Raw genomic sequence first — 144,179 nt, forward strand, 5'->3', positions numbered from 1 at the left:
ACTGTAGAGTCAGTAGATACTACTATCGTCAGCAGAATCGCCTATAGAGTTGGTAGATACGACTGTAGAGTCTCTAGATACTACTTATTGTATTGTATGTATGGTGTGTAGGTATATTTACCCATACTTTCTATTACTTTTTGATTCAGGACTTCAGAAAGGGTGTTCTCATTTTGTTGATGGACAAATGGACAAACGGAACGCCGGGCTTTTATAATAGCTTAGTATTTGTGTATGTCAGTTTAACACGTAGGCTTTCACGACTAATATCCATAATAGTTAGATCGCGTAAATATATAAATGCGTCGTTAAAATCCGCCAGCACCTGACAGCCAACTAGTAAGGGTTGTCACGTAAACAGAACATGCCAATTCGTCACTTGTACATCACACCGGTGTGTTGGAGAGCCAAGACACAACATTTACAATTTGAGTATGACGTTTCGCCAGTAATTACAACTAGTTTCATGAGGCGACAGCCAGATTTGTGGAGAAGTCTGTTTCGTTCCTTATATAGAGGCGTAAATGTGGTGACTTCGCTTCTGCGCTCTTCCGCAAAGTGAGGGGGGGTGGGGGGGAATAACTGAGTCAACGTGCATTATGCGAGCCCTTTGATCAGATAGCTACCGCGTCAGTGCTGCGTGTAAGCGAATCATCAAATAATAGATTATATAAATGCATGCCTATAAAGAGCAGCATACTTCAAAAGGGATTACCGTTGGTACGGCTATTTTAATACACAAAATAAGACAAGATCAAAGACCTCGTATAATGCACATACATAATGTACATTGACTCAGTAATCCCCCCCCCCCTTTGCACAAGAGCGCAGTAGTGTGGTGACCACATCTACGCCCCTATATAAGGAACGAAACAAACTTCTCCACAAATCTGGCTGTCGCCTGATGATGCTAATTGTAATTACCGGCGAAACGTCGTACTCAGATTGGAAATGTGACTTGGCTCTTCAACACACCAGTATGCTGTACTAATGACGAATTGGCATGTTCTGTTTAATGTCACAACCCTTACTAGTTGGCTTTGTCGGATGGTGGCGGGTTTTAATGACACATTTATATATTCACGTGATCTAACCCAAAAAAAACTCATGGATTTGTGTATGTTTATGTTATGTGTTTTTTACGAGAAGACAAGTTTTGAAATTCATATATTTTTCCACCGTGTAAAGTTGGGTACTTCCTCCTAGTGCGTTCTATATTTTTGCATCAAACTAGGACCCACGTACTGTGTAATAGAAATGGTAGTTGCTGATACACATCTATCTGTGTGGTGGCAAGCATTGAGTGAAACTTGGCTGCTTACGAGAGACTAGAAACCCGTAGGGCTGGAGGTTCGTGGTAAAATCTTTTTTTCTGCTCAAAATCTGTGATTTTTCATAGCAGGAAGATAATTATTCTAAGAGGGAGATCAAGAATGTGAAAATATGACCGATTTCATAATAGCCTCGGTTTCACTGGATTTTAATTTCTGTAGAAAATCATGAATAAAATCCGTAAGTATACTCCCACAACGTGTAATGTGAGAACTGTGTGGGTGTGTGTAATGTGGGGAGTGGAGGTGCAGTAGGTATCATGCTGGGCTATGAACCCAGAGACCCGAGTTTTGCCAACACCAGTGATGATTATCTGAACCGGTTCTCGGCTTCTCTTAGGTCGACTCGGCCTATAATGAGTACCTGGTGTGATGTGTAAGCATTGCCACTTTGGAGACAAAGATGCACCCGTCTTCACTGATACGCTAATTGTGCCTCCAGTTTGTACTCTGTAATGGCTGACACTCCCACCTGGCCTCATGACTTAGAGACCCTTAACTCGTAACTTCCTGGTCACGTGACCAAACTCAACACCATCATATCAGTAAGTTCTTGTGCAAAAACACTCCCATATCTGCCATGGGGCAGAACACTTCCCGTCTGGTATCTAGGAGATACCACCATTTATTTTCCTATCTCATGAATAAATGTGCAACAAACTTAAATGGGTTAACATATTTGTCCATATCTTTGCGAGAGAGAAGTAGTACTGCCTCAGCTATAGGCCTAATTTAAGTTCTTGCGACACCTTGCCTCGCTACCATAACCTCAAACTTTTGAACTTTCCCATCGGCATTGGGAATCGTCTTGAGGATGCGGCCCATTGGCCACTCATTCCGTTGATATGGTTGTCCTTCAGTAGGATGAGGTCACCTTCTTTGATGTCTAGTCTGCTGGACTGCCACTTGCTGTGCACTTGAAGTGTTGCAAGGTACTTGTTTTTCCAGCGATGCCAAAACATGTTGATGAAACCTCTGCACTTGTCTCCATTGACGTCTGTAGAGGTCTGAAGTGCTCAACTCCTTGGTGGGTGCTTAGAGCACGTCTGTCTTCTGGGTAAGAAGTGTAGCAGGAGTCAAGATGAATGGTGACTCCGGGTCAGTTCAGACAGGAATGAGGGGTCTTGACTTAATTATAGCTGAGACCTCGGCCATGAGAGTGGTCAAGACCTCGTGAGAGAGCGGTGTGGACCCAACATCACACAGCTGTAGTCAAGAATGCATCGAGCAATCCCGATCATACGTTCCCAGGCACCACCCATATGAAGATCCACGTGCAGTCTTGGTCACAAAGGTATATCCCTACAGAATCATCTTCAACATTTTCCGTATTGATCTTAAGCTCTTTACATAGTTCATAGTTCATTTATTTGGTATAGCCCTGTGAGCCATTCGGCTCTTGAATCGGGTGCAACCGCAACAAACAAAAACATGAACAAGAAAACATCTTAAAGTGATTATGTGACTGTGCAAACAGAAAATCCCGGAAAAAACATCAAAATATTCCTGAAATAGCACCGTACACCAATGCTGTGTGCAAAAATCCCAGTGGGATGCAAGTCAAATAACAACAACAACAACCACAAGACAACTAAGATTAAGGCCATCAGTCTAACTCCACACTACAATAAACAATAACATGGCCAAAACCCAAAAAAAGTTTTCGAAAGCACCAAAATAAAAGCCATAAATGCAATGTAACAGTGATCATAGGGACTGTGACCGAATTTTTAACAATAAACTACATAAATAAATTATAACACCAAAATCTAAAGCCATATTTTAGGCCACTGAATGGCAGTGGCAGCTTGGGGTGTACAACTCCTCTAGAGCAGTTTTGAGTCAAGATCTCATAGGTAGTGATTCAAGTTGCAGTTTATTGGCAATAGCATTCTAGACCCTGGGGGTATCAATAGCAAAGGCCCTTCCTCCAGTTTTTGTACGGCAATAGGGAATGTGAAGCTGGTAAATGAGCGAAGACCTGAGGTCAAATTTGTTCTTTGAAACAGAGGAGATCCAGTAGGTAGTCTGCGGAATTTTTTGTAAGTACATCGTGAATAAATAAGATCTGGTGCACAAGCCGTCGAACATTAAGAGATGTTAAGTTTGACCCAATGTAGAGATCACAGTGGTGAGTCCTATATGGGCAGTTCAATGCAAATCTTAAGGCCGAGTGATAGATGGAATCAAGTTTCTTCAGTACACTACTTGGGGCTGATTTATACACGATGCCACAATGGTCAAGCAGAGGCAGTATGGTAGCTTTTATCAATTCCAAACGGAACATTGGGGGGAAGCAGTGCTTGTGTCGATACAGAAAACCAATTTGTATTTTTGTCTTTTAACCAATATAATCAATGTGATCTTCAAAACTAAGTTTTGAGTCCAGGATGACCCCAAGATACTTATAGATCTTGACTTGCTCTATTTGATAATTATTCAAGGAATGTAATTGGGGAAAAATAACTTCCTGCTTTAGTCCCAGTGAGAAGCATAGCACCTTGGTTTTGGAGGTATTCAGGACTAGTTTAAGAGAAACTAGCTGATGTTGTAGTTTGTTTAAATCACCCTGGAGCTTAGCAATCACGTCATCCAGAGAGCGGCCAGCAGTAATCAGTATCGTGTCATCTGCAAAAAGATTTACCCTGGAATGATCCATGTCAGTGCCCAAGTCATTGACATAAAGAGAGAACAAGAGGGGGCCGATGATGGAACCCTGTGGAACCCTTTTTGTTATCTTAACACTGTTTGACCTCCAACCATCTGTGAATACAGTTTGGGTGCGAGAAAAGAGGTAATTTTTTAACCATTGTACTGTGTTCTCGGAAAAACCGAGACAACTTGGTTTACTAAGCAGGGTGTTGTGGTCTACTGTATCAAAAGCTTTGGACAGGTCAAGAAAAAGACAGGCACAGTACTGCTTATTATCAAGGCTATTGTAAATTTGATTCAAAGAGTCTAATGCAGCAAATGTGGTGCTGTATTTTTTTCGGAACCCAGATTGTTTTAGATGTAGTAGATTGTTGGTGGACAGGAAACTGCTAATTTGGTAGTTCAATAATTTTTCAAAAATTTTCATCAATGGGGACAAAATTGAGATAGGTCGGTAGTTATTGGGATCATCTTTAGGGCCCCCTTTGTGAAGTGGACGAACATAGGAATATTTCTATTCTAGAGGAACTGATGCTTCTTTGATGGACAGGTTGAAAATATGGGCTATAGGTTTGTATATTAGGTGACCAACAGTTAGTAGAGCAAAGACGGGAAAACTATCTGCTTCGGTAGAGGAGGACCCTTTGAGATAGGACAGTTGTTTCAGAAGATTTCTTTCGTGGATTGGTTGGAAACTAAATTCGTTTAATGTTTGGACAGGGGTGTAGGAATTTGCAGGAGCAGGGGTGACTCCCAATACATTATCAAAAAGATTACTAGCTTCAGAAAAATGAAGGTTAAAATTGTCAACTATTTTTTTGGGATCTGAAAAATATTCCCCATTTCGGTTAAGCTCAACGGGCAGATTTTCTGTTTTGGATGCCTTTTCGATAGATTTGATTGTTTTCCAAAAAATCCTGGCATTTCCATGTGATTCCAGGAGAGTGGAGGAAAAGTAGGCATTTTTTGCATGCCGCATTTTTTACGCATCTATTCCTTAAAATCCTGTATTCTAGCCAGTCATTTACCAAATAACTTTTCTGAGCACATGCCCAAGCCTTGTCCCTAGTTTTCATGAGCTTTGTAATCAAAGGATCATACCATGGTGGGCGGTTGCCTTTAGTTTTAAATCTAACCAACGGAGCATGTTTGTTAAGAATTTGGAGAAACATGTACCTGAAAGTCTCCCAAGCCGTAGTTAGGTTGGGGATATCACAGACCTTATCAATATCCGAGTGAAGCACATCATTTGTAAATGCCTGAGTGCTGAAGTGCCTCAAAGAGTGCTTCTCAACAATTTTAGGGGGGGCTTTGGGTCTGGCTGATGATCTCACCCCAAAAATGAAGGAGTGATCACTAAGGTTATTACCCAGAACACCAGTCAGTGTGAATTGTGAGGGGCATTTGTCAATAGGACGTCAAGCAGAGTTGACTGTCAGTTTAACATGTAGGCTTTCGCGACCAATATTATTCATAATAAAGGTTTTTGGGTTAGATCGCGTTTATTTATAAATCTGTCGTAACCCTCCACCACCCGACACGGCCAATCAGCAAAAAAAGTGTTACGTTGACAAAAAGACAAATAATTCACTTCTTTAGCCCACCGGTGTGTTGAAGAGTGAAGCCACATTTACAGTTTGAGTACGACGTTTCGCTGTTGTTTGGTATTACCTTTGAATCTCTGCACCTTTTGAGGAACGCGAGTGACGATATCAATTTCATCCGCTTAATGCGGAGCTTCTCCAATTTTCTGGTTTTAAGAAAAGTATCCTCCCCATAGAGGTTAGTCAGTTTAACATGTAGGCTTTCGCCTAGCGAAACGTCGTACTCAAACTGTAAATGTGGCTTCACTCTTCAACACACCGGTGGGCTAAAGTAGTGAATTATTTGTCTTTTTGTCAATGTGACACTTTTTTTGCTGATTGGCCGTGTCGGGTGGTGGAGGGTTACGACACATTTATAAATAAACGCGATCTAACCCAAAAACCTTTATTATGAATAGAGTTGACTGTCCCGGATTTTTTAGGTAGGGTCTTGTGGGGACATTTATTAATTGAAACATGTTAAATTCATCTGTAAAATTTGTGGCCACGGCCGGCGGGTTTAGCCAATTCCAATTTAGATCACCCACTAAAATTATTTCACCTTTAGGGAGGCCCCCAAAAAGCTCTCTCAGTGCCGATGCAGCTTCAACATCCATCCCACAAGGTGGTCTAGAGCAGCACACTACCAATATCTGTTGATTATTTGGGAGAGTTATTCTGAGAGCCAAACCTTCAAAGCAACATTTTTTAAACAAGGAGTGAGCTGGTGAACATGCAATAGTGTTACGAACATAGATGGCAATTCCACCTCCTTTAGATCCTCGGTCAAGCCGAAAAAGGCTGTAATTTTCAATCGTAATCTGCAAGTCATTGACGGCAGGAGTGAGAAATGTTTCTGTTAGGCAAAAAATGTCCGGGTCAAGATTTGCCACTTCTAGTTTTAGTTGACTTAATTTAATCACAAGCCCTTTGATGTTGACATTTAGAACACCAACACCTTTCCTGCCAGAAAAATCTACAGAATTATACGAGTTATTTTCATTTGGGCCAGGATGAAGCTCAATACCACCCAGAAATAAGAAAAGTAGAATTAACAGTTTGCATAAGTATTTTCTGTGAAAGGATGAAGAGCGGTGAACCTTGGACGAATAGCAGCAGCTCGCAGATGGTGTTATTTTTAAGAGCAGAATGAAGTTTGGAAGGAGTGCTGGTGAAGTAATGGGACAAAGATAGGGTTTAAAAGGATACAATGATGGAGTGTAGAAGTGTCTATGAGCTGTTTCATTTGCAGATGTAGTGGCAAATCGAGCAACAACTATTGATGCAAAATAACGTGGGTAGCCGTTTGTAGAGTTGAGTGTGGCACTAGATATGGCCGGGAGGGACAGCAGTACGATACACAGCAGGAGAATTGCCATCTTTAAAATATCCAGGGTATACACAGATTTACACACAAGTGGAATAGAAAATATATATACTTGTGGGCCGAGCGTGAGAAAAACGTCTTGCCGCACTCGTCACACATGCACGGCTTCTCGCCCATGTGCTAGGGTTTAACAGCGCCCACCCCCCCCCGCCCCCCAGACAGCAGATTCTTGGCTGTTGTGGGCTCGGCTGAAAAATGCTTGCACCGCCTCCTTTCCCCGCCGCAGGATGGTGCTCGAGTTAGCCCTCCTTGTGCTCAGCCCATGACTGGAATGTCGTTTCTTGGCCTCTCGTGTCTCTGCTGCCCGTCCAGACGGCCCCAGTGAAGCCCACACAGGTGACTCTTCATTCACGACCGTTGGCCGTCTCGAACGATCTCCGTGAAGTTGTCCAGGATGGAGCGCACGTCGACTTGAGCCGCTTGTTGAACGACTGCAGCAGCGCCTCCTTGCTCTGGGACAGCGCCCGTGACATCTCAGGGCAGCAGTGGACGTAGCACGGCACTCCCTCAGGGCAGCAGTGGACGGAGCACAACCCTGCCTCAGGGCAGCAGAGGAGAGAGAGAGTCTGGCTCCCTCCAGGCAGCAGTGGACGGGGCACGACCCTGACTCAGGGCAGCAGTGGAGAGAACACGGCTCTCCCTCAGGGCAGCAGCAGAGAGAGCACGACCCCGCCCCAGGACAGCAGTGGACAGAGCACGGCTCTAGCCCAGGGCAGCAGTGGAGAAAGCGCATCTCTCCCTCAAGGCAGCAGTGGACGGAGCACGGCTCTCCCTCAGGGCAGCAGCCGAGAGAGTGCGGCTTTCCCTCAGGGCAGCAGTGGACGGAGCACGGCTCTCATGTATAGTTGGTTCTTTTATGGAGACAGAGACGTTGAGGTAGAGGCAACACGGTATGTTTATTTTTAACTACAGCAACTCCTATACGCCCCCGACCGAGCCAAGGTATGGGTCCGACCACTGGTCCAAGCTCGACCCGGCCCTTACAAGGGCAGCGGGCTCGAGGTCCCAGGGTCATAGTCTAGCTGGTCTCCAGTCTTCAGTCTTTAGTCTTCATAACAGAGCCCTCAACCTGCGTAGAGGTCCGCCCTTTATACACCTCTCCGGTGTGTCAGCCTCAGGCCACGCCCCCTTTCCAGGATGGGGGGATCCCGGGGGATCCCAGGACACCCCACAGCCCCCTCCCTCCCGGGCTGGGGATCGTTACAATCTCCCCGCCAGCTCGAGGTACCGCCCCTGATGGGCACTGTCCGCCATTGCGGGTAAGTGCAGCCCATCTACAGTGCTACACATGCGCGTACACGATCCGACGCTACATCATCACCCCCCCCCCCCCCAATGTAGCATTCAGCCGTCAAGGCTGTCAAATACAATATCAACAATAAAAAAAAAACTTATACGAACAACCCCGAGTCCGTGTGCCTCAAATCACAACACAACAGCAGAGAACAGTACAACAACAATATATAACCCAACCCCCCTGCACAATATACACTATGAACAATATATACATGAATTACCAGCCCAGCTCTGTGGATGCGAGCCAAACCAACCCCGACAAGAAGGCGAAGTGAAATAAAAAAGTCTTCTGAAAAAGTTTTTCATTTGGACCGGGTCCTGGCTGACGGTCCATTGTACACCGCAGGAGGAGTTTTTGTGTTCGCCGGAAGCTTAGGGTAGTGACCTTGAAGTGAGTCATCAGCTGGGCATGAGGCGATCCTCGTCGCCGGAGCAGTGCCCCGTGGCGGCGTTACTGCCAAAGGGTCTGAGGGGGCAAGCACACGGCTAGACTGAAAGTTAGGCTTGGCAACCGCACAACTCGGCTCGTCGGACACATCACGCTCTCGGTCCTTGCGTGTAGTGGGAGTATCAAGGAAAGGTAGAAAAGGTTTTAGGCGCGACGGGTGCACAAACCAGCAGCGTTTACCATGGTGGACTTTTACACATTGGGGCCGGATGACTTTTACGACATCGACAGGCCCCCTCCAAGGTTTTAAAGGTTTGGGTGACGTGGACAGGGGTACAGGAGGACAGTGAAGCCACGACCTGTCACCCTCGGACCATGTATGCGAGGAAACTTTGAGACTTCGCAGGCGCTCATTAGCCAATTGGCGGGCCTCCGAATTATACTTAGCCGCCTCCCTTGCTTCCACCAACTTGCGGACATTTGACCGAATGTGCTGGGAAAGTTTGGATTTAGGGAACCCCTGAGTGACGCGTAATTGAACATCCACCTTGTGTGTGCCCAACAAGTCGCAGACCTCTTGCAGCAGGTAAGATGACAAATTATTTCCCTGATCGGTGAGCAGCCGCTACGGAGCACCCTTATCCAGGACATAGCCCTGGAGAAAGGCCTCCATGACGACTGCCGCCGACTGGTTGGGGAGTGGCCAAGCCATAGGCCAGCGGGTGAAATATTCAACCCCAACCAGGAGGTACTTGTTACCCCTAGGAGTGACAGGGAAAGGCACGACCAATTTGTTCACTCGGGATACCTGAATAGATTGCAATGGAGGGCACGACAGATTAGAGGCAGGCTTTCGTCGAGCGCACTGGGTACATCCCTGAAGCAAGGTAGCAATGTCCCCTGACATACTCAGCCAAAAAAAGTCCACACTGAGCGTTGCAAGGGTTTTCTAAACCCCGAGGTGCAACAAACGCTCGTGTGTGTCCCACACGACCCTTCCTCGCAAGGATGTAGGCTCAACCAGCTTGTACCTCAGATCGCTGCCATCCCAACGCATGAGTAGGCCGTCCCTGAGGACAAGGGAGATGGGACCCCCAGAGGCCTCCCGCCTGTAGCGCTCAGGGGCCCGACGGCGCATCGCAAGGAGGGAACTGTCCTCCAGCTGAAGGCGGCCCCACTCGATGGAGCTGAGACCCAGAAGGGCATCGGTGGCAGAGCCAGCAAGGGGGTCCAGAGGAGAATCAACTGACCCTTCGGCCGCCCCTGCAAAGGAGGAAGACGCATTAACGGTGGCTCGTTTACAGTGGCCCGACCCCGTGAAGCAGACGCATCAGTCCGGACCATACATACGCGACAGTGCATCAGCGTTGCCATGGCGGACGCCCATCCGGTAAACGACCATGAAGGAAAAGTCCTGTAGGACCTCCAACCATCGGGAAAGCTGGCCTGATGGCGGATCAACCTTAAGGGCGTTTTGTAGAGCAGCATGATTGGAGCGCACGGTATACTCTCTCCCGTACAGGTAAGGCCGGTATTGTTGAATATTATATACAATAGCCAGCAGCTCTCGGCGGGTAACACAATAGCGTTGTTGGGCAGGCGACAAAACCCGACTGCCATAGGCGATGCCGTCGACGATCTAGGACAACACCCCCCCCCCCCCCCCCCAATGCCGGTATTGCTGGCGTCCGTATCCAGCAGGAAGGACGCGGAGAAATCAGGGTAACTCAGGGGAGGGGCATTCACCAGACCGTCGTGGAGAGCGTCGAACGCAGCCTGTTCAGCCGGCTCCCACTGGAATTTCGCTCCCTTAGCCATAAGTGCGTGGAGTGGTTTGGCGATTGACGCAAAGCCCACACTGTATAACAATAACCCTATGTCTCCTTACTTTGGGCCACCCTTTTTAACAAAAAAACGTGTGTTATGACTTTTTGCCAACCTTGTATAAATAACCCTACGTGAAGGGACGAGACTGTCTGTCCTACCAGACAGTCTCGTCCCTTCACCTGATGAAGGCCGCTTGTGTTGTGGCCGAAACGTCGTGAGAATATTATTGTGTTATTTTATTTTATCAATTTATTATTTTATTCTCATTCTACGTGACTTTACCGAAAGAACCAAAGAAGATAAATCATTGCAGTCACGAAAGCTTTAAATCGAAATATAATCTATTAAGTGGGAGGGGTAAACTGGCTAGTGACGTCATGTCATCTCCCCCGCCGCGTTAATCCGCGTGACGTCACGAAATCCCGGAAAGCTGCTCGCCACTGAACTGGGATCCGAGGTGAGAAGTTCACATCGTGGTGGTGGTCGTGGTTTTTGGTGGTGGTTGTTTTTGTTTATTTAGGTGCAGCCTCGCTTCTTCGATTGTTCTCCTCAGGATCTCAATTGAATGTAGCAGCGGGTATGGAATAGACGTCCAGGTTGGAACGTTACAAAGTGTGGCCTAGCCATGCTGGGCTTGCCTCCTGCCATCGCCTGATTGTATTTGCTTTGATTTTTGTTAATTTTTATTTATCCTCACCTGGCTGACTACTTGAAAACCATGTTTTAAACAAAAACAAATTATACTATTTTGAGCTCTATATCTTTGAGAAGCGACCTGCTCACAACGAAATGGCTTGTGTGTAAATTTACATCAGCCAAATACTCTAAATGCGACCACGCAGAAAGAGAGACACGCAAACTCCAAATAAACACGCGTCAGCGTCGGGATACAACCCACAACCTCCTGTATACCGGGCGATGTAGTGCAAATCTCGCCAGCTAGGTGCACACTAGAGTGCTTTATCACACTGAGTCTCTTTACTTCAGTTCAGGAGCGTCCTGCCGAGTTGGTTTGGCAGTCGGGGGGAGGGGCGATGCTTTTTCGCGTATTCCTGATCGAGTAAACTGGAGGCATTTCTCTTCTTTGGTTCTTTCGGTAAAGTCACGTAGAATGAGAATAAAATAATAAATTGATAAAATAAAATAACACAATAATATTCTCACGACGTTTCGGCCACAACACAAGCGGCATTTGTTCAGCATTGCAATATTTGGACGATACCAGTCCAGAAGTTTATTTCAGAGTCAGAATAAGTTTATTTTCCGAGTGAAGTCCATTGAACTAAGAAACTTATTTTCAAGGGCGACTCAGCCGGCAGACATCAAAGCATTTAATTATAATTAAGCTCACTCACTGGCCCACTCATCCATCCACTCACTCATCCACCCTCCCACCCACCCACTCTATAACTCGCTCACTCATCCATCCACTCGCTCATCCACCCACTCGCCCACACAAGCACACTCACCTACTCACACTCTCCCACTCGCACTCTCACTCGCCCTCCCACTCGCCCTCCCACTCACCCAAACTCACTGGCCCACTCAGTCAGAAGTGAATTTCACGAGTAACACCCATTGAGCTTAGACGCTATTTTTATTAAGGGCGATATGGCAGGCAGACATCAACGCATTTCAAAATTACAGGTTTACTAAAGAAACTTAATAGCAATTCTGTTGTAAAATTACATTCCCACTGAAACTTTAGTGATTATTAGAGTCAGTTTAAGCGAGGTTTTAGATGGCAGAATTGAGATGCCAAAAACGAAACGTGGTTCCAAACCTTTGGGCAGTGAAATCTGGAAAACTTAACAAACATTCGGGCATACAGGAACCCCTAGACTCGCACAGAAACCCACAGACTTGCACACAGACCCACAGACTCACATAGACAATCAGATGCACGTCGCAGATTTTTCGGATTGTCCAATGGTTTAATAACTAAAATAAAGAGCAAATCTATGGAAACATTCTTGTAAATAAAAATATCACGTGGTTGATACAGACATGATGTTTGTGTTAAATTATACCACAAGAATGTGTGATTAATGCAGACTTAATGCTGCCTTGCAATAGGTATCTGTTTTCAAATTGGACGATGTACTTTATTCATTTCTATTCATTTTTTCGTGAATTGCTTACCTTTCGATTTAATGCTTTCGTGAGTGCAGTGATTCATATTCTTGGTTCTTTCTGTAAAGTCACGTTGAAGGGAAACAAAACAATAAAACAAATATATAAAACAATATTCTCACGACGTTTCAAATCGCTCTCCGTGGTGCTAACGTTTAGAAATAATTAAATACATTGGTACAAACCGCCACTTCTTTCAAATGTTCTTGCCGATGGTTTTCACACCTGATGATAACTGCTTGTGTTGCAGTCGAAACGTCGTGAGAATTTTATTGTTTTATATATTTGTTTTATTGTTTTGTTTCCTTTCAACGTGACTTTACCGAAATAACCAAGAATATGCTTACCTTTCATCTATTTTTCACTCCTATCGTTTTTTGTATGTTGAACTTCTTTCACACCGTACGTATCCAACCATGTTTGTTTTTGTAACTTTCTGACCCGCCTCGACTGGACACCTGTGACATTCCTCCAGAAGACAGATTCTGATTTTAAAGATTCTGATCTTAACACCTGTCTTATTGCCGAAAAGGTTGAAGCCTTTTCTTCTTTCATCAAAATAGTTGCATCATACATTTGTAAAGGAGTTCCCGACGACTCACTCGGAGGCTAAGGTAAGGTAGGGGCTTCCGCCAAGGTTTTATTACAAATCTTTAACAATACACAGGGGTGAACAACTCCCCAGGGGTTAGGGGTCCCGGGCTAGGTCCCGACACAGCCGGCTGCCCTGTGCTGTCTCCTCTGCCCCGGCCGTGGGATCAACCAACACGGCCGAGCGAGGAGCACAGCCACGTCTAGCCTGGCACTGTGCTCTCCCCTATCCCTACCCTCTTGCCCCTGGCTCCCCGTTCCACCCTTCTCCGACCCTACTCTCCAGCTACGACCCCGCTTACATCACCGGGTCCCCCTTTTATCCTTAAGGAGCCGTGACGTCACTCTGCTGCCCCGAGCGCATGACGTGACGTCATCGCCCTGGACAGCACAAGTGATGCCACTTCCCCATTCTACTCCTCTACATTACCCCCCCCTGTGAAAAAAAACAGCCGACCCGGCTGCAAGAAAACCCCAACCTTAGGGCAACACGGCATCCCAGGCATCACAATAACAACAACCAAATGAACGGGAAAAAGTAAGACGGCTTATTCCGGCCGGCAGTGCCGAGCGGGCGCCGGGGCTGGGTCCGACAAACGGCCGCCCAGGCCATCACCGGAGCCGCCTCCCCCTTGAATGGGTATGCGCTGCCGGCCCGCTTCCTCGTGTGGCGTCCGCCGCCGGTGCAGGTGGGCTGTCCGCAGGCAACAGGCCCACCGCCGTAGCCTCCGGTGGCCGGGGGGTCCCCGCCGGCGCTACTTGGAAGGGCCCTGGGGGCACACAAACAGGGCGAACGCCGCCCCCGTCAACAGGACCCGGCCGGACAGTCACGACGGACGCATCACCCGCCGGCCGCCCCGGAGTTGGGGGTGGATCCCCCAGGGTAGATGGAATATAGCGTTTGAGCCGGGACGGGTGCACTATCCACCGCCGGCGTCCGAACCGAATCCGGACGCACTGCAGCCGGGGGACTTCCACGACCTCAACGGGACCCTGCCAAGGGCGGTGCAATTTGGCAGATGTGCCAACCGAGACCTGGGGACAATGCAGCCACGCTTTCTGGCCCGCTACCCACGGGAGGCCCGCTGCATGGTGTTTGGGCAGCCGCTCATTAGCCGCCTGCCGGCCGGCGGAATTCTCAGCAGCAGCCTGCCGTGCCTCGCGCAGCCGGTCAAGCGCGACTTTCAAAGGGACCGGCACAGCCGACCCCTTCCTGGAGGATCCCACGTCCAGTTGGACGTGCACCGGGGGCTCCGGCTTCCTCCCGTACATTAAATAAAAAGGCGAAAATCCCGTTGAGGCGTAAGGAGCCAACCGATACGCTTCCAAGACCCCCGGGACGAACAGGTCCCAGTCCGATTGAGACGTGTTCACATGGTGGCACAGCATGGAAGTGAGGGTGCGGTTCAAGCGCTCTACCATCCCGTCCGATTGGGGGTGGTAGGGGGAGGTGCGGATTTTCTTGGTGCCAAGGAGGTCACACACCTCCTTGAGTAGCTTAGACGAGAAATTCCGCCCCTGATCCGTCAACAATTGTTCCGGCGCACCCTTGTCCAACACGTACCCCTGGACGAACGCCTCGGTGATAGAAGAGGCCGACTGATCGACCAAAGGCCACGCCACAGGCCAACGTGTGAGGTACTCAACGTCCACCAAGAGGTATTTATGGCCCCGTTGGGATGCAGGGAATGGGCCCAAGATGTCGAGCGCCATGAGTTCATTAACGCGAGAAACCTGGATGGACTGCAGCGGGGCCCGGTCCTGGACAACTGGGGCCTTCCTCCGCGCGTAGTCGTGGCAACCCTTCAAAATCAGTGGCACGTCACCCTCCACACCTGGCCAGTAATAGTCCCGCTTAAGGGTCAATAGGGTCTTGTGGTAGCCAAGGTGCATAAGCTTCTCGTGAATGGCTCGGGTTAATTTACCACGTAGGCTAGTGGGCACAACCACGCAATAGCGTTCCAATTGGGCATCCCAACGCATGAGGAGTCCGTCATGCACGGCGATCGCTGGGGCCGCCGACGAAGCTGAACCCCGGGCCGTACGTCCGACGCGTCGCCGTAGCTTCAGCAGAGAGGAATCCTCCATCTGCAAGCTGGACCATACCTCCCGGGGGAGTCCCAGGCCGAAATCTGCGGATGTCGCCGCACCCGGGGGGGTGGCCGTCGCGGCCGACGCGACCAACTGGGCCGCGACGTCCCCTGGGGCCTTGCAACGGCTAGAGCCCAGGGCGCAAGCACACCTGCTGCCTGCCGGCAATCTGGACAAACCGTCCGCATTTTTATGCAGTGCCCCCTTTCTGTGGATTACGTCAAAGGGGTAATTCTGGAGCACCTCGAGCCAGTGGGACAGCTGACCCGAGGGCTGACCAATCCTCAGCGAATATTGCAGGGCCGCGTGGTCGGTTCGGACTGTAAACCGCCTACCGTACAAGTAGGGCCTATACAATTGAACAAAAAAAACTGTGGCCAAAAGCTCCCTCCGAGTCACGCAGTATCGCTGTTCCGTCGGAGGCAGAACCCGACTGCCGTAGGCTACCACCCTCTCCACCCCGTCGACCACCTGGGCCAGGACTGCCCCAATGCCCATGTCGCTGGCATCGGTGTCAAGCAGAAAGGGCTTCGAGAAATCGGGGTACCCCAAGGGCGGCGCATCCGCCAAGGCCGTGCGAAGCGTTGCAAAAGCAGCCTCCTCCTCCGCGCCCCAGTAAAACCTTTGGCCTTTGGCGGAGAGGGCGTGCAGCGGCTTCGCAATCGTCGCAAAATCGCGGACAAACCGGCGATAGTACGATGCGAAGCCGACGAAGCTACGCACCTCCACGACAGATGTGGGAGTCGGCCACGTCCGGACACAAGCCGTTTTCTCCGGGTCCGTGGCGACACCTGACGCACTAACAATGTGTCTTAAATATTTCACCGATGGTTGTAGCAAATGGCATTTCTGGGGTTTAAATTTCAAGCCCGCAGCGCGCACTTTGACGAACACAGCCTCGAGGCGTTGCAAGTGCTCGTCAAACGTACGCCCAAAAACAATAACGTCGTCCAAGTAGATTAAACAAGACTCCCACTGCAGCCGCGACAAAACCATCTCCATGAGATGCTGGAAGGTGGCTGGGGCCGAATGAAGACCCATAGGAAGCCGATTGAACTCGAACAGCCCCTGGGGCGTGCGGAACGCTGTCTTGGGTCTAGAGGCTTCGTCCAGCGGCAATTTCCAGAAGCCGGAGAGCAAATCTAGAGTCGAAAAGAACCGCGCGCCCGAGAGGGCGTCCAGGGAATCATCCATGCGAGGCAATGGATATGCGTCAGTCACCGAGATCTTGTTCAATTTACGGAAATCAATGCAGAACCGGAGACTCCCGTCCCGTTTCTTGACTAGCACAATGGGGGCACCCCAAGGGCTAGTGGAAGGGGAGACGATGTCCGCCGCCAACATTTCGTCGACAGCCGAGCGGACATGTTCCTTTTCCGCAGGGCTAAAGCGGTGGGAATTAAGCCGAATAGCGGCTGAGTCGCCCGTATCTATGTGGTGTTCCAAAAGAGTAGTGCGACCCAGATCAAACTTACTTTGGCTAAACACATCGGTGAACCTCTCGATGAGTTCGCGGAGTTACTGATGCTCCCCGGTGGACAACGAGGCATTCTCGTCGCACAACGTGGTGATCCACGATGCGTCGGAGTCCCCCGCACGCATCACGCCCGCCACGACTCCTCCATCCGGGGCAGCGCTCTCGGGTGGGGGAGCCGGGGTCGCGTGCGCCAGGACGGCACCGGCCGGGATTACGATTGGCGTGGGCCCCGAATTGAGGACCTGTAGAAAAAGGTCCTGGCCCCCCGACACGGCCGTCAAGGCGCCCACCAATCCCATCGTTCTTGAAAAGTAACTCGACGGGGACAGGAGGATACCTGTCTCCGTGGAGCCCCCTTCGAGCGGTCTGCACAACCTAAGGGGTAGCAAGATTTGTGATGCCGGCAGCACGGTCACTGCCGCCCTATTCAAGGCCCGCACACTGGCAACCAAGGGAGACAGGACGGTAGGCGATTGTAGGAATTGCAGCCGCCTCCCTGACGGCAATTCCACACAGCCCTGGTCAACGAGAATTCGAATGGGCATTCTAGACAAAAAGTCGGTCCCCAAGAGGCATGGAACTGCCAAGGTCTTGGAGACCAAAATAGGCCCGGCCAACTCAATCTCCTCCACCCGAACCGATGCTATAACTTGGCCCAATATGCCCAAACTGCTGCCGTTCGCGGCGACACAAGCCCCACGAACCGGCCCTAACGGACCGACGCTGCAGGATAGGAGCTTGAAAATGGCCTCTGAAATAATGGTGACAGACGCCCCCGTATCCACCAAGAGGCGAACTCGCGCCCCCTGCACGCAACCCGCCAACGCTGAGGAGCCAGCAGCTGTCGCCACCATCCGATGCGCCAGCGCGTTCCAGTGGCGGGTCAGCCTGGGCCATCCAGTGGGTGACAATGGTGGTGCACCCGACCCCTCGACGACAACCACCTGACGATGAACCCTAGCCCCGCTAGATGCATGAGGTGAGGGGGGCGGCCGTGCGGGTGATGCGTCGCGACTCGCCTGGGGCCCTGGGCTCGATGCCGATGAAGGTCCGGGAGGAGTTGGAGCCCCCTTGCTGAAGGCCCCCGGGGCATTCCTACACCCCCGCTCAATGTGGCCCTGCTGACCACAGCGGAAGCAGGTCACCGTGGCAGTGTCCTGCGGGCGGGAAGGTCCCGGCTGCCCCCGCTGCTCCGGACGGCGACCACCCGCCCCCCTCCCGCGATGACCGGGCATCGCCAGGGCCGCGAGGGTGTCCACACCCTGAGAGGCGGCCTCCTCTTCTGGCGCCGGGATCCCCGCGCACGCCGCCATCCGGGGCTGTTGGCAGAGGGAGAGGTGCGCCTGGATGTTTTCGGCCACCGCCAACGACGTGATCTGGCGATCGCTATTTATGGATAAAGCGATCCCCAGCTCACGTGCCAGGTCGAGTAGCCGTTCCAGGGCCATCGAGTCCAGCGCCCTGCCCTGTATATCAGGGTATGCGGCCTGTGCCAAGGCCAGGAGCGAGCAGCGGAAAACCAATAGAGATTCCCCCTCCTCCCGCCGCCGTAGTGAAAACTTCTGGCGTGCCCTGGACGGCGGCTCGAGTACATCGGCCATCCGGAGGTACACTGTCGGAAGCGTAGCCTTATCGGCCGGGGGAATGGACTTGAAGACCTGCATCGCCTTCTCGTCCAGGTAGGTCGGAAGGGCCCCCAACGCCTCCTCCATGGACCAGCCGACCGACATATACGCCGCGTCGAACCGGTCCTGGAAGGCCAACCAGTCGCCCACTTTCGTAACAAACGGCGCGATGTGGGGTAACCGGCGCAGCCCCTGGCCGCGCGGTGCGGCGAGGTATGGAAGCCCCCCGACTCCCGCGAGCCACCCTGCAACCACAGCGTGGTGCGGCAGCGTTGCGGCCCCCATAGGCCACGTCGAAGACGCAGCAAGGTGCGGTGGCGCTGCGGCCCCCATAGGCCACGCCGGAGACGTGGTGGGTGACGGCAGAGTTGCGGCCCCCATAGGCCACGCTGGAGGCGCAGTGGGTGGCGGCAGAGTTGCGGCCCCCATAGGCCACGCCGAAGACGCGGCAAGGTGCGGTAGCGCTGCGGCCCCCGTAGGCCACGCCGGAGGCGCGGTGGGTGGCAGCAGAGTTGCGGCCCCCATAGGCCACGCCGAAGACGTGGCAAGGTGCGGTGGCGCTGCAGTCCCCGTAGGCCACGCCGGAGACGCGGTGGGTGGCGGCGGAGTTGCGGCCCCCATAGGCCATGCCGAAGACGTGGCAAGGTGCGGTGGCGCTGCGGCCCCCGTAGGCCACGCCGGAGACGCGGCGGTATAACACGGCCCCGCGGTGGCCCCTGCGGGCCACCCCGCAGGCGCGGCGACGGATCGATCTGCAGCCGCAGCCACGGCAACCTCCTGCGATGCGGCGAGGGGCGACGGCGTTGCGGCCTCCCCGGGCCATGCCGTAGACGCGGCGAGGTGTGGAGGCGCCACAGCACCCACAACCCACCTGTCCGCGGCGCCGTACGGAGCCGCGGTGCCGGCGTGCGTGCCTGCGGCGGCCTCCGCATCCGCGGCATCCTCCTGTGACGCGGCGTGGTGCGGCAGCGTTGCGGCCCCCGTGGGCCATGCCGGAGACGCGGCGAGCAGCGGCCGCGTTGCGGCCCCCCCGGGCCACGCCGTAGACGCGGCGAGGTGCAGAGGTGCAGCAGCGGCCGCCGCCAACCCTGCCGACGCGGCGGGATGCGGAGGCGCACTAGCGCCCGTGACCCACCTTGAAGGCGCGACAAGGTGCGGGCCCGCGGCATCGCCAACGGCCAGCCCCGCGGCCCCGCCCGCGACGAGGGCCGGCGGCGCTGCGGCCTCCGTGGGCCACGCCGCAGATGCGGCGAGGTGAGGAGGCGCAGTAACGCCTGCGAGCCACCTCGCAAATGCGGCGGCATATGGATCCGCGGCCCATCCCGCAATTGCGGCAGAATCCGCGGCCTGGCTCGCCGGTACAGCGAGGTGCGGAGCCGCGGCAGCGACATCCGCGGCAGCGACATCCGCGGCAGCGACATCCGCGGCAGCGACATCCGTGGCAGCCTCCGCGGGCAAGCTCGCAGCCACAGCGAGGCGCGGAGCCGCGGCAGTGACATCTGCGGCAGCGACATCTGCGGCAGCCTTTGCGGCCAAGCTCGCAGCCACGGCGAGGTGCGAATCCGCGGCGGCATCCGCAGCCGCATCCGCGGCCGCCACGGCCGCAACAATGGCTGCCGCTTCCGGCGTCGCAGCGGAAATTACGTCCGCTTGCGGCTCCCCCACCAACATGGCCGCCACTTCCGGCGGCGCATGAAAAATGGCGCCAACTTCCAAATTGGCGGGCGGCAAAGCGGCGGGAATCCGCCGGTGCCACGCGGAGTGTGGGCTGGGTGGGTGCGTCCGCGCTCCCACCTCTGTAAGGGCGGCGGTGAGCTGCTCGATCGCCCGCAGGAGCAGCTGCGACCACTCCTCGGCATCGCTCCCCGCCACCGGCGGTGGTGCGCTGGGACCCCCAGCCGCCGACACCACCTGCCCCGCTGAGTCCATCTCCATGGCAACGGACTGCCCCCGGGTCGCAGCCGGAGCCTCCCCGACGTCGTCAGCACTCTCCCGGCGTCCTGCCGGTGGATTCTTACGCCGCCAGCCCGATTTAGGCATAGCGACGGCAGCGTAACCACTCCTGACACCAGTTGTAAAGGAGTTCCCGATGACTCACTCGGAGGCTAAGGTAAGGTAGGGGCTTCCGCCAAGGTTTTATTACAAATCTTTAACAATACACAGGGGTGAACAACTCCCCAGGGGTTAGGGGTCCCGGGCTAGGTCCTGACACAGCCGGCTGCCCTGTGCTGTCTCCTCTGCCCCGGCCGTGGGATCAACCAACACGGCCGAGCGAGGACCACAGCCACGTCTAGCCTGGCACTGTGCTCTCCCCTATCCCTACCCTCTTGCCTCTGGCTCTCCGTTCCACCCTTCTCCGACCCTACTCTCCAGCTACGACCCCGCTTACGTCACCGGGTCCCCCTTTTATCCTTAAGGAGCCGTGACGTCACTCTGCTGCCCGAGCGCATGACGTCACGTCATCGCCCTGGACAGCACAAGTGATGCCACTTCCCCATTCTACTCCTCTACACATTTAAACCATGACACCAGTACACAATGGTCTACTCATGAAAATTTACGCGAGAAATAATGACTTTAATATCTATATGGCAGCATATGTTGCATGTTGGTGTGTATAATATGCCTGCAATATTAATAATACAATTATTAACATTTGTGAAGTGCTGCATTTCATCCGTTGATCCCACAAATCCGTACCGTGTATAAAAAGTACAAAATATACACATCCTGCAGTGTAAACAGCCAACACTCAAAGGCGGGCAAAGCTTCATTTACCCACTAACTCAATCACTCACTCACTGGATGACCCACTCACTTCCTACTCAATAAGTCAACTACTCACCCATTCCATTACCCAATCACTCACCCACTCGCTCAGGTAAATGGCAAAACTAGGCAGGGGATGAAGACCAGTTTACAAAGGTGATTTTTTAAGATAGACTTCAATATATATATATCTGATTGTCTTATTAATCAGAGTGGCCGCTTCATTTTACCAGAGTGGCGAACCCGGAATATTGTGATTGGTGACATTTGCAATGCGTGGGAAAAACCTTCTCTGGAACTGGGAGAGGAGGCAGTTTGACTGGAAGGTTCTGCAGTCAGTCGGTGTATGTTTCTTTGCACTCATACTGGTAGAGCTCACTTAGTGGCGATTGGTAATGTAACCTACAGCGCGCTGCACTACGAACCAGGCAACATGAGTTTGATTCCCACTCACCGTACGCCTTTTGGCGCCTTTTGGCGTCCTTGGGTCTAACACCGTTTAAAATGCAGCAAGTTGGCACAGTGGGCAACACAGGTGATGCATCTGCCAGTCATCTCAGTCATCCCCTGATACCTGGATCATTCCCATGACCTACTGGCAATTGCTCCACACTTACATGGCCTCAATTCGCACCTATCATGGCATGACCACTGTAATGATGTTACTACCAGTTAGTGGTGAATGGTAGCTGTTTTATTTGTATAATCTGTTAATGATCCATGTGAAACATATCTGTATGTAAGAGTGTATCGACATGCGGAGTGGAGGCACATTTGTTCGTCCACTGCATTATGGAGCCAACATTCAGAGTTGTATTATTGCTGACAGCAGACATGATTGACAAGTGATAGCTTAACTTATTGTAGGCCTCTGCTGGGTTGATTGTTCCTAGGTTAAGTACTTGGTGAAGAGTATAAGCATCTGTACTGAGCAGATGAAAGCAGCCAGGCATGGTTCTAGCTACAACACCACCACCTTCACTGTTCCAGTGCGTGAGAGTATATTATACGCCTAGGTTTAATCAAAGAAATGAAGTTTTTCTATTACATGTGTTAAATAAGCTCCTTGGAGACATCCATTTTCAGGGGAGTAGAGCTTTATTTCTCCGAACGTATATACAGTCCAAGTGTAACGACTGCCACCCTCGCAATCGCTATGTCTATCTTCAGCCCCGACGGTTTCCACCTAGTTGATACCTGAACAGTCAACCCCGATGGTTTCCACAGTCGGCCCCACCGTCGTCCACCTCTGGTCGTGAATCAGTCCCCGAGTAAGCGCCCCAACCGCGGGCCTTGCTCCCCCTTATATACTCGCACGCCCCCCCTCCCACTTTACTATAACATGTGTGTCCCTAATTAAATTATACTTACAGTGCCTTCCGGTCTGCTGTTTCCAATCAACACAACGTGCACCTTCTGGAACCTTCTCTTGTACAGTCCCCGACACATGGAACGTTTCATAAGCATGGAAATCACAGCACATGAAGCTGAAATTACATCTGTTCATTCAAGCATTCAATCAAATCTGAGCCTGGCTTCGGACTTACAAGTTGCGATTGAACATTAATTTGTCCATTTTATAATATTTCTTCCAAATGTGAATAGTTTAATTTTTAACACTTTGCTATTTTTATGAGATTTTTGCAATAGTTAACATTTGTTCAATAGCCAGATACAACCGAAATTCTGTACGTACGGGTTATCATTGATATTAAATATACTTGGGCCTCCAGGCATTATACTGACGACTTGCCTTACTATGCCAGGCCAACAGCTGATTGTCAATAGGAGCAAGTGCCGTAAATCAGCCTGTGTGATAAATTTGAGGGTGATTTTTTTTGTATTTCTCGTTAATGTTTGAGTGTTCTTGTCCATGTAATATGTGAATATCACGTGTGACTGTATACATATGCATTTCTATGCTTCTATGCTGACATTGCGTGGATTTCACTGTTTTCTGTCTGCAGCTGCCAGTTCCTCTGCCACTTTGCTGGACAGAATTGGTCATATGGAGCGAAAACAATCAGCGGGAGAGAAACCCTTCAAGTGCACTGTGTGTGGGAAGGCGTTTGCACATGCATCAATTCTTCAGGTCCACCAGAGAACACACACGGGAGAGAAACCCTTCAAGTGCACTGCGTGTGGGAAGGCATTTGCACGGTCATCAAATCTTCAGGGCCACCAGAGAACACACACGGGAGAGAAACCTTTCAAGTGCACTGCGTGTGGGAAGGCGTTTGCAGACTCGTCACCTCTTAAAAGACACCAGAGAATACACACAGGAGAAACACCCTTCAAGTGCATTGTGTGTGGGAAGGCCTTTGCACAGTCATCAGGTCTTAAAGCACACCAGAGAATACACACAGGAGAAACACCCTTCAAGTGTACTTTGTGTGGTAAGGCATTTGCACAATCATCAACTCTTCAGGGCCACCAGAGAACACACACGGGAGAGAAACCCTTCAAGTGCACTGTGTGTGGGAAGGCGTTTCCGCAGTCATCGCATCTTAAAATACACCAGAGAAGTCACACAGGAAAGACACCCTTCAAGTGCACTGTTTGTGGGAAGGCCTTTGCAAAGTCATCCCATCTTAAAACACACCAGAGAATACACACAGGAGAAACACGCTTCAAGTGCACTGTGTGTGGGAAGGCGTTTGCAGAGTCATCACGACTTAAAAGACACCAGAGAATACACACAGGAGAAACACCCTTCAAGTGCATTGTGTGTGGGACGGCCTTTGCACAGTCATCATATCTTAAAATACACCAGAGAATACACACAGGAGAAAAACCTTTCAAGTGTACTTTGTGTGGGAAGGCATTTGCACGGTCATCAAAGCTTCAGGGCCACCAGAGAACACACACAGGAGAGAAACCCTTCAAGTGCACTGTGTGTGGGAAGGCATTTTCACAATCATCATATCTTAAAATACACCAGAGAAGTCACACAGGAGAGACACCCTTCAAGTGCACTGTTTGTGGGAAGGCCTTTGCAAAGTCATCCCATCTTAAAACACACAAGAGATTACACACAGTAGAAACACCCTTCAAGTGCACTGTGTGTGGAGAGGCCTTTGAACAGTCATCACATCTTAAAACACACCAGAGAAAACACACAGGAGAGACACCCTTCAAGTGCACTGTGTGTGGGAAGGCGTTTGCATATTCATCAATTCTTCAGTGCCACCAGAGAACACACACGAGAGAGAAAACCTTCAAGTGCACTGTGTGTGGGAAGGAATTTTCACTGTCAACATATCTTAAAAAACACCAGCAAACACACACGGGAGAGAAACCCTTCAAGTGCACTGTGTGTGGGAAGGAATTTTCACTGTCAACATATCTTAAAAACCATCAGCGAACACACGTAGGAGAAAAACCCTTAAAGTGCACTGTGTATGGGGGGAAGGGTTTTCGACAGTTAGGGGATCGAAACAAGCATCAAACCATTCATCAGGAAATTAATCTGAAATCGGCTTGTGAAAGTCAAAGTGCTGCAATGAGTCCATCCCTCATGAAACAAGAACCAGAAAAACATTTGAGATGTGAAACGTGGCCAGAAGTGAAGGCGAAATGTCAAGAAGTGAAAATAAAATTTGAATCAGTGAAGGTGAAAAGTGAAGTGACAGTAAAGTCTGAAGAAGTGATAGTGAAATGTGAGGATGAAGATTCAACTTCAAAATCCGACCTTCACGTTGATCGAGGCAGCGTTAAGCTGGAGGAGACTGTGGACTCTGAGGCAGAGCGAGGCAACTCCCAGCAATTTGTGGATGTGGAGGTGTGGGTGGATTTTTTAGGCAATACTGAGTCAAATGGAGACCAAGTAGATGTGCATCATTGAGCTTAGGATAACGAAGTTCCAATCCATTCACAGGCCTTTCCCATAATAGAGGTTTTTTGGGTTAGATCGCGTAAATATGTAAATGTGTCATTAAAACCCGCCACCACCCGACACAGCCAACTAGTAAGGGTTGTCACGTAAACAGAACATGCCAATTCATCACGTTTCGCCAATCATTACAACTAGCTTCATCAGGCGACAGCCAGATTTGTGCCTTTCTAATTGCAAGGGTTTAACCTCCATGTGGTCAATAAAGGCAGCCTGAAGCTGGAGGAGGCTGTGAAATGAAACCCAGCAGTTTGTGGAGGTGGACTTTTTGGAGGATGCAGAGTAGGAGCGGCATGCATGTGTGGACTTGGAGGTTGGGTAGATCTGTAAGCAGGAGTGGGAGACAAAAAAGCTCCACAGCATTCAACGTGTTTATAATAATTTTTATTAGTAATTGGCGCTTGCATTAATGTGTTATTTCTTTCTCACTGTACGTAGCCAATCTTGCTAATCAAAGGTGAAATGCTTCAGCAACTACAAGCGGCTTGTATCATATTTCATCTCAATTTTTTGACAGCTAGCCCAAGTGGCAGCTGTCCCTTTGTGGTAGAAGGTGACTCAGTACCGACTTGCACGTGGACATGAGCCTGTCAGTTGGGTGGAGCCATGATTAATGTGTAACCCCAGTCGGGTCATTTGTGGCTAATCTTTCTAATCTGGCAAATTTTGACCCTGACACCATGAATGTTGAACATCTACTGTTAAGCAGATTTTTGGTCTATTGCTGCAGTAATCATGAGGGTTGCCGGACAGATGTGAACCGAACACGAGTTTAGAGCTGACGGAAGAAGTATCGCTCAAGTCATTCTATCCTGAGTGCCAGCTCCCACCAGCAGCTCCACCGAGCAAGGGTGTCCGCCACCAGCGAACGAACTGCACGCGCAATCGGGCATCGACAAAGAGCACGGGGCAGGAGGGAGCGCGTGCAACGCAGCTCCTCTAGCAGTGGAAGGAGTCTGCTGCTGTCAGCGGACCAGCGGCAAGCGTGATCGAGCATCTTCAAGGACGAGCAGCGTGCCAACGCAGCTACTCCAGCAGTGGAAAGAGCCTGTATCTGCCAGCCGACGGGCAGCTAAGCCGACGCCCCGAGCAAGAAAAAGCAACAAAGCTGTTTGTATGACCCTCCCCCACACCCACACCCTCATGACGCATCGCCCGGCATCTGCTTTACGCAAATAATTGAACAAGTGGCAAAGAAGGCACACAACACGCATATCGGGACAAATAAGATTGTTCCAAAAGTATCTTTGTGTTTCAAGAAGGGTTGCCATTCCAAGGTGGTGCATTAAATATCAACTGATCGTGAAGAACATTGCTGCCCATTGATTTACGTGGATACGGTCATTTAGAAGTATTTTAGTTGTGCGTTTTTTTCATTTTAATTGCATAATCTTACAAATGAATTAATTGATAACTACTCTTGCTTTCGGGACATGTTTCTTTATTGCCCTTCGTATGAATATGGTTGCATGAATTTTTAATGACTTTTCCTCTCGCCGTGTATACTCGCGTACTCTGAGAAATAATCGATTGTACTGTTACCCAGTTAACAAACGACCATTGAGGGTTAAATGTATGGATCAATGAGGGGAACATCTCCTGGAGTACTGTGACAATTTCAAGCATGAGAATTTGCATATTAGAGTGTTAAGGTTTTGTTTAGAAATTAAAATTGCTTAACACAGAAGTGTTTGAGTTTCTTTCGTGAGTTCATGCATAATAATCTTAATTATAAGAACTGTATCCTGCGGTGAGATTTGAATTTGGAGACCTGACATAACGCACTAATACATAATCAGTAAATGTTAAAGCGAGAATAATTGTATTATACCGATTGATAATACGAACCTAGACAACGAAGCAAAGTTTATTGTGGCGTACTTAAAGCACACCTGCATAACTTCATACGATTCGTTGTCTTATCCCGATTGATAATACTACCCTCAACAACGAGGTTTAGCCTAATTGTCATAACTGCGTACATTAGTATAACCTCACACAGCATAAATTAATACGATTATCTCTCTAAGTAGCATAATGTATGCACATAATTACATAAATTAACATGATTTCGGATATTTACGCATTTTTTTAAATTCCATTTAAATTGTATTATTTTAATTAAATTTTCATACCCGGCATATACAACAGTACAGTAAATGCGCTGTAATGTGATGCAGTATATTTCAATGCAATTATTGAATGTTGGCGATGTGTCTCTTGATAATTTAGAGTTATAATTTTAACACATGATCTGATTCTGAGCATACACAGCAAAAGCTCTTATCCAGCATCCATGGGGAATCAAGGGTGCCAGTTCATCAAATGTGCAGCTTGTCTGAGAGGAATACTTTATGGTTCAGCAAAATTTTCCAATGTAAAAACATTTTTTCATGAAGAAATTAAGCATACAATTTAACTGATATTCAAAAGAATTTACTATTTTGCAGAAGTACTTACCAGTCATTTGTACAGCATTTTAAGTTTACTGTAGAGAAGCAGTGGTGCTGTTTAGATTACAGTGTCCAGTAGTGCAGTACTGTATGTTCAAGTACAGTGAAACAATTAGGTTAGGCAGCCCACCACACGATCACAATGGCCGATTGCAGATTGCAATTGCGACTCCATTTGTGCCACCACTCGGCAACGTCATGAAGCACGCTGCAAGATGCCAGAATTTTTCTCGATACGTGAAGTAATATTTATATTGCCGCTTGACAGATGCCGGTTAATAGAGCATTCCGGATGGTAAAGTACGTGATAGAGATTTTGCTGTAAGTACCATTTGGTATTAAATGGTCAAAAATGGAATGTCCTAACTAGACGAATGTTTGTTTTGACTGTAACCTGTGCAGGACATTTACATGACTGCTGTTTTTCATGTGATACAGGGTCAATGATATTTTTTGTAGCTTAGGATTCATATCCCCCAACTCAGTGTTCGTCTTCGAAATCACGAATATAGTACACACAAGGGAAACACTGAAATGTTACATAAAGGAGATATTTTCTCCACAACGCTAATTATGTTGTCTTTTCATACCTAATAAACGTGATTTTTTTTGTCTGCCTGTCTGTCTGCGTACGCCTATCTTAACTTTTAACTGACAAACTGTTGGGTTTACATTTCAACAAAGTACACCTACAACAAACTAAGCCCCCTGACGAAAACTCGCTATTTGTTTTTGCCCTTGGTCCAATGTAAACTAATAAAATCACAAACTTTCGTTCTATCGGTCAAGTCACGTAGGCGTAAAATAAATCACGACGTTTCGGGCGCAACACATGCATCCGTCATCAGGTGTGAAAGCATGGTCTGTTGCCGAGGCAGACTTTTAAAAGGTTTGAAATGGGTGTAGCCCAAGGGTCATAAAGAAGGGTGTCCGGGGCTAGTGATGTTAATGTGAGAAATTAGCATGTAACCCCTGCTATGTATGGAAAAGGGATGGTTTTGGTTGGATCCTCAGAAGGTTGTCTCCGCATGGCTGGGGAGACAGCTTTGAGGATTTGAGGATTGTACGATCCGAGTATCTGTTCATCCTGAGGGCTTCATGTACATGCTCCAACTCACTGACTACGTGGTGCTGGTCGAAGATACAAAGGGCCCTATGGTGTCGTGTTTTGATGAGGAAATTCTTCTGGGCTGAATGATTGGTGGTGGGAATCAGGCTTTAGATAGGCATCCGTGTGGGTGTCTTTCCTGTAGACCGAATGTCCCAACGAGCCATCAAGTCTTTTCTCGATCAAAACATCCAGGAATGGTAGCTTGCCATCCTTTTACACTTCCATGGTGAATTTAACAGACGGGTGTATGGAATTGATGTGGTTGAGAAATTGGTTCAGTGCTGGCAGGCAATGTGGCCAGATGACGAATGTGTCATCCACGTATCTCTTCCACAAGGAAGGACGTAGGGTGGATGTCTGCATGGCATCTGTTTCAATTTTCTTCATGAAAACATTCGCTACCACTGGCGATAAGGGAGAACTCATTGGAGTGCCTTCAGTTTGTAGAATGTACCATTCCAGGTGAAGTATGTGTGGGTAAGGCAGTGCCTTACCAAAGTTGGTACATCTGGTTTCCGTCCTTGTTGGACCAAGTCTTCAATGATTGCAATGGCGTCAAATACAGGTACATTGGTGAACAGAGAGACTACCTCGAAACTGACAAGAAAATCATATGGAGACAGTGAGATGTCCTTGATTAGAGAAACCAAGTGAGCTGAGTTTAGTACAGCTGAGGTGGACTTGCCCATGAAAGGAAGCAGGATCTCAGAAAGAAATCGGGCCAGTTTGTAGGTGAGTGAGTTAATGGTGGAGGTGATGGGATGGAGCGGGGTACCTACTTTGTGGATTTTTGGAAGGCTATATAATCTGGGTGGTCAGCAGCCGAATATTTTAGGGAGCTCTGCTTGGACTGATCGATTAGAGAAGTCGATTTTGTGATGATAGTTGTTTTTTTTAGGCGGTTGGTGGGATCTCTATTGATTTTGATATAACTGCCATCATTAAGGTCCTGAATTTTGTTGTAACTGGTTTTATCCATGATGACAGTGGCATTGCCCTTGTCGGCTGAGAGGATGACAATGTCATCTCCGTTTTTTCATTTAGATAGTTCAAAACGCTCGTTTTGCTGATGTTGCTAATGGTTTTCTAAGAGCGTTTTTGAGGATAGCGATTTCAGATCTAGCAACGTCTTCCGGGATGTGTCCAAAACCATTGAAGGCTACGTCGACCTGGGCAATTATATCATCCACTGGGATGTGTTTATGGGTTACTGTGAAATTCAATCCTTTGGCTCGTACTGATTTTAGGCTGTCCGAAATTGGGATGTTACTTTGATTTATGACAATCTTGTTAACATCTAACTTTTTAACATGTGGCTCTGGCTTTTTTGACAGGAGGTTGAATTTAGCGATCAAGTTAACTTTACGGTTGGTTGACATTGAAGTAGCAGAAGAAACTGTCATGTTATCTACATGGTCCCAATCAGAAGTGGACATCTTATCTGTTAGTTTTAAGTGTGATTGTAAGAAAGTCTTCTCTAAATTATCAAGGTCAAATCGGAGCAATCTTATTCTCTCTGAGATTAGCGATAGGCTAGCTTTGAACAAGATCTGTTTAGCGTTAGGAGACGTGACAGCAGCAGATGTGTAAATGCGACCGGTATTGTTATCGCAGCATCTCTTGAGAAAGGTTAGCGACTCAATCAGGTGAGCCTTGTCTCGCAGTCTATTAAAAGCTCTAACAGATGTGTGGAAACCCTTTTTAATAAGACGGTTCAATCTTGATTTGAAGCTTTCGTGACTGCAGGAATCCATACTCTTTGGTTCTTTCGGTAAAGTCACCCATTTCAAACCTTTTAAAACAGTCTGCCTCAGCAGCAGACCATGCTTTCCCACCTGATGACGGACGCTTGTGTTTCGCCCGAAACGTCGTGATTTATTTTATTTTATACCTACGTGACTTTACCGAAAGAACCAAAGAGTATGGATTTCTGCAGTCACGAAAGCTTCAAATAAAATCACACTTTGTAACAATGTACGCTGATCATAATGATAACTTTGAGCATGTGCCAAATCATGCTTCTGCGCATGCATTTGTAGTGACATTGCCGGATGTCACCATACTGTAGTGCAGTACCAGGCATAGAGGAGTACGGTGTGTGTGTGCCGGCCTGAGGAGAAAGTCGGGTGAGGTCATGGCAGCCTGGGTGACCCGAGAGGACACATGACCGGACGGGTTGATGGGGGGCCCCCAGAGCGGGGTGTGAGGGTTCCCCGGGAGGGTTCTGGAAGGGGGCGTGGCCAGGGGCGGAGCGCCGGCCACGCCGCAGGGGATATAAGCCAAAAGAAACCCTTCGTCTTCGATCTTCGGTCTCCAGTCTTCAGGCACGCGGACCAGGCAGCATGTTGGCGGTCCTGGTCTGAAGTTGTTAGTTATCCCATAACCTGTGTAGTTAGCCGGGGTGGTCACCACCCTAGTTTGTTATCTCGTTAAGAGGTAGAGTTACCCCGTTGTGTTCATAAATGCGCTGCCTCCAAGTTTAAGTGTGCGACTCAGGTGAACCCACTGCATATGGAAACGCCAACTCGCCGTTGCCCCTAGCAACGCAAATAAGCTTTCTGAGCGGCGACGGGAGGGAGGTTCTCCGCGTTAAAAATTACAAAACAAATCAAGCACAGTTGCTGCTGCACAAGCACACGCTGAGGTAAATCCTGAACAGTGTGATGTCCCCCCCCCCCACCCCAATGTGCATTTTCTTCAATAGATAATACAAAAGTCATTAGATACTACTGGAGAGTCAGTAGATTCTACTATAGAGTCAGTATATACTACTGTAGTCAATAGATACTACTATAGAGTCAGTAGATACTACTGCAGTCAGTAGATACTACTGTAGTCAGTTTAAACTACTACAGAGTCAGTAGATACTACTGTAGATAGTAGATACTTCTGGAGAGTCAGTAAATTCTACTATAGAGTCAGTAGATACTACTATCGTCAGCAGAATCGACTATAGAGTTGGTAGATACGACTGTAGAGTCTCTAGATACTACTTATTTTATTGTATGTATGGTGTGTAGGTATATTTACCCATTCTTTCTATTACTTTTTGATTCAGGACTTCAGAAAGGGTGTTCTCATTTTGTTGATGGACAAATGGACAAACGGAACACCGGGCTTTTTTAATAGCTTAGTATTTGTGTATGTCAGTTTAACACGTAGGCTTTCACGACCAATATTTATAATAGTTAGATCGCGTAAATATATAAATGTGTCGTTAAAATCCGCCAGCACCTGACAGCCAACTAGTAAGGGTTGTCACGTAAACAGAACATGCCAATTCGTCCCTTGTACAGCACACCGGTATGTTGGATAGCCAAGACACAACATTTACAATTTGAGTACGGCGTTTCGCCAGTAATTACAACTAGCTTCATGAGGCGACAGCCAGATTTGTGGAGAAGTCTGTTTCGTTACTTATATAGAGGCGTAGATGTGGTGACTTCGCTTCTGCGCTCTTGTGCAAAGTGAGGGGGGGAGGGAATAACTGAGTCAACGCACATTATGCACGTGCATTATGCGAGCCCTTTGATCAGATAGCTACCGCCTCATTGCTGCGTGGAAGCGAATCATCAAATAATAGATTATTTAATTGCATGCCTATAAAGGGTAGCATACTTCAAAAGGGATTACCGTTGGTACGGCTATTTTAATACACAAAATAAGACAAGGTGAAAGACCTCGCATAATGCACATACATAATGTACATTGACTCAGTAATCCCCTCCCCCCCCAAGACTTTGCACAAGAGCGCAGTAGTGTGGTGACCACATCTACACCCCTATATAAGGAACGAAGCAAACTTCTCTACAAATCTGGCTGTCGCCCGATGATGCTAATTGTAATTACTGGCGAAACTTCCTACTCAGATTGGAAATGTGGCTTGGCTCTTCAACACACCAGTATGCTGTACTAGTGACGAATTGGCATCTTCTGTTTAAGTCACAACCCTTACTAGTTGGCTTTGTCGGATGGTGGCGGGTTTTAATGACACATTTATATATTCACGTGATCTAACCCAAAAAAAAACTCATGGATTTGTGTATGTTTATGTTATGTGTTTTTTTTACGAGAAGACAAGTTTTGAAATTCATATATTTTTCCACCGGGTAAAGTTGGGTACTTCCTCCTAGTGCGTTCTATAGTTTTGCATCAAACTAGGACCCACGTACTGTGTAATAGAAATGGTAGTTGCTGATACACATCTATCTGTGTGGTGGCAAACATTGGGTGAAACTTAGCTGCTTATGAGAGACTAGAAACCCGTAGGGCTGGATGTTCGTGGTAAAATCTTTTTTTCTGCTCATCTGTGATTTTTCATAGTAGGAAGATAATTATTCTAAGAGGGAGATCAAGAATGTGAAAATATGACCGATTTCATAATAGCCTCGGTTTCACTGTATTTTAATTTCTGTAGAACATCATGAATAAAATCCGTAAGTATACTCCCACAACGTTTAATGTGAGGACTGTGTGGGTGTGTGTAATGTGGGGAGTGGTAGTGCAGTAGGTATCATGCTGTGCTATGAACCCAGAGACCCGAGTTTTGCCAACACCAGTGACGATTATCTGAACTGGTTATCGGCTTCTTTAGGTCGACTCGGCCTATAATGAGTACCTGGTGTGATGTGTAAGCATTGCCACTTGGGAGACAAAGATGCACCGGTCTTCACTGATACGCTAATTGTGCCTCCAGTTTGTACTGTGTAATGGCTCACACTCCCGCCTGGACTCATGACTTAGAGACCCGTAATTCGTAACTTCCTGGTCACATGACCAAACTCAACACCATCATATCAGTAAGTTCCTGTGCAAAAACACCCCCATATCTGCCATGGGGCAGAACACTTCCCGTCTGGTATCTAAGAGATACCACCACTTATATTCCTATCTCATGAATAAATGTGCAACAAACTTCAATGGGTTAACATATTTGTCCATATCTTTGCGAGAGAGAAGTCGTACTGCCTCAGCTATAAGCCTAATTTAAGTTCTTGCGACACCTTGCCTCGCTACCATAATCTCAAACTTTCGAACTTTCCCATCAGCACTGGGAATCGTCTTGAGGATGCGGCCCATTGGCCACTCATTCCGTTGACTTGGTTGTCCTTCAGTAGGATGAGGCACCTTCTTGGATATCTAGTCTGCTGGACTGCCACTTGCTGCGCACTTGAAGTGTTGCAAGGTACTTGTTTTTCCAGCGATGCCAAAACATGTTGATGAAAGCTCTGCACTTGTCTCCATTGACGTCTGTAGAGGTCTGAAGTGCTCAACTCCTTGGTGGGTGCTCTGAGCACGACTGTCTTCTGGGTAAGAAGTGTAGCAGGAGTCAAGATGAATGGTGACTCCGGGTCAGTTGAGACAGGAATCAGGGGTCTTGAGTTAATTATAGCTGTGACCTCGGCCATGAGAGTGGTCAAGACCTCGTGAGAGAGCGGTGTGGACCCAACATCACACAGCTGGAGTCAAGAATGCATCGAGCAATCCCGATCATACGTTCCCAGGCACCACCCATATGGGAAGAGTGAGGAGGATTGAAGATCCACGTGCAGCCTTGGTCACAAAGGTATATCCCTACAGAATCATCTTCAACATTTTCCGTATTGATATTAAGCTCTTTACATGTGTAGTGGGTTCTTTTATGGAGACGGACATGTTGAGGTAGAGGCAACACGGCATGTTTATTTTTAACTACAGCAACTCCCTTACGCCCCCGACCGAGCCAAGGTACGGGTCCGACCACTGATCCAAGCTCTACCTGGCCCTTACAAGGGCAGCGGGCTCGAAGTCCCAGGGTCATAGTCTAGCTGGTCTTCAGTCTTCAGTCTTTAGTCTTCATAACACTTCCCTCAACCTGCGGAGAGGTCCGGCTTTTATACACCTCTCCGGTGTGTCAGCCTCTGGCCACGCCCCCTTTCCAGGATGGGGGGGTCCCGGGGGATCCCAGGACACCCCGCAGCCCCCTCCCTCCTGGGCTGGGGATCGTTACAACCTCCCCGCCAGCTCGAGGTACCGCCCCTGATGGGCACTGTCCGCCATTGCGGATAAGTGCATAAGTGCAGCCCATCTACAGCGCTACACATGCGCGTACACGATCCGACACTACATCACCCCCCCCCCCCCCCCCAATGTAGCATTCAGCCGTCTCAGCTGTCAAATACAATATCAACAATAAAAAAACTTATACGAACAACCCCGAGTCCGTGTGCCTCAAATCACAACACAACAGCAGAGAACAGTACAACAACAATATATAACCCAACCCCCCTGCACAATATACACTATGAACAATATATACATGAATTACCCGCCAAGCTCTATGGATGCGAGCCAAACCAACCCCGAGAAGAAGGCGAAGTGAAATAAAAAAAGTCTTCTGAAAAAGTTATTGATTTGGACCGGGTCCTGGCTGACGGTCCGTTGTATACTGCAGGAGGAGTTTTTGTGTTCGCCGAAAGCTTAGGGTGGTGGCCTTGAAGTGAGTCATCAGCTGGGCATGAGGCGATCCTCGTGGCCAGAGCAGTGCCCCGTGGCGGCGTTACTCCCAAAGGGTCTGAGGGGTAAGCATACGGCTAGACTGAAAGTTAGGCTTGTCAACCGCACAACTCGGCTCGTCGGACACATCATGCTCTCGGTCCTTGCGTGTAGTGGGAGTATCAAGGAAAGGTAGAATAGGTTTTAGGCACGACGGGTGCACAAACCAGCAGCGTTTACCATGGCGGACTTTTACACATTGGGGCCGGATGACCTTTACGACATCGACAGGCCCGCTTCAAGGTTTTAAAGGTTTGGGTGACGTGGACAGGGGTACATGAGGACAGTGAAGCCAGACAGTGAAGCCACGCCTGATTGTATTTGCGCCGCAGTGCATGTCAGCTACGGGGGGAAGATCGCCCAATTTCCCGGCCGCAGGAAACCATGAAGTTCGATCCCATTAGGGACTTCTGGAAAAAAACCTATCGGCCGGGTGACCTCCCCTCCCGGCTCTACGTGGGGCATGTGTGCGTTCGTGCGGCGGGCGGGGGGGGGGGAAGGAGGGGGGGGTGGCGAGGGTGCGCCGCGTCGGCGTCGGCATCCCCCGGTGGCGGCCTCACGGCGGTGGGTACGGCCTCGGCAGAGCGGCTCCGCTGCGGCGGCCTCACGACTGTGCAGTGGGCAAAACGCGGACGTCTGAGAAGGCACTGGCCCCGGGAGAGTGGCGGGAAAGCCGAGGCATCGGTGACGGCGTCGCGGCGGTGGGCACGGCCCCGCTGGAGCGGCTCCGCTGCGGCGGCACCACACAGTCAACCCATGACACCTGAGTATGTCACGTGACCTCTTGCACGCGGGCGTTTGATATTTCACGTGGCCTTAGCCTGGAACACGCGCCACATTGTGACGAATTGCGGTTGTTGTTGCTACTGATGATGATGTTGATGATGATTAAAGTGGTGTTGCTGATGATGGTGCTGATGATGACGGGATTGATGATGATGGTGCCGATTATGTTGATGCTTATGATAGTGGTGTCACACACAGTGTACACAAACACACACGCAATAATGTTAACGTTCTTGTTGTTGTAGCTGAGCTTACCCACCAAAGGGATCCCTGTGCAGCAGAGGAATAAATGTAAAAGGAATCTAAATCAACTTAAACTCTAATACTCTTTGTTTCTATTCGGTAAAGTCACGTAGGTAAATAATAAAACAACAATAATCACGACGTTTCGGCCACAACACAAGCGGCCTTCATCAGGTGAAGGGACGAGCCTGTCTGGAGGACAGCGCTGGAGTGGAAGAAGCCACGCTTAGATCACGACATTTGTGATCTAAGCGTGGCTTCTTCCACTGACTTTACCGAATAGAAACAAAGAGTATGGATCCTTGCAGTCACGAAAGCTTTAAATCTAGAATTAAACTCTAATACCACTCTTCACCGTGCACGCTCTCTTACATTACCACTCCACGTGACGTCATCGTCGCGAGACGCCAGGGGGTGTGTACCCTGCTGGTGACGTCATGTCACCAGTGCAATGACAATTTGTGCAAAGCCACGCCCAATTACTCAATGTCAGCGCATGATTCAATAACATAATATATTCAACGGAAGGGGTAAACTCGCTAGTGACGTCATGTCATCTACGCTCGCCGTGCGAATCCGCGTGACGTCACGAGATCCCGGAAAACTGCTCGCCACTCAACTGAGGTCCGAGGTGAGAAGTTCACATCGTGGTGGTGGTGGTCGTGGTTTTTGGTGGTGGTTGTTGTTGTGTATTTAGGTGCAGCCTCGCTTCTTCTATTGTTCTCCTGGGGATCTCAATTGAGTGTAGCAGCGATAATGGAATCGATGTCCAGGTTGGAACGTTACAAAATGTGGCCTAGCCATGCTGGGCTTGCCTCCTGCCATCGCCTGATTGTATTTGCTTTGATTTTTGTTAATTTGTCCTCACCTGGCTGACTACTTTAAAACCACGTTTTTCATATTTCTATATTGAGCTAGAAATCTCTTTCAGAAGCGACCTGCCCACAACGAAGTGGCTTGTAATCGTGTGGAAATTTACAGCAGCCAAATGCTCTAAACTCAAGTTTCTAAATTTGGAGGGGAAAAGTGGAGTTCAAATCCACGCAGAAAGAGAGACACGCAAACTCCAAATAAACACGCGTCAGCGTCAGGATCCAACCCACGACCTGTTGTACACCGGGCGATGTAGTGCAAATCTCGCCAGCGTGGTGCACACTCGAGTGCTTTATCACACTGAGTCTCTTTACTTCAGTTCAGGAGCGTCCTGCCGAGTTGGTTTGGCAGTCGGGGGGAGGGGCGATGCTTATTCGCGTATTCCCGATTGAGTAAACTGGATGCATTTGTTCAGCATTGCAATATTTGGACGATACCAGTCCAGAAGTTTATTTCAGTCAGAATAAGTATTTCCCGAGTTAAGTCCATTGAACTAAGAAGCTTATTTTCAAGGCCGACTCAGCCGGCAGACATCAAAGCATTTAATTATAATTAAGATCACTCACTGGCCCACTCACTCATCCGTCCACTCACTCATCTACCCTCCCACCTACCCACTCTATAACTCGCTCACTCATCCATCCACTTACTCATCCATCCACTCACTCATCCACCCACTCGCCCACACAAGCACACTCACCTACTCGCACTCTCCCACTCGCCTCTCACTCACCCAAACTCACTGGCCCACTCACAATCAGAAGTGAATTTCACAAGTAACACCCATTGAGCTTAGACGCTATTTATTAAGGGCGACATGGCGGGCAGACATCAACGCATTCCAAAATTAAAGGTTTACAAAACAAACTTTATAGCAATTCTGTTCTAAAATTACATTCCCACTCAAACTTTAGTGATTATTAGAGTCAGTTTAAACGAGGTTTTAGATGTCAGAATTGAGATGCCAAAAGACAATACGTGGTTCCAAACTTTTGGGCAGTGAAATCTGGGAAACTTAACAATCAGGCATACAGGAACCCCTAGACTCGCACAGAAACCCACAGACTTGCACACAGACCCACATAGACAATCAGATGCACCTCGCAGATGTTTAGGATTGTCCAATGGTTTAATAAGTAAAATGAGCAAATCTATGGAAACATTCTTGTAAATAAAAATATCACGTGGTTGATACAGACATGATGTTCGTGTTAAATTATACCACAAGAATGTGTGGTTAATGCAGACTTAATGCTGCCTTGCAATAGGTATCTGTTTGCAATTTGGACTATGTACTTTATTCATTTATATTTATTTTTCGTGAATTGCTTATCTTTCATCTATTTTGCACTCCTATCGTTTTTTGTATGTTAGTTGATCTTCTTTCACGCCGTACGTAGCCAACCATGTTTGTTTTTGTAACTTTCTGACCCGCCTCGACTGGACACCTGTGACATTCATCCAGAAGATAGATTCTGATTTTAAAGATTCTGATCTTAGCACCTGTCTTATTGCCGAAAAGGTTGAAGCCTTTCCTTCTTTCATCAAAATAGTTGTATCATTATACATTTAAACCATGGCACCAGTACACAGTCGCCTACTCATTAAAAATAACGCGAGAAAAAATTACTTTAACATCTATATGGAAGCATATGGTGCATTAATAACAATAGGGGTTTTCCCCTTTTTTCTGGCAACAAAACTGAACCCTTTTTACAAGGATTCATGTCTGTCTTAACCACAATTCCTGCAGTCCAAATGCAAACAAAAAACATACAATGATAATATATGCATTGTCCTTGAAACTGATTGGTCCACACCAAGGGATGGCTTTCTTTTGAGCCTCGACCCAATTGGTGCTCCACCAGATGATGCCTTTTGGCGTCAAGGACAATGCATATATTATCATTGTATGTTTTTTGTTTGCATTTTGACTGCAGGTATTGTGGTTAATGCAGACATGAATCCTTGTAAAAAGGGTTCAGTTTTGTTGCCAGAAAAAAGGGGAAAACCCCTATTATTACATTTTGGTACTGGCAAAAGAGGTCTAATGACATATGGTGCATTTGGTGTGTATAATATGCCTGCAATATTCATAATACAATTATAAATAACATTTGTAAAGTGCTGCATTTCATCCGTGGATCCCACCAATCCGTGCCATGTATCAAAAGTACGAAATATACACATCCTGCCGGATAAACAGCCATAACTCAAGCTTCATTTATACACTAACTCAATCACTCACTCACTGGATGATGCACTTACTCCCGACTCAATCATACAACTACTCACCCATTCTGTGACCCAATCACTCACCCACTCGCTCAGGTAAATGGCAAAACTAGGGGGGGGATGAAGACCAGTTTACAGATGTGAGTTTTAAAGATTGACTTTATATCTCTGATTGTCTTACTAATCAGAGTGGCTGCTACATTTTACCAGAGTGGTGTACCCAGAATATTGTGATTGGTGACATTTGCAATGCGTGGGCAAAACCTTCTCTGGAACTGGAAGAGGAGGCAGTTTGACTGGTAGCTTCTGCAGTCAGTTGGTGTGTGTTCCCTTGTACTCAAACTGGCAGAGCTCATCTTCTTTGGTTCTTTCGGTAAAGTCACGTAGAATGAGAATAAAATAATAAATTGATAAAATAAAATAACACAATAATATTCTCACGACGTTTCGGCCACAACACAAGCGGCCTTCATCAGGTGAAGGGACGAGACTGTCTGGTAGGACAGCGCTGGAGTGAAAGAGCCACGTTCAGATCACGGCCTTTAAGCTGTGTGAGAGGAACAAAGCGCCTTGACAAAGGAATTAGCATATAATTTAGCATTGAAATGGCTGAATGATTAGCTTGTGACTGGTCACAGAAATAGTTATGTTAAAAGTTAAAGCATACACATCCGCAGAGGCACCCCTTGACAATGGAATTAGCATAGAATTTAGCATTGAAATAGCTAAGTTAAAGCATACACATCCGCAGAGGCACCCCTTGACAATGGAATTAGCATAGAATTTAGCATTGAAATAGCTGAGTGATTAGCTTGTAACTGCTCACAGAAATAGCTACGTTAAAGTCAGACCATACACATTCACCGAGGCACTTAGTACAAATCAAACAGGAGAATTTAGCATTGAAATAACTAGGCGAATTTAGCATTGAAATAACTGAGTGATTAGCTAGTGACTGGTCACAGAAATGACTACACATCTGAGCTATTCACAGTACTATATAGTGAACCAATAAAAACTAAAATATAAATTACCTTAATGTTATCAATAAACTCTATATTCTCCAATCAGCTAAGCTACCAACAATAAGTCGTTATATATCACAATGCTATATGGCGAAAAAAATGGGTGGATTCTTACCCTCAACTTTAGCACCACGGATAGCTACGGGCCCCATTCAGACGGACGAGTTCGTCCATGGTCGGAACAGAGGAGGGGGAGAGAGACAGCTGCGAGGCCCTAGTATACTCCATGTTGTAAAACCATACCATTAACCGTGGTGTGACAGGTATTAAGAGGAAATGCTGGCGAAAGAGCTGCGGTCTGAAGGTCATCGTAAAAATACAATTAATTAAGAACAGAAATGATTTAAAACATCTTTCCAGTGGTTACTAAGCCAGAATCCATCTTCTCGGTTGAAATTGTCTCTGTGCTTGTATATGTGAATGGCCTCATGAACGAATCTCTCATGGTAGCCGGTTGGTTTGCAAAGAACCTCCGTCTTGGAGAAGTCAATGTCATGTGAGCCCACTGAATTATAACAGTGATCTGCCACGGCAGAGGAGTTCGTCCTACCGTGTTTCAAGTCTGCTTTATGTTCGCGGATGCGGTCCGAGATATGTCTTTTGGTTTCTCCAATGTAGCTACTACCACAGAGGCACTTTAGTTTGTAAACGCCCGGGTACTGTATGTCTGGAAGAGCATCTTTTACAGATGGAACTAAATCACGGATTTTATGTACTGTGTTGAATCCGTGATTTAGCCATTTCCGTGATTTAGCCATTCACATATACAAGCACAGAGACAATTTCAACCGAGAAGATGGATTCTGGCTTAGTAACCACTGGAAAGATGTTTTAAATCATTTCTGTTCTTAATTAATTGTATTTTTACGATGACCTTCAGACCGCAGCTCTTTCGCCAGCATTGCCTCTTAATACCTCTCACACCACGGTTAATGGTATGGTTTTACAGCATGGAGCATACTAGGGCCTCGCAGCTGTCTCTCTCCCCCTCCTCTGTTCCGACCATGGACGAACTCGTCCGTCTGAACGGGGCCCGTAGCTATCCGTGGTGCTAAAGTTGAGGGTAAGAATCCACCCATTTTTTTCGCCATATAGCATTGTGATATATAACGACTTATTGTTGGTAGCTTAGCTGATTGGAGAATATAGAGTTTATTGATAACATTAAGGTAATTTATATTTTAGTTTTTATTGGTTCACTATATAGTACTGTGAATAGCTCAGATGTGTAGGCCTTGACTTCAACATAGTCATTTCTGTGACCAGTCACTAGCTAATCACTCAGTTATTTCAATGCTAAATTCGCCTAGTTATTTCAATGCTAAATTCTCCTGTTTGATTTGTACTAAGTGCCTCGGTGAATGTATATGGTCTGACTTTAACGTAGCTATTTCTGTGAGCAGTTACAAGCTAATCACTCAGCTATTTCAATGCTAAATTCTATGCTAATTCCATTGTCAAGGGGTGCCTCTGCGGATGTGTATGCTTTAACTTTTAACATAACTATTTCTGTGACCAGTCACATGCTAATCATTCAGCCATTTCAATGCTAAATTATATGCTAATTCCTTTGTCAAGGCGCTTTGTTCCTCTCACACAGCTTAAAGGCCGTGATCTGAACGTGGCTGTTTCACTCCAGCGCTGTCCTACCAGACAGTCTCGTCCCTTCACCTGATGAAGGCCGCTTGTGTTGTGGCCGAAACGTCGTGAGAATATTATTGTGTTATTTTATTTTATCAATTTATTATTTTATTCTCATTCTACGTGACTTTACCAAAAGAACCAAAGAAGATGAATCATTGCAGTCATGGCAGAGCTCACTTCGTGGCAAATGGCGGCTGTTGTTGCGTGCGGTAATGTAACCTATAGCGCGCTGCGCTACGAACCAGGCAACACGAGTTCGATACCCACTCACCGCCATAAACACCAGTGACTATCTGAACCAGAATTGGGCCTCCCTAGATCGACTCAGCCTCAAGTGAGTGCCTGGTGCAGTGTGTAAACATCGCCACTGGGGAAACAAAAGCGGTCGGGTATGGTGCTGGCCATACACCCTCTCACTCCTCCTGAACTTATTGTTAAGGCTATATTGGGGGTCTTTGTTGCGGGTAACTGTGTGTGTGTGCATTGGAATATACTCATGTGTGTTAATGTATTTTATTTGACTGCGAGTGTAAGTTAACACGTAACCTTGTTTTTTATTTGCATTTTTAGCTTCTTTTAGTATTACTGGTTTTGTAGAGGTGTTTTTGGAGTGTGTTAACGTGCTGGGTAGCTAACACACGGGTTTGTGTATTTTAATGTGTGTGTTTGTGTATTTGTTGCTTTTTCTATGCCTTAAATATTCCAGGAAGTAACCACACTGTCAGTGGTTGGCTGGTGCACCATCTGGTGCACCATCTGGTGACAGTGTGAACCCAGAATATTGTGATTGGTGACATTTGCACGGCTTGGGCAACCCACAGTCTAAGAGCAGTTTTAGTGCCGGGCATAATGGACTTCAAAAGGAAGGTCCTGAGGGAGGGTGGTGATTTTACACAGGTTGCAATACAGAACATTATTACAAAACATGGACTAAACGATGATCTCTGCTGGATTGGACGAAGATCTAACGTTCGACCACACTGATTGCCAGATAATGAATATTCAGCTTGCCAGATAATGAATATTCAGCTTGCCAGACCTGCAGAGAAGATGCTTGCAAAGCCCAATTGAAGTTTCAGTCCAGGGCAGTTCTGCGAAAATGTCATACAGTAGACCCTTTAATATTATGGGTTTATTTTTTGCGGTTTTCCACCAATCACGGGCAACCTCTTTGCATACCAATTTACATATTGGGTCTTTCAGTAAAGTCACATTGATAGGTTGAAAGAAAATAACAAAATACCAATTTACACTTTCCTGGGAAGACTGTTCTGGATAGGAGGGCGGGGTGGGTGAGGAACGCGAGGAAATCGGTGGCACCTCAACCTTTGCCATGCAAGCATTTAGCCTTAACAGACTGTTAGGGCAAGTAGCACCTATAAAGGTTGGCACGGCACACAAAGTGGTAGGTTACCAGCACCATTCCTGGCTGCCTTTGTCTCTCCAGTGGCGATGTTTACACAACACACCAGGTACTTATTTGAGGCTGAGTCGATCTGGGAAGGCCCAGGGCCAATTCAGATAATCGTCATGGTTTTGGGCATGAGCGGAAATTGAACTCGGGTCGCTGGGTTCATAGCGCAGCACGCTAACTGAAGCACTACCACTCTCCACTCACGCACACACATCATCATCATCATTGTAAGTAGAGTAGTCAGTATTTAGAATCGTATTTATTCTCTTGGAATGTTTTTTCTATTGAGTTTCTACTTGTTTGTTTCAATTGTTTTGTTTTTAGTTTAGTTGGCATGCTGTACAGTACTCATTTCAATTGTGATGCGTATTTTTGGTTGCCGTTTACCTAACGCCATTGTTTCGGTAAGGCTTAAGTAGTGAATATCGCCATTTTGGCTTTCTTGGCACGTTTCTTGATGTTATCAAGGCCTAAGTACCATGAAGAGGCTTCGGCTTTTGGTTGTTCATTGTTTTCGATATCCCTGCCCCTCTGCTCACATTCGTTAAGGATTTTTATGATTTTGGGCAGGCTCGGAAAATGCTGCGTGACAAGGATTCGGAGCCGTTTCCTGTTCAAGTTGGTGTGTGACAGGAATTCCCTCTGGCCACAAACATTACGGTAAGTCCCCGGGTAGCGTAAGACCCGACTCACGGAAATCCAACCTTACGGAAATGCTCCCATAAATCGTGTAAATAAAATCAACATGCGGAAATTTTTGCTTTAGTTACTTAAGCGCAAGTAGTCCAGCGCGGTGAGGTTGTGGATGAATAACGCTGAGCGAGGCATAAGGCAGGCAGTATTTTCCCCAAGGTGGTGGTGTATAGCTGCTCTGCACTCTCAGTTATGTTGTTACATTGTTACCGTGCGTTTCCTGTATCTGTTACATCGTCTCGTAACTTTCAGTGTAATATCACCCTTAATTGCATTGCAATAATGACTGAAAAAGATTAAGGTCAATGAAATTGTTTTGTAGCATTGCCTAATTATTTTTCATTTGTAGCATTATGTTATTTTGGTTTTCTGTGCTTAGAACTATCTTGTTTTCCCCATGTTTCCCTTTATAGTTTTGATTAGAAGTGTATTTAATAAGTTATTTACGTTATGTACTTTATTTAACACAATTACACTTCGATTGCTTATGGTCTCAGCCAACAGCGATCGGAGAGGTATCGGCCTAGTCTATGCCCGGTAAATGAATATTCGGAAGTGACTGTTTTCTTTTAACAATTAATATTATAATGTCTCATGGTGTTCATTGATATTTGGATAAGTTTTTCTTCCATTAGTTTAATTATGGGTAGTGTTAGGGTAGATATTCGATGAAATGAAAGAATCATAGGAAGTGCAGAACGTATGGACAGCAATACAATACAGGTCGCGATAGAAAACGGACTATAGCGCGACACAGTACTGAGAAAAAATGAAGAAGTAATTGGGTAGGGGCAGCACAACTATTTCCGGCTATGGGATTTTGTCTTGATTTTGGGGGAAAATTGTTCAGTTTCCGACATGGGAAATTCGGGTTACGGATCGTTCCCGGGAACCTAACCCTTCCATGACCCGTGGACTGTCTGTACATTCAGATTGCATCTTCAATATTTACATAGTTTTGATAACCTCACAATGGTCCTACAAAAATGCATTTGGTACAGTTACAATGACAGGCTAATCGATGGCTGGTTATAGTTAAGGGATCGTTTCCTGCTGGTCAACCATGTTATGTATGCTGATGATCTGGCAATGGCTACTCAATGCGATGGAGTTAGGGACTCTTGTTCTGTACCTGGAGAATTTCATCATGAGGAGGAGCCTTACATATGTTTCACAAAAATAAAGCACCTGCCTGGGTATTTCACGTCATCCAACATTCCGCCTGCTCGCCTCTTAGTGAGTAATCAGGCAGTTCTACAGGTGGTGGAGGAGCTCCCATACTTGGTTAATGTGTTCACGACCAGCTCTGGTTTGGCAGCTAAAGTCTCAATGAAAACTAGTCGAGCAGCATTCTTTAATTAGACTGCCTAACTTGGTGAGGAAGCTGCCTGGACCATTGCTCCATGTAAATCACTGAATCTTCTTGCCCACAACTATGACCCCTTTTTCTGTGGATGTGAAATATGGACTCCTTTAAAGAGCCATCTGTGCTGGCTTTTACAATTAAGGCTGGCCTGCTTATGATTCATCCTCTATTGAGCTAGACTTGATGGTTTTCGAAGCTTACAAATCCCTGAGATATCCATACATAATATAATCAATGAGGCTATTTGTCAGGCGAGGCTGCATTCGTTGGTCCGGAAACCCGCATGCTCAGAAACTGCATGCTCAAGCAGCGTCAGATAGTTCGGATACAAGGGACTAAATGGGTATGGCATGGGCTAGAGAAGAGATTGAAAGATGTGGAGGTGATCGGACTTGCTGATTACTGGTACCAAGAGTGTGAAGATCGGTCTCTGCGGTGGAGGTCCTTGAAGGATGCTGCAGGGTAGTTGGAGGCAATCGTCCTGCAACAACGAGGCCAGAGGAGTGACACGTCAATGGGTGGAGCGCTGGGTGGCTAAAATGCAGCAAGTTGGCACAGTGGGTAGCACAGGTGGTGCATGTACCAGTCATCTCAGTCATCCCTTGACACCTGGATCATTCCCATGACCTACTGGCAAGTGCTCCACACTTACATGGCCTCAATTCACACCAATCATGGCATGACCACTGTGATGATGTTAGTACCAATTAGTGGTGAATGGTGGCTGTTTTCTTTATATAATCTGTTAATGATCCATGTGAAACATATCTGTATGTAAGAGTGTATCTATATGGGGATCGGAGGCAGGTTCGTTCACTGCATCATGGAGCCAACATTCAGAGTTGTATTATCGCTGAGAGCAGACATGATTGACAAGTGATAGCTTAACTTATTGTAGGCCTCTGCTGGGTTGATTGTTCCTAGGTTAAGTACTTGGTGAAGAGTATAAGCATCTGTACTGAGCAGATGAAGGCAGCCAGGCATGGTTCTAGCCACATCAAGAAAATATCACCCACATTTCATCACAGGCTGTTTTAAGACACGTGCTATTATTGACTATCAGCTCTTGGCCTGGCATAGCAGGCAAGTGGTCAGTATAATGCTTGGAGGCCCTAGTATCTTCAATATCCATGATATCCGATAACTCTACATAAACAGTTTCAGTTGTGTCTGGCTGCTGAAATGTTAACTTAAGCAAAATTCTGCAAAAAATAGCAAAGGGTGTTAAATCAACTATTTGCATAGAGCAGACATTTTACAAAATGGACAAATGAATGTTCAATTTCAAATTGGAAGTCCGAAACCAGGCTCAGCTTTGGTTAAATACCCAGATGGGCCATTGTGACGTTCTCAAACTACATAACTATTGAAGATGCTACGTAATGCATGGGGCCAGAGGGAATTCCTATCACACGCTAAGTTAAAAAGGAAAACAGCTCCAACTCCTGATCACAGCTTTAGCCGGGCCTGCTCAAAATCATAAAAATCCTTAATCAATGTGAGCAAAAGGGCAGGGACATCGAAACCAAAGAAAAGACTGAAGCCCAAGCCTCTTAATGGTACCGTAGGCCTTGATTACATTGATAAAGCAGAGGTATAGTTTCTGATGAACATCGATACATCTGTGCAGTAGCAGATGGACAGAAAATATAGGAGATCTTTGAATATTGCGGGGGTTACATTCTTGGAAAGTTCCACGAAAGCCAAAACAGCGATATTAAATACTTACCTGAACAATGGGTAGGTAATCGGCAACCAAAAATACATATCGCAATTGAAATAAGTAATATACTCTATGCCAAATAAAGTAAAAACTGTATGCAAAAAACATTAAATAAATAGGTGTATAAATACTGAATACTCTACTTACAATTATATCTGTGCTTGAGTGGGGAGCGGTAGTGCTACGGTGAGTGTGCTGCGCTATGAACCCAGCGACCCGAGTTCAATTTCCGCTCATGCCCAAAACTAATGGCGATTATCTGAATTGGCCCTGGGCCTTCCCAGGTCGACTCAGCCTCAAATAAGTACCTGGTGCATTGTGTAAAGATCACCACTGGGGAGACAAAGTGTGTCGTGCCAGCCTTTATAGGTGCTACTCGAGAAAATACATTTAACTAACTTTCCTTTTCTTGAAGAAACCGTTGTTTCGGAAAATGAAGGACTAACCATTGCAGCTGAAGTGACAAAGCATTTGCAACAGTTGAGTGACTCTTTCCAAGGATATTTTTATGCGGGAGATCTTGATGTGGCACATAAATGGAGACTGAATAAATGCATTTTTAACCTTAACGATAGTGATATGATGAAAGATTATCTCATTCAATTACGAGCCAATGATTGAATCCAAATGGAGGTTGAGACAACGGAGCTTAAGAAGTTCTGGTGTGCTCAACTATCACTGTTTCCACAATTGGCAAAGACAGAGCTGGAGATCCTTCAGCCATTTGTGATTACATACTTGCGTGAGATGGGATTATCATCACTCCGATACATCAAAACAAAGGCCAGAAACTGCTGAAATGCAAGTGATAGCACGAGTGTGGCTATTTCAAAAGGTTCCTCGTTTTTCGAACATCAAATGAACAAAAGCAATAGCAGAAGAGTCCCTGAGCCGGTGAACTTGAAAAAGGGTGTAATTTTTCATGTGTAGAGTAATAGCGCTGGATGCTGACTGAAATTGCTAAATACAGCTCATGGCAATACACACGTCAGCCGGACCCGTGCAGGGGTCCAGCTTTTATACCCGTTCCAGGGTCTCTCCGCCCCTAGCCACGCCTCCCATCTGGAACTCTCTGGGGGGCCCCGGAATATCCCCCCAGCCCCCCTCTTGGGGTCTGGGAACCCGAGTGGCCCAACGGCCTGGGTCATCCTCCCGAGCCAGTCTACCACCCCCTCAGTTTAACACATAGGCTTTCGCGACCAACATTATTCATAATAAAGGTTTTTGGGTTAGATCGCGTTATTTATAAATGTGTCGTAACCCTCCACCACCCGACACGGCCAATAAGCAAAAAAAGTGTGACGTTGACAAAAGATAATTAGTTCACTACTTTAGCCCACCGGTGTGTTGAGGACTGAATCCACGACATTTACAGTTTGAATACGACGTTTCGCTGGTAATTACATCCAGTATCATCGGGCAATTCGCCAGAATGGTAAAGCCCTCACTTGCTCTCGGTCTGAAATGGAGCAGCAGGGTGACGTCATCATTTAACTCATTTCAGGTGCAGTGATTTGAGGCGGAGGGGGGGTGGTATTGTAATTATATAATCGATTGGTAATCAGTCAATGGTTATGATTAGTAATGAGTTGTAGATTAGTAATTCGTTGTAATGTGTGTTATTGTGATTAGATGCTACATTAGTAATCCGTTAATTGATATGTGTTTCCCCTATAAGGAATTGTAATATGTATTATTTAATAATACGCTTCCAAGCCGCACTAAGCCTATAGCTATCAGAACGATTAAAGTTATTTATGTTTCTCTCAATTTCAATGAATTCTCTAATTAGTCTTTGCCAGTAATAATTAGTTTTACACAACACTTCAACGTTATCAAAATCAATTGAGTGTCTTTGTTGACAAGCATGTTCTGCCACTGCCGACAGTTGTGTTTGAGATAATTTAATATTTCTTTGGTGTTCTTTTAGTCTTATGCTGATGTTACGTCCCGTCTGTCCAATATAGCATCTGCCACATAAACAATTAATCCGATATACACCTTCTGTTGATAATTTAGGTAATTCGTCTTTAGTGCAAGATACTAGTTTTGAAACTTGCTGTCCATTGTTAAAATAACACTTCTTATGGAGAAGGGATTTCTTTAAACAAAAGGAAGGAGCAGCAATGGGCTCTCCTTTTTCTCCTGCTATAGCAAATCTGTACGTAGAAAACTTTGAAATAAGAGCACTTGCCTCGGGCACATTAAAAACATCTTTTTGGTTTAGATATGTGGATGACACTTTGGTTGTCTGGCCACATGGTAAAGATACACTTAATGATTTTCTAAATCATCTCAATACACAAAACCCAGCCATCCAGTTCATTATGGAAATGGAGGTGAATAACACACTCCCGTTCCTAGATATTTTGCTTGGACATGGCATAAATGGTAAAATAACACACAGCGTTCACAGAAAGCAAACGCACACTGATGCCGTCATCGTCGCGAGACGACAGGGCGTGTGTACCTCGCTAGTGATGTCATGTCACCAGTAAAATCATAATTTGGGCAAAGCCACGCGCCATCACTCCCCATAAGGGCCTGCTTCATTAATTTAAATTAACCATTAAATCTGTCGCGAGTTCACTCTGTCCGGTTCAACAGCCACGCCCAATCACTCAATGTCAGGGCTGGGCTCTTTAACAATCTATTAAGTGGGAGGGGTAAACTCGCTAGTGACGTCATGTCATCTCCCCCGCCGCGTTAATCCGCGTGATGTCACGAAATCCCGGAAAGCTGCTCGCCACTCAACTGAGATCCGAGGTGAGAAGTTCACATCGTGGTGGTAGTTTTTGGTGGTGGTTGTTTTTTAAATTTAGGTGCAGCCTCGCTTTTTCGATTGTTTTCCTCACCTTGCTGACTAGTTGAAAACCATGTTTTAAACAAAAAAAATAATACTATTTTGAGCTGTATATCTTTCAGAAGCGACCTGCTCACAACGAAATTGCTTGTGTGTAAATTTACATCAGCCAAATACTCTAAATGCGACCACGCAGAAAGAGAGACGCAAACTCCAAATAAACACGCGTCAGCATCGGGATCCAACCCACGACCTCCTGTATACCGAGCGATGTAGTGAAAATCTCACCAGCGTGGTGCACACTCGAGTGCTTTATCACACTGAGTCTCTTTACTTCAGTTCAGGAGCGTCCTGCCAAGTCGGTTTGGCAGTCGGGGGGAGGGGCGATGCTTATTCGCGTATTCCCGATTGAGTAAACTGGAGGCATTTGTTCAGCATTGCAATATTTGGACGATACCAGTCCAGAAGTTTATTTCAGAGTCAGAATAAGTTTATTTACCGAGTGAAGTCCATTGAACTCGTAAGCTTATTTTCAAGGGCGACTCAGCCGGCAGACATCAAAGCATTTAATTATAATTAAGCTCACTCACTGGCCCACTCACTCATCCATCCACTCACTCGTCTACTCATTCACCCTCCCACCCACTCTATTACTCGCTCACTCATCCATCCACTGACTCATCCATCCACTCGCCCACACAAGCACACTCACCTACTCGCACCATACCACACTCGCCCTCCCACTCGCTCTCTCACTTGCCCTCCCACTCACCCAAGCTCACTGGCCCTCTCGCAATCAGAAGTGAATTTCACGAGTAACACCCATTGAGCTTAGACGCAATTTTTTAAGGGCGACATGGCGGGCAGACATCAACGCATTCCAAAATTGCAGGTTTACGAAAGAAACTTAATAGCAATTCTGTTGTAAAATTACATTCCCACTGAAACTTTAGTGATTATTAGAGTCAGTTTAAGCGAGGTTTTAGATGGTAGAATTGAGATGCCAACAGACAATACGTGGTTCCAAACCTTTGGGCAGTGAAATCTGGGAAACTTAACAGACAATCAGGCATACAGGAACCCCTAGACTCGCACAGAAACCCACAGACTTGCACACAGACCCACAGACCCACATAGACAATCAGATGCACGTCGCAGATGTTTCGGATTGTCCAATGGTTTAATAAGTAAAATAAAGAGCAAATCTATGGAAAAATATCCTTGTAAATAAAAATATCACGTGGTTGATACAGACATGATGTTCGTGTTAAATTATACCACAAGAATGTGTGGTTAATGCAGACTTTATGCTGCCTTGCAATAGGTATCTGTTTTCAAATTGGACTATGTACTTTATTCATTTCTATTTACTTTTTTCGTGAATTGCTTACCTTTTGATTTAAAGCTTTCGTGACTGCAGTGATTCATAGTCTTCGTTCTTTCGGTAAATTCACGTTGAAGGGAAACAAAACAACAAAACAAATATATATATAAAACAATAAAATTCTCACGACGTTTCAAATCGCTATCCGTGGCGCTAACGCTTAAAAATAAATAAATAAATGCGAACCGCCACTTCTTTCAAATGTCCTTGCCGTTGGTTTTCACACCTGATGATGACTGCTTGTGTTGCAGTCGAAACGTCGTGAGAATTTTATTGTTTTATATATTTGTTTTATTGTTTTGTTTCCCTACAACGTGACTTTACCGAAAGAACCAAGAATATGCTTTCCTTTCATCTATTTTGCACTCCTATCGTTTTTTGTATGTGGAATTTCTTTCACACCGTACGTACCCAACCATGTTTTTGTAACTTTCTGACCCGCCTCGACTGGACACCTGTGACATTCATCCAGAAGACAGATTCTGATTTTAAAGATTCTGATCTTAACAAATGTCTTATTGCCGAAAAGGTTTAAGCCTTTTCATCTTTCATCAAAATAGTTGCATCATTATACATTTAAACCATGACACCAGTACACAATCGTCTACTCATGAAAAATAACGCGAGAAATAATGACTTTAATATCTATATGGCAGCATATGTTGCATGTTGGTGTGTATAATATGCCTGCAATATTAATAATACAATTATTAACATTTGTGAAGTGCTGCATTTCATCCGTGGATCCCACCAATCCGTGCCGTGTATAAAAAGTACAAAATATACACATCCTGCAGTGTAAACAGCCAAAAACTCAAGGGCGGGCAAAGTTTAATTTACCCACTAACTCAATCACTCACTCACTGGATGACCTCCCTACTCACCCATTCCTTGACCCAATCACCCACTCCCTCAGGTAAACAGCAAAACTAGGCAGGGGATGAAGACCAGTTTACAGAGGTGAGTTTTAAAGGTAGACTTCAATATATATCTGATTGTCTTAGTAATCCGAGTCGCCGCTTCATTTTACCAGAGTGGTGAACCCGGAATATTGTGATTGGTGACATTTGCAATGCATGGGCAAAACCTTCTCTGGAACTGGGAGAGGAGGCAGTTTGACCGGAAGCTTCTGCAGTCAGTCGGTGTATGTTCCTTTGCACTCATACTGGTAGAGCTCACTTAGTGGCGAATGGTAATGTAACCTACAGCGCGCTGCGCTACGAACCAGGTAACACGAGTTTGATTCCAACTCACCGTATGCCTTTTGCCGCCTTTTGGCGTCCTCTGGTCTAACACCGTTTTGAGACTAGGCTCAAAAGAAAACCTGTCTCTGGTGTGGACCAAACAGTTTCAAAGACAGTGCATATGTTACCAGTGTTTTTTGTTTGCATTCTGACCACAAGTGAGCCTCTTTGGCAGGCGAGGCTGCATTCGTTGGTCATGAATCCCGTTTGCTTAGAAGATCGACCTCTGCGGGGGAGGCCCGTGAAGGATGCTGCAGGGTAGTTGGAGGCATTCGTCCTACAACAACGAGGTCAGAGGAGTGACACATCAATGGGTGGAGCGCTGGGTGGCTAAAATGCAGCAAGTTGGCACAGTGGGTAACACAGGTGATGCATCTGCCAGTCATCTCAGTCATCCCTTGATATCTGGATCATTCCCATGACCTACTGGCAAGTGCTCCACACTTACATGGCCTCAATTCGCACCTATCATGGCATGACCACTGTAATGATGTTACTACCAATTCATGGTGAATGGTAGCCGTTTTATTTATATAATCTGTTCATGATCCATGTGAAACATATCTGTAAGAGTGTATCTACATGCGGAGCAGAGGCACATTTGTTCGTCCACTGCATTATGGAGCCAACATTCAGAGTTGTATTATTGCTGACTGCAGACATGATTGACAAGTGATAGCTTAACTTATTGTAGGCCTCTGCTGGGTTGATTGTTTCTAGGTTAAGTACTTGGTGAAGAGTATAAGCATCTGTACTGAGCAGTTGAAGGCAGCCAGGCATGGTTCTAGCCACAACACCACCACCTTCACTGTTCCAGTGCGTGAGAGTATAAAGTTTTTTTTGCTGTAAAGTATATTGACCATATACGCCTAGCTTTAATCAGAGAAATGGGGTTTTTCTATTACATGTTTAAAATAAGCTCCTTGGAGACATCCATTTTCAGGGGAGTAGAGCTTTATTTATTTCTCCGAACGTATATACAGTCCAAGTGTAACGACTGCCACCCATCGCAATCACTATAGCTATCTTCACCTCCGACGGTTTCCACCTAGTTGATACCTGAACAGTCAACCCCGATGGTTTGCACAGTCGGCCCCAACGTCGTCCACCTCTGGTCGTGAATCAGTCCCCGAGTAAGTGCCCCGACCGCGGGCCTTGCTCCCCCTTATATACTCGCACGCCCCCTCCCCCCCACTTCACTATAACATGTGTGTCCTTAATTGAATAATGCTTACAGTGACTTCCAGTCAGCTGTTTCTAATCAACACAACGCGTGACTTCTGGAACCTTCTCTTGTACAGTCCCCGACACATGGAACGTTTCACAAGCATGGAAAACACAGCACATGAAGCTGAAATTACATCCAAGCATTCAATCCCATCTGAGCCTGGCTTCGACTTACAAGTTGCGATTGAACATGAATTTGTCCATTTTACAATATTTCTTCCACTATTTGCTATTTTTATGAGACTTTTGCAATAGTTAACGTTTCTTCATTAACCAGATACAACCGAAATTCTGTACGTAGAGTTACGGGTTATCATTGATATTAAATATACTTGGGCCTCCAGGCATTATACTGACCACTTGCCTTACTATGGCAGGCCAACAGCTGATTGCCAATAGGAGCAAGTGCCGTAAAACAGCATGTGTGATAAATTTGAGGGTGATTTTTTTTATTTCTCGTTAATGTTTGAGTGTTCTTGTCCATGTAATATGTTAATATCACGTGTGACTGTATACATATGCATTTCTATGCTTCTATGCTGACATACATTGCGTGGATTTTACTGTTTTCTGTCTGCAGCTGCCAGTTTCTCTGCCACTTTGCTGGACAGAATTGGTCATATGGAGCGAAAACAATCAGCGGGAGAGAAACCATTCAAGTGCACGGTGTGTGGGAAGGCGTTTGCACATCCATCAAATCTTCAGGTCCACCAGAGAACACACACGGGAGAGAAACCCTTCAAGTGCACTGCGTGTGGGAAGGCGTTTGCAGAGGCATCATCTCTTAAAATACACCAGAGAATACACACAGGAGAAACACCCTTCAAGTGCATTGTGTGTGGGGCGGCCTTTGCACAGTCATCATATCTTAAAATACACCAGAGAATACACACAGGCGAAAAACCCTTCAAGTGTTCTTTGTGTGGGAAGGCATTTGCACAGTCATCAAATCTTCAGGGCCACCAGAGAACACACACGGGAGAGAAACCCTTCAAGTGCAGTGTGTGTGGGAAGGCGTTTGCAGTGTCATCACATCTTAAAAGACACCAGAGAATACACACAGGAGAAACACCCTTCAAGTGCATTGTGTGTGGGACGGCTTTTGCACAGTCATCATATCTTAAAATACACCAGAGAATACACACAGGAGAAAAACCCTTCAAGTGTACTTTGTGTGGGAAGGCATTTGCACGGTCATCAAATCTTCAGGGCCACCAGAGAACACACACGGGAGAGAAACCCTTCAAGTGCACTGTGTGTGGGAAGGCATTTGCAGAATCATCATATCTTAAAAAACACCAGAGAAGTCACACAGGAGAGACACCCTTCAAGTGCACTGTTTGTGGGAAGGCCTGTGCAAAGTCATCCCATCTTAAAACACACCAGAGAATACACACAGTAGAAACACCCTTCAAGTGCACTGTGTGTGGAGAGGCCTTTGAACAGTCATCACATCTTAAAACACACCAGAGAAAACACACAGGAGAGACACCCTTCAAGTGCACTGTGTGTGGGAAGGCGTTTGCATATTCATCACTTCTTCAGTGCCACCAGAGAACACACACGAGAGAGAAAAACTTCAAGTGCACTGTGTGTGGGAAGGAATTTTCACTGTCAACATATCTTAAAAACCATCAGCGAATACACATAGGAGAAAATCCCTTAAAGTGTACTGTGTATGGGGGGAAGGGTTTTCGACAGTTAGGGGATCGAAACAAGCATGAAACTATTCATCAGGAAATTAATCTGAAATCGGCTTGTGAAAGTCAAAGTGCTGCAATGAGTCCATCCCTCATGAAACAAGAACCAGAAAACCATTTGAGATATGAAACGTGGCCAGGAGTGAAGGCGAAATGTCAAGAAGTGGAAATGAAATTTGAATCAGTGAATGTGAAAAGTGAAGTGACAGTAAAGTCTGAAGAAGTGATAGTGAAATGTGAGGATGAAGATTCAACTCCAAAATCCGACCTTCACGTTGATCGAGTCAGCGTTAAACTGGAGGAGACTGTGGACTCTGAGGCAGAGCGAGGCAACTCCCAGCAATTTGTGGATGTGGAGGTGTGGGTGGATTTTTTAGGCAATACTGAGTCAATTGGAGACCAAGTACATGTGCATCATTGAGCTTAGGATAACGAAGTTCCAATCCATTCACAGGCCTTTCCCATAATAGAGGTTTTTTGGGTTAGATCGCGTAAATATGTAAACGTGTCGTTAAAACCTGCCACCACCCGACACAGCCAACTAGTAAGGGTTGTCACGTAAACAGAACATGCCAATTCATCACTAGTACAGCACACCGGTGTGTTGGAGAGCCAAGCCACAACATTTACAATCTGAGTGACGTTGCGACAGTCATTACAACTAGCTTCATCAGACGACAGCCAGATTTGTGCCTTTCTAATTGCAAGGGTTTACTCCTCCAAGTGGTCAATAGAGGCAGCCTAAAGCTGGAGGAGGCTGCGGACTGAGAGAGCATAAATTGAAACCCAGCAGTTTGTGGAGGTGGACTTTTTGGAGGATGCAGAGTAGCAGCGGCCAGCATATGTGGACTTGGAGGTTGGGTAGTTCTGTAAGCAGGAGCGGGAGACAAAAAGCTCCACAGCGTTCAACGTGTTTATAATAATATTTATATTAATAATTGGCGCTTGCATTAATGTGTTATTTTTTTCTCACTGTACGTAGCCAATCATGCTAATCAAAGGTGAAATGCTTCAGCAACTACAAGCGGCTTGTATCATATTTCATCTCAATCATTTGATGGCTAGCCCAAGTGGCAGCTGTCGCTTTGTGGTAGAAGGTGACTCAATACCGACCTGCACGTGTACATGAGCCTGTCAGTTGGGTGGAGCGATGATTAATGTGTAACCCCGGTCGGGTCGTTTGTGGCTAATCTTTTTAATCTGGCAAATTTTGACCCTGACACCATGAATGTTGAACATCCACTGTTAAGCAGATTTTGGTCAATATTGCTGCATTAATCATGAGAGTTGCTGGTGTTGTATATGTGGGTTATGAAAATTTGATGAAAATAATTAAAATGAAACGAAATTTGAAATTTGCATAATTTATCTGACAATATGTTAATTTGTGTGATTATGCGTATAAATTATGCTATTTCGAGAGATAATCGTATTAATTTATGCGAGTGGGTGTGGTTATGATAATGCAGGTCGTTATGACGGAGAGAGCGCCGACGGAGAGAGCGCCCACGGCGGCAAGCAACTTTGCCAACAACCGCGCCGCTGCGAGCGGAAAACCAGACTTACAGCATTCAATTATTTTAATTAACGGAAAGCGAGCAGAATAAGCTGACCGTATAGGAGTAAGCTCGGGAAACAAACCAAAAATGATAGCGATAAGGGTTAAACCGAAAGCAGCCAGAGAGAGAGGGACTCCTGACCGTCTTTGTTTCTCCCGCAGCGCGAGAGAGAAAGGATTTTCACACCGATGTGCGGGGCTTAATAATGGCCCCACCCCACCCCGCAACCACGGGCAGACAAGTCACTGGCCGCAAAGCCAGGCGAGCAGGTTTTAAGTTAAAGAAAATTGCAATACACAATTCATACATAACATTAATGTTAACGGTTCACCGTGGACTATGTTCCGTTATATAACCTTGCAAGGAATACGAATTCACAGGGTCAAAAAGCATACCCCTTAACCCAGGATATTGGAAGTAGGGTGATATTATGATAAGCATACACACAGAATGATGCTCGCAGTACGTCTGCGGCTAGCTGGCACGCTGATGCTCCGTCGGCGCTCTCTCTGGATGGCGCTGTCAGCTAACAGTGGGTAGCCTGTCTCCAAACAGCGACCCTCGCCATTCTGGCGGGTTTGTAGAGACTTCTCCTGCGTTGGTAGTTGGTCTTCTGATGATCGCCGTCTTTTTCTGCTGGCAGATGCTGAGCTGACCCGCTGGTCGTAGCTGAATTTAATGCTGGAACGCTCTCTCTTTATGCCAAAATTTCTCCCCTTAGCTCCTCCTCCTTACGTGGGCGGAGCTCCCTTTGATCTAGCCGTGTGTCGAGTGGTGGGTGTGTGCGTGTCTGTATGTGTGTGCATGTGTGTCATTACGACATAGTTCCGTTGTTGGCTTCCTCGAGCCATAAACCATCAAAGGACACAGCTGCTTCAAACTCGTCTCGAAGCAGCTGTGTCCTTTGATGGTTTATGGCTAGAGGAAGCCAACAACGGAACTATGTCGTAATGATATACACATGCACACACATACAGACACGCACACACCCACCACTCGACACACGGCTAGATCAAAGGGAGCTCCGCCCACGTAAGGAGGAGGAGCTAAGGGGATAAATTTTGGGATAAAGAGCGTTCCAGCATTGAATTCAGCTACGACCAGCGGGTCAGCTCAGCATCTGCCAGCAGAAGACGGCGATCATCAGAAGACCAACCACCGACGCAGGAGAAGTCTCTACAAACCCGCCAGAATGGCGAGGGTCGCTGTTTGGCGACAGGCTACCCGTTGTTAGCCGACAGCGCCATCCAGAGAGAGCGCCGACGGAGCATCAGCGTGCCAGCTAGCCGCAGACGTACTGCGAGCATCATTATGTGTGTATGCTTATCACAGTATCACCCTACTTCCAATATCCTGGGTTAAGGGGTATGCTTTTTGACCTGTGAATTCGTATTCCTTGCAAGGTTATATAACGGAACATCGTCCACCGTGAACCTTTAACATTAATGTTAATTATGAATTGTGTATTGCAATTTTCTTTAACTTAAAACCTGCTCGCCTGGCTTTGCTTCCAGTGACTTGTCTGCCCGTGGTTGCGGGGTGGGGCCATTATTAATCCCTGCACATCGGTGTGAAATTCCTTTCTTGCGCTGTGGGAGAGACAAAGACGGTCGGGAGTCCCTCTCTCTCTGGCTGCTTTCAGTTTAACCCTTATCGCTATCATTTTTGGTTTATGTTTCCCGAGCTTATTCCTATACGGTCAGCTTATTCTGCTCGCTTTCCGTTAATTAAAATAATTGAATGCTGTCTGTCTGGTTTTTCGCCGTCTTCAACGCTGCTGAGATATTCGTTCCTGCCCCCTTGTCCCTTTGATCTCGGAGGGTGTTTCTCATTGAGTCCCACGTGTCCGCTGTGCAGATGGCCCCTTGCAACAGGGTGTAATTCCTGCTTCCCCGCGCTGCGAAGAGACAAAGACGGTCGGGAGTCTCTTGTAATATTGTTTAACTCGTTTCGTAAGTTTGCCCGTTAGCCTCATTTCTCCTCGAAAACCCTTGATGTGACTCGGTATTTCTGTCCCCAAGCTTGTGATTTAACAGTAAAAGTATTAAAGGTGAAAATCATTTGATATCGAATAAATAATTGGGTAATGATTTACTGATGTATCTGGTGGCCTGGTCTTAATTGGAGTGAGAGTGAGGATCGCCAATTTTAGCTTATTCCGGTTGTTGGGATTTGAAATTTAACATTACCCCGATAGCAATGGAAGAAAAATTGGTTCAAGCGAGTGTCGCCAATATGTCTACCCTCCTGAGGGGCTCCCCTCTGGGTGACCCTTCTTTAGGGTCACATCAAACAGCTTTGTTAATCTGGTGATTTTCGCAGATAGCTGTTAACATCCTTGCCTCGAGAGTTTATTATTCCTTTATTTATTTATGGCTTTGTTTATGATTGACATCTGGTTTTCCTGTGTGACTGGCTTACGTGTTTTTATTAAATTTTGTCACAAAAAAATCTATTTGTATCTATCTATCGGTAAATATTCTTATGGATATTAATTGTGGAAAAAGAGCCGTATACAACACCGGACAGATGTGAACTTTGAACCCCTTAACAAATATCAACCGTGCTATCACTTGGCTTCTCGCATTCTAAGAATGCATGCATGTGTAGGCATTCATTCAAAGATCAGTGTACTGTTGTATATATGCCTTTTTCCAAAATTGATATTAATGATTTTGCCGATATTTTTTTTTAATCACTCGCGGGGCCGCTGGGAGCACAAACAAATGGAACCCCCCCTCCCCCCTTTTTGAGCAGCTGTCATCACCCTCGCAAAGATAATGATACCCTCCCCTTCCACCACTGGAAAGGGTCAGTCATAAAGTCAAATAAAAAAAACACGGACACACGTCCAACCCCCCCCCACAACACAGCAAGATCAAAGGAATTCCGGTCCTTTGTGAGAGAGTAGACGGAGTAAGCATCTTTTTTTTCCTCTCGCAAGAGATGCGCATAGGGGATTTTTTTCGGATATAAACAGCAACACGACACAATTCAGCTCAACAATTCAGCGACATCCCAGATACCAGCGGAAGTAGACAGCGACCATCCGCTCGACAAGAAGACACAGCAGCTCGGCAAGGGACAGCAAGCCAGCTTCGGGGAATGGCCTCGAGACATTAGCAATGGGTGCTGTGTCTCGCAGAGAAGAGGGGCGAGGTGATGTTAGGTGCTGAGCTCGACAATTCAGCTCGGCGAGCGACAGAAAAGGGCGGCGAGCGACAGAAAAGGGCAGCGAGCGGCAAGCTCCGGGGTGAGACTCTGCAATCAACCAGAGATGGGGGAGACTTGCCGAGTAGCGATGTGTCCCCGAACACGAGTTTAGAGCTGACAGAAGAAGTATCGCTCATGTCATTCTATCTTGAGTGCCAGCTCCCACCAGCAGCTCCACCGAGCAAGGGTATCTGCCAACAGCGAACGAACTGCACGCACAGTCGGGCATCGACAAAGAGCACGGGGCAGGAGAAAGCGTGTGCAACGCAGCTCCTCTAGCAGTGGAAGGAGTCTGCTGCTGTCAGCGGACCAGCGGCGAGCGCGATCGAGCATCTTCAAGAAGGGAGCGCGTGCGGCGCAGCTCCTACAGCAGTGGAAGGAGCCTGCTGCTGCCAGCAGACCAGCGGCAAGCGTGATTGAGCATCTTCAAGGACAAGCAACGTGCCAACGCAGCTACTCCAGCAGTGGAAAGAGCCTGTATCTGCCAGCGGACGGGCAGCTAAGCTGACGCCCCGAGCAAGAAAAAGCAACGAAGCCGTTTGTATGACCCTCCCCCACACCCTCACGACGCATCGCCCGGCGTCTGCTTTACGCAAATAATTGAACAAGTGGCAAAGAAGACACACAACACGCTTATCGGGACAAATAAGATTGTTCCAAAAGTATATTTTTGTTTCAAGAAGGGTTGCCATTCCAAGGTGGTGCATTAAATATCAACTGATCGTGAAGAACATTGCTGCCCATTGATTTACGTGGATACGGTCATTTAGAAGTATTTTAGTCTTCGTTTTTTTAATTGCATAATCTTACAAACGAATTAATTGATAACTACTCTTGCTTTCGGGACATGTTTCTTTATTGCCCTTCGTATGAATATGGTTGCATGAATTTTTAATGACTTTTCCTCTCACCGTGTATGCTCGCGTACTCTGAGGAATAATCGATTGTACTATTACCCTGTCAACAAACGACCATTGATAGTTAAATGTATGGATCAATGAGGGGAACATCTAGAGTACTGTGACAATTTCAAGCATGAGAATTCGCATATTAGAGTGTTAAGGTTTTGTTTATAAATTAAAATTGCTTAACACAGAAGTGTTTGAGTTTCTTTTCTGAGTTCATGCGTAATCTTAATTATAAGAACTGTATCCTGCGGTGAGATTTGAATTTGGAGACCTGACATAACACACTAATACATAATCAGTAAATGTTAAAGCGAGAATAATTGTATTATACCGATTGATAATACGAACCTCGACAACGAAGCAAAGTTTAATGTGGCGTACTTACAGCATACCTGCATAACTTCATACGATTCGTTGTCTTATCCCGATTGATAATACTACCCTCGACAACGAGGTTTAGCCTAATTATCATAACTGTGTACCTTAGTATAACCGCACACATTCGCATAAATTAATACGATTATCTCTCTAAGCATAATTTATGTGCATAATTACATAAATTAACATGATTTTGGCTAATTACGCATTTTTTCAAATTTCATTTACATTTTATTCTTTTAATCAAATTTTCATACCCGGAATATACAACAGTACAGTAAATGCGCTGTAATGTGACGCAGTATATTTCAATGCAATTATTGAATGTTGGCGATGTGTCTCTTGATAATTTAGAGTTATAATTTTAACACATGATCTGATTCTGTGCATACACAGCAAAAGCTCTTATCCAGCATCCATGGGAAATTAAGGGTGCCAGTTCATTAAATGTGCAGGTTGTCTAAGAGGTATACTTTATGGTTCAGCAAAATTCTCAAATGTAAAAACATTTTTTCATGAAGAAATGAAGCATACATTTTAACTGATAATCAAAATAATTTACTATTTTATAGAGGTACTTACCAGTCATTTGTACAGCATTTTAAGTTTACTCTACAGAAGCAGTGGTGCTGTTTAGATTACAGTGTACAGTAGTGCAGTACTGTATGTACAAGTACAGTGAAACAATTAGGTTAGGCAGCCCACAACACGATCACAATGGCCGATTGCAGATTGCAATTGCGACTCCATTTGTGCCACCACTCGGCAACGTCATGAAGCACGCTGCAAGATGCCAGAATTTTTCTCGATACGTGAAGTAATATTTACATTGCCGCTTGACAGATGCCGGTTAATAGAGCATTCCGGATGGTAAAGTACGTGATAGAGATTTTGCTGTAAGTACCATTTGGTATTAAATGGTCAAAAATAGAATGTCCTAACTAGATGAATGTTTGTTTTGACTATAACCCTTGCAGGACATTTACATGACTGCTGTTGTTCATGTGATACAGGGTCAAAGATATTTTTTGTAGCTTCGGATCCATATCCTCCAACGCAGTGTTCGTCTTCGAAATCACGAATATAGTACACACAAGGGAAACACTGAAATGTTACATAAAGGATATATTTTCTCCACAACGCTAATTATGTTGTCTTTTCATACCTAATAAACGTGATTTTTAGTCTGTCTGTCTGTGTACGCCTATCTTAACTTTTAACTGACAAACTGTTGGGTTTACGTTTCAACAAAGTACACATACAACAAACTAAGCCCCCTGACGAAAACTCGCTATTTGTTTTTGCCCTTGGTCCAGTGTAAACTAATACAATCACAAACTCTTTCGTTCTATCGGTAAAGTCACGTAGGAATAAAATAAATCATGACGTTTCGGGCGCAACACATGCATCCGTCATCAGGTGTGAAAGCATGGTCTATTGCTGAGGCAGACTTTTAAAAGGTTTGAAATGGGTGTAGCCCAAGGGTCATGAAGAACTGTGTCCGGGGCTAGTGTTGTTTATGTGAGAAATTATCATGTAACCCCTGCTATGTACGGAAAAGGGATGGTTTTGGTTGGATCCTCAGAAGGTTGTTTCCGCATGGCTGGGGAGGCAGCTTTGAGGATTGTACGATCCGAGTATCCGTTCATCCTAAGGGCTTCATGTACGTGCTGCAACTCACTATGTGGTGCTGGTCGGAGATGCAAAGGGTCCTATGGTGTCGTGTTTTGATGAGGAAATTCTTCTGGGCTGGATGGTTGGTGGTGGGAGTCAGGCTTTAGATAGGCATCCTTGTGGGTGGCTTTCCTGTAGACCGATTGTCCCAACGAGCCATCAAGTCTCTTCTCGATCAAAACATCCAGGAATGGTAGCTTGCCATCCTTTTACACTTCCATGGTGAATTTAACAGACGGGTGTATGGAATTGATGTGGTTGAGAAATTGGTTCAGTGCTGGCAGGCAATGTGGCCAGATGACGAATGTGTCATCCACGTATCTTTTCCACAAGGAAGGACGTAGGGTGGATGTCTGCATGGCATCTGTTTCAAAATTTTCCATAAAAAACATTCGCTACCATTGGCGATAAGGGAGAACCCATTGGGATGCCTTCAGTTTGTAGAATGTACCATTCCAGGTGAAGTATGTGTTGGTAAGGCAGTGCCTTACCAAAGTTGGTACATCTGGTTTCCGTCCTTGTTGGACCAAGTCTTCAATGATTGCAATGGCGTAAAATACAGGTACATTGGTGAACAGAGAGACTACATCGAAACTGACAAGAAAATCATCTGGAGACAGTGAGATGTCCTTGATTAGAGAAACCAAGTGAGCTGAGTTTAGTACAGCTGAGGTGGACTTGCCCGTGAAAGGAAGCAGGGTCTCAGAAAGAAATCGGGCCAGTTTGTCGGTGAGTGAGTTAATGGTGGAGGTGATGGGATGGAGCGGGGTACCTACTTTGTGGATTTTTGGAAGGCTATATAATCTGGATGGTCAGCAGCTGAAGGTTTTAGGGAGCTCTGCTTGGACTGATCGATTAGAGAAGTCGATTTAGTGATGACAGTTGTTTTTTTTAGATAGGCAGGTTGGTGAGATCTCTGTTGATTTTTTATATAACTGCCATCATTGAGGTCCTGAATTTTGTTCTAAGTGGTTTTAACCTTGATGACAGTGGCATTGCCCTTGTCGGCTGAGAGGATGACAATGTCATCTCCGTTTTTTCATTTAGAGAGTTCAAAACGCTCGTTTTGCTGATGTTGCTAATGGGTTTCTTAGCGTTTTTGAGGATAGCGATTTCAGATCTAGCAACACCTGCCGGGATGTGTCCCAAGCCATTAAAGGCTATGTCGACCTGGGCAATTATATCATCCACTGGGATGTGTTTAGGGGTGACTGTGAAATTGAACCTTTTGGCTCGTACTGATTTTAGGCTGTCGGAAATTGGGATGTTACTTTGATTTATGACAATCTTGTTGACATCTAACTTTTTAACGTGTGGCTCTGGCTTTTTTGACAGGAGGTTGAATTTAGCGATCAAGTTAATTATACATTTGGTTGACATTGAAGTAGCAGAAGAAACTGTCATGTTATCGACATGGTCCCAATCAGAAGTGGACATCTTATCTGTTAGTTTTAAGTGTGATTGTAAGAAAGTCTTCTCTAAATTATCAAGTTCAAATCAGAGCAATCTTATTGTCTCTGAGATTAGCGGTAGGCTAGCTTTGAACAAGATCTGTTTAGCGTTAGGAGACGTGACAGCAGCAGATGTGTGTAAATGCGACCAGTATTGTTATCACATCTCTTGAGAAAGGTTAGCGACTCAATCAGGTGAGCCTTCTTATCTCGCAGTCTATTTAAAGCTCTAACAGATGTGTGGAAACCCTTTTTATAGAGACGGTTCAATCTTGATTTGAAGCTTTCGTGACTGCAGGAATCCATACTCCTTGGTTCTTTCGGTAAAGTCACCCATTTCAAACCTTTTAAAACAATCTGCCTCAGCAGCAGACCATGTTTTCCCACCTGATGACGGACGCTTGTGTTGCGTCCGAAACGTCGTGATTTATTTTATTTTATACCTACGTGACTTTACCGAAAGAACCAAAGAGTATGGATTCCTGCAGTCACGAAAGCTTAAAATAAAATCACACTTTGTAACAATGTACGCTGATCATGATGATAACTTTGAGCGTTTGCCAAAGCATGCTTCTGCACCTGCATTTATAGTGACATCACCGGATGTCACGATACTGTAGTGCAGTACCAGGCGTAGAGGAGTACAGTGTGTGTATGCCGGCCTGAGGAGAAGGTCGGGTGAGGTCATGGCAGCCTGGGTGACCCGAGAGGACACATGACCGGACGGGTTGACGGGGCGGCCCCCAGAGGGGGGTGTGAGGGTTCCCCGGGAGGGTTCTGGAAGGGGGCGTGGTTAGGGGCGGGGCTCCGGCCACGCCGCAGGGGATATAAGCCAAAAGAAACCCTTCGTCTTCGATCTTTGGTCTCCAGTCTTCAGGCACGCGGACCAGGCAGCATGTTGGCGGTCCTGGTCTGAAGTTGTTAGTTATCCCATAACCTGTGTAGTTAGTCGGGGTGGTCACCACCCTAGGTTGTTATCTCGTTAAGAGGTAGAGTTACTCTGTTGTGTTAATAAATGCGCTGCCTCCAAGTTTAAGTGTGCGACTCATTTGAACCCACTGCACATGGAAACGCCAACTCGCCGTTGCCCCTAGCAATGCAAACAAGCTTTCTGAGCGGCGACGGGAGGGAGGTTCTCCTTCGCGTTAAAAATGACAAAAAAAATCAAGCACAGTTGCTGCTGCACAAGCACACGCTGAGGTAAATCCTGAACATTGTGATGTGTCCCCCCCCTACGCCAATGTGCATTTACTTCAAAAGTAGATACTACAATAGTCATTAGATACTACTGGAGAGCCAGTAGATTCTACTATAGAGTCAGTAGATACTACTGTAGTCAATAGATACTACTATAGAGTCAGTAGATACTACTACAGAGTCAGTAGATACTACTGTAGATAGTAGATACTACTGGACAGTCAGTAGATTCTCCTATAGAGTTAGTAGATACTACTATAGAGTCAGTAGATACTACTATAGTCAGCAGAATAGACTATAGATTCGGTAGATACGACTGTAGAGTCTCTAGATACTACTTATTGTATTGTATGTATGGTGTGTAGGTATATTTACCCACACTTTCTATTACTTTTTGATTCAGGACTTCAGAAAGGGTGTTCTAATTTTGTTGATGGACAAATGGACAAACGGAACGCCGGGCTTTTATAATAGCTTAGTATTTGTGTTATGTCAGTTTAACACGTAGGCTTTCACGACCAATATCCATAATAGTTAGATCGCCTAAATATATAAATGTGTCGTTAAAATCCACCAGCACCTGACAGCCAACCAGTAGGGGTTGTCACATAAACAGAACATGCCAATTCGTCACTTGTACAGCACACCGGTGTGTTGGAGAGCCAAGACACAACATTTACAATTTGAGTACGACGTTTCGCCAGTAATTACAACGAGCTTCATGAGCCGACAGCCAGATTTGTGGAGAAGTCTGTTTCGTTCCTTATATAGAGGCGTAGATGTGACTTTGCTTCTGCGCTCTTGCGCAAAGTGAGGGGGGGGGGGGAATAACTGCGTCAACGTACATTATGCACGTGCATTATGCGAGCTCTTTGATCAGATAGCTACCGCCTTAGTGCTGCGTGACCACATCTACGCCCATATATAAGGAACGAAACAAACTTCTCCACAAATCTGGCTGTCGCCTGATGATGCTAATTGTAATTAAAGGCGAAACGTCGTACTCAGATTGGAAATGTGGCTTGGCTCTTCAACACACCAGTATGCTGTACTAGTGACGAATTGGCATCTTCTGTTTAAGTCACAACCTTTACTAGTTGGCTTTGTCGGATGGTGGCGGGTTTTAATGACACATTTATATATTCACTTGATCTAACCCAAAAAATAAACTCATGGATGTGTGTATGTTTGTTATGTGTTTTTTTTTTACGAGAAGACAAGTTTTGAAATTCATATATTTTTCCACCAGGTAAAGTTGGGTACTTCCTCCTAGTGCGTTCTATAGTTTTGCATCAAACAAGGACCCACGTACTGTGTAATAGAAATGGTAGTTGCTGATACACATCTAATTGTGTGGTGGCAAGCATTGGGTGAAACTTGGCTGCTTATGAGAGACTAGAAACCCGTAGGGCTGGAGGTTCGTGGTAAAATCTTTTTTCTGCTCATCTGTGATTTTTCATAGCAGGAAGATAATTATTCTAAGAGGGAGATCAAGAATGTGTTCACACTTAACTTGCAATTTAGCAATCTTTGAAATAGCGTAATCAACCAGACCATGCGTTAATTGTTTTGACCGACCGCCTGTGTTGCGTTATATGGTTTCCAAATTTTGCTAAACCTTGTTTGATTTAGTGTGCTCCCCTGTCTATCTCTGTATCCCCTGTTGTATCTGTGTCTGTATATATATCTGCGGTTGTGTCTCCTCTCTCTGTACCTGATGATGATTGCTCGTGTTGCAATCGAAACGTCGTACGCTGTCATGTAATTTTATTATTTCTTATTTCTACGTGACTTTACCGAAAAATCCAAAGAATAATTCCTGCAGTCATGAAAGATCCAAATTCAAGTTTCAACCACCTCTTCGGGGAGGTATGAAGTCTGTGTCTTTGTGTTCTCTGCTGGTGTGTCTACCTTTGAGTCTTGACTTAAGTTTGTGTCTCTGTGGTGTCTTTGCCTGTGTTTGTGCCTTGGTGTTACGGTCTCCGCGCGGCACCTTGCTGCATGCTCCATGCTAATTTGTGTCCCATTGTCTCGCCGAGTATGTGCAGTTTCATGCTAATTTGTGTCCCATTGCATCTCAGCCCCGCCTTCTCTGTCGATTTAAGACCTTGACACAGAGATCACTGTGTGCTTGCCTCTCTCCATGTGCCTCTGTGCTAACTCGTTCTGCTTGGATTTCTATATATGTGTATGCGGCCTGTATAGTTTTTTTTATTTAACACTTAACTTGCAATTTAGCAATCTTTGAAATAGCGTAATCAACCAGACCATGCGTTAATTGCGTTTTGACCGACCGTCTGTGTTGCGTTATATGGTTTCCAAATTTTGCTAAACCTTGTTTGATTTCGTGTGCTCCTCCCGTCTATCTCTCTCTGTATCCCCTGCTGTATCTGTGTCTGTATATATATCTGCGGTTATGTGTGTCTCTCTCTCGTAAATTTAGCTCTTCTGTACCTGATGATGATTGCTTGTGTTGCAATCGAAACGTCGTACGCTATTATGTAATTTTATTATTTCTTATTTCTACGTGACTTAACCGAAAAAAAACAAAGAATAACTTAAACTCTAATACCACTCTTCACCGTGCTCGCTCTCACTTTACCACTCCACGTGACGTCATTGTCGCGAGACGGCAGGGCATGTGTACCTCGCTAGTGATGTCATGTCACCAGTAAAATAATAATTTGGGCAAAGCCACGCGCAATCACTCCCCATAAGGGCCTGCTTCATTAATTTACTTTAAGCATTAAATCTGTCGCGAGTTCACTATGTCTGGTTCAGCAGCCACGCCCAATCACTCAATGTCAGGGCCGGGCTCTTTAACATAATCTGTTAAGTGGGAGGGGTAAACTCGCTAGTGACGTCATGTCATCTCCCCCGCCGCGTTAAACCGCGTGACGTCACGAAATCCCGGAAAGCTGCTCGCCACTCAACTGGGATCCGAGGTGAGAAGTTCACATCGTGGTGGAGGTCGTGGTTTTTGGTGGTGGTTGTTGTTTATTTAGGTGCAGCCTCGCTTCTTCGATTGTTCTCCTGGGGATCTCAATTGAGTGTAGCAGCGAGTATGGAATAGATGTCCAGGTTGGAACGTTACAAAGTGTGGCCTAGCCATTCTGGGCTTGCCTCCTGCCATCGCCTGATTGTATTTGCTTTGATTTTTGTTTATTTTTATTTGTCCTCACCTGGCTGACTACTTGAAAACCATGTTTTAAACAAAAACAAATTATACTATTTTGAGCTATATATCTTTCAGAAGCGACCTGCTCACAACGAAATGGCTTGTGTGTAAATTTACATCAGCCAAATACTCTAAATGCGACCACGCAGAAAGAGAGACACGCAAACTCCAAATCAACACGCGTCAGCGTCGGGATGAAACCCACAACCTCCTGTATACCGGGCGATGTAGTGCAAATCTCGCCAGCGTGGTGCACACTCGAGTGCTTTATCACACTGAGTCTCTTTACTTCAGTTAAGGAGCGTCCTGCCGAGTTGGTTTGGCAGTCGGGGGGAGGGGCGATGCTTATTCGCGTATTCCCGATTGAGTAAACTGGAGGCATTTGTTCAGCATTGCAATATTGGACGATACCAGTCCAGAAGTTTATTTCAGAGTCAGAATAAGTTTATTTTCCGAGTGCAGTCCATTGAACTAATAAGCTTATTTTCAAGGGCGACTCAGCCGGCAGACATCAAAGCATTTAATTATAATTGAGCTCACTCACTGGCCCACTCACTTATCCATCCATCCACTCGTCTACTCATCCACCCACCCACTCTATAACTCGCTCACTCATCCATCCACTGACTCAGACTTAATGCTGCCTTGCAATAGGTATCTGTTTTCAAATTGGACTATGTACTTTATTCATTTCTATTTATTTTTTCGTGAATTGCTTACCTTTCGATTTAATGCTTTCCTGACTGCAGTGATTCATATTTTTGGTTCTTTCGGTAAAGTCACGTTGAAGGGAAACAAAACAAAAAAAACAAATATATAAAACAATAAAATTCTCACGACGTTTCAAATCGCTCTCCGTGGTGCTAACGTTTAGAAATATTTAAATAAATTGATACAAACCGCCACTTCTTTCAAATGTTCTTGCCGTTGGTTTTCACACCTGATGATAACTGCTTGTGTTGCAGTCGAAACGTCGTGATAATTTTATTGTTTTATATATTTGTTTTATTGTTTTGTTTCCCTTCAACGTGACTTTACCGAAAGAACCAAGAATATGCTTACCTTTCATCTATTTTGCACTCCTATCGTTTTTTGTATGTTGAACTTCTTTCACACCGTACGTATCCAACCATGTTTGTTTTTGTAACTTTCTGACCCACCTCGACTGGACACCTGTGACATTCCTCCAGAAGACAGATTCTGATTTTAAAGATTCTGATCTTAACACCTGCCTTATTGCCGAAAAGGTTGAAGCCTTTTCTTCTTTCATCAAAATAGTTGTATCATACATTTAAACCATGACACCAGTCTACTCATGAAAAATAACGCGAGAAATAATTACTTTAATTTCTATATGGCAGCATATGTTGCATGTTGGTGTGTATAATATGCCTGCAATATTAATAATACAATTATTAACATTTGTGAAGTGCTGCATTTCATCCGTGGATCCCATCAATCCGTGCCGTGTATATAAAGTACAAAATATACACATCCTGCAGTGTAAACAGCCAAAACTCAAGGGCGGGCAAAGCTTCATTTATCCACTAACTCAATCACTCACTCACTGGATGACCCACTCCCTACTCAACAAGTCAACTACTCACCCATTCCGTGACCCAATCACTCACCCACTCGCTCAGGTAAACGGCAAAACTAGGGGAGGATGAAGACCAGTTTACAGAGGTGAGTTTTAAATATTGACTTAAGTATATCTCTGATTGTTTTACTAATCAGAGTGGCCGCTTCATTTTACCAGAGTGGCGAACCCAGAATATTGTGGTTGGTGACATTTGCAATGCGTGGGAAAAACCTTCTCTGGAACTGGGAGAGGAGGCAATTTGACCAGAAGCTTCTGCAGTCAGTCGGTGTATGTTCCTTTGCACTCATGCTGGTAGAGCTCACTTAGTGGCGAATGGTCATGTAACCTACAGCGCGCTGCACTACGAACCAGGTAACACAAGTTTGATTCCCACTCACCGTACGCCTTTTTGCGCCTTTTGGCCTCCTCGGGTCTAACACCGTTTTGAGACTAGGCTCAAAAGAAAGCTGTCTCTGGTGTGGACCAAACAGTTTCCAGGACAGTGCATATATTATCAGTGTTTTCTGTTTGCATTCTGACCACAAGTGAGCCTCTTTGGCAGGCGAGGCTGCATTCGTTGGTCATGAATCCCGTTTGCTTAGAAGATCGACCTCTGCGGAGCAGGCCCGTGAAGGATGCTGCAGGGTAGTTGGAGGCATTCACCCTACAACAACGAGGTCAGAGGAGTGACACATCAATTGGTGGAGCGCTGGGTGGCTAAAATGCAGCAAGTTGGCACAGTGGGTAACACAGGTGATGCATCTGCCAGTCATCTCAGTCATCCCTTGATACCTGGATAATTCCCATGACCTACTGGCAATTGCTCCACACTTACATGGCCTCAATTCGCACCTATCATGGCATGACCACTGTAATGATGTTACTACCAATTAGTGGTGAATGGTAGCTGTTTTATTTATATAATCTGTTAATGATCCATGTGAAACAAATCTGCATGTAAGAGTCTATCTACATGCGGAGTGGAGGCACATTTGTTCGTCCACTGCATTATGGAGCCAAAATTCAGAGTTGTATTATTGCTGACAGCAGACATGATTGACAAGTGATAGCTTAACTTATTGTAGGCCTCTGCTGGATTGATTGTTCCTAGGTTAAGTACTTGGTGAAGAGTATAAGCATCTGTACTGAGCAGATGAAGGCAGCCAGGCATGGTTCTAGCCACAACACCACCACCTTCACTGTTCCAGTGGGTGAGAGTATAAAGTTTTTTTTGCTGTAAAGTATATTGACCATATTATACGCCTAGGTTTAATCAAAGAAATTAAGTTTTTCTATTACATGTGTTAAATAACCTCCATGGAGACATCCATTTTCAGAGGAGTAGAGCTTTATTTCTCCGAACGTATATACAGTCCAAGTGTAACGACTGCCACCCTCGCAATCGCTATGGCTATCTTCAGCCCCGACGGTTTCCACCTAGTTGATACATGAACAGTCAACCCCGATGGTTTCCACAGTCAGCCCCACCGTCGTCCACCTCTGGTCGTGAATCAGTCCCCGAGTAAGCGCCCCAACCGCGGGCCTTGCTTCCCCTTATATACTCGCACGCCCCCCCCTCACTTTACTATAACATGTGTGTTCTTAATTGAATAATGCTTACAATGCCTTCCCGTCTGCTGTTTCCAATCAACACAACTCGCGCCTTCTGGAACCTTCTCTTGTACAGTCCCCGAAACATGGAACGTTTCATAAGCATGGAAAACACAGCACATGAAGCTGAAATTACATCTGTTCATCCAAGCATTCAATCAAATCTAAGCCTGGCTTCGGACTTATAAGTTGCGATTGAACATTTTTTGTCCATTTTATAATATTTATTCCTAATGTGAATAGTTTAATTTTTAACACTATTTGCTATTTTTATGAGACTTTTGCAATAGTTAACATTTCCTCAATAGCCAGATACAACCGAAATTCTGTACGTAGAGTTACGGGTTATCATTGATATTAAATATACTTGGGCCTCCAGGCATTATACTGACCACTTGCCTCCAGGCATTATACTGACCACTTGCCTTACTATGGCAGGCCAACAGCTGATTGTCAATAGGAGCAAGTGCCGTAAAACAGCCTGTGTGATCAATTTGAGGGTGATTTTTTTTTGTATTTCTCGTTAATGTTTGAGTGTTCTTGTCCATGTTATATGTGAATATCACGTGTGACTGTATACATATGCATTTCTATGCTTCTAAGCTGACATTGCGTGGATTTTACTGTTTTCTGTCTGCAGCTGCCAGTTCCTCTGCCACTTTGCTGGACAGAATTGGTCATATGGAGCGAAAACAATCAGCGGGAGAGAAACCATTCAAGTGCACGGTGTGTAAGAAGGCGTTTGCACATCCATCAATTCTTCAGGTCCACCAGAGAACACACACGGGAGAGAAACCCTTCAAGTGCACTGCGTGTGGGAAGGCATTTGCACGGTCATCAAATCTTCAGGGCCACCAGAGAACACACACGGGAGAGAAACCCTTCAAGTGCACTGCGTGTGGGAAGGCGTTTGCAGACTCATCACCTCTTAAAAGGCACCAGAGAATACACACAGGAGAAACACCCTTCAAGTGCATTGTGTGTGGGAAGGCCTTTGCACAGTCATCAGGTCTTAAAGCACACCAGAGAATACACACAGGAGAAACACCCTTCAAGTGTACTTTGTGTGGTAAGGCATTTGCACAATCATCAACTCTTCAGGGCCACCAGAGAACACACACGGGAGAGAAACCCTTCAAGTGCACTGTGTGTGGGAAGGCATTTCCGCAGTCATCGCATCTTAAAATACACCAGAGAAGTCACACAGGAGAGACACCCTTCAAGTGCACTGTTTGTGGGAAGGCCTTTGCAAAGTCATCCCATCTTAAAACACACCAGAGAATACACACAGGAGAAACACGCTTCAAGTGCACTGTGTGTGGGAAGGCGTTTGCAGAGTCATCACGACTTAAAAGACACCAGAGAATACACACAGGAGAAACACCCTTCAAGTGCATTGTGTGTGGGACGGCCTTTGCACAGTCATCATATCTTAAAATACACCAGAGAATACACACGGGAGAAAAACCCTTCAAGTGTACTTTGTGTGGGAAGGCATTTGCACGGTCATCAAAGCTTCAGGGCCACCAGAGAACACACACGGGAGAGAAACCCTTCAAGTGCACTGTGTGTGGGAATGCATTTTCACAATCATCATATCTTAAAATACACCAGAGAAGTCACACAGGAGAGACACCCTTCAAGTGCACTGTTTGTGGGAAGGCCTTTGCAAAGTCATCCCATCTTAAAACACACAAGAGAATACACACAGTAGAAACACCCTTCAAGTGCACTGTGTGTGGAGAGGCCTTTGAACAGTCATCACATCTTAAAACACACCAGAGAAAACACACAGGAGAGACACCCTTCAAGTGCACTGTGTGTGGGAAGGCGTTTGCATATTCATCAATTCTTCAGTGCCACCAGAGAACACACACGAGAGAGAAAACCTTCAAGTGCACTGTGTGTGGAAAGGAATTTTCACTGTCAACATATCTTAAAAAACACCAGCAAACACACACGGGAGAGAAACCCTTCAAGTGCACTGTGTGTGGGAAGGAATTTTCACTGTCAACATATCTTAAAAACCATCAGCGAACACACGTAGGAGAAAAACCCTTAAAGTGCACTGTGTATGGGGGGAAGGGTTTTCGACAGTTAGGGGATCGAAACACGCATCAAACCATTCATCAGGAAATTTATCTGAAATCGGCTTGTGAAAGTCAAAGTGCTGCAATGAGTCCATCCCTCATGAAACAAGAACCAGAAAAACATTTGAGATATGAAACGTGGCCAGGAGTGACGGCGAATTGTCAAGAAGTGAAAATAAAACTTGAATCAGTGAAGGTGAAAAGTGAAGTGACAGTAAAGTCTGAAGAAGTGATAGTGAAATGTGAGGATGAAGATTCAACTCCAAAATCCGACCTTCACGTTGATCGAGGCAGCGTTAAGTTGGAGGAGACTGTGGACTCTGAGGCAGAGCGAGGCAACTCCCAGCAATTTGTGGATGTGGAGGTGTGGGTGGATTTTTTAGGCCATACTGAGTCAAATGGAGACCAAGTAGATGTGCATCATTGAGCTTAGGATAACGAAGTTCCAATCCATTCACAGGCCTTTCCCATAATAGAGGATTTTAGGGTTAGATCGCGTAAATATGTAAATGTGTCATTAAAACCCGCCACCACCCGACACAGCCAACTAGTAAGGGTTGTCACGTAAACAGAACATGCCAATTCATCACTAGCACAGCACATGTGTGTGTTGGAGAGGCAAGCCACAACATTTACAATCTGAGTGACGTTTCGCCAGTCATTACAACTAGCTTCATCAGGTGACAGCCAGATTTGTGCCTTTCTAATTGCAAGGGTTTAACCTCCAAGTGGTCAATAGAGGCAGCCTAAAGCTGGAGGAGGCTGCGGACTGAGAGAGCATGAATTGAAACCCAGCAGTTTGTGGAGGTGGACTTTTTGGAGGATGCAGAGTAGGAGCGGCCAGCATATGTGGACTTGGAGGTTGGGTAGTTCTGTAAGCAGGAGCGGGAGACAAAAAAGCTCCACAGCATTCAACGTGTTTATAATAATATTTATATTAATAATTGGCGCTTACATTAATGTGTTATTTCTTTCTCACTGTACGTAGCCAATCTTGCTAATCAAAGGTGAAATGCTTCAGCAACTACAAGCGGCTTGTATCATATTTCATCTCAATCATTTGACGGCTAGCCCAAGTGGCAGCTGTCCCTTTGTGGTAGAAGGTGACTCAATACCGACCTGCACGTGTACATGAGCCTGTCAGTTGGGTGGAGCGATGATTAATCTGTAACCCCAGTCGGGTCGTTTGTGGATAATCTTTCTAATCTGGCAAATTTTGACCCTGACACCATGAATGTTGAACATCCACTGTTAAGATTTTTGGTCTATTGCTGCAGTAATCATGAGGGTTGCCGGACAGATGTGAACTTTGAACCTCTTAACAAATATCAACCGTGCTATCACTTGGCTTCTCGCTTTCTAAGAATGCATGCATGTGTAGGCATCCATTCAAAGATCAGTGTACTGTTGTATTTATGCCTTTTTCCAAAATTGATATTAATGATTTTGCCGATATTTTTTTTAATCACTCACGGGGCCCTGGGAGCACAAACAAATGGAACCCCCCCCCGCCCCTTTTTGAGCAGCTGTCGTCACCCTCGCAAAGATAATGCCACCCTCCCCTTCCACCACCAGAAAGAGTCAGTCATGAAGTCAAATTAAAAAAACATGGACACACGTCCAACCCCCCCACAATACAGCGAGATCAAAGGAATTCCGGTCCTTTGTGAGAGAGCAGACGGAGTAAGCATCTTTTTTTTTCTTCTCGCAAGAGACACGCATAGGGGAGATTTTTTCGGATATAAACAGCAACACGACAATTCAGCTCAACAATTCAGCGACATCCCAGATACCAGCGGAAGTAGACAGCGACCATCCGCTCGACAAGAAGACAGCAGCTCGGCAAGGGACAGCAAGCCAGCTTCGGGGAATGGCCTCGAGACATTAGCAATGGGTGCTGTGTCTCGCAGAGAAGAGGGGCGAGGTGATGTTAGGTGCTGAGCTCGACAATTCAGCTCGGCGAGCGACAGAAGAGGGCAGCGAGCGGCAAGCTCCGGGGTGAGACTCTGCAATCAACCAGGGATGGGGAGACTTGCCGAGTAGCGATGTGTCATCGAACACGAGTTTAGAGCTGACGGAAGAAGTATCGCTCAAGTCATTCTATCCTGAGTGCCAGCTCCCACCAGCAGCTCCACCGAGCAAGGGTGTCCGCCACCAGCGAACGAACTGCACGCGCAATCGGGCATCGACAAAGAGCACAGGGCAGGAGGGAGCGCGTGCAACGCAGCTCCTCTAGCAGTGGAAAGAGTCTGCTGCTGTCAGCGGACCAGCGGCGAGCACGATCGAGCATCTTCAAGGAGGGAGCGCGTGCGGCGCAGCTCCTACAGCTTTGGAAGGAGCCTGCTGCTGCCAGCGGACCAGCGGCAAGCGTGATCGAGCATCTTCAAGGACAAGCAACGTGCCAACGCAGCTACTCCAGCAGTGGAAAGAGCCTGTATCTGCCAGCGGACGGGCAGCTAAGCCGACGCCCCGAGCAAGAAAAAGCAACGAAGCCGTTTGTATGACCCTCACCCACACCCTCATGACGCATCGCCCGGCGTCTGCTTTACGCGATGAATTGAACAAGTGGCAAAGAAGACACAACACACATATCGGGTCAAATAAGATTGTTCCAAAAGTATCTTTTTGTTTCAAGAAGGGTTGCCATTCCAAGGTGGTGCATTAAATATCAACTGATCGTGAAGAACATTGCTGCCCATTAATTTACGTGGATACGGTCATTTAGAAGTATTTTAGTCGTTCGTTTTTTTCTTTTTAATTGCATAATCTTACAAACGAATTAATTGATAACTACTCTTGCTTTCGGGACATGTTTCTTTATTGCCCTTCGTTAGAATATGGTTGCATGAATTTTTAATGACTTTTCCTCTCGCCGTGTATGCTCGCGTACTCTGAGGAATAATCGATTGTACTGTTACCCAGTCAACAAACGACCATTGATGGTTAAATGTATGGATCAATGACGGGAACATCTGGAGTACTGTGACAATTTCAAGCATGAGAATTCGCATATTAGAGTGTTAAGGTTTTGTTTATAAATTTAAATTGCTTAACACAGAAGTATTTGAGTTTCTTTTCTGCGTTCATGCGTAATAATCTTAATTATAAGAACTGTATCCTGCGCTGAGATTTGAATTTGGAGACCTGACATAACACATACATAATCAGTAAATGTTAAAGTGAGAATAATTGTATAATACCGATTGATAATACGAACCTAGACAACGTAGCAAAGTTTAATCTGGCGTACTTACAGCACACCTGCATAACGTCATACGATTTGTTTTCTTATCCCGATTGATAATGCTACCCTCGACAATGAGGTTTAGCCTAATTATCATAACTGCGTACATTAGTATAGCCGCACACATTCGCATAAATTAATACGATTATCTCTCCAAGTAGCATAATTTATGTGCATAATTACATAAAGTAACATGATTTCGGATAATTACGCATTTTTCCAAATTTCATTTAAATTGTATTATTTTAATCAAATTTTCATACCCAGCATATACAACAGTACAGTAAATGCGCTGTAATGTGATGCAGTATATTTCAATGCAATTATTGAATGTTGGCGATGTGTCTCTTGATAATTTAAAGTTATAATTTTAACACATGATCTGATTCTGAGCATACACAGCAAAAGCTCTTATCCAGCATCCATGGGGAATCAATGGTGCCAGTTCATCAAATGTGCAGGTTGTCTGAGAGGTATACTTTATGGTTTAGCAAAATTTTCAAATGTAAAAAAAAAATTCAAATGTAAAAACATTTTTTCATGAAGAAATTAAGCATACATTTTAACTGATATTCAAAATAATTAACTATTTTGCAGAGGTACTTACCAGTCATTTATACAGCATTTTACTGTAGAGAAACAGTGGTGCTGTTTAGATTACAGTGTACAGTAGTGCAGTACTGTATGTACAAGTACAGTGAAACAATTAGGTTAGGCAGCCCACAACACGATCACAATGGCCGATTGCAGATTGCAATTGCGACTCCATTTGTGCCACCACTCGGCAACGTCATGAAGCACGCTGCAAGATGCCAGAATTTTTCTCGATACGTGAAGTAATATTTATATTGCCGCTTCACAGATGCCGGTTAATAGAGCATTCCCGATGGTAAAGTACGTGATAGCAGAGATTTTGCTGTAAGTACCATTTGGTATTAAATGGTCAAAAATGGAATGTCCTAACTAGACGAATGTTTGTTTTGACTGTAACCTGTGCAGGACATTTACGTGACTGCTGTTGTTCATGTGATACAGGGTCAAAGATATTTTTTGTAGCTTCGGATCCATATCCCCCAACTCAGTGTTCGTCTTCGAAATCACGAATATAGTACAATCAAGGGAAACACTGAAATGTTACATAAAGGAGATATTTTCTCCACAACGCTAATTATGTTGTCTTTTCATACCTAATAAACGTGATTTTTTGTCTGTCTGTCTGTGTACGCCTATCTTAACTTTTAGCTGACAAACTGTTGGGTTTACGTTTCTACAAAGTACACATACAACAAACTAAGCCCCCTGACGAAAACTCGCTATTTGTTTTTGCCCTTGGTCCAATGTAAACTAATAAAATCACAAACTCTTTCGTTCTATCGGTAAAGTCACGTAGGCATAAAATAAATCACGACGTTTCGGGCGCAACACATGCATCCGTTGAGGCAGACTTTTAAAGGGTTTGAAATGGGTGTAGCCCAAGGGTCATAAAGAAGTGTGTCCGGGGCTAGTGATGTTAATGTGAGAAATTAGCATGTAACCCCTGCTATGTATGGAAAAGGGATGGTTTTGGTTGGATCCTCAGAAGGTTGTCTCCGCATGGCTGGGGAGACAGCTTTGAGGATTGTACGATCCGAGTATCCGTTCATCCTGAGGGCTTCATGTACGTGCTCCAACTCACTGGCTTTGTGGTGCTGGTCGAAGATGCAAAGGGCCCTAAAGTGTCGTGTTTTGATGAGGAAATTCTTCTGGGCTGGATGGTTGGTGGTGGGAGTCAGGCTTTAGATAGGCATCTGTGTGGGTGGCTTTCCTGTAGACCGAATGTCCCAATGAGCCATGAAGTCTTTTCTCGATCAAAACATCCAGGAATGGTAGCTTGCCATCCTTTTCCACTTCCATGGTGAATTTGATAGATGGGTGTATGGAATTGATGTGGTTGAGAAATTGGTTCAGTGCTGGCAGGCAATGTGGCCAGATGACGAATGTGTCATCCACGTATCTCTTCCACAAGGAAGGACGTAGGGTGGATGTCTGCATGGCATCCGTTTCAAATTTCTCCATGAAAACATTCGCTACCACTGGCGATAAGGGAGAACCCATTGGGGTGCCTTCAGTTTGTTGAATGTACCATTCCAGGTGAAGTATGTGTTGGTAAGGCAGTGCCTTACCAAAGTTGGTACATCTGATTTCCGTCCTTGTTGGACCAAGTCTTCAATGATTGCAATGGCGTAAAATACAGGTACATTGGTGAACAGAGAGACTACATCGAAACTAACAAGAAAATCATCTGGAGACGGTGAGATGTCCTTGATTAGAGAAACCAAGTGAGCTGAGTTTAGTACAGCTGAGGTGGACTTGCCCGTGAAAGGAAGCAGGGTCTCAGAAAGATATCAGGCCAGTTTGTAGGTGAGTGAGTTAATGGTGGAGGTGATGGGATGGAGCGGGGTACCTACTTTGTGAATTTTTGGAAGGCTATATAATCTAGGTGGTCAGCAGCCGAATGTTTTAGGGAGCTCTGCTTGGACTGATCGATTAGAGAAGTCGATTTTGTGATGATAGTTGTCTTTTTTAGGCGGTTGGTGGAGGGGGGGGGGAGTTGCTGCTACACTATGAACAATATACATGAATTACCCACCCAGCTCTATGGATGCGAGCCAAACCAACCCCGAGAAGAAGGCGAAGTGAAATAAAAAAGTCCGATGAAAAAGTTATTGATTTGGACCGGGTCCTGGCTGACGGTCCGTTGTACACCGCAGGAGGAGTTTTTGTGTTCGCCGGAAGCTTAGGGTGGTGGCCTTGAAGTGAGTCATCAGCTGGGCATGAGGCGATCCTCGTGGCCGGAGCAGTGCCCCGTGGTGGCGTTACTGCCAAAGGGTCTGAGGGGGCAAGCACACGGCTAGACTGAAAGTTAGGCTTGGCAACCGCACTACTCGGCTCGTCAGACACATCACGCTCTCGGCCCTTGCGTGTAGTGGCAGTATCAAGGAAAGGTAGAATAGGTTTTAGGCGCGACGGGTGCACAAACCAGCAGCGTTTACCATGGCGGACTATTACACATTGGGGCCGGTGGATGACCTTTACGACATCGACAGGCCCGCTCCAAGGTTTTAAAGGTTTGGGTGACGTGGACAGGGGTACATGAGGACAGTGAAGCCACGCCCTGTCACCCTCGGACCATGTATGCGAGGAAACTTTGAGACTTTGTAGGCGCTCATTGGCCAATTGGCGGGCCTCCGAATTATGCTTAGCCACCTCCCTTTCTTCCACCAACTTGCGGACATTTGACCGAATGTGCTGGGAAAGATTGGATTTAGGGAACCGCTGAGCGACGCGTAATTGAACATTTACCGGGAAGTTGGACTCCCTGCCATACATCAAATAGAATGGGGAAAACCCCGTGGCCGCATGAGGAGCCAACTGATAGGCGGCCAGAACCCCGTGAGTCGGATACTTGGTGGCTCAGCATGGCGTTGAGAGTCTTTTTAAACCGCTCCACAATGCCATCCGTTTAAGGGGAGGTGTGAACCTTGTGTGTGCCCAACAAGTCGCATACGTCTTGCAGCAGGTTGGACTTAAAATGATTTCCCTGATTGGTCAGCAGCCACTCAGGAGCACCCTTATCCAGGACATAGCCCTGGAGAAAGGCCTCCGTGACGGCTGCTGCTGACTGGTTGGGGAGTGGTCAAGCGATAGGCCAGCGGGTGAAGTATTCAACCCCAGCCATGAGGTACTTGTTACCCCTAGGAGTGATGGGGAAAGGCACGACCAGTTTGTTCACTCGGGATACCTGAATAGATTGCAAAGGAGGGCACGACAGATTAGAGGCAGGCTTTTGTCGAGCGCACTGGGGACATTCCTGAAGCAAGGTAGCAACGTCCCCCGACATACTCGGCCAGAAAAAGTCCACACTGAGCGTCGTAAGGGTTTTCTGAACCCCGAGGTGCAACAAACGCTCGTGTGTGGCCCACACGACCCTTCCTCGCAGGGATGTAGGCACAACCAGCTTGTACCTCAGATCGCTGCCATCCCAACGCATGAGTAGGCCGTCCCTGAGGACAAGGGAGATGGGACTCCCAGAGGCCTCCCGCCTGTAGCCCTCAGTGGCCCGATGGCGCATCGCAAGGAGGGAACTGTCCTCCAGCTGGAGGCGGCCCCGCTCGGCGGAGCTGAGACCCAGACGGGCATCGGTGGCAGAGCCAGCAAGGGGGTCCGGAGGAGAATCAACTGACCCTTCTGCCGCCCCCGCAAAGGAGGAAGACGCATCAATGGGGGCTCGTTAACAGCGGCCAGACCCCGTGAAACAGGCGCATCGGTCTGGACCATACATACGCGACAGTGCATCAGCGTTGCCTTTGCGAACGCCCTTCCGGTAAACGACCGTGAAGGAATAGGCCTGTAGGACCTCCAACCATCGGGAAAGCTGGCCTGATGGCTGATCAACTTTAAGGGCGTATTGTAGGGCAGCATGATCGGAGCGCACGGTAAACTCTCTCCCGTGCAGGTAAGGCCGGTATTGTTGAATAAAAAATACAATAGCCAGCAGCTCTCGGCGGGTAACGCAATAGCGTTGTTCGGCAGGCGAAAAAAACCTGACTGCCATAGGCGATGCCGTCGACCATCTGGGACAACACCCCCCCCCCCCCATGCCTGTATTGCTGGCGTCCGTATCCAGCAGGAAGGACGCCGAGAATCAGGGTAACTCAGGGGAGGGGCATTCACCAGACCATCGTTGAGAGCGTCGAACGCAGCCTGTTCAGCCGGCCCCCACTGGAATTTCGCTCCCTTAGCCGTAAGTACGCGGAGTGGTTTGCCGATTGACGCAAAGCCCACACTGTATAACAATAACCCTATGTCTCCTGACTTTGGGCCACCCTTTTTAACAAAAAACGTGTGTGTTCTGATTTTTTGACAACCTTGTATAATAACCCTATGTCTCCTAATTGTTGAGCCACACTGTATAATGGTAATAATCCTATGTGTCTCGACTTCTGGTCTACCCTGTAAAAGAATAACCCTCTGTGACTTGACTTTTGGACCACCCTGTATATTAACCCTGTGTGTCCTTACTTTTGAAAACACTCTATAACGCTATGTGTCCTTAATTTTGGGCCACACTTCACAATAACCCTATGTGTCCTGACTTTTGAGCCATCCTGTATCATAATACCTTATGTGCCATGATGTTTTGACCAACCTGTATCATAACGTTATGTGTCCTGAATTTTGGGCCACCCTGTATAATAATCACGTGTGTATTGACTTCTGGGCCATGCTATATAATAATATCCCTGTGTCTTTGACTTCTGGGCTACCTTGTAAAATAGTTACCCTCTATCTCCTGACTTTTGGACATCCCAGATAATAACCCGTGTGTCCTGACCTTTGGGCCACCCTGTATAATAAAAATGTCTGACTTTTTGGCAACCCTGTATAATAACCAAGTATGTCCTGACTTTTGGGCCACCCAGTAAAATAACCGCATGTGTCCTGACTTTTGGGCTACCCTGTATCAGAAAAACCTATTGTGTCCTGACTTTTGCGCCACCCTGTATAATAACCCGGTGTGTCCTGACTTTTGGGCCCTGCTGTATAATAGCTGTGTGTGCCTTGAGTTTTGCCACACCCTGAATAACAGTAACCCTATGTCTTCTAACTTTTGGGCCACCCTATATTACAATAACCGTGTGTGTTCTAACTTTTTGTCAACCTTGTATAATAATAACCCTATGTCTCGTGACTTTTGCGCCACCATGGAAAACAATAACTTACGTGTCTCGACTTTTGGGCCACACTGTATAATGATAATAACCCTATGTGTCTTGACTCTTGGGCTACCCTGTAAAATAATAACCCTCTGTTTCCTGACTTCTGGGGCACTGTTTTATTAACCTATGGGTTCTGACTTTTTGGCCACATTGTATAACTCCCTTGTGTGTCCTAACTTTTGGGTCACCCTGTATAACAATAACCCTACGTCTCCTGACTTTTGGGCCACCCTATGTTATAACCCTGTGTGTCCTGACTTTTGGGCCACCCTGCGTAACAATAATCCCACATGTCCTGACTTTTGTGCCACCCTGTTTTATAATGCTGTGTATTCTGACTTTTGGGCCATCATGTATAACACAATAACCCTATGTGTCTTAACCTTTGGACATCCTGTATAACAATAACCCTGTCTCCTAATTTTTGGGCTACCCACTATGAAAATCCCGTGTGTCCTGACTTTTGGGTCACTCTGTGTAATAGTTATAATTTTGTCCTGAATTTTGGGCCATCTTGTATAATAATCCTATGTGTCATGATTTTTTGGCCCTCCCTGTAAAAAAATATCCACGTGTCTTAACTTTTAGACCACTCTGTCTAATTGCATTTCATGGAAAGTTAATGGCTTCATTCCGATGAGTGGGGAATTGCAATGCTATCCACACCGTATTGGTTGCCCGTTCAGCACTGCTGATGGGAGTGGATGCACCCAGAGCTCAGAGGCCACCCGGAGCACATTGAGGACTCAGGGGGAGGGAGCGATGCGAGCGAGCCGCACTCCACACACTCAAGGGCTCCAGCTACGTGGCCACGCTTTAAAAATATCTCGTCTCCTTCCATGACCCCTCCTCTCGTCCTCTTCCCTCCCAACATTCTCTCTGTCCGTCATTTTCCCTGTGCACAATCCCGTTTGGTTCTTCTCCCTCCTTGCACATCTCCACTGTAATAAACTTGCTTTTTACATTAAGCAGCACTGCCCATAGACTCAACTCTGCCGATCGGGTTAGCACTGCCCGTAGACGCATCGCTGCCAAAAGATTCAACACTGCCCATAGATTCAACACTGCCAATAGAGGATAGACTTGCCGATGACTGGTAACAGCAGTGTCAAGATCGACCTCTGTGGAGGAGGCTCGTGAAGGACACTACTGGGCAGTTGGAGGCAGTCGCCCTCCAGCAACAACGGAGGGCAGAGGAGCGATGCTCACAACGAGCGGAGCACCGGGTGGCTAAAGCACAGACAGTTGGCACAGTAGGGGGCACAGGTGGTGCATTGGCCAGTCATCTCAGTCAACGCATGACACCTGGGTATGTCACGTGACCTCTTGCACGCGGGCGTTTGATATTTCACGTGGCCTTAGCATGGAACAAGCGCCACAAAGTGACGAATTGCGGTTGTTGTTGCTACTGATGATGATGTTGATGATTAAAGTGGTGTTGCTGATGATGGTGCTGATGATGACGGGATTGATGATGGTGCCTATGATGATGCTTATGATAGTTGTGTCACACACAGTGTACACAAACAGACGCAATAATGTTCACGTTCTTGTTGTGTAGCTGAGCCTCCTCACCCAAGGGATCCCTGTGCAACAGAGGAATAAATGTAAAAGGAATCTAAATCAACTTAAACTCTAATACGACTCCTCACCGTGCTCGCTCTCTCACTTTACCACTCCACGTGACGTCATCGTCGCGAGACGCCAGGGGGTGTGTACCCTTTCTGATGACGTTATGTCACCAGTGAAATGATAATTTGTGCAAATCCACGCCCAATCAATCAATGTCAGAGCATGATTCATTACCATAATTTATTCAACGGAAGGGGGTAAACTCGATAGTGACGTCATGTCATCGACGCCCTGCCGCGCGAATCCGCGTGACGTCGCGAGATCCCGGAAAGCTGCTTGCTATTCAACTGAGGTCCGAGGTGAGAAGTTCACATCGTGGTGATCGTCGTGGATTTTGGTGGTGGTTGTTGTGTATTTAGGTGCAGCCTCGCTTCTTCTGTTGTTCTCCTGGGGATCTCAATTGAGTGTAGCAGCGAGAATGGAATCGATGTCCAGATTGGAACGTTACAAAATGTGGCCTAGCCATGCTGGGCTTGCCTCCTGCCATCGCCTGATTGTATTTGCTTAGATTTGTGTTAATTTGTATTTGTCCTCACCTGGCTGACTACTTTAAAACCACGTGTTTTATATTTCTATTTTGAGCTAGAAATCTCTTTCAGAAGCGACCTGCCCACAACGAAGTGGCTTGTAATCGTATGGAAATTTACAGCAGCCAAATGCTCTAAACTCAAGTTTCAAAATTTGGAGGGGAAAAGCGGAGTGAGACGCGCAAACTCCAAATAAACACGCGTCAGCGTCAGGATCCAACCCACGACGTCTATACCAAGCGATGTCGTGAAAATCTCTCCACCGTGGTGCACACTCGAGTGCTTTATCACACTGAGTCTCTTTACTTCAGTTCAGGAGCGTCCTGCCAAGTTGGTTTGCAGTCGGGGGGAGGGGCGATGCTTATTCGCGTATTCCCGATTGAATAAAATTGAAGCATGTGTTCAGCATTGCAATATTTGGACGATACCAGTCCAGAAGTTTATTTCAGTCAGAATAAGTGTATTTCCCGAGTTAAGTCCATTGAACTAAGAAGCTTATTTTCAAGGGCGACTCAGCCGGCAGACATCAAAGCATTTAATTTTAATTAAGATCACTCACTGGCCCACTCACTCATCCATCCACTTACTCATCCATCCACTCACTCATCCATCCACTCACTCATCCACACACTCGCCCACACAAGCACACTCACTTACACTCTCCCACCCGCCCTCTCACTCGCCCTCCCACTTACCCAAACTCACTGGCCCACTCACAATCAGAAGTGAATTTCACGAGTAACACCCATTGAGCTTAGACGCTATTTTTTAAGGGCGACATGGCGGGCAGACATCAACGCATTCCAAAATTACAGGTTTACAAGACAAACTTTATAGCAATTATGTTCTAAAATTACATTCCCACTCAAACTTTTAGTGATTATTAGAGTCAGTTTAAACGAATTTTTAGATGGCAGAATTGAGATGCCATAAAACGATACGTGGTTCCAAACTTTGGGGCAGTGAAATCTGGGAAACTTAACAGACAATCAGGCATACAGGAACCCCTAGACTCGCACAGAAACCCACAGACTTGCACACAGACCCACATAGACAATCAGATGCACGTCGCAGATGTTTCGGATTGTCCAATGGTTTAATAAGTAAAATAAAGAGCAAATCTATGGAAAAAATATCCTTGTAAATAAAAATACCACGTGGTTGATACAGACATGATGTTCGTGTTAAATTATACCACAATAATGTGTGGTTAATGCAGACTTAATGCTGCCTTGCAATAGGTATCTGTTTGCAATTTGGACTATGTACTTTATTCATTTCTATTTTTTTTTCGTGAATTGCTTACCTTTCATCTATTTTGCACTCCTATCGTTTTTTGTATGTTAGTTGAACTTCTTTCACGCCGTACGTAGCCAACCATGTTTGTTTTTGTAACTTTCTGACCCGCCTCGACTGGACACCTGTGACATTCCTCCAGAAGACAGATTCTGATTTTAAAGATTCTGATCTTAACACCTGTCTTATTGCCGAAAAGGTTGAAGCCTTTCCTTTCATCAAAATAGTTGTATCATTATACATTTAAACCATGGCACCAGTACACAATCGCCTACTCATGAAAAATAACGCGAGAAAAAAATACTTTAACATCTATATGGAAGCATATGGTGCATTAATAATCATAGGGGTTTTCCCCTTTTTCTGGCAACAAAACTGAACCCTTTTTACAAGGATTCATGTCTGCATTAACCACAAATACCTGCAGTCCAAATGCAAACAAAAAACATACAATGATAATATATGCATTGTCCTTGAAACTGATTGGTCCACACCAAGGGACGACTTTCTTTTGAGCCTCGACCCAATTGGTGCTCGACCAGATGATGCCTTTTGGCGTCAAGGACAATGCATATATTATCATTGTATGTTTTTTGTTTGCATTTTGACTACAGGTATTGTGATTAATGCAGACATGAATCCTTGTAAAAAGGGTTAAGTTTTGTTGCCAGAAAATAGGGGAAAACCCCTATTATTACATTTTGGTACTGGCAAGAGGTCTATTGACATATGGTGCATGTTGGTGTGTATAATATGCCTGCAATATTCATAATACAATTATAAATAACATTTGTAAAGTGCTGCATTTCATCCGTGGATCCCACCAATCCGTGCCGTGTATCAAAAGTACGAAATATACACATCCTGCAGGGTAAACAGCCATAACTCAAGCTTCATTTATACACTAAATCAATCACTCACTCACTGGATGACGCACTTACTCCCGACTGAATCATACAACTACTCAGCCATTCTGTGACCCAATCACTCACCCACTCGCTCAGGTAAACGGCAAAACTAGGGGGGGATGAAGACCAGTTTACAGAGGTGAGTTTTAAAGATTGACTTAAGTATATCTCTGATTGTCTTACTAATCAGAGTGGCTGCTACATTTTACCAGAGTGGTGTACCCAGAATATTGTGATTGGTGACATTTGCAATGCGTGGGCAAAACCTTCTCTGGAACTGGAAGAGGAGGCAGTTTCACTGGTAGCTTCTGCAGTCAGTCGGTGTGTGTTCCCTTGTACTCAAACTGGCAGAGCTCACTTCGTGGCAAATGGCGGCTGTTGTTGTGTGCGGTAATGTAACCTATAGTGCGCTGCGCTATGAACCAGGCAACACGAGTTCGATACCCACTCACCACCACGAACACCAGTGACTATCTGAACCAGACTTGGGCCTCCCTAGATCGACTCAGCCTCAAGTGAGTGCCTGGTGCAGTGTGTAAACATCGCCACTGGGGAAACAAAAGCGGTCGGGTGTGGTGCTGGCCATACACCCACTCACTCCTCCTGAACTTATTGTTAAGGCTATATTGGGGGTCTTTGTTGCGGGTAACTGTGTGTGTGTGCATTGGAATATGCTCATGTGTGTTAATGTATTTTATTTGACTGCGAGTGTAAGTTAACACGTAACCTTGTTTTTTTTTTGCATTTGTAGCTTCTTTTAGTATTGCTGGTTTTGTAGAGGTGTTTTGGGAGTGTGTGAACGTGCTGGGTAGCTAACACACGAGTTTGTGTATTTTAATGTGTGTGTTTGTGTATTTGTTGCTTTTGCTATGCCTTAAATATTCCAGGAAGTAACCACACTGTCAGTGGTTGGCTGGTGCACCATCTGGTGCACCATCTGGTGACAGTGTGAACCCAGAATATTGTGATGGGTGACATTTGCACGGCTTGGGCAACCCACAGTCTAAGAGCAGTTTTAATGCCGGGCATAATGGACTTCAAAAGGAAGGTCCTGAGCGAGGGTGGTGATTTTACACAGGTTGCAATACAGAACATTATTACAAAACATGGACTAAACGATGATCTCTGCTGGATTGGACGAAGATCTAACGTTCGACCACACTGATTGCCAGATAATGAATATTCAGCTTACCAGACCTGCAGAGAAGATGCTTGCAAAACCCAATTGAAGTTTCAGTCCAGGGCAGTTCTGCGAAAATGTCATACAGTAGACCCTTTAATATCATGGGTTTATTTTTTGCGGTTTCGACCGATCACGGGCAACCTCTTTGCATACCAATTTACATAGTATTGGGTCTTTCAGTAAAGTCACGTAGATAGGTTCAAAGAAAATAACAAAATACCAATTTACACTTTCCTGGGAAGACTGTTCTGGATAGGAGGCCGGGGTGGGTGAGGAACGCGAGGAAATCGGTGGCACCTCAACCTTTGCCATGCAAGCATTTAGCCTTAGACTGTTAAGGCAAGTAGCACCTATAAAGGTTGGCACGGCATACAAAGGGTTAGGTTACCAGCACCATTCCCGGCCGCCTTTGTCTCCCCAGTGGCGATGTTTACACAACACACCAGGTACTTATTTGAGGCTGAGTCGACCTGGGAAGGCCCAGGGCCAATTCAGATAATCGTCATGGTTTTGGGCGCGAGAGGAAATTGAACTCAGGTCGCTGGGTTCATAGCGCAGCACGCTAACTGAAGCACTACCACTCTCCACTCACGCACACACATCATCATCATTGTAAGTAGAGTAGTCAGTATTTAGAATCTTATTTATTCTTTGAAATGTTTTTTTCTATAGAGTTTCTACTTGTTTATTTCAATTTTTGTTTTTAGTTTAGTTGGCATGCTGTACAGTACTTATTTCAATTGTGATGTGTATTTTTGGTTGCCGTTTACCTAACCCCATTGTTTCGGTAAGGCTTAAGTATTGAATGTCGCTGTTTTGGCTTTCTTGGCACGTTTCTTGATGTTATCAAGGCCTAAGTACCATGAAGAGGCTTCGGCTTTTGGTTGTTAATTGTTTTCGATATATCTGCCCCGCTGCTCACATTAAGGATTTTTATGATTTTTGGCAGGCTCGGAAAATGCTGCGTGACAAAGATTCGGAGCCGTTTCCTGTTCAAGTTGGCGTGTGACCGGAATTCCCTCTGGCCACAAACATTACGGTAAGTCCTCGGGTAGCGGAAGACCCGACTCACGGAAATCCAACCTTACGGAAATGCTCCCATAAATCATTAAAAAAAATCAACATGCGGAAATTTTTGCTTTAGTTACTTAAGCGCAAGTAGTCCAGCGCGGTGAGGTTGTGGATGAATAACGCTGAGCGAGGCATAAGGCAAGCAGCATCTTCCCCAAGGCGGTGGTGTATAGCTGCTCTGCACTCTCAGTCATGTTGTTACATCGATCGGAGAGGTCGCGGCCTAGTCTATGCCCGGTATATGAATATTCGGAAGTGACTGTTTTCTTTTAACAATTAATATTATAATATCTCATGGTGTTCATTGATATTTGGATAAGTTTTTCTTCCATTAGTTTAATTATGGGTAGTGTTAGGGTAGATATTCGATGAAATCGTAGGAAGTGCAGAACGTATTTACAGCAATACGATACAGGTCGCGATAGAAAACGGACTATAGCGTGATACAGTGCTGAGAGAAAATGAACAAGTATTTGGGTAGGGGCAGCACAACTATTTCCGGCTATGGGATTTTGTCTTGATTTTGGGGGAAAATTGTTCAGTTTCCGACATGGGAAATTCGGGTTACGGATCGTTCCCGGGAACGTAACCCTTCCATGACCCGTGGACTGTCTGTACATTAAGATTGCATCTTCAATATTTACATAGTTTTGATAACCTCACAATGGCTCTACAAAAATGCATTTGGTACAGTTACAATGAGAGGCTAATCGATGGCTGGTTATAGTTAAGGGATCGTTTCCTGCTGGTCAACCATGTTATGTATGCTGATGATCTGGCAATGGCTACTCAATGCGATGGAGTTAGGGACTCTTGTTCTGTACCTGGAGAATTTCATCATGAGGAGGAGCCTTACATATGTTTCACAAAAATAAAGCACCTGCCTGGGTATTTCACGTCATCCAACATTCCGTCTGCTCGCCTCTTAGTGAGTAATCAGGCAGTTCTATAGGTGGTGGAGGAGCTCCCATACTTGGTTAATGTGTTCACGACCAGCTCTGGTTTGGCAGCTAAAGTCTCAATTCAAACTAGTCGAGCAGCATTCTTTAATTTGACTGCCTAACATGGTGAGGAAGCTGCCTGTACCATTGCTCCATGTAAATCACTGAATCTTCTTGCCCACAACTATGACCCCTTTCTCTGTGGATGTGAAATATGGACTCCTTTAAAGAACCATCTGTGCTGGCTTATACAATTAAGGCTGGCCTGCCCATGATTCATCCTCTATTGAGCCAGACTTGATGGTTTTCGAAGCTTACAAATCCCTGAGATATCCATACATAATATAATCAATGAGGCTATTTGTCAGGCGAGGCTGCATTCGTTGGTCCTGAACCCCGCATGCTCAGAAACTGCATGCTCAAGCAGCGTAAGTTAAATTTTGATTGAAAGCTTTCGTGACTGCAGTAATTCATATTCTTAGCTCTTTCGGTAAGGTCACGTTGAAGGGAAACAATAAAATAATAAAATATATATAAAAAATAAAAATTCTCACGACGTTTCGACCATAACACAAACGGTCATCATCTGGTGTGTCGGTTTGCATAAATTTATTTATTTTTAAACGGTGTATTTATTTATAAAAAACGTCAGCGCCATGCGCAGTGATTTGGCAGTTTGTTTAGAAGGACGAGTCCATCTATGTTCTGAAAAGAGGAGGGGGGGAGACGAAAAAATTAATGTATGCTGTCTGAAAGCCACTGTAAGCGTGAACAATCAATTAAGACCTGAAATGATTTATCAAATCTTTCCAATGATTGCTAAGCCAGAATCCATCTTCTCGGTTGAAATTGTCTCTGTGCTTGTATATGTGGATAGCCTCATGAACGAATCTCTCATGGTAGCCAGATGGCTTACAAAGAACCTCTGTCTTGGAAAAGTCAATGTCATGTGAGCCTACTGAATCATAACAATGATCTGCCACGGCTGAGGTGTTGGTCCTACCGTGTTTAAGGTCTGCTTTGTGTTCACGAATGCGGTCCGAGACATGGCGTTTGGTTTCTCCAATGTAACTACTACCACAGAGGCAACTTAGTTTGTAGACACCAGGGTACTGTATGTCCGGAATCACATCTTTTACAGACAGAACCAGATCACGGATTTTATGTAATGTGTTGAAACGGACCTGGATCTTGTGTTTATTCAAGATTTTGGAGATCTTTTTTTGTGATCCCCGCAATGTAGGGTAAAGTGATGGTTTTGAAAGGCTCCTCAAGAGGGTCCTTCTTCATGGTTTGAAGTAGTTGGAGGCAATCGTCCTGCAACAACGAGGCCAGAGGAGTGACACATCAATGGGTGGAGCGCTGGGTGGCTAAAATGCAGCAAGTTGGCACAGTGGGTAGCACAGGTGGTGCATCTACCAGTCATCTCAGTCATCCCTTGACTCCTGGATCATTCCCATGACCTACTGTCAAGTGCTCCACACTTACATGGCCTCAATTCACACCAATCATGGCATGACCACTGTGATGATGTTAGCACCAATTAGTGGTGAATGGTGGCTGTTTTCTTGATATAATCTGTTAATGATCAATGTGAAACATATCTGTATGTAAGAGTGTATCTATATGGGGAGCGGAGGCAGGTTTGTTCGTTCACTGCATTATGGAGCTAACATTCAGAGTTGTATTATCGCTGACATGATTGACAAGTGATAGCTTTACTTATTGTAGGCCTCTGCTGGGTTGATTGTTCCTAGGTTTAGTACTTTGTGAAGAGTATAAGCATCTAGCCAGGCATGGTTCTAGCCACAACACCACCTTCTCTGCCGTTCCAATGCGTGAGAGTGTAAAGTTTTTTATTTTTGCTGTAAAGTATATTGCCAATATTAAACACCTAGGTTTAATCAAAGCAATAGGGTTTTTTGTTTATTATACGTGTAAAGAAGCTCCTTGCAGACATCCATTTTCAGGGAAGTAGAGCTTTATTTCTCCGAACGTATATACAGTCCAAGTGTAACGACTGCCACACTCGTAATTGCTATGGCTATCTTCAGGCCCCGATGGTTTCCACCAAGTTGATACCTGAACAGTCAACCCCGATGGTTTCCACAATTGGCCCCAATGTCCTCCACCTCTACAGTGCCTTCCGGTCACCTGTTTACAATCATCACAACGCGCACCTTCTAGAACCCCCCTACACATGGAACGTTTCATAAGCATGGAAAAGACAGCACATGAAGCTGAAATTACATCTGTCCCTCCGAGCATTTAAGCAAATCTGAGCCTGGCTTCAGACATACAAGTTGCGATTGCATATTAATTTGTCCATTTTATCATATATCTGCCCAATGCGAATATTTATATTTTTAACACCATTTGCTATTTTTAGCAGACTTTTGCAATAGTTAACATTTCTTCAATAGCCAGATACAACCGAAATTCTATGTGGAGTTACGGGTTATCATTGATTTTAAATATACTAGGGCCTCCAGGCATTATACTGACCACTTGCCTGCTATGCCAGTCCAAGAGCTAATTGTTAATAGTAGCAAGTGCCTTGAAACAGCCTGTGTGTTGCATTAGGAGTGAATGTTTTTTTTATTTCTCATGAATGTTTGAGCGTTCTTGTCTATGTAATATGTGAAAATCACGTGTGACTGTATATATATTTCTATGCTAACATACATTGTGTGGATATTACTGTTTTCTGTCTGCAGCTGCCAGTTCCTCTGCCACTTTGCTGTACAGAATTGGTCAGATGGAGCGAAGACAATCAGCGGGAGAGAAACCATTCAAGTGCACTGTGTGTGGGAAGACGTTTGCACATTGTTCAATTCTTCAGGCCCACCAGAGAACACACACGAGAGAGAAACCCTTCAAGTGCACTGTGTGTGAGAAGGCGTTTGCATGGTCATCACATCTTAAAAGACACCAAAGAATACACACAGGAGAGACACCCTTCAAGTGCACTGTGTGTGGGAAGGCGTTTGCATGGTCATCACATCTTAAAACACACCAGAGAACACACACGGGAGAGAAACCCTTCAAGTGCACTGTGTGTGGGAAGGCATTTGCATGGTCATCACATCTTAAAACACACCAGAGAATACACACAGGAGAAACACCCTTCAAGTGCACTGTGTGTGGGAAGGCGTTTGCACGTTCATCAATTCTTCACGCCCACCAGAAAACACACACGGGAGAGAAACCCTTCAAGTGCACTGTGTGTAAGAAGGCATTTGCAATGTCATCACGTCTTAAAACACACCAGAGAGTGCACACAGGAGAAACACCCTTCAAGTGCACTGTGTGTGGGAAGGCGTTTGCATGGTCATCACATCTTAAAAGACACGAGAGAATACACACAGGAGAGACACCCTTCAAGTGCACTGTGTGTGGGAAGGCGTTTGCATGGTCATCACATCTTAAAACACACCAGAGAACGCACACAGGAGAAACACCCTTCAAGTGCACTGTGTGTGGGAAGGCGTTTGCACATTCATCAATTCTTCAGATCCACCAGAGAACACACACAAGAGAGAAACCCTTCAAGTGCACTGTGTGTGGGAAGGCATTTGCACATTCATCATATTTTAAAAAACACCAGAGAACACACACACGAGAGAAACCCTTCAAGTGCACTATGTGTGGGAAGGCATTTGAAATGTCATCACATCTTAAAACACACCAGAGAATACACACAGGAGAAACATCCTTCAAGTGCACTGTGTGTTGGAAGGAATTTGCACATTCATCACATCTTAAAACACACCAGAGAATACACACAGGAGAAACACCCTTCAAGTGCACTGTGTGTGGGAAGGCGTTTGCATGGTCATCACATCTTAAAAGACACCAGAGAATACACACAGGAGAGACACCCTTCAAGTGCACTGTGTGTGGGAGGGCGTTTGCACATTCATCATATCTTAAAAAACACCAGAGAACACATACAGGATTCAAACCCTTAAAGTGCATTGTGTATGGGAATGGTTTTCAACAGTTAGGGGATCGAAACAAGCATCAAACCATTCATCAGGAAATTAATCTGAAATCGTCGTGTGGAAGTGAAAGTGCTGCAATGAGTCCATCCCTCATGAAACAAGAACCAGAAAAACATTTGAAATATGAAACGTGGCCAGGCGTGAAGGCAAAATGTCAAGAAGTAAAAATTACATTTGAATCAGTAAAGGTGAAGAGGGAAGAAGTGATGGTAAAGAGTGAAGTGATCGTGAAATGTGAGGATGAAGATTCAACTCCAACATCCGACCTTCACATCGATGGAGGCAGCATGAAGCTGGAGGGGACTGTGGACTCTGAGGCAGAGCGAGGCAATGCCCAGCAATTTGTGGATGTGGAGGTGTGGGTGGATGTTTTAGGCAATACTGAGTCAAATGGAGACCAAGTAGATGTTTATCATAGAGCTTAAGATAAAGAAGTTCCATTTCATTCACAGGCCTTTCCCATAATAGATACATTTTGGGTTAGATCACGCAAATATATAAATTTGTCGTTAAAACCCGCCACCACCTGACAGCTGACTTGTAAGGGTTGTCACGTAAACAGAAGATGCCATACTCTGGTTCTTTTGGTAAAGTCACGTAGGTATAAAATACATTAAATCACGACGTTTCAATTGCAACCCAAGCAATCATCACCTGCTGATGATTGCTTGTGTTGCAATCGAAACGTGATTTATTTTATTTTATACCTACGTGACTTTACCGAAAGAACCAAGGAGTATGGATCCCTACAGTCACGAAAACCTCAAATCTAGACCGAACATGCCAATTCGTCACAAGTACAGCACACCGGTGTGTTGGAGAGCCATGCCACAACATTTACAATCTTAGTACGACGTTTCGCCAGTCATTACAATTAGCTTCAGGCGACAGCCAGATTTGTGCCTTTCCCATTGCAAGGGTTTAACCTCCAAGTAGTCAATAGAGGCAGCATGAAGCGGGAGGAGGCTGCGGATTGAGAGTGAAATGAAACCCAGCAGTTTGTGCAGGTGGACTTGTTGGAGGATGCAGAGTAGGAGCGGCCAGCATGTGTGGATTTGGAGGTTGGGTAGATCTGTAAGGGGGCCATCCATTTAGTACGTACGCAAAAATCTCCCTGTAAGCACACATACTTTTTACACCCCCCCCCCCCCCCCCCCCACTTGCATACGTACGCTTGACGCACCCCCCCCCCCCCCCCGGAATCCTATAGAATGGCCGATATTTAATCCACGCAGTAACGATCAAGGATTCATAATATTAACGTGTTTAAGCAAAGTCCAGCGCTGGACTATCTAACTCATTTGAAGGCCAATGTAGACAAATTATTATCGAGGCTTCACCCCCCCCCCCCCCCCCGGTTTCCTATGCGTCCGTACATTGTCAGTAGACCCCCCCATACGCAAGCGTACGCATTTGGGTTAACCCTCCCCCTCCATGCGTACGTGCTAAATGGATGGCCCCGAAGCAGGAGCGGGAGACAAAAAAGCTCCATAGCATTCAACGTGTTATAATAAGATTAGTGGTAAGTACCTGGCGTTGCCCGGGCGAAAAAGACAGACACATGGACTTACACACACTTTCTATGTACATGAGTTGAGTGGAAGAAGGTTGGAACAAATATAATTTGTCCAAACACAAACATGAATGTAATATTATCAAGGTGATTATTGAAAAGAAAGATTTCTATGAAGGTGATTTGACACCAAAAAAATAATACAGAGCAACCTATGGTTATTTCGGTAAAGTCACGTAGAATGAGAAAAATAATAAAATTAAAATAAGACAATAAAATTCTCAAGACGTTTCAGTCACAACACAAGCGGCCTTCAGGTGAAAGAACAGAACTGTCGGGACGACAGTGGTTCAATGAGTGCTGCCAAGATTCGCATCGTCTTTTAAGCTCGATGAGAGGCATGAAGCGCCTAGACAAAGGAGTTTACCTATCAAAGCAGGAGAAATAGCTGTGTTAAAGTAAAAGTTTACATATCAACAGGCACTTAGTGCCAAAGGTCTCCAACTACCCAACTATCATACAGTAAGCCAATGTGAGAAGAATTAAGTCTATATTACATCAATATAATAAGTGTACTCAATATATTCTTCAATAAGCTGAGCTATTAATCACAAAGCAACTGGGTATACACTACACTATAATGAATACCATATAGTCAACCAATAAAAACAAAAATAATAATAAACTACCTCAATGTGATCAATAAACTCTATATACTCTTCAATCAGTTGAGCCACCAACAATAAGTCGTTATATATCACAATGCCATATGGCGAAAAATGGCGGTTTTCGTCCCCTCAGCGCCAGCACCACGGACAGCGAACGAGCCCCGTTCAGACGGACGAGTCAATCCATGCTAGGAACGGAGGAGGGGGGAGAGAGACAGCCACAATGCGCTGTTATACTCCATGTTATAAACCATACCATTGACCGCAGAGCAAGTGAATAATAAAATAATAGTGAGCACAAACGAAAATATGTGAATATTTAGAAGGTGATAAAGATACAGGTTTTTGTGTACAAGAGTTGAGCGAAAGAAGCATGGAATACAGAAATTAGTTGTCTGCACACATTAATCTACATTGCGTCTTTAGGTAAAGTCACGCAGATATAAAAATAATGAAAATGTAAAAACTAGCACAATACCATACAACAACAAGAACCTCCATTCGGCACGAAGTGGCGGTGACGTCACGACGACACTTGTGGCAAGTTATGTGCACCTTGAGGCCACGTGAAGTGTCGAACGCCTGCTGGCAGGAGGTGATGGGACAGACCCAGATGCCACACGTCGACTGAGACGACTGGCTGATGCAACACCTGTGCCCCCCTAACGTGCCTACTTGTGCTTTAGCCACCCGACGCTCCGCTCATTGTTGTGAGCGTCGCTCCACCGCCCCCTGTTGTTTTTGGAGGACGACTGCCTCCGACTGGCCAGTAGCATCCTTCACGAGCCTCCACAGAGGCCGATGTTGAGACTGCTGGTACCAGTCATTGGCAAGTCCACTCAGCTGGACATCCTGCTGTAGCACATTATGCCATCTGTTCTCTTGCCCATGCTGCGTGTATTTCACCCCCACGATCCGGCCGAACAAAAGCTGTTTAGGCATGCGGTGGCTGGGCATGCGGGCTCCATGGCCCAGCCAACGCAGCCTTGCCTGCCGGAGGAGCTCACGGATGGGACTTTGTCCGCATCTTTAAAGGATTTGTGAGCTCACAATCGAGCGTGGTTAGACCGAGGATGGATCGTAGGCAGGCCAGCCTAAATGTTTGTAACTGGTGAAGATGTTCCATTAGGGGGATCGACGTTTCGCATGCGTAGAGAATGGAGGGAATGACTGGCCGAGAAGACCTGAAGCTTGGTGCGGAGCGACAGACCAGGTAGCTTCCACACACCGTTACGCAACCGATGAAAAGACAATGCCACTGGTCTGATTCGGAGTGAGACCTCTGCTGTTCAACCGGAGCCGGTCATGAGCACACTGCCCAGGCATGACAAACTCTCCACTCCACAAGCGGTCCATCACCAATTGGGAGTTGTGGGGGTGGAGTGTCCGATGGGACAAAATGCCCAGGCAGGTGCTTGGTTTTGGTGTGGCTGATGGCAAGGCCCCACCTCTTAGTGGCAACTCCAGGTTCAGCAGCAGTGCCTCCAACTCGTCCTCTGAGTGAGCAGCAATTACCAGATGATGGGCATATATAACGTGGTTGAGCAATAGGGACCCATCCCTTGACCGCACCCAGGCATCGATCAGCCTCCCATTGTATCTGTAGCAGATTGAAGGCATCACGAAGTACGTGGTAAAAATAGATGTGGGAGCCAGAGGACAACCCTGTCGCACGCGAAGGTGTAGAGGGAATGGCTCCGACTCACGGCCATGTAGTTTTACCCGGGCGGCAAAGAATATGAAATCCTGCAGTCACGAAAGCTGTAAGTGAAGATAAGTACAGTTATGTAATAATAGGAAGGTGATATTTTTAAAAAGTATGTATTAGAACGTGAGTTGACAAGAATAAAGATTATATTTGAACGTGAGTTCACACAATAATGAAGATGAAAGTAAAGGGCAAGTAATACACCAAAAATAATCGATTTGTATGGCATTGTGACGAATGCAGAATTAATAGAAATGTTTGTAGCTACGTGACGCAACAGAAAGTGGCAAAGAAGATGAAATCCTGCAGTCACGAAAGCTGTAAATGCAGATAAGTAATGTAATAACAGGAAGGTGATATTTCAAAAAATTGGGTGTATTAGAACGTGAGTTAACAAGAATAAAGATTATATTTGAATGTGAGTTCACACGAGAATAAACATGTAAGTAATGGGCAAGTAATAAACCGAAAATATTTATTGAGCGATTTGTATGGCGTTTATGGCATATTGACAAAAGCTAAATTTATTGAAATGTTTAGCTACGTGACTGAACCGAAACAGGCAAATAATCTGAATTCCTGCAGTGACGAAAGTTGTAAGTGAAGATAAGTAATGTAATAATAGTAAGGTGATATTGGCATGAAGAGGTGGATTTGAACGTGAGTTGATAGAATAATAAAGATGAAAGTAATGAGCAAGTTACGAAAACAAAATTGTTGTGAGCACAACCAAAAATGGTGATGAATAACAACAGTTTTGTATGTACGTGATTGTAGCATAAGAAGCAGGGAAATTTGTACTTACCATAGGCGTGGTGAGGCCTAGTCCCGTGCAGAGCCGCCGTCCTGGCCTACATTGCCGAGGCGGCAGAGGTGGCACGTGGGCAGGCTGGGGGCTGGGCCGCTACCCCCCCCCCCCAACATCCCCCGGCCCGTGCAACAATAATGCTATCTGAGCAATATAATATTAACTCCGGACTCTGCAGTATAAACTGGATGCATCGTGTTGGGGGGGGGGGGCAAAGAGGACATCACACTGTGAAGAAATATCCGCAGCGTTCTGTGTATATTTATTGCACGTGAGCTCGACCGAACGCGCATCACTTGGCAGGGTCCGCCCCCCCCCCCAAGGCAATTGTCGTCAGTTGAAATGGTCGATGTCGTGCAATAAATAAATAAGTAAAATAGAAATGACATTAATTTGTTAAACTACTTTAAAAGTGACGGGCATGAAAAAGGAATAGCCTATTCCCACCGCGGGGCTTAGGGCGTGCCGGCTGGCAAAACATTTTCGACGTAAACCCCACCATTCGAGAGCCAAATCCCTCGCAAGTGTGCGCGGAGACTTTTATATATAAGAGGAGAAGAAGAAGAAGACATGTCATTTTTTACACAATGAATGTACATTTATAATTTTTGTGTGCAGACTAATTTTACTATTCCTTGCTTCTTTCGCTCCACTCATGTACACACAAACCTGGTATTTTAATAATCACCTTGCAAATAATCACATTTTCGTTTGTGTGCGCTCACAACTCATAATTTATTTATACCTTCCTCTGCGTTGATATATTTGTTATTGTGTCAAATCACGTTCATAGAAACAATTTTTTTTTAATAATCACCTGGCAAATATTACAATCATAATGTTTGTGTGCAGACAAATATTTTGTTCTGTTCCTTCTGCTAAACTCATGCACATTTAAAGTGTGTGTAAGTCGATGTGTGCCTGTCTTTTTCGCCCGGGTAACGCCGGGTACTTACCGCAAGTATATTATAAAAGCCCGGCGTTCCGTTTGTCCATCATAAAAATTATAAGAGCCTTTTAGGTTACCTGAATCAAAAAATTATAGAAAGTGGGTGTACAAAGTTGATCTAAAGGTTCCCAAATGTTGTCAACCCCCCCCCCCCAACTACCCATTCAATTTTTTTTGCAGGCACAAATACCTACACACCTTATAAACAATAGAAAAGTAGTCTCTCGTGACTCTACAGTAGTTTCTACCGATTCTACAGTAGTATCTACTGACTGTACAGTTTACTGACTATAGTAGTATTTACTGACTCAATAGTATCTACTGTCTACAGTTGTATCTACTGCCTCTACAGTCGTATCTACTGACTGCAGTAGTAGCTATTGACAACAGTATATACTGACAACACTAGTATCTACTGACTGGAGTAGTACCTACTGGCTATAGTAGTATCTACTCACTCTCTAGTAGTATCTACTGACTGTTGTAGTAAATGCACGCATTGGGGTGTGGGGAGAGGAGGACATCACACTGTTCAGGATTTACTTCAACGTGTGTTTGTGCAGCAGTAACTGTGCTTGATTTTTTTTCTTTTTGCCATTTTTAACGCAAAGGAGAACCTCCCTCCCGTCGCCTCTCAGAAAGCTTGTTTGCGTTGCTAGGGGCAACCGCGAGTTGGTGTTTCTGCGCATGCGCAGATGCGTGCTTTGGTGCACGCTCAAAGTTCAGTTCAGTTTATTTTGGTATAGCCCTATGAGCCATCCGGCTCTTGAATCGGGTACAACCACAACAAACAAAAAAACAAAAACACGAACAAGAAAAACATCTTAAAGTGACTATGTGACTGTGCAAACAGAAAATCCATGGAAAAAAAAACACAGCAAAAATATTCCTGAAAAAAGCACCGTACACCAATGCTGTGTGCAAAAAATCCCAGTGGGATGCAAGTCAAACAACAACCACAAAAACTTAGATTAAGGCCATCAGTCTAACTCCGTACTACAACAAAACAAACATGTCCAAACCAAAAAACGTTTTCCAAATCACCAAAAAATAAAGCCATAATTGCAACGTAACAGTGATCACAAGGACTGTGACCGAATTTTTACAATAAACTACATAAATAACATGTAACACCAAACCCTAGAGCCATAGCTGGCTACATGAGTTACTCCACAACAACAGAAGCGTCGGTCGGAGTATCCAATTTTTCAGCGTACATTGTTACAAAGTGTTATTTTCTTAGTTTATATCGGGTGCTTAGTTTGTTGAAACGTAAATCCAACAGTTTGTCAGTGAAAAGCGTTACGAGGATAGGCGTACGCAGACAGCCAGGCAGACAAAAAATTAAGTTTATAGGTAAGATAACATAATTAGCGTTGTGGAGAAAATCTCAATCATGTAACTTTTCAGTGTTTTCCCTTGTATATACTAGATTCGTGATTTCGAAGACAATGAGTTGAGGGATATGGTTCCTAAGCTACAAAAATACCTTTGACCCTGTATCACAAAAACAACAGCAGTCACGTAAATGTTCTGCACAGGTTACAGTCAAAATAAACGTTCGTCTATTTAGGACATTACATTTTTGACCATTTTATACCAAATGGTACGTACAGCAAAATCTCTGCTATCACGTACTTTACCATCCGGAATGCTCTATTAACCGGCATCTGTCAAGCGGCAATATAAATATTACTTCACGTGTAGAGAAAAATTCTGGCATCTTGGAGCGTGCTTCATGACGTTGCTGAGTGGTGGCACAAATGGAGTCGCAATTGCAATCTGCAATTGGCCATTGTGATCGTGTTGTGGGCTGCCTAACCTAATTGTTTCACTGAAATTGTACATACAGTACTGCACTACAGTACACTGTAATCTAATCAGCACCACTGCTTCTCTACAGTAAACTTAAAATGCTGTACAAATGACTGGTAAGTACCTCTGTAAAATAGTACATTGTTTTGAATATCAGTTCAAATGTATGCTTAATTTCTTAATAAAAAAATGTTTTTACATTTGAGAATTTTGCTGATCCATAAAGTATACCTCTCAGACAACCTGCACATTTGATGAACTGGCACCCTTGATTCTCCATGGATGCTGGATAATAGCTTCTGCTGTATATGCTCAGAATCAGATTATACGTGTTAAAATTACAACTCTAAATTATCAAAAGATACATGGCCAACATTTAATTATTGCATTGAAATATACTGCATCACATTACATTGCATTTTTTGTACACTGATCTTTGAATGGATGACTACACCTGCATGCATTCTTAGAATGCTAGAAGTCAAGTAATAGCACGGTTGATATTTGTTAAAAGAGGTTCACAGTTCATATCTGTCGGGCAGCCCTAATGATTACTGCAGCAATATTGACCAAAAATACGCACCATCTGCTTAACAGTGGATGTTCAACATTCATGGTATCAGGGTCAAAATTTGCCAGATTCGAAAGATGAGCCACAAATTACCTAACTGGGGTTACACATCAATCATCGCTCCACCCAACTGGCAGACTCATGTCCACGTGCAGGTCGGTATTGAGTCACCTTGTACCACAAAGGGACAGCTGCCACTTGGGCTAGCTGTTGAACTATTGAGATCAATGATACAAGCCGCTGTTGCTGAAGCATTTCACCTTTGATTAGCAATATTGGTTACGTATATTGAGAAGGAAATAAAACATTTATTCAAGTGCCAATTATCAATGAAAATATTATAACACGTTGAATGCTATGGAGCTTTTTGTCTCCCACTCCTGCTTACAGATATACCCAACCTCCAAGTCCACACATGCTGGCCGCTTCTACTCTGCATCTTCCAAAAACTCCACCTCTACAAACTGCTGGGTTTCATTTCACTTTAAGTCCGCAGCCTCCTCCAGCTTCACGCTGCCTCTTGACTACTTGTAAGTTAAACCCTTGTAATGGGAAAGGCCTGCGAATGCAATTGAACTTCTTTATCCTAAGTTCAATGATACACGTCTACTTGGTCTCCATTTGACTCAGTAGTGCCTAAAAAATTCACCTACACCTCCACATCCACAAATTTCTGGGAGTTGCCTTGCTCTGCCTCAGAGTCCACAGTCTCCTCTAGCTTCACACTGCCTCCATCGACATTAAGGTCGGATTTTGGAGTTGAATCTTCAACCTCACATTTCACTATCACTTCACTCTTTACCATCACTTCTTCACTCATCTTCACTGATTCAGATTTCACTTTAACTTCTTGACATTTCACCTTCACTCCTGGCCACGTTTCATATCTCAAATGTTTTTCTGGTTCTTGTTTCATGAGGGATGGACTCATTGCATCACTTTGACTTTCACAAGCCAATTTCAGATTAATTTCCTGATGACTCGTTTGATGCTTATTTCGATCCCCCAACTGTCGAAAACCCTTCCCACACAGTGCACTTGAAGGGTGTCTCTCCTGAGTGACTTCTCTGGTGTATTTTAACATCTGATGACCGTGAAAATGCCTTACCACACAAAGTACACTTGAAGGGTTGCTCTCCTGTGTGTGTTCTCTGGTGTTTTTTAAGATATGATGACTGTGAAAATTCCTTCTCACACACAGGGCACTTGAAGGGTTTTTCTCCGGTGTGTATTCTCTGGTGTGTTTTAAGATTTGATGACCGTGCAAATGCCTTGCCACACAAAGTATACTTGAAGGGTTGCTCTCCTGTGTGTGTTCTGTGGTGTTTTTGAGGATATGATGACTGAAAATTCCTTCTCACACGCAGCACACTTGAAGGGTTTCTCTCCAGTGTGTGTTCTCTGGTGGACCTGAACAATTGATGAATGTACAAACGCCTTCCCACACTACACTTGAAAGGTGTCTCTCATGTGAGACTTCTCTGGTGTATTTTAAGATGCGATGACTTTGGAAACGCCTTCCCACACACAGTGCACTTGAAGGGTTTCTCTCCCGTGTGTGTTCTCTGGTGTCTTTTTAGATGTGATGAATGTGCAAATGCCTTCCCACACACAGTGCACTTGAAGGGTGTTTCTCCTGTGTGTATTCTCTGGTGTGTTTTAAGATGTGATGACTTTTCAAACGCCTTCCCACACACTGCAATTGAAGGGTCTCTTTCCTGTTTGTGTACTCTTGTGTGTTTTGAGATGTGATGACTTTGCAAATGCCTTCCCACACACAGTGCACTTGAATGGTTTCTCTCCCGCTGTGTGTCTTTGCACCATTTGACCGCTTATGTACTGCAAAGTGGCAGAGGAACTGGCAGCTGCAAACATAAAACAGTAATATCCACACAATGTATGTCAGGATAGAAGCATATACATGTATTAAGTAACACGTGATATTCACATTATAGACCAGAACACTCAAACATTCATGAGAAGAAAAAAATCACCCACATTTAATCACAGGCTGTTTTAAGACATGTGCTATTATTGACTATCAGCTCTTGGCCTGGCATAGCAGGCAAGTGGTCAGTATAATGCTTGGAGGCCCTAGTATCTTCAATATCCATGATATCCGATAACTCTACATAAACAGTTTCAGTTGTGTCTGGCTGCTGAAATGTTAACTTATGCAAAAATCTGCAAAAAATAGCAAAGGGTGTTAAATCAACTATTTGCATAGAGCAGAAATTTAACAAAATGGACAAATGAATGTTCAATTTCAAATTGGAAGTCCGAAGCCAGGCTCAGCTTTGGTTAAATACCCAGATGGGCCATTGTGACGTTCTCAAACTACATAACTATTGAAGATGCTACGTAATACATGAGGCCAGAGGGAATTCCTATCACACGCTAAGTTAAACAAGAAAACAGCTCCAACTCCTGATCACAGCTTTAGCCGGGCCTGCTTAAAATCATAAAAATCCTTCACGAATGTGAGCACAAGGGCAGGGACATCGGACTGAAAGCCCAAGCCTCTTAATGGTACCGTAGGCCTCGATTACATCGATAAAGCAGAGGTATAGTTTCTGTTGACCATCGATACATCTGTGCTGTAGCAGATGGACAGAAAATACAGGAGATCTTTGAATATTGCGGGGGTTACATTCTTGGAAAGTGCCACGAAAGCCAAAACAGCGATATTAAATACTTACCTGAACAATGGGTTAGGTAATCGGCAATCAAAAATACACATCGCAATTGAAATAAGTAATGTACTCTATGCCAAATAAAGTAAAAACCGTATGCAAAAAACATTAAATTAATAGGTGTATTAACACTGAATACTCTACTTACGATTATGTCTGTGCTTGAGTGGGGAGCGCTATGAACCCAGCGACCCTAGTTTTCCGCTCATGCCCAAAACCAATGGAGATTATCTGAATTGGCCCTGGGCCTTCCCAGGTCGACTCAGCCTCAAATAAGTACCTGGTGCATTGTGTAAACATCACCACTTGAAGAAACCGTTGTTTTCGGAAAATGAAGGACTGACCATTGCAGCTGAAGTGACAAAGCATTTGCAACAGTTGAGTGACTCTTTCCAAGGATATTTTTCTACGGGAGATCTTGACGTGGCAAATAAATGGAGACTGAATAAATGAATTTTTAACCTTGCCGATAGTGATATGATGAAAGATTATCTCATTCAATTACGAGCCAATGATTGAATCCAAATGGAGGTTGAGACAATGGAGCTTGATAAGTTCTGGTGTGATCAACTATCACTGTTTCCACAGACAGAGCTGGAGATCCTTGTGTCATTTGTGATTACATACTTGAGTGAAATGGGATTATCATTACTCCTATACATCAAAACAAAGGCCAGCAACTGCTGAAATGCAAGTGATAGCATGAGTGTGGCAATTTCAAAAAGGTTCCTCGTTTTTCGAACATCAAATGAACAAAAGCAACAGCAGAAGAGTCCCTGAGCCGGTGAACTTAAAAAGGGTGTAATTTTTCATGTGTAGAGTAATAGCGCTGGATGCTGACTGAAATTGCTAAATACAGCTCATGGCAGTACACACGTCAGCCGGACCCGTGCAGGGGTCTCTCCGCCCCTAGCCACGCCTCCCTTCTGGAACTCTCTGGGGGGCCCCGGAATATCCCCCCAGCCCCCCTCTTGGGGTCTGGGGACCCGAGTGGCCCAACGGCCCGGGTCATCCTCCCGAGCCAGTCTACCACCACCTCAGTTTAACACGTAGGCTTTCGCGACCAATATTATTCATAATAAAGATTTTTGGGTTAGATCGCGTTATTTATAAATGTGTCGTAAACCCTCCACCACCCGACACGGACAATCAGCAAGAAAAGTGCCACGTTGACAAAAGACAATTAGTTCCCTACTTTAGCCCACCGGTGTGTTGAAGAGTGAATCCACAACATTTACAGTTTTAATACGACGTTTCGCTGGTAATTACATCCAGCATCATCGGGCAATTTGCCAGAATGGTAAAACCCTCACTTGCTCTCGGTCTTGAATCGAGCAGCAGGGTAACGTCATCATTTAACTCATTACAGGTTTTGAGGCGGAGGGGGGGTATTGTAATTGTATAATCGATTGGTAATCAGTCAATGGTTATGATTAGTAATGAGTTGTAGATTAGTAATTAGTTGTAATATGTGTTATTGTGATTATATGCTACATTAGTAATCCGTTAATTAATAAGTGTTTCCCCTATATAGAATTGCAATATGTGTTATTTAATAATACACTTCCAAGCCGCACTAAGCCTATAGCTATCAGAACGATTAAAGTTATTTCTGTTTCTCTCAGTTTCAATGGATTATCTAATTAGTCTTTGCCAGTAATAATTAGTTTTACACAACACTTCAACGTTATCAAAACCAATTGGGTGTCCTTGTTGACAAGCATGTTCTGCCACTGCCGACAGTTGTTTGAGATAATTTAATATTTCTTTGGTGTTCTTTTTGTCTTATGCTGATGTTACGTCCCAACTGTCCGATATAGCATCTGCCACATAAACAATTAATCCGATATACACCTTCTGTTGATAATTTAGGTAATTCATCTTTGCTGCTCTATTTAAGACCGAGAGCAAGTGAGGACTTTACCATTCTGGCGAATTGCCCGATGATGCTGGATGTAATTACCAGCGAAACGTCGTATTCAAACTGTAAACGTCGTGGATTCACTCTTCAACACACCGGTGGGCTAAAGTAGTGAACTAATTGTCTTTTGTCAACGTGACACTTTTTTTGCTGATTGGCCGTGTCGGGTCGTGGAGGGTTACGACACATAAATAACGCGATCTAACCCAAAACCCTTTACTACCACCCCCTGTTGCCACACGTCCGCTACTACAGGTAAAGATGAATAGGAATATACACTATGCCTAACCATGCTACTACAGTTTCAGTTTAATTTTTTTTGGTATAGCCCTGTGAGCCATTCGGCTCTTGAATCGGGTGCATGTTTTTGTTTGTTTCTTGTTCATGTTTTTGTTTGTTGCGGTTGCACCCGATTCAAGAGCCGAATGGCTCACAGGGCTCCACTGATGAAGATAGTGGTGTCACAGACAGTGTACACACGCAATAATGTTCACGTTCTTGTTGTTGTAGCTGAGCTTACCCACCCAAGGGATCCCTGTGCAACAGAGGAAGAAATGTAAAATGAATCTAAATCAACTTAAACTCTAATACCACTCCTCACCGTGCTCGCTCTCTCACTTTACCACTCCACGTGCCGTCATCATCGCGAGACGGCAGGGCATGTGTACCTCGCTAGTGACGTCATGTCACCAGTAAAATCACTCCCCATGAGGGCCTGCCTCATTAATTTTAATTAACCATTAAATCTGTCGCGAGTTCACTATGTCCGGTTCAGCAGCCACGCCCTATCACTCAATGTCAGGGCCGGGCTCTTTAACAATCTATTAAGTGGGAGGGGTAAACTCGCTAGTGACGTCATGTCATCTCCCCCGCCGCGTCAATCCGCATGACGTCACGAAATCCCGGAAAGCTGCTCGCCACTCAACTGCGATCCGAGGTGAGAAGTTCACATCGTGGTGGTGGTCGTGGTTTTTGGTGGTGGTTGTTTTTGTTTATTTAGGTGCAGCCTCGCTTCTTCTGTTGTTCTCCTGGGGATCTCAATTGAATGTAGCAGCGAGTATGGAATGGATGTCCAGGTTGGAACGTTACAAAGTGTGGCCTAGCCATGCTGGGCTTGCCTCCTGCCATCGCCTGATTGTATTTGCTTTGATTTTTGTTCATTTTAATTTGTCCTCACCTGGCTGACTACTTGAAAACCATGTTTTAAACAAAAAAATATACCATTTTGAGCTATATATCTTTCAGAAGCGACCTGCTCACAACGAAATGGCTTGTGTGTAAATTTACATCAGCCAAATACTCTAAACGCGACCACGCAGAAAGAGAGACACGCAAACTCCAAATAAACACGCGTCAGCGTCGGGATACAACCCACAACCTCCTCTATACCGAGCGATGTAGTGCAAATCTCGCCAGCGTGGTGCACACTCGAGTGCTTTATCACACTGAGTCTCTTTACTTCAGTTCAGGAGCGTCCTGCCGAGTTGGTTTGGCAGTCGGGGGGAGGGGCGATGCTTATTCGCGTATTCCCGATTGAGTAAACTGGAGGCATTTGTTCAGCATTGCAATATTTGGACGATACCAGTCCAGAAGTTTATTTCAGAGTCAGAAGAAGTTTATTTCCCGAGTGAAGTCCATTGAACTAATAAGCTTATTTTCAAGGGCGACTCAGCCGGAAGACATTAAAACATTTAATTATAATTAAGCTCACTCACTGGCCCACTCACTCATCCATCCACTCACTCGTCTACTCATCCACCCTCCCACCCACTCTATAACTCGCTCACTCATCCATCCACTGGCTCATCCATCCACTCGCCCACACAAGCACACTCACCTACTCACACTCACCTACTCGCACACTCCCACTCGCCCTCTCACTCGCCCTTCCACTTACCCAAACTCACTGGCCCACTCACAATCAGAAGTGAGTAACACCCATTGAGCTTAGACGCAATTTTTTAAGGGCGACATGGTGGGCAGACATCAATGCATTCCAAAATTGCAGGTTTACAAAAGAAACTTAATAGCAATTCTGTTGTAAAATTACATTCCCACTCAAACTTTAGTGATTATTAGAGTCAGTTTAAGCGAGGTTTTAGATGGCAGAATTGAGATGCCAAAAAACGATACGTGGTTCCAAACCTTTGGGCAGTGAAATCTGGGAAACTTAACAAACAATCAGGCATACCGGAACCCCTAGACTCGCACAGAAACCCACAGACTTGCACACAGACCCACAGACTGACATAGACAATCAGATGCACGTCGCAGATTTTTCGGATTGTCCAATGGTTTAATAAGTAAAATAAAGAGCAAATCTATGTAAAAAAATATCCTAAATAAAAATATCACGTGATTGATACAGACTTGATGTTAGTGTTAAATTCTACTACAAGAATGTGTGATTAAGGCAGACTTAATGCTGCCTTGCAATAGGTATCTGTTTTCAAATTGGACTATGTACTTTATTCATTTCTATTTTTTTTCATGAATTGCCTACCTTTCGATTTAATGCTTTCGTGACTGCAGTGATTCATATTCTTGGTTCTTTTGGTAAAGTCACGTTGAAGGGAAACAAAACAATAAAACAAATATATAAAACAATCAAATTCTCACGACGTTTCTAATCGCTATCCGTGGTGCTAACGTTTAGAAATAGTTAAATAAATAAATAGATACAAACCGCCACTTCTTTCAAATGTTCTTGCCGTTGGTTTTCACACCTGATGATAACTGCTTGTGTTGCAGTCGAAACGTCGTGATAATTTTATTGTTTTGTTTCCCTTCAAGGTGACTTTGCCGAAAGAACCAAGAATATGCTTACCTTTCATCGATTTTGCACTCCTATAGTTTTTTGTATGTTGAACTTCTTTCACACCGTACGTATCCAACCATGTTTGTTTTTGTAACTTTCTGACCCGCCTCGACTGGACACCTGTGACATTCCTCCAGAAGACAGATTCAGATTTTAAAGATTCTGATCTTAACACCTGTCTTATTGCCGAAAAGGTTGAAGCCTTTTCTTCTTTCATCAAAATAGTTGTATCATTATACATTTAAACCATGACACCAGTACACAATGGCCTACTCATGAAAAATAACGCGAGAAATAATGACTTTAATATCTATATGGCAGCATATGTTGCATGTTGGTGTGGAAAATATGCCTGCAATATTAATAATACAATTATTAACATTTGTGAAGTGCTGAATTTCATCCGTGGATCCCACCAATCTGTGCCGTGTATAAAAAGTACAAAATATACACATCCTGCAATGTAAACAGCCAAAACTCAAGGGCGGGCAAGCTTCATTTACCCACTAACTCAATCACTCACTGGATGACCCACTCACTCCCTACTCAATAAGTCAACTACTCACCCATTCCGTGACCCAATCACTCACCCACTCGCTCAGGTAAACGGCAAAACTAGGCAGGAGATGAAGACCAGTTTACAGAGGTGAGTTTTAAAGATAGACTTCAATATATATCTGATTGTCTTACTAATCAGAGTGGCCGCTTCATTTTACCAGAGTGGTGAACCCGGAATATTGTGATTGGTGACATTTGCAATGCGTGGGCAAAACCTTCTCTGGAATTGGGAGAGGAGGCAGTTTGACCGGAAGCTTCTGCAGTCAGTCGGTGTATGTTCCTTTGCACTCATACTGGTAGAGCTCACTAAGTGGCGAATGGTAATGTAACCTACAGTGTGCTGCGCTATGAACCAGGCAACACGAGTTTGATTCACACTCACCGTACGCCTTTTGGCGCCTTTTGGCGTCCTCGGGTCTAACACCGTTTTGAGACTAGGCTCAAAAGAAAGCTGTCTCTGGTGTGGACCAAACAGTTTCAAAGACAGTGCATATATTATCAGTGTTTTTTGTTTGCATTCTGACCACAAGTGAGCCTCTTTGGCAGGTGAGGCTGCATTCGTTGGTCATGAATCCCGTTTGCTTAGAAGATCGACCTCTGTGGAGGAGGCCCGTGAAGGATGCTGCAGGGTAGTTGGAGGCATTCATCCTACAACAACGAGGTCAGAGGAGTGACACATCAATGGGTGGAGCGCTGGGTGGCTAAAATGCAGCAAGTTGGCACAGTGGGTAACACAGGTGATGCATGTGCCAGTCATCTCAGTCATCCCTTGATACCTGGATCATTCCCATGACCTACTGGCAAGTGCTCCACACTTACATGACCTCAATTCGCACCTATCATGGCATGACCTCTGTAATGATGTTACTACCAGTTAGTGGTGAATGATAGCTGTTTTATTTATATAATCTGTTAATGATCCATGTGAAACATATCTGTATGTAAGAGTGTATCGACATGCGGAGTGGAGGCACATTTGTTCGTCCACTGCATTATGGAGCCAACATTCAGAGTTGTATTATTGCTGACAGCAGACATGATTGACAAGTGATAGCTTAACTTATTGTAGGCCTCTGCTGGGTTGATTGTTCCTAGGTTAAGTACTTGGTGAAGAGTATATGCATCTGTACTGATCAGATGAAGGCAGCCAGGCATGGTTCTAGCCACAACACCACCACCTCTGTTCCAGTGCGTGAGAGTATAAAGTTTTTTTTGCTGTAAAGTATATTGACCATATTATACGCCTAGGTTTAATCAAAGAAATGGGGTTTTTCTATTACATGTGTAAAATAAGCTCCTTGGAGACATCCATTTTCAGGGGAGTAGAGATTTCTCTGAACGTATATACAGTCCAAGTGTAACGACTGCCACCCTCGCAATCGCTATGGCTATCTTCAGCCCCCATGGTTTCCACCTAGTTGATACCTGAACAGTCAACCCCGATGGTTTCCAAAGTCGGCCCCACCGTCGTCCACCTCTGGTCGTGAATCAGTCCCCGAGTAAGCGCCCCGACCGCGGGCCTTGCTCCCCCTTATATACTCGCACGCCCCCCCCCCCCCACACACTTTACCATAACATATGTGTTCTTAATTGAATAATGCTTACAGTGCCTTCCGGTCAGCTGTTTCCAATCAACACAACACGCGCCTTCTGGAACCTTCTTTTGTACAGTCCCCGACACATGGAACGAACGTTTCATAAGCATGGAAAACACAGCACGTGAAGCTGAAATCACATCTGTTCATCCAAGCATTCAATCAAATCTGAGCCTGGCTTCAGACTTACAAGTTGCAATTGAACATTAATTTGTCCATTTTATAATATTTCTTCCGAATGTGAATAGTTTAATTTTTAACACTATTTGCTATTTTTATGAGACTTTTGCAATAGTTAAGTATTGAAAATCGCTGTTTTGGCTTTCTTGGCACGTTTCTTGATGTTATTAAGGCCTAAGTACCATGAAGAGGCTTCGGTTTTTGGTTGTTCATTGTTTTAGATATATCTGCCCCGCTGCTCACATTCGTTAACGATTTTTATGATTTTGGGCAGGCTCGGAAAATGCTGCGTGACAAGGATTCGGAGCCATTTCCTGTTCAAGTTGGCGTGTGACAGGAATTCCCTCTGGCCACAAACATTACGGTAAGTCCCCGGGTAGCGGAAGACCCGACTCACGGAAATTCAACCTTACGGAAATGCTCCCATAAATCATTACAAAAAATCAATATGCAGAATTTTTTGCATTAGTTTCTTAAGCGCAAGTAGTCCAGCGCGGTGAGGTTGTGGATGAATAACGCTGAGCGAGGCATAAGGCAGGCAGCATCTTCCCCAAGGCGGTGGTGTATAGCCGCTCTGCACTCTCAGTCATGCTGTTACATTGTTACCGTGCGTTTCCTGTATCTGTCACATCGTCTCGTAACTTTCAGTGTAATATCACCCTTAATTGCATTGCAATAATGACTGAAAAAGATTAAGGTCAATGAAATTGTTTTGTAGCATTGCCTAATTATTTTTCATTTGTAGCATTATGTAATTTTGGTTTTCTTTGCTTAGAACTATCTTGTTTTTCCCATGTTTCTCTTTATAGTTTTGATTAGAAGTGTATTTAATAAGTTATTTACGTTATGTACTTTATTAAACACAATTACACTTCGATTGCTTATGGTCTCAGCCAACAGCGATCGGAGAGGTCGCGGCCTAGTCTATGCCCGGTATATGAATATTCGGAAGTGACTTTTCTTTTAACAATTAATATTATAATGTCTCATGGTGTTCATTGATATTTGGATAAGTTTTTCTTCCATTAGTTTAATTATGGGTAGTGTTAGGGTAGATATTCGATTAAATGAAAGAATCATAGGAAGTGCAGAACGTATTTACAGCGATACGATACAGGTCGCGATAGAAAACGGACTATAGCGCAATACAGTGCTGAGAGAAAATGAACAAGTATTTGGGTAGGGGCAGCACAACTATTTCCGGCTATGGGATTTTGTCTTGATTTTGGGGGAAAATTGTTCAGTTTCCGACATGGGAAATTCGGGTTACGGATCGTTCCCGGGAACGTAACCCTTCCATGACCCGTGGACTGTCTGTACATTAAGATTGCATCTTCAATATTTACATAGTTTTGATAACCTCATAATGGCTCTACAAAAATGCATTTGGTACAGTTACAATGAGAGGCTAATCGATGGCTGGTTATAGTTAAGGGATCGTTTCCTGCTGGTCAACCATGTTATGTATGCTGATGATCTGGCAATGGCTACTCAATGCGATGGAGTTAGGGACTCTTGTTCTGTACCTGGAGAATTTCATCATGAGGAGGAGCCTTACATATGTTTCACAAAAATAAAGCACCTGCCTGGGTATTTCACGTCATCCAACATTCCGCCTGCTCGCCTCTTAGTGAGTAATCAGGCAGTTCTATAGGTGGTGGAGGAGCTCCCATACTTGGTTAATGTGTTCACGACCAGCTCTGGTTTGGCAGCTAAAGTCTCAATTCAAACTAGTCGAGCAGCATCCTTTAATTTGACTGCCTAACATGGTGAGGAAGCTGCCTGGACCATTGCTCCATGTAAATCACTGAATCTTCTTGCCCACAACTATGACCCCTTTCTCTGTGGATGTGAAATATGGACTCCTTTAAAGAACCATCTGTGCTGGCTTATACAATTAAGGCTGGCCTGCCCATGATTCATCCTCTTGAGCCAGATTGATGGTTTTCGAAGCTTACAAATCCCTGAGATATCCATACATAATATAATCAATGAGGCTATTTGTCAGGCGAGGCTGCATTCGTTGGTCCTGAACCCCGCATGCTCAGAAACTGCATGCTCAAGTAGCGTAAGTTAGTTCGGATACAAGGGACTAATCGGGTATGGCATGGGCTAGAGAAGAGATTGAGAGATGTGGAGGTGATCGGACTTGCTGATTACTGGTACCAAGAGTGTGCAGATCGGCCTCTGCGGTGGAGGCCCTTGAAGGATGCTGCATTGTAGTTGGAGGCAATCGTCCTGCAACAACGAGGCCAGAGGAGTGACACATCAATGGGTGGAGCGCTGGGTGGCTAAAATGCAGCAAGTTGGCACAGTGGGTAGCACAGGTGGTGCATCTACCAGTCATCTCAGTCATCCCTTGACACCTGGATCATTCCCATGACCTACTGGCAAGTGCTCCACACTTACATAGCCTCATTTCACACCAATCATGGCATGACCACTGTGATGATGTTAGTACCAATTAGTGGTGAATGGTGGCTGTTTTCTTGATATAATCTGTTAATGATCAATGTGAAACATATCTGTATGTAAGAGTGTATCTATATGGGGAACGGAGGCAGGTTTGTTCGTTCACTGCATTATGGAGCCAACATTCAGAGTTGTATTATCGCTGACAGCAGACATGATTGACAAGTTATAGCTTAACTTATTGTAGGCCTCTGCTGGGTTGATTGTTCCTAGGTTAAGTACTTGGTGAAGAGTATTAGCATCTAGCCAGGCATGGTTCTAGCCGCAACACCACCTTCTCTGCCGTTCCAATGCGTGAGAGTGTAAAGTTTTTATTTTTGCTGTAAAGTATATTGCCAATATTAAACACCTAGGCTTAATCAAAGCAATAGGGTTTTTTGTTTATTAGACGTGTAAAGAAGCTCCTTGCAGACATCCATTTTCAGGGAAGTAGAGCTTTATTTCTCCGAACGTATATACAGTCCAAGTGTAACGACTGCCACACTCGTAATTGCTATGGCTATCTTCAGGCCCCGATGGTTTCCACCAAGTTGATACCTGAACAGTCAACCCCGATGGTTTCCACAATTGGCCCCAATGTCGTCCACCTCTACAGTGCCTTCCGGTCACCTGTTTACAATCATCACAACGCACACCTTCTAGAACCCCCCTACACATGGAACGTTTCATAAGCATGGAAAACACAGCACATGAAGCTGAAATTACATCTGTCCCTCCGAGCATTCAAGCAAATCTGAGCCTGGCTTCAGACTTACAAGTTGCGATTAAATATTAATTTGTTCATTTTATCATATATCTGCCCAATGCGAATATTTATATTTTTAACACCATTTGCTATTTTTAGCAGACTTTTGCAATAGTTAACATTTGTTCAATAGCCAGATACAACCGAAATTCTGTACGTCGAGTTACGGGTTATTGATATTAAATATACTTGGGCCTCCAGGCATTATACTGACCACTTGCCTTACTATGCCAGGCCAACAGCTGATTGTCAGTAGGAGCAAGTGCCGTAAAACAGCCTGTGTGATAAATTTGAGGGTGATTTTTTTTGTATTTCTCGTTAATGTTTGAGTGTTATTGTCCATGTAATATGTGAATATCACATGTGACTGTATACATATGCATTTCTATGCTTCTTTCCTGAAATACATTGCGTGGATTTTACTGTTTTCTGTCTGCAGCTGCCAGTTCCTCTGCCACTTTGCTGGACAGAATTGATCATATGGAGCGAAAACAATCAGCGGGAGAGAAACCATTCAAGTGCACGGTGTGTAAGAAGGCGTTTGCACATCCATCGAATCTTCAGGTCCACCAGAGAACACACACGGGAGAGAAACCCTTCAAGTGCACTGTGTGTGGGAAGGCGTTTGCAGAGTCATCACCTCTTAAAAGACACCAGAGAATACACACAGGAGAAACACCCTTCAAGTGCATTGTGTGTGGGACGGCCTTTGCACAGTCATCATATCTTAAAATACACCAGAGAATACACACAGGAGAAAAACCCTTCAAATGTACTTTGTGTGGTAAGGCATTTGCACAATCATCAACTCTTCAGGGCCACCAGAGAACACACACGGGAGAGAAACCCTTCAAGTGCACTGTGTGTGGGAAGGCGTTTCCACAGTCATCGCATCTTAAAATACACCAGAGAAGTCACACAGGAGAGACACCCTTCAAGTGCACTGTTTGTGGGAAGGCCTTTGCAAAGTCATCCCATCTTAAAACACACCAGACAATACACACAGGAGAAAAACCCTTCAAGTGTACTTTGTGTGGGAAAGCATATGCACGGTCATCAAAGCTTCAGGGCCACCAGAGAACACATACGGGAGAGAAACCCTTCAAGTGCATTGTGTGTGGGATGGCCTTTGCACAGTCATCATATCTTAAAATACACCAGAGAATACACACAGGAGAAAAACCCTTCAAGTGTACTTTGTGTGGGAAGGCATTTGCACGGTCATCAAAGCTTCAGGGCCACCAGAGAACACACACGGGAGAGAAACCCTTCCAGTGCACTGTGTGTGGGAAGGCATTTGCAGAATCATCATATCTTAAAATACACCACGGAAGTCACACAGGAGAGACACCCTTCAAGTGCACTGTTTGTGGGAAGGCTTTTGCAAAGTCATCCCATCTTAAAACACACAAGAGAATACACACAGTAGAAACACCCTTCAAGTGCACTGTGTGTGGAGAGGCTTTTGAAAAGTCATCACATCTTAAAATACACCAGAGAAAACACACAGGAGAGACACCCTTCAAGTGCACTGTGTGTGGGAAGGCATTTGCATATTCATCAATTCTTCAGTGCCACCAGAGAACACACACGAGAGAGAAAACCTTCAAGTGCACTGTGTGTGGGAAGGAATTTTCACTGTCAACATATCTTAAAAAACATCAGCAAACACACACGGGAGAGAAACCCTTCAAGTGCACTGTGTGTGGGAAGGAATTTTCACTGTCAACATATCTTAAAAACCATCAGCGAACACACGTAGGAGAAAAACCCTTAAAGTGCACTGTGTATGGGGAGAACGGTTTTCGACAGTTAGGGGATCGAAACAAGCATCAAACCATTCATCAGGAAATTAATCTGAAATCGGCTTGTGAAAGTCCAAGTGCTGCAATGAGTTCATCCCTCATGAAACAAGAACCAGAAAAACATTTGAGATATGAAACGTGGCCAGGAGTGAAGGTGAAATGTCAAGAAGTGAAAATGAAATTTGAATCAGTGAAGGTGAAAAGTGAAATGACAGTAAAGTCTGAAGAAGTGATAGTGAAATGTGAGGATGAAGATTCAACTCCAAAATCCGACCTTCACGTTGATCGAGGCAGCGTTAAACTGGAGGAGACTGTGGACTCTGAGGCAGAGCGAGGCAACTCCCAGCAATTTGTGGATGTGGAGGTGTGGGTGGATTTTTTAGGCAATACCGAGTCCAATGGAGACCAATTAGATGTGCATCATTTAGCTTAGGATAACGAAGTTCCAATCCATTCACAGGCCTTTCCCATAATAGAGGTTTTTTGGGTTAGATCGCGTAAATATGTAAATGTGTAGTTAAAACCCGTCCCCACCCGAAACAGCCAACTAGTAAGGGTTGTAACGTTAACAGAACATGCCAATTCATCACTAGTACAGCACACTGGTGTGTTGGAGAGGCAAGCCACAACATTTACAATCTGAGTGACGTTTCGCCAGTCATTACAACTAGCTTCATCAGGCAACAGCCAGATGTGTGCCTTTCTAATTGCAAGGGTTTAACCTCCAAGTGGTCAATAGAGGCAGCCTGAAGCTGGAGGAGGCTGCGGACTGAGAGAGAGTGAAATGAAACCCAGCACTTTCTGGAGGTGGACTTTTTGGAGGATGCAGAGTAGGAGTGGCCAGCATGTGTGGACTTGGAGGTTGGGTAGATCTGTAAGCAGGAGCGGGAGACAAAAAAGCTCCACAGCATTCAACGTGTTTATAATAATCATTAATAATTGGCGCTTGCATTAATGTGTTATTTATTTCTCACTGTACGTTGCCAATTTTGCTAATCAAAGGTGAAATGCTTCAGCAACTACAAGCGGCTTGTATCATATTTCATCTCAATCGTTCGACGGCTAGCCCAAGTGGCAGCTGTCCCTTTGTGGTAGAAGGTGACTCAGTACCGACCTGCACGTGGACATGCGCCTGCCAGTTTGGTGGAGCGATGATTGATGTGTAACCCCAGTCGGGTCGTTTGTGGCTAATCTTTTTAATCTGGCAAATTTTGACCCTGACACCATGAATGTTGAACATCCACTGTTAAGCAGATTTTTGGTCAATATTGCTGCAGTAATTATGAGGGTTACCGGACAGATGTGAACTTTGAACCTCTTTTAACAAATATAAACCGTGCTATCACTTGGCTTCTCGCATTCTAAGAATGCATGCATGTGTAGGCATCCATTCAAAGGTCAGGGTACTGTTGTATTTATGCCTTTTTCCAAAATTGATATTAATGATTTTGAGCAGCTGTCGTCACCCTCGCAAAGATAATGCCACCCTCCCCTTCCTCCACCAGAAAGGGTCAGTCATGAAGTCAAATTAAAAAAACATGGACACGTCCAACCCCCCCCCACAACACAGCGAGATCAATGGAATTCCGGTCCTTTGTGAGAGAGCAGACAGAGTAAGCATCTCTTTTTTTCCTCTCGCAAGAGACGCGCATAGGGGAGATTTTTCGGATATAAACAGCAACATGACACACAATTCAGCTCGACAATTCAGCGACATCCCAGATACCAGCGGAAGTAGACAGCGACCATCCGCTCGACAAAAAGACACAGCAGCTCGGCAAGGGACAGCAAGCCAGCTTCGGGGAATGGCCTCGAGACATTAGCAATGGGTGCTGTGTCTCGCAGAGAAAAGGGGCGAGGTGATGTTATGTGCTGAGCTCGACAATTCAGCTCGGCGAGCGACAGAAGAGGGCAGCGAGCGGCAAGCTCCGGGTTGAGACTCTGCAATCAACCAGGGATAGGGAGACTTGCCGAGTAGCGATGTGTCACCGAACACGAGTTTAGAGCTGACGGAAGAAGTATCGCTCAAGTCATTCTATCCTAAGTGCCAGCTCCCACCAGCAGCTCCACCGAGCAAGGGTGTCCGCCACCAGCGAACGAACTGCACGCGCAATTGGGCATTGATAAAGAGCACGGGGCAGGAGGGAGCGCGTGCAACGCAGCTCCTCTAGCAGTGGAAGGAGTCTGCTGCTGTCAGCGGACCAGCAGCGAGCGCGATCGAGCATCTTCAAGGACACGCAACGTGCCGTCGCAGCTACTCCAGCAGTGGAAAGAGCCTGTATCTGCCAGCGGACGGGCAGCTAAGCCGACACCCCGAGCAAGAAAAAGCAACGAAGCCGTCTGTATGACCCCCACACCCTCACGACGCATCGCCCGGCGTCTGCTTTACGCAAAGAATTGAACAAGTGGCAAAGAAGACACACAACACGCATATCGGGACAAATAAGATTGTTCCAAAAGTATCTTTGTGTTTCAAGAAGGGTTGCCATTCCAAGGTGGTGCATTAAATATCAACTGATCGTGAAGAACATTGCTGCCTATTGATTTACGTGGATACGGTCATTTAGAAGTATTTTTGTCGTTCGTTTTTTTCTTTTTAATTGCATAATCTTACAAACGAATTAATTGATAACTACTCTTGCTTTCGGGACATATTTCTTTATTGCCCTTCCTATGAATATGGTTGCATGAATTTGTAATGACTTTTCCTCTCGCCGTCTATGCTCGCGTACTCTGAGGAATAATCGATTGTACTGTTACCCATCTTCTTTGGTTCTTTCGGTAAAGTCACGTAGAATGAGAATAAAATAATAAATTAATAAAATAAAATAACAATAAAATTCTCACGACGTTTCGGCCACAACACAAGTGGCCTTCATCAGGTGAAGGGACGAGACTGTCTGGAGGACAGCGCTGGAGCAAACACAGCCAAGCTCAGACCGCTCTGTTTCTTTTCACACAGCTTAAAGGTCGCGGTCTGAGCTTGGCTGTCTTCGTTCCAGCGCTGTCCTCCAGACAGTCTCGTCCCTTCACCTGATGAAGGCCACTTGTGTTGTGGCCGAAACGTCGTGAGAATTTTATTGTGTTATTTTATTAATTTATTATTTTATTCTCATTCTACGTGACTTTACCGAAAGAACCAAAGAAGATGATCCTTGCAGTCACCAAAGCTTCAAATCGAAATTTACTGTTACCCAGTTAACAAATGACCATTGAGGGTTAAATGTATGGATCAATGAGGGGAACATCTCCTGGAGTACTTTGACATTTTCAAGCATGATAATTCGCATATTAGAGTGTTAAGGTTTTGTTTAGAAATTTATTATTGCTTAACACATACGTGTTTCTTTCCTGAGTTCATGCATAATCTTAATTATAAGAACTATATCCTGTGGTGAGATTTGAATTTGGAGATCTGACATAACACACTAATACATAATCAGTAAATGTTAAAGTGAGAATTGTATTATACCGATTGATAATATGAACCTAGACAACGAAGCAAAGTTTAATCTGGCGTACTTACAGCACACCTGCATAACTTGATACGATTCATTGTCTTATCCCGATTGATAATACTACCCTCGACAACGAGGTTTAGCCTAATTGTCATAACTGCATACATTAGTATAACCGTACACATTAGCATAAATTAATACGATTATCTCTCTAAGTAGCATAATGTATGTGCATAATTACATAAATTAACATGATTTCGGATAATTACATATTTTCCAAATTTCATTTAAATTGTATTTTAATCAAATTTTCATACCTGGCATATACAACAGTACAGTAAATGCGCTGTAATGTGATGCAGTATATTTCAATGCAATTATTGAATGTTCGCGATGTGTCTCTTGATAATTTGGAGTTATAATTTTAACACATGATCTGATTCTGAGCATACACAGCAAAAGCTCTTATCCAGCATCCATGGGGAATCAAGGGTGCCAGTTCATCAAATGTGCAGGTTGTCTGAGAGGTATACTTTATGAAACTTGAATTTGGAGCTTTCGTGACTGCAGGAATTCATCTTTGCTTTTTTCGGTAAAGTCACGTAGAAATAATAAAATAACAATAGTGTATGACGTTTCGATTGCAACACAAGCAATCATCATCAGGTACAGAAGAGCTCAATTTACGAGAGAGAGGAGACACATAACCGCAGATATATATACACAGACACAGATACAACAGGGGATACAGAGAGAGAGAAACGTGGGAGCACACTAAATCAAACAGGTTTTAGCAAGATTTGGAAACCATATAACGCAACACAGACGGTCGGTCAAAACACAACGCAAGGTCAGGTTGATTACGTTATTTCATTTCATGGTTCAGCAAAATTTTCAAATGTAAAAACATTTTTTTACGAAGGCATACATTTTAACTGATATTCAAAATAATTTACTATTTTACAGAGGTACTTACCAGTCATTTGTACAGCATTTTAAGTTTACTGTAGAGAAGCAGTGGTGCTGTTTAGATTACAGTGTACAGTAGTGCAGTACTGTATGTACAAGTACAGTGAATCAATTAGGTTAGGCAGCCCACAACACAATCACAATGGCCGATTGCAGATTGCAATTGCGACTCCATTTGTGCCACCACTCGGCAACGTCATGAAGCACGCTGCAAGATGCCAGAATTTTTCTCGATACGTGAAGTAATATTTACATTGCCGCTTGACAGATGCCGGTTAATAGAGCATTCCGGATGGTAAAGTACATGATAGCAGAGATTTTGCTGTCAGTACCATTTGGTATTAAATGGTCAAAAATGGAATGTCCTAACTAGACGAATGTTTGTTTTGACTGTAACCTGTGCAGGACATTTACGTGACTGCTGTTGTTCATGTGATACAGGGTCAAAGATATTTTTTGTAGCTTAGGATCCATATTCCCCAAATCAATATTTGTCTTCGAAATCACGAATATAGTACACACAAGGGAAACACTTAAATGTTACATAAAGGAGATATTTTCTCCACAACGCTAATTATGTTGCCTTTTCATACCTAATAAACGTGATTTTTTTTGTCTGCCTGTCTGTCTGCGTACGCCTATCTTAACTTTTAACTGACAAACTGTTGGGTTTACATTTCAACAAAGTACACCTACAACAAACTAACCCCCTGACGAAAACTCGCTATTTGTTTTTGCCCTTGGTCCAATGTAAACTAATAAAATCACAAACTCTTTCGTTCTATCAGTAAAGTCAAAATAAATCACGACGTTTCGGGCGCAACACATGCATCTGTCATCAGGTGTGAAAGCATGGTCTGTTGCTGAGGCAGACTTTTAAAAGGTTTGAAATGAGTGTAGCCCAAGGGTCATAAAGAAGTGTGTCCGGGGCTAGTGATGTTAATGTGAGAAATTAGCATGTAACCCCTGCTATGTACGGAAAAGGGATGGTTTTGGTTGGATCCTCAGAAGGTTGTCTCCGCATGGCTAGGGAGACAGCTTTGAGGATTGTACGATCTGAGTATCCGTTCATCCTGAGGGCTTCATGTACGTGCTCCAACTCACTGGCTACGTGGTGCTGGTCGGAGATGCAAAGGGCGCTATGGTGTCGTGTTTTGATGAGGAACTTATTCTGGGCTGGATGGTTGGTGGTGGGAGTCAGGCTTCAGATAGGCATCCGTGTGGGTGGCTTTCCTGTAGACCGAATGTCCCATCGAGCCATCAAGTCTCTTCTCGATCAAAACATCCAGGAATGGTAGCTTGCCATACTTTTCCACTTCCATGGTGAATTTGATAGACAGGTGTATGGAATTGATGTGGTTGAGAAATTGGTTCAGTGCTGGCAGGCAATGTGCCCAGATGACGAATGTGTCGTCCACGTATTTCTTCCACAAGGAAGGACGTAGGGTGGATGTCTGCATGGCATCTGCTTAAAATTTCTCCATGAAAACATTCGCTACCACTGGCGATAAGGGAGAACCCATTGGGGTGCCTTCAGTTTGTAGAATGTACCATTCCAGGTGAAGTATGTGTTGGTAAGGACCAAGTCTTCAATTATTGCAATGGCGTCAAATACAGGTACATTGATGAACAGAGAGACTACATCGAAACTGACAAGAAAATCATCTGGAGACAGTGAGATGTCTTTGATTAGAGAAACCAAGTGAGCTGAGTTTAGTACAGCTGAGGTGGACTTGCCCGTGAAAGGAAGCAGGGTCTCAGAAAGTAATTGGGCCAGTTTGTAGCTGAGTGAGTTAATGGTGGAGGTGATGGGATGGAGTGGGGTACCTACTTTGTGGATTTTTGGAAGGCTATATAATCGGGGTGGTCAGCAGCTGAAGGTTTTAGGGAGCTCTGCTTGGACTAATCGATTTTTAGCTCGGCGGTTGGTGGGATCTCTGTTGATTTTGATATAACTGCCATAATTAAGGTCCTGAATTTTGTTGTAAGTGGTTTTATCCATGATGACAGTGGCATTGCCCTTGTCGGCTGAGAGGATGACAATGTCATCTCCGTTTTTTCATTTCGAAAGTTCATAACGCTCGTTTTGCTGATGTTTCTAATGGGTTTCTTAGCGTTTTTGAGGATAGCGATTTCAGATCTAGCAACGTCTGCCGGGATGTGTCCCAAGCCATTGAAGGCTACGTCGACCTGGGCAATTATGTCATCCACTGGGATGTGTTTAGGGGTGACTGTGAAATTCACCCCTTTTGGCTCGTACTGCTATTAGGCTGTCGGAAATTGGGATGTTACTTTGATTTATGACAATCTTGTTAACATCTAACTTTTTAACGTTTGGCTCTGGCTTCTTTTTTGACAGGAGGTTGAATTTAGCGATTAAGTTAACTTTACATTTGGTTGACATTGAAGTAGCAGAAGAAACTGTCATGTTATCTACATGGTCCCAATCAGAAGTGGACATCTTATCTGTTAGTTTTAAGTGTGATTGTAAGAAAGTCTTCTCTAAATTATCAAGTTCAAATCAGAGCAATCTTATTGTCTCTGAGATTAGCGGTAGGCTAGCTTTGAACAAGATCTGTTTAGCGTTAGGAGATGTGACAGCAGCAGATGTGTGTAAATGCGACCGGTATTGTTATCGCGGAATCTCTTGAGAAAGGTTAGCGACTCAATCAGGTGAGCCTTCTTGTCTCGCAGTCTATTAAAAGCTCTAACAGATGTGTGGAAACCCTCCCCATAGAAACGGTTCAATCTTGATTTGAAGCTTTCGTGACTGCAGGAATCCACACTCTTTGGTTCTTTCGGTAAAGTCACCCATTTCAAACCTTTTAAAACAGTCTGCCTCAGCAGCAGACCATGCTTTCTCACCTGATGACGGACGCTTGTGTTGCGCCCGAAACGCCGTGATTTATTTTATTTTATACCTACATGACTTTACCGAAAGAACCAAAGAGTATGGATTCCTGCAGTCACGAAAGCTTCAAATAAAATCACACTTTGTAACAATCTACGCTGATCATAATGATAACTGTGAGCGTGTGCCAAAGCATGCTTCTGCTTATGCATTTGTAGTGACATCGCCGGATGTCACCATACTGTAGTGCAGTACCAGGCGTAGAGGAGTACGGTGTGTGTGTGTGCCGGCCTGAGGAGAAGGTTGGGTGAGGTCATGGCAGCCTGGGTGACCCGAGAGGACACGTGACCGGATAGGTTGACGGGGGGCCCTTAGAGGGGGGTTTGAGGGTTCCCTGGGAGGGTTCTGGAAGGGGGCGTGGCCAGAGGCGGAGCGCCGGCCACGCTTCAGGGGATATAAGCCAAAAGAAACCCTTTGTTTTCGATCTTCGGTCTCCAGTCTTCAGGCACGCGGACCAGGCAGCATGTTGGCGGTCCTGGTCTGAAGTTGTTAGTTATCCCATAACCTGTGTAGTTAGCCGGGGTGGTCACCACCCTAGGTTGGAATCTCGTTAGGTAGAGTTACCCCGTTGTGTTAATAAATGCGCTGCCTCCAAGTTTAAGTGTGCGACTCAGTTGAACCCACTGCATATGGAAACGCCAACTCGCCGTTGCCCCTTGCAACGCAAACAAGCTTTCTGAGCGGCGATGGGAGGGAGGTTCTCCTTTGCGTTAAAAATGACAAAAAAAATCAAGCACAGTTGCTGCTACACAAGCACACGCTGAGGTAAGTCCTGAACAGTGTGATGTCCCCCCCCCCCCACCCCAATGTGCATTTACTTCAATAGTAGATACTACAATAGTCATTATATACTACTGGAGAGTCAGTAGATTCTACTGGAGTCAATAGATACTACTATAGAGTCAGTAGATACTACTGTAGTCAGTAGATACTACTACAGAGTCAGTAGATACTACTATAGTTAGCAGAATCGACTGTAGAGTCGGTAGATACGACTGTAGAGTCTCTAGATACTACTTATTTTATTGTATGTATGGTGTATAGGTATATTTACCCACACTTTCTTTTACTTATTGATTCAGGACTTCAGAAAGGGTGTTCTGATTTTGTTGGTGGACAAATGGACAAACGGAACGCCGGGCTTTTATAATAGCTTAGTATTTGTGTATGTCCGTTTAACACGTAGGCTTTCACGACCAATATCCATAATAGATCGCGTAAATATATAAATGTGTCGTTAAAATCCGCCAGCATCCGACACAGCCAATTAGTAAGGGTTGTCACGTAAACAGAACATGCCAATTCGTCACTTGTACTGCACACGGGTGTGTTGGAGAGCCAAGACACAACATTTATAATTTGAGTACGACGTTTCGCCAGTAATTACAACTAGCTTCATGAGGCGACAGCCAGATTTGTGGAGAAGTCTGTTTCGTTCTTTATGAGACGTAGATGTGGTGACTTCGCTTCTGCGCTCTTGCGCAAAGTGAGGGGGGGAATAACTGAGTCAACGTACATTATGCACGTGCATTATGCGAGCCCTTTGATCAGATAGCTACTGCCTTAGTGCTGCGTGGAAGCGAATCATCAAATAGATTATTTAATTGCATGCCTATAAAGGGCAGCATACTTCAAAAGGGATTACCGTTGGCACGGCTATTTGAATACACAAAATAAAACAAGATCAAAGACCTCGCATAATGCACATACATAATGTACATTGAATCAGTAATCCCCCCTCAAGACTTTGCACAAGAGCGCAGTAGCGTGGTGACCACATCTACGCTCCTATATAAGGAACGACACAAACTTCTCCACAAATCTGGCTGTCGCCTGATGCTAATTGTAATTACTGGCAAAACGTCGTACTTAGATTGGAAATGTGGCTTGGCTCTTCAACACACCAGTATGCTGTACTAGTGACGAATTGGCATGTTCTGTTTAAGTCACAACCCTTACTAGTTGGCTTTGTCGGATGGTGGCGGGTTTTAATGACACATTTATATATTCACGTGATCTAACCCAAAAAAAACTCATGGATTTGTGTATGTTTATGTTACGTGTTTTTTTTACAAGAAGACATGTTTTGAAATTCATATATTTTTACGCCGGGTAACGTTGGGTACTTCCTCCTAGTGCGTTCTATAGTTTTGCATCAAACTAGGACCCACGTACTGTGTAATAGAAATGGTAGTTGCTGGGTGAAACTTGGCTGCTTATGAGAGACTAGAAACCCGTAGGGCTGGAGGTTCGTGGTAAAATCTTTTTTTTCTGCTCATCTGTCATTTTTCATAGCAGGAAGATAATTATTCTAAGAGGGAGATCAAGAATGTGAAAATATGACCGATTTCATAATACCCTCGGTTTCCCTGGATTTTAATTTCCATAGAAAATCATGAATAAAATCCGTAAGTATACTCCCACAACGTTGAATGTGAGGACTGTGGGTGTGTGTAATGTGGGGAGTGGTAGTGCATTAGGTATTATGCTGGGCTATGAACCCAGAGACCCGAGTTTTGCCAACACCAGTGACGATTATCTGAACCGGTTCTCGACTTCTCTTAGGTCGACTCGGCCTATAATGAGTACCTGGTGTGATGTGTAAGCATTGCCACTTGGGAGACAAAGATGCACCGGTCTTCACTGATACGCTAATTGTGCCTCCAGTTTGTACTCTGTAATGGCTGACACTCACGCCTGGCCTCAAGACTTAGAGACCCTTAACTCGTTACTTCCTGGTCACGAGACCAAACTCAACACCATCATATCAGTAAGTTCCTGTGCAAAAACACCCCCATATCTGCCATGGGGCAGAACACTTCCCGTCTGGTATCTAGGAGATACCACCATTATTTTCCTATCTCATGAATAAATGTGCAACAAACTTCAATGGGTTAACATTTGTCCATATCTTTGCGAGAGAGAAGTAGTACTGCCTCAGATATAGGCCTAATTAAAGTTGTTGCGACACCTTGCCTCGCTACCATAACCTCAAACTTTCGAACTTCCCCATCGGCACTGGGAATTGTCTTGAGGATGCGGCCCATTGGCCACTCATTCCGTTGATTTGGCTGTCCTTCAGTAGGATGAGGTCACCTTCTTGGATGTCTAGTCTGCTGGACTGTCACTTGCTGCGCACTTGAAGTGTTGCAAGGTACTTGTTTTTCCAGCGATGCCAAAACATGTTGATGAAAGCTCTGCACTTGTTCCATTGACGTCTGTAGAGGTCTGAAGTGCTCAACTCCTTGGTGGGTGCTCTGAGCACGTCTGTCTTCTGGGTAAGAAGTGTAGCAGGAGTCAAGATGAATGGTGACTGGGTCAGTTGAGACAGGAATCAGGGGTCTTGAGTTAATTATAGCTGAGACCTCGTGAGAGAGCGGTGTGGACCCAACATCACACAGCTGGAGTCAAGAATGCATAGAGCAATCCCGATCATACGTTCCCAGGCACCACCCATATGCGAAGAGTGAGGAGGATTGAAGATCCACGTGCAGTCTTGGTCACAAAGGTATATCCCTACAGAATCATCTTCAACATTTTCCGTATTGATCTTAAGCTCTTTACATGTGTAGTGGGTTCTTTTATGGAGACGGAGACGTTGAGGTAGAGGCAACACGGTATGTTTATTTTTAACTACAGCAACTCCCTTACGCCCCCGACCCAGCCAAGGTACGGGTCTGACCATTGGTCCAAGCTCGACCCGGCCCTTACAAGGGCAGCGGGCTCGAGGTCCCAGGGTCATAGTCTAGCTGGTTTTCAGCCTTTAGTCTTCATAACACTGCCCTCAACCTGCGGAGAGGTCCGGCTTTTATACACCTCTCCGGTGTGTCAGCCTCTGGCCACGCCCCCTTTCCAGGATGGGGAGGTCCCGGGGGATCCCAGGACACCCCACAGCCCCCTCCCTCCCGGGCTGGGGATCGTTACAATCTCCCCGCCAGCTCGAGGTACCGCCCCTGATGGGCACTGTCCGCCATTGCGGTTAAGTGCAGCCCATCTACAGCGCTACACATGCACGTACACGATCCGATGCTACATCACCCCCCCCCCTCCCCCCAATGTAGCATTCAGCCGTCTCGGCTGTCAAATACAATATCAACAATAAAAAACTTATACGAACAACCCCGAGTCCGTGTGCCTCAAATCACAACACAACAGCAGAGAACAGTACAACAACAATATATAACCCAACCTCCCTGCACAATATACACTATGAACAATATATACATGAATTACCCACCCAGCTCTATGGATGCGAGCCAAACCAACCCCGACAAGAAGGCGAAGTGAAATAAAAAAGTCTTCTGAAAAAGTTTTTGATTTGGACCGGGTCCTGGCTGACAGTCCGTTGTACACCGCAGGAGGAGTTTTTGTGTTCGCCGGAAGCTTAGGGTGGTGGCCTTGAAGTGAGTCAACAGCTGGGCATGAGGCGATCCTCGTGGCCGGAGCAGTGCCCCGAGGCGGCGTTACTCCCAAAGGGTCTGAGGGGGCAAGCACACGGCTAGACTGAAAGTTAGGCTTTGCAACCGCACAACTCGGCTCGTTGGACACATCACGCTGTCGGTCCTTGCGTGTAGTGGGAGTATCAAGGAAAGGTAGAATAGATTTTAGGCGCGACGGGTGCACAAACCAGCAGCGTTTACCATGGTGGACTTTTACACATTGGGGCCGGATGACCTTTACGACATCGACAGGCCCCCTCCAAGGTTTTAAAGGTTTGGGTGACGTGGACAGGGGTACATGAGGACAGTGAAGCCATGCCCTGTCACCCTCGGACCATGTATGCGAGGAAACTTTGAGACTTTGTAGGCGCTCATTGGCCAATTGGCGGGCCTCCGAATTATGCTTAGCCACCTCCCTTGCTTCCACCAACTTGCGGACATTTGACCGAATGTGCTGGGAAAGATTGGATTTAGGGAACCCCTGAGCGACGCGTAATTGAACATCTACTGGGGAGTTGGACTCCCTGCCATACATCAAATAGAATGGGGAAAACCCCGTGGCCGCATGAGGAGCCAACAGATAGGCGGCCAGAACCCCGTGAGTCGGATACTTGGTGGCTCAGCATGGCGGTGAGAGTCTTGTTAAACCGCTCCACAATGCCATCCGTTTGTGGGTGATAAGGGGAGGTGTGAACCTTGTGTGTGGCCAACAAGTCGCAGACCGCTCGCAGCAGGTTGGACTTAAAATGATTTCCCTGAGTGGTCAGCAGCCGCTCAGGAGCACCCTTATCCAGGGCATAGTCCTGGAGAAAGGCCTCCGTGACGGTTGCTGCCGATTGGTTGGGGAGTGGCCAAGCCATAGGCCAGCGGGTGAAATATTCAACCCCAACCAGAAGGTACTTGTTACCCCTAGGAGTGACAAGGAAAGGCACGACCAGTATGTTCACTCGGGATACCTGAATAGGTTGCAAAGGAGTTCACGACAGATTAGAGGCAGGCTTTCGTCGAGCACACTGGGGACATTCCTGAAGCAAGGTAGCAACGTCCCCCGACATACTCGGCCAGAAAAAGTCCACACTGAGCGTCGCAAGGGTTTTCTGAACCCCGAGGTGCAACAGACGCTCATGTGTGGCCCACACGACCCTTCCTCGCAGGGATGTAGGCACAACCAGCTTGTACCTCAGATCTCTGCCATCCCAACGCATCAGTAGGCCATCCCTGAGGACAAGGGAGATGGGACTCCCAGAGGCATCCCGCCTGTAGCCCTCAGAGGCCCGACGGCACATTGTAAGGAGGCAACTGTCCTCCAGCTGGAGGCGGCCCCACTCGGCGGAGCTGAGACCCAGATGGGCATCGGTGGCAGAGCCAGCAAGGGGGTCCGGAGGAGAATCAACTGACCCTTTGGCCGCCCCCGCAAAGGAGGAAGACGCATCAACGAGGGCTCGTTAACAGCGGCCCGACCCCGTGAAACAGGCGCATCGGTCCGGACCATACATACGCGACAGTGCATCAGCGTTGCCATGGCGAACGCCCTTCCGGTAAACGACCGTGAAGGAATAGTCCTGTAAGACCTCCAACCATCGGGAAAGCTGGCCTGATGGCTGATCAACTTTAAGGGCGTATTGTAGGGCAGCATGATCGGAGCGCACGGTAAACTCTCTCCCGTACAGGTAAGGCCGGTATTGTTGAATAAAAAATACAATAGCCAGCAGCTCTCGGCGGGTAACGCAATAGCGTTGTTCGGCAGGCGACAGAACCCGACTGCCATAGGTGATGCCGTCGACGATCTGGGACAACACCTCCCCAATGCCTGTATTGCTGGCGTCCGTATCCAGCAGGAAGGACGCCGAGAATCAGGGTAACTCAGGGGAGGGGCATTAACCAGACCATCTTGAAGAGCTTCGAACGCAGCCTGTTCAGCCGGCCCCCACTGGAATTTCGCTCCCTTAGCCGTAAGTGCGTGGAGTGGTTTGGCGATCGTAGCAAAGCCCACACTGTATAACAAAACCCTATGTCTCCTGACTTTGGGCCACCCTTTTTAACAAAAAACGTGTGTGTTCTGATTTTTTGGCAACCTTGTATAATAACCCTATGTTTCCTAATTGTTGGGCCACACTGTATAATGGTAATAACCCTATGTGTCTCGACTTCTGGTCTACCCTGTACAAGAATAACCCTCTGTGACTTCACTTTTGGACCACCCTGTATATTAACCCTGTGTCCTTACTTTTGGATACACTCTATAATGCTATGTGTCCTTCATTTTGGGCCACACTTCATAATAACTCTATGTGTCCTGACTTTTGAGCCATCCTATATAATATTACCTTATATACTCTTTGGTTCTATTCGGTAAAGTCACGTAGGTAAAAAATAAAGCAAAAATCACGACCTTTCGGCCACAACACAAGTAGCCTTCATCAGGTGAAGGGACCAAACTGTCCAGCGGACAGCGTTGGAGTGAAGAAAGCCAAGCGCAGGTCACCTTTTTAAGCTGTGAGAGGGTAAACAGTAAACGCCTTTACAAAGGAAATTAGCATAAAAGTACTACTGACAAAGCTTGGAATTAGCATAAGATGATAATACACCACCTTGGAAGTTTGGAATGCCATTACTTGAATAAATATACTGTGCCATTGAAAATGAGTTTAATGTTTGGTTCGATTTATAACATCTTTCCAATGGTTGCTTAATACCTTATGTGCCATTATGTTTTGACCAACCAGTATCGTAATAACGTTATGTGTCCTGAATTTTGGGCCACCCTGTATAATAATCACGTGTGTATTGACTTCTGGGCCATGCTGTATAATAATAACAACCCTATGTGTCTTTGACTTCTGGGCAACCCTGTAAAATAATTACCCTCTGTCTCCTGACTTTTGGACATCCCAGAAAAAAAACCCGTGTGTACTGACCTTTGGGCCACCCTGTATAATGAAAATGTCTGACTTTTGGGCAACACTGTATAATAACCAAGTATGTCCTGACTTTTGGGCCACCCAGTAAAATAACCGTATGTGTCCTGACTTTTGGGCCCTGCTGTATAATAGCTATGTGTGCCTTGAGTTTTGCCACACCCTGAATAACAATAACCCTATGTCTTCTGACTTTTGGGCCACCCTATATTACAATAACCGTGTGTGTTCTAACTTTTTGGCAACCTTGTACAATAATAACCCTATGTCTCGTGACTTTTGCGCCACCATGGAAAACAATAACTTACGTGTCCCGACTTTTGGGCCACACTGTATAATGATAATAACCCTATGTGTCTTGACTCTTGGGCTACCCTGTAAAATAATAACCCTCTGTTTTCTGACTTCTGGGGCACTGTCTTTTATTAACCTATGGGTTCTGACTTTTTGGCCACATTGTATAACTCCCTTGTGTGTCCTAACTTTTGGGCCACCCTGTATTACAATAACCCTACGTCTCCTGACTTTTGGGCCACCCTATGTTATAACCCTGTGTGTCCTGACTTTTGGGCCACCCTGCGTCACAATAATCCCACATGTCCTGCCTTTTGTGCCACCCTGTTTTATAATGCTGTGTGTTCTGACTTTTGGGCCATCATGTATAACACAATAACCCAATGTATCTTAACCTTTGGGCATCCTGTATAACAATAACCCTATGTCTCCTGATTTTTGGGCTACCCAGTATGATAACCCCGTGTGTCCTGACTTTTGGGTCACTCTGTGTAATAGTCATAATTATGTCCTCAATTTTGGCCCATCTTGAATAATAATCCTACGTGTCATGATTTTTTGGTCCACCCTGTAAAAAAATATCCACGTCTTAACTTTTAGACCACTCTGTCTAATTGCATTTCATGGAAAGTTAATGGCTTCATTCTGATCAGTAGGGAATTGCAATGCTATCCACACACTGTACTGGTTTCCCGTCCAGCACTGTTGATGGAAGTGGATGCACCCAGAGCTGATAGAGGCCACCCGCAGCACATTGAGGACTCAGGGAGAGGGAGCGATGCGAGCGAGCCGCACTCCACACACTCAAGGGCTCCAGCTACGTGGCCACGCTTTAAAAAAATCTCATCTCCTTCCATGTCCCCTCCTCTCGTCCTCTTCCCTCCCAACATTCTCTCTGTCCGTCATTTTCCCTGTGCACAATCCCGTTTGGTTCTTCTCCCTCCTTGCACACCTCCACTGGAACAAACGTGCTTTTTACATTAAGCAGCACTGCCCATAGATTCAACACTGCCAATAGAGGATAGACTTGCCGATAACTGGTAACAGCAGTGTCAAGATCGACCTCTGTGGAGGAGGCTCGTGAAGGACACTACTGGGCAGTTGGAGGCAGTCGCCCTCCAGCAACAACGGAGGGCAGAGGAGCGATGCTCACAACGAGCGGAGCACCGGGTGGCTAAAGCACAGAGAGTTGGCACAGTCGGGGGCACAGGTGGTGCATCGGCCAGTCATCTCAATCAGTCAACGCATGACACCTGGGTATGTGACGTGACCTCTTGCACGCGGGCGTTTGATATTTCACGTGGCCTTAGCTGGAACAAGCGCCACATAGTGACGAATTGCGGTTGTTGTTGCTACTGATGATGATGTTGATGATGAAAGTGGTGTTGCTGATGATGCTGCTGCTGATGATGACGGGATTTATGTTGATGCTTATGATGATAGTGGTGTCACACACAGTGTACACACACACAATAATGTTCACGTTCTTATTGTTGTAGCTGAGCCTCCCTACCCAAGGGATACCTGTGCAACAGAGGAATAAATGTAAAAGGAATCTAAATCAACTTAAACTCTAATACCACTCCTCACCGTGCTCGCTCTCTCATTTTAACACTCCACGTGACGTCGCCGTCGCGAGACGCCAGGGGGTGTGTACCCTGCTAGTGACGTCATGTCACAAGTGAAATGATAATTCGTGCAAAGCCACGCCCAATCACTCAATGTCAGCGCACGATTCATTAACATAAATTATTCAACGGGAGGGCGTAAACTCGCTAGTGACGTCATATCATCTCCCCCGCCGCGCGATTCCTCGTGACGTCACGAGATCCCGGAAAGCTGCTCGCCAACTGAGATCCGAGGTAAGAAGTTCACATCGTGGTTTTTGGTGGTGGTTGTTGTTTTTGTTTATTTCGGTGCAGTCTCGCTTCTTCTGTTGTTCTCCTGGGGATCTCAATTAAGTGTAGCAGCGAGTATGGAATCGATGTCCAGGTTGGAACGTTAAAAAGTGTGGCCTAGCCATGCTGGGCTTGCCTCCTGCCATCGCCTGATTGTGTTTGCTTTGATTTTTGTTAATTTTTATTTGTTCTCACGTGGCTGACTACTTTAAAATCACATTTTTTATATTTCTATTTTGAGCTAGAAATCTATTTCAGAAGCGACCTGCCCACAACGAAGTGGCTTGTAATCGTGTGGAAATTTACAGCAGCCAAATGCTCTAAACTCAAGTTTCTAAATTTGGAGGGGAAAAGCGGAGTTCAAATCCACGCAGAAAGAGAGACACGCAAACTCCAAATAAACACGCGTCAGCGTCGGGATACAACCCACGACCTCTATACCGAGCGATGTCGTGAAAATCTCTCCACCGTGGTGCACACTCGAGTGCTTTATCACACTGAGTCTCTTTACTTCAGTTCAGGAGCGTCCTGCCGAGTTGGTTTGGCAGTCGGGGGGAGGGGCGATGCTTATTCGCGTATTCCCGATTGAGTAAACTGGAAGCATTTGTTCAGCATTGCAATATTTGGACGATACCAGTCCAGAAGTTTATTTCAGTCAGGATAAGTTTATTTCCCGAGTGAAGTCAATTGAACTACGAAGCTGATTTTCAGGGGCGACTCAGCCGGCAGACATCAAAGCATTTAATTATAATTAAGCTCACTCACTGGCCCACTCACTCATCCGTCCACTCACTCGTCTACTCATCCACCCTCCCGCCCACCCACTCTATAACTCGCTCACTCATCCACTCACTCATCCATCCACTCGCCCACACAAGCACACTAACCGGCTCACACTCTCCCACTCGCCCTCCCACTCACCCAAACTCACTGGCCCACTCACCCACTCACAATCAGAAGTGAATTTCACGAGCAACACCCATTGAGCTTAGATGCTATTTTTTTAACGGCGACATGGCGGGCAGACATCAACGCATTCCAAAATTACAGATTTACAAAACAAACTTAACAGAAATTACATTCCCACTCAAACTTTAGTGATTGTTATAGTCCGGTTAAACGAGGTTATAGATGGCAGAATTGAGATGCCAAAAGACGATACGTGATTTTTCGGATTGTCCAATGGTGTAATAACAAGTCAAATAAAGAGCAAACAGTAGAACCTCGGAAATCGACCGCACCAGAACCATTGACTGATTACCAATCGATTATATAATTACAATACCCCCCTCTGCCTCAAATCACTGCACCTGAATGAGTCAAATGATGACGTCACTCTGCTGCTCTATTTAAGACCGGGAGCAAGTGAGGGCTTTACCATTCTGGCGAATTGCTCGATGATGCTGGATGTAATTACCAGCGAAACGTCGTACTGTAAATGGTGTGGACTGTAAATGGTGTGGATTCACTCTTCAACACACCGGTGGGCTAAAGTAGTGAACTATTTGTCTTTTTGATTTAAAGCTTTCGTGACTGCAGTAATTCATATTCTTAGTTTTTTCGGTAAAGTCACGTTGAAGAGAAACAACAAAATAACAAAATATATATAAAACAATATAAAATTCTCACGACGTTTCGACCATAACTCAAACGGTCATCATCAGGTGTGTTGGTTTGCATAAATTTATTTTTAAACGGCACATTTATTTATTTATAAAAAAAACCGTTGGCGTCACGCGCAGCGATTGGCAGTTTGCCCAGGACTAGTCCATCTATTTTTTTGAAAAGAGGAGGGGGGAGACGAAATTTTTTATAATGTATGCTGTCTGAAAGCCACTGTAAGCGTGAACAATCAATCAAGAACTGAAATGATTTATCAAATCTTTCCAATGATTGCTAAGATAGAATCCATCTTCTCGGTTGAAATTGTCTCTGTGCTTGTATATGTGGATAGCCTCATGAACGAATCTCTCATGGAAGCCAGATGGCTTACAAAGAACCTCCGTCTTGGAAAAGTCAATGGCATGTGAGCCTACTGAATTAGAACAATGATCTGCTACGGCCGAGGTGTTGGTCCTACCGTGTTTAAGGTCTGCTTTATGTTCACGAATGCGGTCCGAGACATGGCGTTTGGTTTCTCCAATGTAACTACTACCACAGAGGCAACTTAGTTTGTAGACACCAGGGTATTGTATGTCCGGAATCACATCTTTTACAGACGGAACCAGATCACGGATTTTATGTAATGTGTTGAAACGGACCTGGATCTTGTGTTTATTCAAGATTTTGGAGATATTTTTTGTGATCCCAGCAATGTAGGGTAAAGTGATGGTTTTGAAAGGCTCCTCAAGAGGGTTCTTCTTCATGGTTTGAGTGATAGCTTTGCGGATTGTATAGTCGGAGTAACCATTAGCCCTAAGAGCTTGGTGTACGTGCTTGAGTTCACTGCTTATGTGTTCCTGGTCGGATATGCATTGGGCTCTATGATACAGAGTCTTGATGAGAGAATTCTTCTGTGATGGATGGTGGTGGGAATCCGGTTTCAGATAAGCATCCGTATGGGTAGCTTTCCTGTAGACAGAGTGGCTCATTGAACCATCAGGTCTCTTTTTAATTAGGACATCCAAAAAAGGTATCTTGCCATCTATTTCGACTTCCATGGTAAATCTGATGGCTGGGTGTATGGAATTGATGTGGTCGAAGAATTGGTCTAGAGCAGGCCGGCCATGTGGCCAGATGACAAAAGTGTCATCCACGTACCTCTTCCATAAGGTTGGGCGCAGAGTAGCAGTCTGGATGGCGTCAGTCTCAAATTTCTCCATGAAAATGTTAGCTATAACTGGAGAAAGGGGGGAACCCATTGGGGTGCCCTCAGTTTGTTTGTAGAAAGTTCCATTCCAAGTGAAGTATGTATTGGTTAAACAGTGTCTCACCAGGGGGGGTACCTCAGTGTTTAGTCCTTGATGAACCAAGTCTTCAATGATTGCAATGATGTCAGGTACAGGAACCTTGGTGAATAAGGAAACTACATCAAAACTGACAAGCAGGTCGTCTGGGGACAGGGAAATACCCTTGATTGTTGATACCAGGTGAGTAGAATTTTGTACCGCAGAGGTGGTCTTTCCAGTGAAAGGACGCAGGATTTCAGACAAAAAAACGAGCTAGTTTGTAGGTGGGGGAGCTGATAGTAGAGACTATGGGACGAAGAGGTGTATCAACTTTATGTATTTTTGGTAAGCCGTATAATCTTGGTGGCCTGGCAGCAGAAGGTTTCAACGAAAACTGTTTAGATTGATCAATTAATGCGGTTGAATCAGAAATTATTTTGTTGGTTTGTGTGACGAGGCTGTTGGTGGGATCTCTTTTTATTTTTGTATAACTACCATCGTCGAGTAATTAAGCAGTGAACTCAAGCACGTACACCAAGCTCTTAAGGCTAATGGTTACTCCGACTATACAATCCGCAAAGCTATCACTCAAACCATGAAGAAGAACCCTCTTGAGGAGCCTTTCAAAACCATCACTTTACCCTACATTGCTGGGATCACAAAAAATATCTCCAAAATCTTGAATAAACACAAGATCCAGGTCCGTTTCAACACATTACATAAAATCCGTGATCTGGTTCCGTCTGTAAAAGATGTGATTCCGGACATACAATACCCTGGTGTCTACAAACTAAGTTGCCTCTGTGGTAGTAGTTACATTGGAGAAACCAAACGCCATGTCTCGGACCGCATTCGTGAACATAAAGCAGACCTTAAACACGGTAGGACCAACACCTCGGCCGTAGCAGATCATTGTTCTAATTCAGTAGGCTCACATGCCATTGACTTTTCCAAGACGGAGGTTCTTTGTAAGCCATCTGGCTTCCATGAGAGATTCGTTCATGAGGCTATCCACATATACAAGCACAGAGACAATTTCAACTGAGAAGATGGATTCTATCTTAGCAATCATTGGAAAGATTTGATAAATCATTTCAGTTCTTGATTGATTGTTCACGCTTAAAGTGGCTTTCAGACAGCATACATTATAAAAAATTTCGTCTCCCCCCTCCTCTTTTCAAAAAAATAGATGGACTAGTCCTGGGCAAACTGCCAATCGCTGCGCGTGACGCCAACGGTTTTTTTTAAATAAATAAATAGATGTGCCGTTAAAAAATACATTTATGCAAACCAACACACCTGATGATGACCGTTTGAGTTATGGTCGAAACGTCGTGAGAATTTTTTATTGTTTTATATATATTTTGTTATTTTGTTGTTTCTCTTCAACGTGACTTTACCGAAAAAACGAAGAATATTTGTCTTTTATCAACGTGACACTTTTTTGCTGATTGGCCGTGTCGGGTTGTGGAGGGTTACGACACATTTATAAATAACGCGATCTAACCCAAAAACCTTTATTATGGATATTTCCGAAATTTTTTGCCCCGGAAACCGAACGAAATTCGGAGGTCGAACGGGCAATTGTGACTTGAAAGAACCTGTACGGCTGAGACGCGTTTGGCCAGCGTGCATGACGCTTGCCCAGACAAAGGTTTTACCGTGTAAGAGGCTCAGTTAATGCGTACCTCTCACCCAGTGCAGTTACCCGCAAAACATCGTTCCTTAACTTTTTTGTTAATTTCCTTTATTTTAGTCAGAAAGAGCTCAAGTGACTCACAGTGGCAGAAAAGAGGCATAAAAGAGAAAGAACCCCAGAAGGGCAGTTACCCGACGTTTTTTGTAAGAGGACTCCCCTTCCAAACAATAACACCACCTCACCACCTTCCACTCAAGCCATCAACTCTCCTTACTACAGGTAAAGTTAATTTCAGTGTTCATTTATTTCATTTATTCCATGTATTTATTCCATTTATTTATTGTGTTTCTTTTTTTTGAAATATTTTTACACATGTGATTACTGTAAACTTCGTGAAAAATGCTTTATAATGAGAGATTTCTTGTGTCTGGAACGAATTAATGTCATTTACATTCATTCTTATGGGGAAAATTATTTAGGTGTTCGAACAAATCGGTGTTTGAACGGCCTTCTGGAACGAATTAAGTTCGATCTCCGGGTACCACTGTATACAGAAAAAATATCCTTGTGAATAAAAATATCATGTGGTTGATACAGACTTGATGTTTGTGTTAAAATATACCACAATAATGTGTGGCTAATGCAGACTTAATGCTGCCTTGCAATAGGTATCTGTTTTCAAATAGGACTATGTACTTTATTCATTTCTATTTATTTTTCGTGAATTGCTTACCTTTCATGTATTTTGCACTCCTATCGTTTTTTGTATGTGAGTTGAACTTCTTTCACACGTACGTATCCAACCATGTTTGTTTTTGTAACTTTCTGACCCGCCTCGACTGGACACCTGTGACATTCCTCCAGAAGACAGATTCTGATTTTAAAGATTCTGATCTTAACACCAGTATTATTGCCGAAAAGGTTAAAGCCTTTCCTTCTTTCATCAAAATAGTTGTATCATTATACATTTAAACCATGACACCTGTACACAATGGCCTACTCATGAAAAATAACGCGAGAAAAAAATACTTTAACATCTATATGGAAGCATATGGTGCATATTGGTGTGTATAATATGCCTGCAATATTCATAATACAATTTTAATTAACATTTGTAAAGTGCTGCATTTCATCCGTGGATCCCACCAATCCGTGCCGTGTATCAAAAGTACGAAATATACACATCCTGCAGGGTAAACAGCCAGAACTCAAGCTTCATTTATACACTAACTCAATCACTCACTCACTGGACGACCCACTCACTCCCTACTCAAGCATACAACTACTCACCCATTCTGTGACCCAATCACTCACCCACTCGCTCAGGTAAACGGCAAAACTAGGGGGGGATGAAGATCAGTTTACGGAGGTGAGTTTTAAAGATTGACTTAAGTATGTCTCTGATTGTCTTACTAATCAGAGTTGCTGCTACATTTTACCAGAGTGGTGTACCCAGAATATTGTGATTGGTGACATTTGCAATGCGTGGGCAAAACCTTCTCTGTAACTGGGAGGGGAGGCAGTTTGACCGGTAGGATCTGCAGTCAGTCGGTGTGTGTTCCCTTGTACTCAAACTGGTAGAGCTCATACTCTTTGGTTTTATTCGGTGAAGTCACGTAGATAAAATAAAACAATAAAAGAAAATATTTTTTGTTTTATTTTATCTACGTGACTTTACCGAATAAAACCAAAGAGTATGAATCCTTAAAGTCACGAAAGCTTGAAATCTAGAATTGGTAGAGCTCACTTCGTGGCAAATGGCGGCTGTTGTTGCGTGCGGTAATGTAACCTATAGCGCGCTGCGCTACGAACCAGGCAACACGAGTTTGATTCCCACTCACCGCCACGAACACCAGTGACTATCTGAACCAGACTTGGGCCTCCCTAGATCGACTCAGCCTCAAATGAGTGCCTGGTGCAGTGTGTAAACATCGCCACTGGGGAAACAAAAGCGGTCGGGTGTGGTGCTGGCCATACACCCACTCACTCCTCCTGAACTTACTGTTAAGGCTATATTGGGGGTCTGTTGCGGGTAACTATGTGTGTGTGTGCATTGGAATATGCTCATGTGTGTTAATGTATTTTATTTGACTGCGAGTGTAAGTTAACACGTAACCTTGTTTTTCATTTGCATTTTTAGCTTCTGTTAGTATTACTGGTTTTGTAGAGGTGTTTTGGGAGTGCGTTAACGTGCTGGGTAGCTAACACACGGGTTTGTGTATTTTAATTTGTGTGTTTGTGTATATGTTTTTGTTGCTTTGCTATGCCTTAAATATTCCAGGAAGTAATCACACTCTGTTAGTGGTTGGCTGGTGCACCATCTGGTGCACCATCTGGTGACAGTGTAAACCCAGAATATTGTGATTGGTGACATTTGCACGGTTTGGGCAACCCACAGTCTAAGAGCAGTTTTAGTGCCGGGCAAAATTGACTTCAAAAGGAAGGTCCTGTGGGAGGGTGGTGATTTTACACAGGTTGCAATACAGAACATTATTACAAAACATGGACTAAACGATGATCTCTGCTGGATTGGACGAAGATCTAACGTTCGACCACACTGATTTCCAGATAATGAATATTCAGCTTGCCTGACCTGCAGAGAAGATGCTTGCAAGGCCCAATTGTCCATGGCAGTTCTGCACAAATGTCATACAGTAGACCCTTGTATATCATGGGTTTTTTTCTTGCGGTTTCGACCTATCACGGGCAACCTCTTTGCATACCAATTTACATATTATTGGGTCTTTCAGTAAAGTCACGTAGATAGGTTCAAAGAAAATAGCAAAAAATACCAATTTACACTTTCCTGGGAAGACTGTTCTGGGAAGGAGGGTGGGGTGGGTGAGGAACACGAGGAAATCGGTGGCACCTCAACCTTTGCCATGCAAGCATTTAGCCTTAACAGACTGTTAGGGCAAGTAGCACCGATAAAGGTTGGCACGGCACACAAAGGGGTAGGTTAGCAGCACCATTCCCGGCCGCCTTTGTCTCCCCAGTGGCGATGTTTACACAACACACCAGGTACTTATTTGACGCTGAGTCGACCTGGGAAGGCCCAGGGCCAATTCAGATAATCGTCATGGTTTTGGGCGCGAGAGGAATTGAACTCAGGTCGCTGGGTTCATAGCGCAGCACGCTAACTGAAGCACTACCACTCTCCACTCACGCACACACATCATCATCATTGCAAGTAGAGCAGTCAGTATTTAGAATCTTATTTATTCTCTTGAAATGTTTTTTTTCTATCGAGTTTCTACTTGTTTATTTCAATTGTTTTGTTTTTAGTTTAGTTGGCATGCTGTACAGTACTTATTTCAGTTGTGATGCGTATTTTTGGTTGCCGTTTACCTAAACCCATTGTTTCGGTAAGGCTTAAGTATTGAATATCGCCGTTTTGGCTTTCTTGGCACATTACAAGAACGTAACCCCCGCGATATTCAAAGGTCTCCTGTATTTTCTGTTCATATACTACAGCACAGATGTATCGATTTTTTTTTATCAGAAACTAGTTCTCTGCTTTCTTGATGTAATCAAGGCCTAAGTACCATTAAGAGGCTTCGGCTTTTGGTTGTTCATTGTTTTCGATATTCCTGCCCCTCTGCTCACATTCGTTAAGGATTTTTATGATTTTGGGCAGGCCCGGAAAATTCGTGACAAGGATTCGGAGCCGTTTCCTGTTCAAGTTGGCGTGTGACAGGAATTCCCTCTGGCCACAACCATTACGGTAAGTCCCCGGGTAGCGCAAGACCCTACTTACGGAAATCCAACCTTACGGAAATGCTCCCATAAATCATGTAAAAAAAATCAACATGCGGACATTTTTCCTTTAGTTACTTAAGCGCAAGTAGTCCAGCGCGGTGAGGTTGTGGATGAATAACGCTGAGCGAGGCATAAGGCAGGCGGCATCTTCCCCAAGGCTGTGGTGTATAGCCGCTCTGCACTCTCAGTCATGCTGTTACATTGTTACCGTGCGTTTCCTGTATCTGTCACATCGTCTCATAACTTTCAGTGTAATATCACCCTTAATTACATTGCAATAATGACTGGAAAAGATTAAGGTCAATGGAATTGTTTTGTAGCATTGCCTAATTATTTTTCTTTTGTAGCATTATGTAATTTTGGTTTTCTGTGCTTAGAACTATCTTGTTTTTCCATGTTTCTCTTTATAGTTTTGATTAGAAGTGTATTTAATAAGTTATTTACGTTATGTACTTTATTTAACACAATTGCACTTCGATTGCTTATGGTCTCAGCCGACAGCGATCTGAGAGGTCTCGGCCTAGTCTATGCCCGGTAAATGAATATTTGGAAGTGACTTTTCTTTTAACAATTAATATTAGAATGTCTTATGGTGTTCATTAATATTTGGATAAGTTTTTCTTCCATTAGTTTAATTATGGGTAGTGTTAGGGTAGATATTCGATGAAATGAAAGAATAATAGGAAGTGCAGAACGTATGTACAGCAATACGATACAGGTCGCGATAGAAAACGAACTATAGCGCGATACAGTACTGAGAGAAAATGAACGAGTAATTTGGTAGGGGCGGCACAACTTTCCGGCTATGGGATTTTGTCTTGATTTTGGGGGAAAATTGTTCAGTTCCCGACACGGGAAATTCGGGTTACGGATTGTTCCCGGGAACCTAACCCTTCCATGACCTGTGGACTGTCTGTACATTAAGATGGCATCTTCAATATTTACATAGTTTTGATAACCTCACATTGGCCCTACAAAAATACATTTGGTACAGTTACAATGAGAGGCTATTCGATGGCTGGTTATAGTTAAGGGATCGTTTCCTGCTGGTCAACCATGTTATGTATGCTGATCTGGCAATGGCTACTCAATGCGATGGAGTTAGGGACTCTTGTTCTGTACCTGGAAAATTTCATCATGAGGAGGCGCCTTACATATCTTCCAAAATAATAATGCACCTGCCTGGGTATTTCATGTCATCCAACATTCTGCCTGCTCGCCTCTTAGTGAGTAATCAGGCAGTTCTACAGGTGGTGGAGGAGCTCCCATACTTGGTTAATG

At 45.1% G+C, this 144,179-nt stretch overlaps 2 protein-coding genes, 1 long non-coding RNA gene and 1 pseudogene across 22 annotated transcripts; 3 read left to right on the forward strand and 1 right to left on the reverse strand.

Annotated features, from left to right (window-relative positions):
- Positions 1-10,819: 10,819 nt before the first annotated feature.
- LOC142905319 (uncharacterized) lies at positions 10,820-28,117 on the forward strand. 2 transcript variants are annotated; one of them, XM_076055781.1, is made up of 2 exons: positions 10,820-10,921; positions 23,118-28,117. In XM_076055781.1, the coding sequence occupies exon 2, from the start codon at positions 23,159-23,161 to the stop codon at positions 24,992-24,994; it is 1,836 nt and encodes a 611-aa protein (XP_075911896.1). In that variant the 5' UTR covers positions 10,820-10,921; positions 23,118-23,158; the 3' UTR covers positions 24,995-28,117. The 2 variants fall into 2 exon arrangements, with proteins under 2 accessions (XP_075911896.1, XP_075911898.1); XM_076055783.1 differs by lacking the exon at positions 10,820-10,921 and adding an exon at positions 21,649-21,748.
- Positions 28,118-34,268: 6,151 nt separating this feature from the next.
- On the reverse strand, positions 34,269-36,576 carry LOC142906963 (uncharacterized). The gene is made up of 2 exons (XR_012930599.1): positions 36,186-36,576; positions 34,269-35,870 (listed from the first exon to the last, which is right to left on the reverse strand). It is a non-coding gene; the product is annotated as an uncharacterized LOC142906963 (long non-coding RNA).
- A 116-nt stretch (positions 36,577-36,692) lies between these two features.
- Positions 36,693-96,044, forward strand: LOC142906954 (uncharacterized). 19 transcript variants are annotated; one of them, XR_012930591.1, is made up of 6 exons: positions 36,693-36,800; positions 43,931-44,020; positions 52,246-52,289; positions 52,749-52,863; positions 54,381-54,466; positions 56,970-57,941. XR_012930591.1 is itself a non-coding variant. In XM_076055772.1 (4 exons), exon 4 carries the CDS (start codon positions 54,422-54,424, stop codon positions 55,919-55,921), a length of 1,500 nt encoding a protein of 499 aa, XP_075911887.1. In that variant the 5' UTR covers positions 36,705-36,800; positions 43,931-44,020; positions 52,246-52,289; positions 54,381-54,421; the 3' UTR covers positions 55,922-56,858. The 19 variants fall into 19 exon arrangements, 15 of the variants coding, with proteins under 15 accessions (XP_075911879.1, XP_075911887.1, XP_075911888.1 ...); XR_012930592.1 differs by lacking the exon at positions 52,749-52,863 and having other exon boundaries at positions 36,694-36,800; XR_012930589.1 differs by lacking the exons at positions 52,246-52,289; positions 52,749-52,863; positions 56,970-57,941 and adding an exon at positions 58,917-62,749 and having other exon boundaries at positions 36,695-36,800.
- Positions 96,045-108,389: 12,345 nt separating this feature from the next.
- Positions 108,390-117,801, forward strand: LOC116957330 (uncharacterized; annotated as a pseudogene).
- Positions 117,802-144,179: the final 26,378 nt, after the last annotated feature.

This window comes from Petromyzon marinus, chromosome 72 (genome assembly GCF_048934315.1).
Source record: "Petromyzon marinus isolate PM22_M1 ecotype Great Lakes invasive population chromosome 72, UKy_Petmar_22M1.pri1.0, whole genome shotgun sequence".
Taxonomy (NCBI): Eukaryota; Metazoa; Chordata; class Hyperoartia; order Petromyzontiformes; family Petromyzontidae; genus Petromyzon; species Petromyzon marinus.

Excerpts from the sequence above, each read along its gene's own strand:
- LOC142905319 (XM_076055781.1), top strand. The coding sequence starts at position 23,159 with ATGGAGCGAAAACAATCAGCGGGAGAGAAACCCTTCAAGTGCACTGTG.
- LOC142906954 (XM_076055776.1), top strand. The coding sequence starts at position 71,363 with ATGCAGCAAGTTGGCACAGTGGGTAACACAG. Across the intron at positions 71,394-72,891 it reads TGGCACAGTGGGTAACACAG|CTGCCAGTTCCTCTGCCACT; the intron begins GTGATGCATCTG and ends TTCTGTCTGCAG.